This window comes from Pleurodeles waltl, chromosome 2_1, assembly GCF_031143425.1.
Source record: "Pleurodeles waltl isolate 20211129_DDA chromosome 2_1, aPleWal1.hap1.20221129, whole genome shotgun sequence".
Taxonomy (NCBI): Eukaryota; Metazoa; Chordata; class Amphibia; order Caudata; family Salamandridae; genus Pleurodeles; species Pleurodeles waltl.
Genome location: NC_090438.1, coordinates 18,414,099 through 18,558,277, shown reverse-complemented (window position 1 = coordinate 18,558,277; position 144,179 = coordinate 18,414,099). Strand labels below are relative to the sequence as shown.

Below are 144,179 nucleotides of genomic sequence, written 5' to 3'. Positions count from 1 at the left end.
GAGACATGCTGGGCATCCCAGGGCATATTTTTGCTTTAACCAGGGCTCAGGCCAAAAAGCAAAAAGGACAGGGAACCTTGGATCCTGGAATAATGGACCACTGTGAGAAGGTAGCCTCTTTCTAGCCTTGTTACCCCCACTTTTGGCCTGTTTGTGAGTGTATGTCAGGGTGTTTGTCACTGTTTTCACTGTCTCACTGGGATCCTGATAGCCAGGCCTCAGTGCTCATAGTGAAAACACTATGTTTTCAGTATGTTTGTTATGTGTCACTGGGATCCTGCTAGTCAGGACCCCAGTGCTCATAAGGTTGTGGCCTATATGTATGTGTCACTGGGACCCTGTCACACAGGACCCCAGTGCTCATAGGTGTGCATGTATGTGTTCCCTGTGTGGTGCCTAACTGTCTCACTGAGGCTCTGCTAACCAGAACCTCAGTGGTTATGCTCTCTCATTACTTTTAAATTGTCACTAACAGGCTAGTGACCATTTTTACCAATTTACATTGGCTTACTGGAACACCCTTATAATTCCCTAGTATATGGTACTGAGGTACCCAGGGTATTGGGGTTCCAGGAGATCCCTATGGGCTGCAGCATTTCTTTTGCCACCCATAGGGAGCTCTGACAATTCTTACACAGGCCTGCCACTGCAGCCTGAGTGAAATAACGTCCACGTTATTTCACAGCCATTTTACACTGCACTTAAGTAACTTATAAGTCACCTATATGTCTAACCTTTACCTGGTAAAGGTTAGGTGCAAAGTTACTTAGTGTGAGGGCACCCTGGCACTAGCCAAGGTGCCCCCACATTGTTCAGAGCCAATTCACTGAACTTTGTGAGTGCGGGGACACCATTACACGCGCGCACTACATATAGGTCACTACCTATATGTAGCTTCACCATGGTAACTCCGAATATGGCCATGTAACATGTCTATGATCATGGAATTGCCCCCTCTATGCCATCCTGGCATTGTTGGTACAATTCCATGATCCCAGTGGTCTGTAGCACAGACCCTGGTACTGCCAGACTGCCCTTCCTGGGGTTTCTCTGCAGCTGCTGCTGCTGCCAACCCCTCAGACAGGCAGCTGCCCTCCTGGGGTCCAGCCAGGCCTGGCCCAGGATGGCAGAACAAAGAACTTCCTCTGAGAGAGGGTGTGACACCCTCTCCCTTTGGAAAATGGTGTGAAGGCAGGGGAAGAGTAGCCTCCCCCAGCCTCTGGAAATGCTTTGTTGGGCACAGATGTGCCCAATTCTGCATAAGCCAGTCTACACCGGTTCAGGGACCCCTTAGCCCCTGCTCTGGCGCGAAACTGGACAAAGGAAAGGGGAGTGACCACTCCCCTGACCTACACCTCCCCTGGGAGGTGTCCAGAGCTCCTCCAGTGTGCTCCAGACCTCTGCCATCTTGGAAACAGAGGTGCTGCTGGCACACTGGACTGCTCTGAGTGGCCAGTGCCACCAGGTGACGTCAGAGACTCCTGCTGATAGGCTCCTTCAGGTGTTAGTAGCCTTTCCTCTCTCCTAGGTAGCCAAACCCTCTTTTCTGGCTATTTAGGGTCTCTGTCTCTGGGGAAACTTCAGATAACGAATGCATGAGCTCAGCCGAGTTCCTCTGCATCTCCCTCTTCACCTTCTGATAAGGAATCGACCGCTGACCGCGCTGGAAGCCTGCAAACCTGCAACATAGTAGCAAAGACGACTACTGCAACTCTGTAACGCTGATCCTGCCGCCTTCTCGACTGTTTTCCTGCTTGTGCATGCTGTGGGGGTAGTCTGCCTCCTCTCTGCACCAGAAGCTCCGAAGAAATCTCCCGTGGGTCGACGGAATCTTCCCCCTGCAACCGCGGGCACCAAAAAGCTGCATCTCCGGTCCCTTGGGTCTCCTCTCAGCACGACGAACGAGGTCCCTCGAATCCAGCGACACCGTCCAAGTGACCCCCACAGTCCAGTGACTCTTCAGCCCAAGTTTGGTGGAGGTAAGTCCTTGCCTCACCTCGCTGGGCTGCATTGCTGGGAACCGCGACTTTGCAAGCTTCTCCGGCCCCTGTGCACTTCCGGCGGAAATCCTGTGTGCACAGTCAAGCCTGGGTCCACGGCACTCTAACCTGCATTGCACGACTTTCTAAGTTGGTCTCCGGCGACGTGGGACTCCTTTGTGCAACTTCGGCGAGCACCGTTTCACGCATCCTCGTAGTGCCTGTTTCTGGCACTTCTCCGGGTGCTACCTGCTTCAGTGAGGGCTCTTTGTCTTGCTCGACGTCCCCTCTCTCTGCAGGTCCAATTTGCGACCTCCTGGTCCCTCCTGGGCCCCAGCAGCGTCCAAAAACGCCAAACGCACGATTTGCGTGTAGCAAGGCTTGTTGGCGTCCATCCGGCGGGAAAACACTTCTGCACGACTCTCCAAGGCGTGGGGGATCCATCCTCCAAAGGGGAAGTCTCTAGCCCTTGTCGTTCCTGCAGTATTCACAGTTCTTCAGCCTAGTAAGAGCTTCTTTGCACCAACCGCTGGCATTTCTTGGGCATCTGCCCATCTCCGAGCTGCTTGTGACTTTTGGACTTGATCCCCTTGTTCCACAGGTACCTTCAGACAGGAATCCATCGTTGTTGCATTGCTGATTTGTGTTTTCCTTGCATTCTCCCTCTAACACGACTATTTTGTCCTTAGGGGAACTTTGGTGCACTTTGCACTCACTTTTCAGGGTCTTGGGGTGGGTTATTTTGCTAACTCTCACTATTTTCTAATAGTCCCAGCGACCCTCTACAAGGTCACATAGGTTTGGGGTCCATTCGTGGTTCGCATTCCACTTCTGGAGTATATGGTTTGTGTTGCCCCTATCCCTATGTTTCCCCATTGCATCCTATTGTAACTATACATTGTTTGCACTGTTTTCTAAGACTATACTGCATATTTTTGCTATTGTGTATATATATCTTGTGTATATTTCCTATCCTCTCACTGAGGGTACACTCTAAGATAATTTGGCATATTGTCATAAAAATAAAGTACCTTTATTTTTAGTATAACTGTGTATTGTGTTTTCTTATGATATTGTGCATAGGACACTAAGTGGTACTGTAGTAGCTTCACACGTCTCCTAGTTCAGCCTAAGCTGCTCTGCTAAGCTACCATTATCTATCAGCCTAAGCTGCTAGACACCCTATACACTAATAAGGGATAACTGGGCCTGGTGCAAGGTGCAAGTACCCCTTGGTACTCACTACAAGCCAGTCCAGCCTCCTACATTGGTTGTGCAGTGGTGGGATAAGTGCTTTGAGACTACTTACCACTCTTGTCATTGTACTTTTCATAAGAGAAAAATATACAAAACAAGGTCAGTGTATATACACATAGCCAAAAAGTTTTGCATTTCCTCTTTTCACTCTTTTCTAAGTGCTGAAAAGTACTTCTAAACTTTCAAAAAGTTCTTAAAAGTTTAAAAAGTTTTTTCTGTCTTTCCAAAAAGTTCTGAAAACTTTTTTCTCTTTGTCTATCACTTTAACTCTCTCTAAAAATGTCTGGCACAGGCCAAAAAGTTGAACTGTCCAAACTGGCATATGATCACCTTAGCTGGAAAGGAGCAAGGAGTCTCTGCATAGAGAGAGGTTTGAGTGTAGGGAAGAATCCTTCCTTAGAACTGTTAATTAATATGCTTAGAGTACAGGATAAGGCCATAAGTGCCCAATCTGTAGAAAAAGTAGCTAATGGTTCTCAATCTGATCCAGGGACTCCCCCAGGAAAAGGTTCAGGAAAGAAACTTCTCAGCCTGCCCATTACTAGACAGTCTAGCATAGTTGGTACAGAGGTTGAATCACATCATACTGATGATGTGCTCTCACATTATACTGGTAGCCAAGCTGTTAGGGTGCCCTCTGTAAGGGACAGGTCTCCTTCTGTTCATTCCCATCATACCTCTGTATCTAGAAATGTCCCTCCCACCCACCCTGATGACAGATTGTTGGAAAGGGAGCTCAATAGATTGAGAGTGGAGCAAACCAGACTGAAGCTCAAGAAGCAACAGCTGGATTTGGATAGACAGTCTTTAGAAATAGAGAGGGAAAGACAGAAGTTGGGTTTAGATACCCATGGTGGCAGCAGCAGTATTCCCCATAGTCATCCTGCAAAAGAGCATGATTCCAGGAATCTGCACAAGATAGTTCCCCCTTATAAGGAGGGGGATGACATTAACAAGTGGTTTGCTGCACTTGAGAGGGCCTGTGTTGTACAGGATGTCCCTCAAAGGCAGTGGGCTGCTATCCTATGGCTATCATTTAGTGGAAAAGGTAGGGATAGGCTCCTTACTGTGAAAGAAAATTATGCCAATAATTTTACAGTTCTTAAGAATGCACTCCTGGATGGTTATGGCTTAACCACTGAACAGTACAGGATAAAGTTCAGAGAGACCAAAAAGGAGTCTTCACAAGACTGGGTTGATTTCATTGACCATTCAGTGAAGGCCTTGGAGGGGTGGTTACATGGCAGTAAAGTTACTGATTATGAAAGCCTGTATAACACAATCCTGAGAGAGCATATACTTAATAATTGTGTGTCTGATTTGTTGCACCAGTACCTGGTAGACTCTGATCTGACCTCTCCCCAAGAATTGGGAAAGAAGGCAGACAAATGGGTCAGAACAAGGGTGAACAGAAAAGTTCATACAGGGGGTGACAAAGATGGCAATAAGAAGAAAGATGGTGAAAAATCTCAAGATAAGCATGGGGATAAGGGTAAAACCAAAGATCCCACTTCAAATCTTAAACACTCTTCAGAGGGTGGGGATAAAACAAATTCTTCCTCTTCTTCCCAACCTGCACACATTAAAAAGCCTTGGTGCTTTGTGTGTAAAAACAGAGGCCATAGGCCAGGGGATAAGTCCTGTCCAGGTAAACCCCCTGAGCCTACCACCACTAATACATCAAGCTCTAGTGCCCCTAGCAGTAGTGGTACTAGTGGTGGGACTGCTGGCAACAGTCAAGCAAAGGGTGTAGTTGGGTTCACTTATGGGTCCATAGTGGAAACTGATGTAATCAGCCCCAAGACAGTTTCTGTCACACCTAGTGGCACTGGCCTTGCCACACTGGCTGCTTGTCCCCTTACAATGGATAAGTACAGGCAGACAGTTTCAATAAATGGTGTTGAGGCCTTGGCCTACAGGGACACAGGTGCCAGTTTCACTTTGGTGACTGAAAACCTAGTGCCTCCTGAACAACACATCATTGGACAACAGTATAAGATTATTGATGTCCATAACTCCACTAAGTTTCTTCCCTTAGCTATAATTCAGTTTAGTTGGGGTGGAGTTACTGGCCCTAAGCAGGTGGTGGTATCACCTAGCTTACCTGTAGACTGTCTCTTAGGTAATGACCTAGAGGCCTCAGGTTGGGCTGATGTAGAGTTTTATGCCCATGCAGCCATGCTGGGCATCCCTGAGGAATTGTTCCCTCTCATTTCAAGTGAAATGAAAAAGCAAAGGAGAGAAGGCCTGAAAACTCAGGATCCCTCTCCATCAACAGGTAAAAAGGGTATCACAGTATCCCCTAACCACCCTACCATTCAGGATACTATTCCTGTGGTGGGAGAAACCTCTCCTGGGGTGGCACCTGTTCCAAGGGAATCATCAGCTGGCAAAGCTGGACTCCCTGAGGTGGAAGTACCTCTCTGTGGGATAACTAACATTGGTGAGAAAAACAGCACCATTTTAGTTAACATGGAGCATCCCTCCAACCCTCCCAGAGAAACTTTAGTGCAGAAACCATGCACTACCTCACAACACTTAGGACAGCATCCCTGCCCTAGTGTGGAGCTCATAGGACAGCATCCCTGCCCTGCTCCAACTCAAGAGAAACAGCATCCCTGTTCTCTCTTCCAGCCAGATGGACAAAGTTTTTGCCCAGCTATGGCTTTTCTGAGACAGCATCCCTGTCTGGCATTTCCATCACTACAAATAGGTTCAGTGGACAATTCCCACTGCTCTAAACTAAAACTTACTGATAGAAACTCTGAAAATACATCTTCACATTGTTGCTTAGCTAAAAAACTTCAAACAGGGTGGTTTACATCCCCACAGGGAAGTAACCATATAGTGGATGATAAAGGGAGTAACCAGTCTATTGCAGAGCTACTCTCTACTTATCACCACTTAGACAATAAAGTCTCAACTGGCCAAGGTGAGCCTTATTGTCCTTCGTTTGGGGGGGGGTTGTGTGAGAAAGTAGCCTCTTTCTAGCCTTGTTACCCCCACTTTTGGCCTGTTTGTGAGTGTATGTCAGGGTGTTTTCACTGTCTCACTGGGATCCTGCTAGCCAGGGCCCAGTGCTCATAGTGAAAACCCTATGTTTTCAGTATGTTTGTTATGTGTCACTTGGACCCTGCTAGTCAGGACCCCAGTGCTCATAAGTTTGTGGCCTATATGTATGTGTTCCCTGTGTGGTGCCTAACTGTCTCACTGAGGCTCTGCTAACCAGAAACTCAGTGGTTATGCTCTCTCATTTCTTTCAAATTGTCACTAACAGGCTAGTGACCAATTTTACCAATTTACATTGGCTTACTGGAACACCCTTATAATTCCCTAGTATATGGTACTGAGGTACCCAGGGTATTGGGGTTCCAGGAGATCCCTATGGGCTGCAGCATTTCTTTTGCCACCCATAGGGAGCTCTGACAATTCTTACACAGGCCTGCCACTGCAGCCTGAGTGAAATAACGTCCACGTTATTTCACAGCCATTTTACACTGCACTTAAGTAACTTATAAGTCACCTATATGTCTAACCTTTACCTGGTAAAGGTTAGGTGCAAAGTTACTTAGTGTGAGGGCACCCTGGCACTAGCCAAGGTGCCCCCACATTGTTCAGAGCCAATTCACTGAACTTTGTGAGTGCGGGGACACCATTACACGCGTGCACTACATATAGGTCACTACCTATATGTAGCTTCACCATGGTAACTCCGAATATGGCCATGTAACATGTCTATGATCATGGAATTGCCCCCTCTATGCCATCCTGGCATTGTTGGTACAATTCCATGATCCCAGTGGTCTGTAGCACAGACCCTGGTACTGCCAGACTGCCCTTCCTGGGGTTTCTCTGCAGCTGCTGCTGCTGCCAACCCCTCAGACAGGCAGCTGCCCTCCTGGGGTCCAGCCAGGCCTGGCCCAGGATGGCAGAACAAAGAACTTCCTCTGAGAGAGGGTGTGACACCCTCTCCCCTTCTAAAATGGTGTGAAGGCAGGGGAGGAGTAGCCTCCCCCAGCCTCTGGAAATGCTTTGTTGGGCACAGATGTGCCCAATTCTGCATAAGCCAGTCTACACCGGTTCAGGGACCCCTTAGCCCCTGCTCTGGCGCGAAACTGGACAAAGGAAAGGGGAGTGACCACTCCCCTGACCTACACCTCCCCTGGGAGGTGTCCAGAGCTCCTCCAGTGTGCTCCAGACCTCTGCCATCTTGGAAACAGAGGTGCTGCTGGCACACTGGACTGCTCTGAGTGGCCAGTGCCACCAGGTGACGTCAGAGACTCCTGCTGATAGGCTCCTTCAGGTGTTAGTAGCCTTTCCTCTCTCCTAGGTAGCCAAACCCTCTTTTCTGGCTATTTAGGGTCTCTGTCTCTGGGGAAACTTCAGATAACGAATGCATGAGCTCAGCCGAGTTCCTCTGCATCTCCCTCTTCACCTTCTGATAAGGAATCGACCGCTGACCGCGCTGGAAGCCTGCAAACCTGCAACATAGTAGCAAAGACGACTACTGCAACTCTGTAACGCTGATCCTGCCGCCTTCTCGACTGTTTTCCTGCTTGTGCATGCTGTGGGGGTAGTCTGCCTCCTCTCTGCACCAGAAGCTCCGAAGAAATCTCCCGTGGGTCGACGGAATCTTCCCCCTGCAACCGCAGGCACCAAAAAGCTGCATCTCCGGTCCCTTGGGTCTCCTCTCAGCACGACGAACGAGGTCCCTCGAATCCAGCGACACCGTCCAAGTGACCCCCACAGTCCAGTGACTCTTCAGCCCAAGTTTGGTGGAGGTAAGTCCTTGCCTCACCTCGCTGGGCTGCATTGCTGGGAACCGCGACTTTGCAAGCTTCTCCGGCCCCTGTGCACTTCCGGCGGAAATCCTGTGTGCACAGCCAAGCCTGGGTCCACGGCACTCTAACCTGCATTGCACGACTTTCTAAGTTGGTCTCCGGCGACGTGGGACTCCTTTGTGCAACTTCGGCGAGCACCGTTTCACGCATCCTCGTAGTGCCTGTTTCTGGCACTTCTCCGGGTGCTACCTGCTTCAGTGAGGGCTCTTTGTCTTGCTCGACGTCCCCTCTCTCTGCAGGTCCAATTTGCGACCTCCTGGTCCCTCCTGGGCCCCAGCAGCGTCCAAAAACGCCAAACGCACGATTTGCGTGTAGCAAGGCTTGTTGGCGTCCATCCGGCGGGAAAACACTTCTGCACGACTCTCCAAGGCGTGGGGGATCCATCCTCCAAAGGGAAAGTCTCTAGCCCTTGTCGTTCCTGCAGTATTCACAGTTCTTCAGCCTAGTAAGAGCTTCTTTGCACCAACCGCTGGCATTTCTTGGGCATCTGCCCATCTCCGAGCTGCTTGTGACTTTTGGACTTGATCCCCTTGTTCCACAGGTACCTTCAGACAGGAATCCATCGTTGTTGCATTGCTGATTTGTGTTTTCCTTGCATTCTCCCTCTAACACGACTATTTTGTCCTTAGGGGAACTTTGGTGCACTTTGCACTCACTTTTCAGGGTCTTGCGGTGGGTTATTTTGCTAACTCTCACTATTTTCTAATAGTCCCAGCGACCCTCTACAAGGTCACATAGGTTTGGGGTCCATTCGTGGTTCGCATTCCACTTCTGGAGTATATGGTTTGTGTTGCCCCTATCCCTATGTTTCCCCATTGCATCCTATTGTAACTATACATTGTTTGCACTGTTTTCTAAGACTATACTGCATATTTTTGCTATTGTGTATATATATCTTGTGTATATTTCCTATCCTCTCACTGAGGGTACACTCTAAGATACTTTGGCATATTGTCATAAAAATAAAGTACCTTTATTTTTAGTATAACTGTGTATTGTGTTTTCTTATGATATTGTGCATAGGACACTAAGTGGTACTGTAGTAGCTTCACACGTCTCCTAGTTCAGCCTAAGCTGCTCTGCTAAGCTACCATTATCTATCAGCCTAAGCTGCTAGACACCCTATACACTAATAAGGGATAACTGGGCCTGGTGCAAGGTGCAAGTACCCCTTGGTACTCACTACAAGCCAGTCCAGCCTCCTACAACCACGTACTCCCTAAAGCTAGGGCTAGTAGAAGTAAAGCACTTCCTACTATCCCTCCCTCTATAGTGGATTCTAATTCTGAGGAAGAAGAATTTCCACCCTGTGCAGAACCTACACCAGAGGAGCTGGAAGCAGACACTGCTGAGCTTTTGGGTGAAGGGGACCTGTCAGGGAGGAGCTGAGTGTGGCACAGCAAACCTGTCCCACACTAGAGGGTCTAAGACAGCAAGCTGTCAAACAAGCTAATGGGGATGTCAGTGACTCTCACAGAGCTTACTGGGAGGACAACCTCTTGTACACTGAAGCAAGGGATCCTAAACCTGGAACTACCAGGAGGATAGTGATTCCTCAGGAGTACAGAAAGTTCCTCCTAACTCTAGCCCACGACATTCCCCTAGCTGGCCATGTGGGACAAATGAAAACTCGGGACAGGCTTGTTCCCTTGTTTAATTGGCCTAGAATGTCTGAGGACAAAAAAAGAATTTTGTAAGTCCTGTGAAACCTGTCAAGCCAGTGGCAAGACAGGTGGCACCCCAAAGGCACCCCTTATTCCACTGCCTGTGGTTGGGGTTCCCTTTGAAAGGGTAGGGGTTGACATAGTTGGCCCCCTTGACCCTCCTACTGCTTCAGGCAATAGGTTTATCTTGGTGGTAGTGGACCATGCCACAAGATATCCTGAAGCAATTCCTCTAAGGACCACTACAGCACCTGCAGTGGCAAAGGCCCTCCTGGGAATATTTTCCAGGGTGGGCTTCCCAAAAGAGGTAGTTTCAGACAGAGGAAGCAATTTCATGTCTGCTTACTTGAAGGCCATGTGGAAGGAGTGTGGGGTGACATACAAGTTCACTACACCCTATCATCCACAAACAAATGGACTGGTGGAGAGATTTAACAAAACTCTCAAAGGCATGATTATGGGTCTCCCTGAAAAACTCCGCAGGAGATGGGATATCCTGTTACCATGCCTCCTTTTTGCCTGCAGGGAGGTACCCCAGAAAGGAGTGGGCTTCAACCCCTTTGAACTCCTCTTTGGACACCCTGTTAGGGGTCTACTAACACTTGTCAAGGAGGGTTGGGAACAACCTTTAAAAGCTCCAAAGCAAGATATTGTGGATTATGTACTTGGCCTCAGATCAAGGATGGCTGAGTACATGAAAAAGGCCAGTAAAACCTTCAGGCCAGCCAAGAGCTCCAGAAGCAATGGCATGATCAGAAGGCTGTTTTGGTTCAGTACCAACCAGGGCAGAAAGTGTGGGTCTTGGAGCCTGTGGCCCCAAGAGCACTCCAAGATAAATGGAGTGGACCCCACACAATTGTTGAGAAAAAGGGTGAAGTCACCTACTTAGTTGACTTAGGCACTGCCAGGAGTCCCCTTAGGGTGCTCCATGTCAATCGCCTGAAACCCTACTATGACAGGGCTCATCTCACCCTGCTCATGGCAACTGATGAGGGACAGGAAGAAGACAGTGATCCTCTTCCTGATCTCTTCTCTTCCACAGAGCAAGATGCTCTGGTGGAAGGGGTAGTTTTGGCTGATTGTCTTACTGCTGAACAGAAAGACCACTGCATAAATCTCCTGGGTCAGTTTTCTGAACTCTTCTCTACTGTGCCAGGTACCACTTCTTGGTGTGAGCACACTATAGATACTGGAGACAGCTTGCCTGTCAAAAGTAAGATCTAGAGGCAGCCTGACCATGTCAGAGACTGCATAAAGCAAGAGGTGCAGAAAATGTTAGAACTGGGAGTGGTTGAGCACTCTGAAAGTCCATGGGCTTCTCCTGTGGTACTTGTACCAAAACCCCATTCCAAAGATGGAAAGAAGGAAATGCGGTTTTGTGTAAACTACAGAGGTCTCAACCAGGTAACCAAAACTGATGCTCACCCTATACCCAGGGCAGATGAGCTCATAGATACACTGGCATCTGCCAAGTATCTAAGCACTTTTGATTTGACTGCAGGGTATTGGCAGATCAAATTATCAGAAGATGCTAAACCTAAAACTGCATTTTCAACCATTGGAGGCCATTACCAGTTCACTGTAATGCCTTTTGGATTTAAAAATGCACCTGCCACTTTTCAGAGGTTGGTGAACACAGTCTTGCAAGGGCTGGAAGCTTTCAGTGCAGCATATTTAGACGATACTGCTGTCTTTAGCTCCAGCTGGGATGATCGCCTGGTCCACCTATGGAAAGTTTTAGAGGCCCTGCAAAAGGCAGGCCTCACTATCAAGGCTTCAAAGTGCCAGATAGAGCAAGGTAAAGTGGTTTATCTGGGACACCTTGTTGGTGGGGAACAGATTGCACCACTACAGGGTAAAATCCAAACAATTATTGATTGGGTTCCCCCTACTACTCAGACTCCGGTGAGAGCTCTGGGTATTATAGGAGGTTCATGAAGAACTATGGCTCCATTGCAGCCCCTCTTAATGAACTCACTTCAAAGAAAATGCCTAAGAAGGTATTATGGACAGCAAACTGTCAGAAAGCTTTTGAGGAGCTGAAGCAGGCCATGTGCTCTGCACCTGTCCTGAAAAGCCCTTGTTACTCTAAAAAATTCTATGTCCAAACTGATGCATCTGAATTAGGAGTAGGGGCAGTCCTATCACAACTTAATTCTGAGGGCCAGGATCAACCTGTTGCTTTTATTAGTAGGAGGTTGACCCCTAGAGAAAAGCGTTGGTCTGCCATAGAGAGGGAGGCCTTTGCTGTGGTCTGGGCACTGAAGAAGTTGAGACCATACCTGTTTGGTACTCACTTCATTGTTCAGACAGACCACAAACCTCTACTTTGGCTAAAACAAATGAAAGGTGAAAATCCTAAATTGTTGAGGTGGTCCATATCCCTACAGGGAATGGACTATACAGTGGAACATAGACCTGGGAGTACCCACTCCAATGCAGATGGACTCTCCAGATATTTCCACTTAGACAATGAAGACCCATCAGGGAATGACTAGTCTTATTGTCCTTCGTTTGGGGGGGGGGTTGTGTAGGAAAGTACCATCTTGCCTGGCATGTTACCCCCATTTTTCACTGTATATATGTTGTTTTAGTTGTATGTGTCACTGGGACCCTGCCAGCCAGTGTCCTCCAGACCTCTGCCATCTTGGAAACAGATGTGCTGATGGCACACTGGACTGCTCTGAGTGGCCAGTGCCACCAGGTGACGTCAGAGACTCATTCTGATAGGCTCCTTCAGGTGTTGCTAGCCTATCCTCTCTCCTAGGTAGCCAAACCCTCTTTTCTGGCAATTTAGGGTCTCTGTCTCTAGGGAAACTTTAGATAACGAATGCAAGAGCTCATCCGAGTTCCTCTGCATCTCTCTCTTCACCTTCTGCCAAGGAATCGACTGCTGACCGCGCTGGAAGCCTGCAAAACTGCAACAAAGTAGCAAAGACGACTACTGCAACTCTGTAACGCTGATCCTGCCGCCTTCTCGACTGTTTTCCTGGTGGTGCATGCTGTGGGGTTAGTCTGCCTCCTCTCTGCACTAGAAGCTCCGAAGAAATCTCCCGTGGGTCGACGGAATCTTCCCCCTGCAACCGCAGGCACCAAAGAACTGCATCACCGGTCCCCTGGGTCTCCTCTCAGCACGACGAGCGAGGTCCCTTGAATCCAGCAACTGTGTCCAAGTGACTCCCACAGTCCAGTGACTCTTCAGTCCATGTTTGGTGAAGGTAAGTCCTTGCCTCCCCACGCTAGACTGCATTGTTGGGAACCACGTGTTTTGCAGCTACTCCGGCTCCTGTGCACTCTTCCAGGATTTCCTTTGTGCACAGCCAAGCCTGGGTCCCCGGCACTCTAACCTGCATTGCACGACCTCCTGAGTTGTCCTCCGGCGGCGTGGGACTCTCTTGTGCAACTTCGGGTGAGCACCAATTCACTCCACTTCGTAGTGCCTGTTCCGGCACTTCTGTGGGTGCTGCTTGCTTCTGAGTGGGCTCCTTGTCTTGCTGGACGCCCCCTCTGTCTCCTCACGCAATATCAAATGTGACTTTATCCCAAACAATCCGATCAGGGATTGGTATAGAGGAAATGTTCACGAAAGACAAGTCTCTGCGGACCTTGTGAGAATTAAAATGGGAATTAAATTAATTAAATGAGAATTAAATGAAGCTCAACTGTTGATCGTTCAGGAAGGTAATGACCTTGTATCAGTAGAAAGAAAGTAATAACAAAGCCAATCCAAAGAAGGAAAGCTAATACAATCAAGGAAAGCCATAGATAGTTTCATGAGAAAATAAAGTATTTTGTTTTAAGCCAATTTATAAGCTTACGTGTTTTTGGCAGTTCAGGTGTAGAAGAGGCAAATGAGTCCAAAAATGTGTGATTGATGTCGGCAAAGTATCCAGAAGCAGTTTGTGCAAAAACTGGACCCATATTTGATGGAGGAGAACTGGTAGTAGTCTCCAGCTGTGGCTCACTGTAAATTATGCCATCTGTTTGTGTAGAAGTCGAGACAAATCGATCAGCAATTTCCGTGTTGCTTGTTGTAATAGATGTTAGCAGAACTAATGCAAGGTCATTTTCCACCCTTCCCAAGCTCGGAGAGGTGTCAGCGTTGCTGCTCAAAACTTGTAGAGGGATATCTTGACCAGTAGTGATAGGAAATTGGTTACTACTAGTTGTTCCTCTTGGTCTGCTGTGCAGGATCGGCCACATGGAATAACTTGACATTGTCGATGGAGACAAAGCTTTTTTTTTTAGAACCAAGCAGCAGTGGTAGTATGACATTTCTGGTACCGTGTATTCCAAGGACTGGGATCAGTGCACGATAGGAAGGACTAAACTCCTTTTTCACAGCAACCTTTTCACATACTAGATCCCCAACCTTTAGAATCCAGCCGGTAGATGTTATTGGTACATCCTTAATTCCTACGGAGGCAGCACTGGCAGAAGCGTTGTCGTTACAGAACTGTTGGAATTCCTGCAAGACAGTGACATGTTCATTTATGTCAAAAGGTGTTTCTGCCACCTCCACGCCAGGACCATCAAGATCTGGAACATACATTTGAGTTCCAAACAGACACTAGTATGAAGTACGCCCCCCCAGGGACCTTCTAGGCAGATTATTAAGTCCTCGCTGGACTTCATTCAGGTAATTAAGCCAACTACAAACCGTACCTAATACTCTTGCTGTTAAGGATTGCTTTAATTCTCAGCTCCACAACACTATTTCCCTTGGGATGAATTGGAGACGAGTAATGGAGTTGGATCTCTAACAAAGCCATGGCACCCCTGAATGCCCTGGAAGCGAAAGCAGGGCCCTGGTCCAAGTGGACAGTCACAACTACATATGTGCCGATAAAGATTTGAAAATCTTTAATAACAGTCTGAGCGTCAGACCAGTGTTGTGGCCACACCCATAGAAATCTGAAGCAGGAGTCAACAGCGACTAAGATGTATTTGTATGCACTGTCAGGAGTCAGGGGACCACAACGGTCCAAGTTCACCCATTGTTGTGGTGTGTTAGAAATTAGGAGATGTGTCTGCGGTGGGCATTTGACGGTGGACCCCTTAGTTTGTCGGCAGATATAACAACAAAAGACATACTGCTTGGTCTGCTTGTATAGACCTGGCCACCAATAACGCGCTTGCAATGATGATATTGTAGCCGCCACACTAGCGTGGGCAGAGGCAGCCCCCTCATTCGCTGCTTTGATTAACTCTTGCCTTTATTGGGAATTACTCGAACTCCAACGCCTGGAATTTTCACTTCTGCGTCTAAGAAGCCTACCATTCAGTAGGAATATTTAACAGGAAATGCTTTTAGTAAGGGCATGCCTTCAGCTGTGGCTTTCATGGCAGCCCATATGTCACCGTCCGGTTTTGTTCCAGAATGAGTTACTGCAACAACAGAAGCTGTAGCTATTGCTTATTTGGTGCTTATTTGGTGCTTCATCAACCACACCACACATTCCCAGCAACGTGTATTCCAATGCACTGGTGTCCAAGTGTATGTACAACATGGACATTTGGTAGCGTTTCCTTCAGATACACTACTTTCCCCCACTGAAGTCAAGGTTTGATGGTGTTACCTTTAGAATCTCTGAACCCATTCTAGCACCAGTAATGCAGATATTCATTGAAGGACTGGACACAATAGTAAGAATTGCAGACAAACAGTGTTAGCTGTGCAGGATCCATATGTTCCAGTGCCATCACCAGAACGTTTATCTCTGCTAGTTGTGCAGTGCAATCCCCTAGGGTTTGCGTGAAAGTATGTTGTGGATAGAACTTATTACCCTCCACATAGCCTCTTACGATTGCGCGAGCAGCGGAGTATTGATGCTTTGTGCCTATTGCAGGTTGGGCTGAGCCATCGGTGTCCATGACTCTTTGATATTGATCAGTAGGCAATGTGTTTGCCGGAACTGGGTATTCTAGTTCATTTAGCAAAAATTCCTGAGTTTGTAACTTTGGGTCAAAAATAGAGGGGTCATTTTAACTTTGGCGGAATAGGCCTCCAAAAGACCATCGCCGTAGCTACCTACCATCCTTCATAATATGACCGTAGCTGGAAATCCTCCAGAAGGCTGGTGGGATTCTGGCTAGGGTCATGGCGGCGGCCGGCGGTAAGGAGGCGCTGCTGCTAGCAGCAGCACCACACCAGCAAAATACCGCCTACTGTATCATGTTCCATGATACAGCCTGGTGGTGTTTTGCTGGCGGACGCTGCTGCTGGCAGCAGCGCCACGTCCCGTGTCCTTCCGGAGGACCCCCTGCAAGCAGGGAAGTCGGGTTCTCCAACAGGAGAGGGGGTGTTGTGTGCATGTGTGGGGGTGTGTGTGATTGCATTTAAATGCGTGCGTGCCTGTGTAATGTGTGTGTGCATGAGTGGGTGTGTGTGTGTGTACATATATGTTTTGTCATGTGATTGCATGTGTGCATGGATTTATGTTTGTGAGTGTTGCTGTGAGTGTGTATGAATGTATGCATGCATGGGTGAATGTGTGTATGAGTGTGTGTATGGGTGTGGATGTATGTGCGTGTATGTGTGTATACGTGGGAGGTTAGGAGGAGGAGGGGTGGGGGAGGACTCTGGGGAGGTAGAGGGGGCAGGGGAGACCCCTATCAGTGCCAGGAAAGGAATTCCCTGCCACTGATAGTACCTACCACCATGGTTTCCATGGCAGTACAGAAACCACAGAAACCATGGCAGTGGGTGGGGTCAAAATCCCATGGGCGGCCTAGTGACGGCCGCTGGGCTGGAGACTATAGTCTCCAGGCGGCAGGCGTTACCGCCGTGGCGGTCGGTGTGTTGACTAGGCGGTTTGGCTTTGGCCAAACCGCCAATGTCATAATAGTGGCTGTATGTACCGCCAGCCTGTTGGGGGTCATTACGACCCCGGCGGTCGGTGAAATAGTGGTGGTAGTACCACCAGCCTGTTGGCGGTACTACCACCACTATTTCACCGACCACCGGGGTCGCAATGACCCCCATAGACTACATCAGTGGCTGTCAGAGATGTTGCTCATTGGATCGAATGTGGATGTAATGCTTTAGCATTTACAACACTGGCTTTGGTAACAGCCTCAAGGGCTGGGATTGGAGATATGACAATAATGGGTTTCCCCTCGGCCAGTGGTCTTTCTTTAATGACAGCCATCTGAACAGCAGTGTGAATTAACTCAGTGGGAGCAAAGCATTGTTCTGCTGCTGAATACAAATGTGATTTGTATGCAATCAGGACTGTCTCACCCTCATTGAATGTTACATAGGTGAAGCCCATGACACCAGCAATTACTCTGATGACCAGATGTTTTTTATTGGCCCTTGTGTGTAAGTGTTCTGCTGCAAGCATGTCTGTTTGCAAAGCTCTGAGAATGCGTGTGTTCGACTGTCCAGAATTTACTGGTAAAGTCAAGACGTATTAAGTCATATAAGGGTTTTATGCGTGATGCGTAATCTGGAATGTATGTTCTGCCAAAATTTAGAAAACCCAATAGGGATTGGAGTTTTTTAATGGTATTTGGAGGTTGTAACTGCGCACATTTTTTGAAGATGTGTGGCGCTAGGCTCATTCCTTTAAGTGTCTATAGTCTAAGACTATGCTGTATGAATGGTCGGGTTTAGCTACAGGGAATAGATGATTATTCATTGGTGGGACACAGGGTTGGATTACGGCCTGGTACTCCAGTTTTGTGAGGCTTTCCCTCAGGGGTGCTTTAGCATCATATTTTATTGGATACTGTGGTTGAGGTTGGGGTTGATTTTTTATTGGAATTACATGGTGGGGGGAATCTTTATCCCACCCTACATGGTTGTGATATACCGCGGGTGCCTGCGCCAATGCCCAATCAATGGCGTAGAATTCTGTGAGCTCATCAGGAACAAGGGGCGAGAAAGAAGGTTTGATAACCTCTTCCCCATCTGTGCAAGTGCGGTCAAATTCAGGGCGCCAATCCTTTTCGGCCAATAGGATATCATAAATGTTTACGACGCGGTCCCAAAAGATTGCGTTGATTGTGCTTTCAGTGTCTCCTTCTAACTGTAATGTTACTTTGTACACCCTATCAGGCATGGAGACACGCATGTCTGCATTTTCAACTTGTAAGAAATCATCAGCTGCTTTCACCTGCAGATGCTCTTGAAGATTCCAGTGAACTATTGTGACCCCTGCTGCACTGTCTAACAGAGCTAGGGCCCACTTCTTGTTCTTCAATAGAGCCCTCTTCTTGAGGGGCATGACGAATTGCAACAACTGCCACTTTCTTCTTTTTAAATTGGGGTTTTTGTTGGGTAAGTTTATCTTCTTTTTTAACAGTCACTTCTGTAGAGCGCTGTGATTCCTGTCTCACTTTCACATACTCAGTTCTTCGCTCTGACTGGCCACCTCTCTCACTGCATTTTTCCGGTGAGTCCTGAAAGGAACGAGATTGGCGTGTATCAGTATATTGATATCTGTCAGGCATCTTAATATTATCACTATTTCTGAGATTATATTTATCCTGTGGGGTCTCCGTACGCAAAGATTCTCCCCTTCCTTTAGGTGCTTGTTGTTTTTTATCCCAGCGTTTTTTAGAACCCTCAGGAGCTTAGTTGGTAGAATCTTCATTAAATTAACCCTGAAACTGTGGTTTACTAGAGTAGGTCTCCGGGATAATCTTTGGCAGCTCTCGTTCTTGATCCTGTGGAGGAACGTCCCGGAGCCGCATGAGCACTGCTAGTGCAACTGCTTCCCCTTTAAGGTTACGTAATATAATTGAAGATACTGTGGCAAAATTGTGCATTCATCTTGAATTTGTTTTAACACTTCCGGTAGATTGGCAAGTGTTGATGTACCGTGTACAGTAGTATAGAGCATGACAAATACCGTGCCACAAATATTGCAGTTATCTACTGTGGGAACCATCCCAAATGGCAAGCACATAGTTAATATTCTATGCTTATCCTGAGGTCCCGTATGGGGAAATACTGCTTCCAGTGCATTTATTTTTTGAGCTAACAAAAACAGAATCTCTTTCTCGTTTGGTGGGTAATTTACACATAAATCAAATGTACAGTCGCAGGATTAATGCCTGGCGTTACTGCATGTGGTTGTGCCTGGGCAGCACATGCTGGGTTTGTATTTCATCTGTATATTGCCCTAAGCCACAAACTTCAGCTACTGTCAAGGTTGCTGCATCAGGGTGCAGTGTATATGTGGCCAATAAAGGCCAGGTGGGACCATCATTACTTAGAGGACCTAACCTAACGTGCAGTACTGTATCTGGTAGGGCTCATTCAAGCCAATTATTATGGTCTTGATAAGATAGAGGTATTTCTAAATATGCATAAGCTCTATATTGTGAAGGTATATTTGCAGGTGTTTAGTGATGACATGTATTTGTGTTCCCATCAGATGCTGGAAATGTGACCCAAGAATAAACAAGTTCTGTTCTGTAGGCTGGATGAGCCTCAACAACAAACGTAACAGGAACCCCCTGAGCTGTTAGGCCATGTGCCAATAAATGTGCAGTAAGGGATGGTTGCACATTGACTGCAATTGCTACCCATTGCAGGTTCTCCACGATGAATGGTTAACTTTGTTCAGAGATAAGTACACAAAATGGGGATTAGCCTTTAGGAGTTCAAGCCTGAACAACCTACAGCGTTAGTTAGGTAGTCCCTACTTAGCTGAGGAGGAAAATCCTCAATACCACAGACCATATATAGTACTGAGGTGTCTTTGCATGTAGTGAGACAGAGATAGGAGAAAACCCAAAATGAGTGCCTAACCAAACATTGGTGGCGCCATGTCACATAGGTTCTCATTATCCTAATGAGACTACTGGATTCGGGCGTCAGAATCACATGTACTGTGGGGGACTGGGTCTGAACCCACACCAGGTGACACCTGTCGGCCTAATCCGGGTTTTCTTCCAGCTAACTAGAAAATAAAACAAGACCACAAATGTGGCTATTGTTAAAATAATATTACAAAGCTAGAATAAAACCGCTCTAGGTTAAAGTGCACAGCAGCAGGCCTAGTTTGCTAAAATAATGTGTATAAAACTATAGCTTAAACGGCTACACAACAAATGCATCTGCCACTTTTCAGACGTTGGTGAATACAGTCCTCCAAGGTCTGGAAGCCTTCGGTGCAGCATATCTAGATGATATTGTTGTATTTAGCTCCACCTGGTCTACCTTTGGAAAGTTTTGGAGGCTCTGCAAAAGGCAAGCCTCACTATCAAGGCTTCAAAGTGCCAAATAGGGCTGGGGAAAGTGGTTTATCTGGGACGCCTGGTAGGTGGGGAACAGATTTAGCCACTACAGGGGAAGATCTAAACCATTCTGAATTGGACTCCCCCTACCAGACAGACCCAAGTCAGAAGTGTCTTAGGACTCACTAGGTATCACAGGAGGTTAATTAAGAACTATGGCTCCATTGTTGCCCCTCTTAATGACCTCACCTCCAAGAAAACGCCTAAAAAGGTATTATGGACAGCCAGCTGTCAAAACGCTTTTGAGGAACTCAAGCAGGCCATGTGCTCTGCACCTGTTCTAAAGAGCCCAAACCACTCCAAAAAGTTCATAATTCAGACTGATGCTTCAGAGGTAGGGGTTGGGACAGTTCTCTCACAACTTAATACAGAGGCCCAGGTTCAACCAGTAGCTTTTATCAACAGAAGGTTGACCCCCAGAGAAAAGCATTGGTCAGCCATGGAGGTGGTCAATTTCCCTACAGGATATGGACTTTTCAGTGGAAAATGAACCTGGGAGTAACCACTCCAATGCAGATGTACTCTCCAAATGTTTCCATATAGACAAGGAAGACTCATCTGGGTAAGGTTAGCCTTCTTGCCCCTTGTTTGGGGGGGGTTGTGCAGTAAATTACCCTCTTTCTTGTCATGGTTACCCCTTTTATTCTGCCTGATGTCAGTGTGCTGAGGTGTGTTTACTGGGATCCTGCTAACTAGGACCCCAGTGATTATGCTCTCTCAACCAAAACTCTGAATTTGACCCACAACTGGTACACTGGTGCCACCATTATACGTCCTTAGTATATGGTACCCAGGTACCCAGGGCATTACAGTTCCAGGGGATCCCTATGGGTTGCAGCATATATTTTGCCACCCATAGGGAACCCATGCAAAGGCATCTGCAGGTGTGCCATTGCAGCCTGCGTGAAAAGGTGCAAGCACCCTTTCACTGCCATTTTTCACTACACCAGGTCACTTATAAGTCACATCAATGACAAGCCCTCCATCCCAGAGGGTAGGGTGCAAAGTACCTGTGTGTGAGGGCACCCCTGCACTAGCAGAGGTACTCCCATGAACTCCAGGTCCATTTCTCCCAGACTTCGTGAGTGCGGGGACGACATTTTACGTGTGTACTGGACATAGGTCAATACCTATGTCCAGCTACATAATGGTATCTCGAACATAGGCATGTTTGGTATCAAACATGTTGGAATCATACCTCAAGGCTTTTGCAAGCATTGGTTGTATGATTCCATGCACTATGGGGGCTCCTTAGAAGACCCCCAGTATTCCCATTACAGTCTTCTGAGGGTTTCCAGGCAGCCCAAGCTGCTGCCACCTCCCAGGCAGGTTTCTGCCCTCCTGTTGCTTGAAAGCTCAAGCTTAGGATGGCAGAACAAAGGTTTTGCTTTGGGAGAGGGATGTTACACCCTCTCCCTTCGGAAACAGGTGTTACAGCCTTGGGAGGGGTAGTCTCCCCAAGCCACTGGCAATGTTTTGAAGGGCGCATTTGGTGCCCTCCTTGCATAAGCTAGTCTACACTGGTTCATAGACCCCCAGTCCCTGTTCTGGCTAGAAACTGGACAAAGGGAAGGGGATTGACCACTCCCCTGCCCATCACCACCCCAGGGGTGGCGCTCAGAGCTCCTCCAGAGGGACCCTGGGTTTTGCCATCTTGGATTCAAGGTTGACAGGGATCTCTGGTAGCATCTGAGTGGCCAGTGGTGCCAGCAGGTGATGTCAGAGCCCTCTTCTGATAGGCTGTCACCCATATAGGTGACTAATCCCCCTTTCAGGGCTATTTAGGATCTCTCCTTTCGGTGGTTCCTCCGATTCAGATTGTAAGACTTCAGCAGGATCCTCTGCACCCTCCACTTCGACTTCAGACCAAAGAAACTGCATCTGGACTCTTCAGGACCCCACAAGCTGCAACAAAGAAGCAAGTCACCTTCTGCAACAATGTATCTCTGGCTCCTTTCAGCAACTGCAATATTTCCTGGTCGTGCTTCCTCTGAGGACAGCCCGTCTTTACCCTACATCAGAAGAAAGAAGGAATGTCCTGTGAAGAGAAGGAGTCACTCTGTGACGATGGCTGGCTGCATGGATCCCCTCCCCTGCTGAGCTGCTTGAACCCTGCATCACAGGTGGTGGACTGAAGTGGTTCTGATGGTTCTTTCTTTAAACTGTCCAACTTTGGGATCACTCCTGGTAGCCTGCCACTCTTGGAACCGCTCTGACTCCCACTGACCACGCACGCAATCTAGGATTCTAGGATTCATTGTGGACCCCTCACTATCCATGGCCCAGCAAGTCAACGCCATCTCCTCCTCCTGCTTCAACACCCTCTGCATGCTCCGAAATATCTACAAATGGATACCCACTGAAACCAGAAGAACAGTCACCCAAGCCCTCGTAAGCAGCAAACTGGACTACGGCAATGCCCTCTTTGCGTGTGCCAAGGCTTGTTGGAGGACTCTGACAACGCAAACCAGACTGTAATCCTCCATCTGGCGTGGAACATCACTTAAACATTCCAGGAACCTGACTTTGTCTTCTTGGGTGCAGTGTTGACTTTTCTTCTTCACCAGTGGTTCACCTTTTCCACCTTCATCCGGGTTAGCAGGGGCTCCTGCTCTTCCTGGACTCTTCTATGCTTCTTGGACTTGGTCCCCTTCTTCCACACATCTTCTTGTCCAGGAATCCACTGTTGGTGTCTTGCAGTCTCTTCTGGGTTTTGCAGTATTCTTCTTTACTTCTGTGTGTGTGTGCTGGGAAACTTACTGTGATTTACTCCTGTTTTCCTGGTCGCTGGGGCGGGTTGTGGTACTTACCTTTGGACTTTTCTAGTACTCACAGTTCCCTTCTACACAATAGACTTACTGAGATGGGGCACTGACTTTCGCATTCCACTTTCTTAGTATATGGTTTGTGCTCCCCCTAGGCCCATTTCTAACTATTGTGATTTTCACTAAGTGCACTGTTTTTTCACTATTTTCATACCCATTTCTGCATACTAGTGTATATAATTTGTGTATTACTTACCTCCTAAACGAGTGGTCTCTATTTTTAGCATTTGTGTCACCAAAATAAAGCACCTTTATTTTTGTAACACTGAGTATTTTAAAATATTTTCTTTCATGTGTGTGAGTACTGTGTGACTAACTTTATTTTTGTAACACTGAGTAATTTCTTTCATGTGTGTGAGTACTGTGTGACTACAGTGGTGTTGCATGAGCTTTGCATGTCTCCTAGATAAGCCTTGGCTGCTCATCCACAGCTACCTCTAGAGAGCTTTGCTTCTAGACACTGCCTACAGTACACTAATAAGGGATAACTGGACCTGGAATAAGGTGTAAGTACCCACACACACCAGGCCAGCCTCCTATAATGCTCAGGGTAGGTATTAAACTGATGCTAGGCTATTTTCAATGGGCCTCCCCAAGAATTGCTGGACTAGTGTCAACATTTTTTAAGCTAGTCCAGCAAAGCACCTTAACTGCGTCAAACATTTTGACATGGTTGTGCTAAGAAGCATCATGGTGCACTGTATTATAAATAGAGCACTACCATGGTATCGATAGGGCATGGGGTGCAGGGCGACGCCAGGAAACTGGGCATTGGAGCTGATGTTCCAGTTCCTTGTAAATGAGGCTCTTAACATTTTATTACAGTTAACCAGCACTATCTTGGGCTCACTCCCTGAACATGGCAAAATTGGGTTACACCTTCTTACCATATATTAATTTTACTTATAAGTCCCTAGTAAAGTAATCTACCATATGACCAGGGCTGGTAAATTAAATGCTGCTATTGTGCCTGCAGTATTAACTGTGCCACCCACTTAAGTAGCCTCTTCAAACATGTCCTAGGTCTGCCATTGCAGCTTGAATGTAGATTTAAACTGCCATTTCAACCAGGGAAAATAAACTCCTTCCCAAGCCTTTAACACCCCTTCCATTGCATGTAGGTCATTCTGAAAGTCAGCAATAGACAGCGCATAAGGCAGGGTGCTTTGTAATTAGAAAGTTGGACATGTACTTTGAAGTTTTAGATGTTCCGGTAGTGAAAAATATCTACATTTGTTATTCAATACTTTGAGGCCTTTCTCATCCAGAAGATACAATTGGGTTGCAGTATTACATTTATGAAGTGTCAACATTTGAATAGGAGCAAGCAAGACTTTCATGTTTGTGTCTGAGGAATTGTGATTTAAAATACTGTTTAATGGTAAAGTTATATTTTAAGTAAGGATTTTGAAAATTATACTTTTAAAAAGTTAGCATTTTCTTGACCTATTTTGTGCCTGTATACTTTTCCTGGGTCACCTGAGTGTAGTTGGGAGCAGGACTTAGGAGGTAATAGGTGTACCTGGATGGGCCATCACTGGCAGAATAGAAGAGTGGAGGTAGGCACCAATTGATTGTTCATAGAGCCAGTCTGGAGCCAGGGCAAGGGAGGATGGAAACTTTAAGCACTTCAAAGGAAAACTCTGGAAAAGTGTCCTACTTTAAGGAAGGCAACAGGTATACAAATGGGATCCTCAGACTCACTCTTCAGTTCAATTTCTGGACCTGAGTAAGGCGTCCCAGATGCTGCTGTGGACTGCGGTGTACTTCAGAAGACTTCTTTGCTGCACCTGGAAGGACTGCTCTGCTGCCTGAAGCCGTCCCTGCTACTTGAGCCATATTTGTCTCCTTAAACCTAGGAATACCATAGTGACTATAAGGGCTAGATGTCTGGCCTCCTGATCAGAGCCTCCTCCAGGACAGACATGGATTTAACCATCCTGAACCTGCACCTGGACCCAGCCTGAGTGAGTCCTCTTCAGTCCTGGACCTTTGGCAGAGGTGCTACATTCACCCAGAAAACCAAAATCAAAATCTCAGAACTTTTTGGCTAAAAAGTTCTCTAAAAACTGGGAGTAGACCGGGACCTACCTGCTCGATGATTGGCCAAAGGTTCATCACCGTCCAGTCTGACTTCACTGCAGCTTCGTACAGACTTTTCGGCAGCAGCAAATCCTGCTCAGCAGTCCTTCCAGATGGAGTATTTATCCTTGTGGAGCTGTTGTTGCAGAATTTCAACTTTTGAAAAAGAGACATAGGACCTGATTTAGATTTTGGTTGATGGGTTACTTGGTCATAACCTTGACGGTTATTCCGTCCCTGTTTTATAATTTTCATGGGATATCATGGAATTGAAATAAGGCGGATGGTATGTTTTTCACGTCTGAGACAGAGTAACCCATCAGCCAAGATCAGGCACAGACCCTATGTCTGAATATGGAAATCTTCACCACAATTTCGTCCAGAGCCGCCCTGACGATGACACCTCCTCCTTGGACACTTGGATCCTTGCTCCACTGATCTCTCCCTTCTCAGATATTTGCACATATCGCAGTTGGCCATAATTTTCAACTTTGACCCGGTCTTGCACAACTATATGTCCAGTTTTGGTGCTGTGATGTTTAGGTGCTTTTATTTTACTGCTTTTGTTTGCTGCATAAATATTTTACTCATTGTCTCTAATTTAAGACAATCTGTTTTAGTGACAAGATACCAGAGGGTTAAGCAGAGGTTAATTTAACGACTTTTGTATTTAACTCTGACAGGAATTGTGCCTGTTGCTTGAGCAGCGTTAATGCCCCACTCAACCAATGACCCAAGTCCTCACTCCCCCTCAGGAAGACTCCTCCTCAGTAAGACACCCCCTCAGGAAGACTCCCCCTCAGGAAGACTCCCCCTCAGGAAGACACCCCCTCAGGAAGACTCCCCCTCAGTAAGACTCCCCCTCAGGAAGACACCCCCTTCTGCAAGACTCCTCCTCAGTAAGACACCCCCTCAGTAAGACTGCCCCTCAGGAAGACTCCCCCTCAGGAAGACACCCCCTCAGGAAGACACCCCCTCAGGAAGACTCCCCCTCAGTAAGACACCCCCTCAGTAAGACTCCCCCTCAGTAAGACTCCTCCTCAGTAAGACACCCCCTCAGTAAGACTCCCCCTCAGTAAGACTCCCCCTCAGGAAGACACCCCCTCAGTAAGACTCCCCCTCAGGAACCCCCTCAGGAAGACTCCCCCTTAGGAAGACCCCCCTCAGGAAGACACCCCCTCAGGAAGACTCCCCCTCAGTAAGACACCCCCTCAGGAAGACTCCCCCTCAGTAAGACTCCCCCTCAGGAACCCCCTCAGGAAGACTCCCCCTCAGGAAGACTCCCCCTCAGTAAGGCACCCCCTCAGGAAGACACCTCCTCAGTAAGACTCCTCCTCAGTAAGACACCCCCTCAGAAAGACTCCCCCTCAGTAAGACTCCCCCTCAGGAACCCCCTCAGGAAGACTCCCCCTCAGTAAGACTCCCCCTCAGGAAGACTCCCCCTCAGTGAGACTCCCCCTCAGGAACCCCCTCAATAAGACTCCCCCTCAGTAAGACACCCCCTCAGGAACCCCCTCAGGAAGACTCCCCCTCAGGAAGACTCCCCCTCAGTAAGAAACCCCCTCAGGAAGACTCCCCCTCAGTAAGACTCCCCCTCAGGAACCCTCTCAGGAAGACTACCCCTCAGTAAGACTCCCCCTCAGGAAGACACCCCCTCAGGAAGACTCCCGCTCAGTAAGACTCCCCCTCAGGAAGACACCCCCTCAGTAAGACACCCCCTCAGGAAGACTCCCAATCCTGGATGTAGCACCAGATTATGAAACTGGTTACTCGCAAAATAGAGTTTTGGCTTTTATCCTCACATACAGTTTCATTCTGTTTGGATTGACTGAGCATTCAGCAATATACACTTTTAATCATCATCAAAGCCATTGGATTAATAAGTTTATTTCTTATATTTTTTATACATTCAAAGATCAATGAATGCATTGAAATTTGAGCTTTGCGGATCTGTAAAGTGAGGAGCAGAACAGAATCAGACACAGAAGAAAAACATATACAACACAAATGATTTTTATTTGAATAATCAGTCACTGGGTGTGTTTCTCATGGTACTGATTGGAAGTCAGTTCCTATTATATCAGGGGACTGCATCAGTCCTGTGTTGCACACGTTTAGATGGTCAGGATCTATTTCGGTTTTCTGCAGTACTATTGAGTGGGGCACACATTCCAAGTCAGTACTCCACCCCTGGCACAACCTCCAAACACCAGATGTTTTATTTTTGGAGGGGAGGCTACATTAAATGTCATCCTGAAAAGCATTTCTTACTTGTTTCTTTTTGTTACTTTGGCCCTCATTAAGACTCAGGTGCAGTTAGGTGTGAGATAGTGGGTGACTAGAATGTATGATCCCAGATGTATATGTACACTTATGTTTATTTTTAAAAAAAAGCAAGTAACTGGAGTGATTATGCAGACCTGAATTTACTAGGCGCACAAGGACACTTATAATTAGATGAAGCGATGTCCTACTTGCTGACTCCACTCTGTCTAACTTGTAATTGGGTACTGTTTAGGCAAGTGCAGAATTTCAACTATGCCAGAGGAATCAGAGTGATTTATGTAATTCCCCATTACTCTTTGACAAGGAAGTACTGATACTTATGCTATTACTCCTGCTCTCGCATGAGCAGCAGTGCTCTCAATAGTCATGTTTTCTTGCATGTAGAGCTATTTCACAGCATGGCATGCACTTGTCCACCCTTTTTAGATACAAGAATGCATTTCTGCTCGAAGAAACAGCACTAAGTGCATAATTACTCTTCATACTTAATGATGTGTAATCTTGCACAATTCTCAGGTAATTCCACAAGATTATGCTACAGTGATTTATGTGAATTGTGCCCACCTGGGCTATGAGGGAGCAGAAGTCCCTACTAACCTGAGCTATAAAGGAGGAACCAGCAGTATTACTGTCATCTGTTTACCAAACTCTTAACCAGTGTTTCTCTGGCTTCCATTGCATTTTAAAATGCAGATGAGCACATTCTTGATAGGTGTTAGGTGAACCCTAAATGATATCAAGGAGCAGGTGAGCAGCACCAGGTCATAAAGGATCACAAACAGCAGTGTAGCAAGAAAACCAAATACTCAATCTGCAAAAGAATCTGGAAATGACACAATTGCACCATTTGTTGGAAAGTAAAGTAATCAGATCTATATCCAAATGACTTTGGGGTGGAGAAGAAGATTACATTAAATGAAACAGGACCTGACAGCAAGAAGGCAATGTAATAACAGATGAAGTGTAGCAAGTTCAGCATTGAGAGAAGAGGGAGAAGGGAAATTGCATTTGGGATCAGCACTAATGGGTTATCATCTCTACTTATCAATTAAGATTTGTCAGTAGAGTAAGGAACTATTTCTTTTTGGCCTTAACATACATTACAGCTTTATAATCTGCTATATCATATGACCTCTGAACTGTTCGAGGCAGCGTCACTGTCTCCTCAATGACAAATCCAGCATCAATAATAGATGTTTCTAGAGACTCTTTGCTGATGGACAGATTTGGAAACCTGAAGGTGTCAACCATGAAATATGTTTGTTCCAGGCACGTCATCATTATAAGAGTCCCTCCTTTCTTTAACAGCGTGGAGACATTGTTTAGGGCGCTGCAGAACCCCTCTATGGTGGTGGTGTGACACTCCAAGCAGTGTTTCAGGAAGAGGCAGTCAGCCGGGGGAACAGTGGTGGGAGAAAATGGGTTGCTTTTGCTGACATCATATTTAAGAACGTCTTTGATTTTGCTTTGCAGAGTGTTTTGTTTCTCAGTCCAGGTGTCCCTAAAAATTAAGAAATATGTACAGTTAAAGCCAAGTATTATGCCTTGATTCATCTCACCTCACCTTTTATTCTATCACCCTAAAAGAAGATATTTACCTTAAAATGATGTATCACACATGCTGAATGTATAGCACCCTTATACCATATTGGTCCTGATGACACTATATACATGTAAAATTAATACCTATAAGATATAAATATAAATGCAGAGAGACACAGTGAAAGCAAGTACAGTACTGTATTACACATCACCCACTATGTCTTTTTATATTACGTGTAAATTTTGAGACGTTCAGCGACAGTGAGAATGTGTAGGGTTAGCTAGCATTCAAGAATGCATTGTTGCTAAAGCTATGTACAGTGGTGAGAAGGAGAGGATTTATTAATTTCAGTGTCAGGCACAATTGTCACATACTCATAGATTTACTGTATTTGGCACTGCAGTTACCACATAATTTGCAAGTTGTGTAGATTCCACAAAAAATGTTGTTTCTAGCTACGATGAGTACAAATAATACTGCCAGAGGAGAATGTGACACATCATTTTCATGTTTTACTTAATGATTGAAAAACGCTAATTCGGCCTTCCATTCCTCATGATCCTAGTGGCCAAGACAATGTTAAAGTTTTACAAAGTGTTTTGGGGGCTTTCAATCTATCTATCTATCTATCTATCTATCTATCTATCTATCTATCTATCTATCTATCTATCTATCTATCTATCTATCTATCTATCTATCTATCTATCTATCTATCTATCTATCTATCTATCTATCTATATTACCTAGTGGTCGTCACTTGGTAGTTATCGCTAGGACCCTGTTTCCATAGAAAAAGCATTTTTTGACTTGCGTATATCTTTGCCAAATCTTCATGAAAGTTAAAAAAAAAAGTGTGTATGTGAATAGTGTTGCGCATGCAAAGTTTCGGGGTGATCAGTCAAGTGGGGGCTGAGAAAAAGGGAAAAAGGGGGGGTCAGAAACATGCTTTTCCCATGTTAATTCCCATAGGAGTTTTGAACATGACTACAACCCAAACTGCTGGATGCAATTACATCAAGTTTGTCAGCAAGCTAGATTCTGTTCCACAGATTGTGGTTTTAGTTATTTGGTGTAAATCGGTTCAGTAGATTTTGAGATATTAAAGGTAAAATACATGTGTATCTCTAGGGTTGCGGATCCTCCCCTACTAATTCCCTAATAATATGAAGTCATGCAGAGAGCTGCAGAGCTCTGATTGGCTGCCAACACGTCAAACCAGGCTTCAGCCGAGTCCCAGAATAAAAATGAAAAAAAAAGAAAAGTGCCCAGGTTGGGGACACCCTGATCCCTTAGCGCTGGTGCATGGGTAACAAAGGGACCCCACCAGGGCAAAAAAACACTTTGTGCTGCAAATTCATGATGATGTTGAAATTTCACAGCAAAAATGTTTTTAAAAAAATGCCCTTGTTTTTATGAAGCCCGAGGTGGGCCATTGTACAGGGGGCATTTTGTACTAAAGGAAGGGGCTCGCAGGGCACCCTTCCTAGGGCATTTTAATGCCCAGGGACTTCCATCTCCCTGTGGCTTTAATTTTAATGAATTGAGGGGGCGCATGACCCCACTGCAGCCCCAGGGACCACCATGTTCTGGGCCATTCATCACATATAATGCAGAGGGACGTGCAGCCCCCCTCCACAGCCCTGGGGACAGACACCTCCCTGGTATAAAATGCATATGTTTGACCTGGCATCCTTGGCGTGGTCTCTCCTGTCGTTTTTGCCTCTGCTTCCTATGTTTTGACTGTGTGCTGGTTTTGGTGGTCTGAACACTTTACCACCGCAGGCCAGTGCTAAAGTGCAAGTGCTCGCTGTATAAATTGCATATATAATTGGCTTTTCTTGTTTGGCAAATTTGATTTACTAGTAAGTCCCTAGTAAAGCACAGTAGAGGTGCCCAGGGCCTGTAAATCAAATGCTACTAGTGGGTCTCCAGCACTGGTTGTGCCACACACATGAGTAGCCATGTAAACATGGCTCAGACCAGCCACTGCAGTGTCTGTGTATGTAGTTTTAAACTGCCAATTCGACCTGGCAAGTGAACACACATTCCAGGCCCAAACCTTTCCTTTTTGTACATGTGAGCCACCCCTAAGGTAGGCCCTAGGTAGCCCCATGGGCAGGGTGCAGTGTATGTTAAAGGTATGACATGTACTGATTGGTTTTCCATGTCCTGACAGTGAAATATTGTCAAATTCAGTTTTCACTGTTGCAAGGCCTATCTCTATTCATAGGTTAACATGGGGGCTGCCTTTAAATATCATTTAAGTGCAGTTTCCCTTTTGTAGCAGATCGAGATGTTGAGTTCGGGGTCTCTGAACTCTCAATGTAAAAATACATCTTTTGGTAAAGTTGTTTTTTAGATTGTCAGTTTGAAAATGCCACTTTCAGAAAGTGGGCATTTTCTTGCTTAAACCAATCTGTGACTGCTAGTGTATTCCCTGTCTGGGTCAGACTGACAGTTGGGCTGTTTTTGAATCTCCACTAGACAGTGACACAAAGGGAGCTGGGGTGAAACCTGCATATCCTGATGGGCCATCTGTGCTGGATTGGAGGGAGGAGTGGATACTTACACCTGAAAGGGCTGTGCCTGCCCTCACACAATGCAGTGTCCAACCCCCTGGTGTGTGTTTGGGGCCAGGCCTGGGCAAGGCAGGATCTTGTGAACAACAGACACTTTCCTTTGAAGTTTGCCTACTTCAAAGGCAGAAAGGGGTATAAGTAGTGGACCTAAAATCCCAGATTTTTAGATTACTTCTGGAACCTCTGCCAAGGAGAAGAGTTGAAGAGCTGGAGGAGGAATACTGCCCTGTTGCCTGTGATTGTGCTTTGCTGGGTTGGCCTGCAGTTGCTGCTTTCTGCCTGAAAGAGGACAAAGACTGGACTTTGTGATATATTCCTACTGTGAAATGTCTCTAAGGGCTTGGACTGAGCTTGCCTCCTGTTCTGAAGTCTCAGGGCCATCAACAACTTCCTCTGCCAGCAACTGGACTCTCTCCTGAGACTCCTACCCTGCTAATTGGTTCCCACTCCAGTCCCTGGGCCCTTGAAAGGTGAAGCTGGTGGAATCAAGATGGAAATCCATGCACAGGAGCTGTGTGGGGAAAAATTTGACCTACATCACGGCTGAGAAATCGACGTACCACCTGTATCGATCTCCTGTGGGAGAGAAAAACTATGCATTTCCTACCTGACTGGAGAAGAAATGACGCACAGCCTCACTTGTGATGCAAACCAGGTACTTTGTGTAACATCAATGCATCCATTGTTTTCTATGGAGTAAGACTCTTTTTAATTTAAAAATTCATAACTTTACGTTATGTTGGATTTATGTTGTTTTATTCTTGTTTGATTTAGATAAATATTGACTATTTTATTGAACTGGTGTTGTGTCCATTTTGCAGTGTTTTCACTGTATTATTGTGTGTTTTGCTACAAATACTTTTGCTTTTAAATAAACCTGCGTGCTTGTGCCAAGCTACCAAGGGGGTGAGCAGGGGTTATCATAAGGGTGTATCTCCATTACCTTGACTAGTGTGTGGGTCCCTGCTTGGACAGAGTGCAAACTGACTGCCAAACAGAGACCCGATTTCTAACAGCGGGCTCCTGCTATGTTTGCGGGTGCCCATGCCCGGGACATAGCTATTTGCTGTGACCTGATGGGAACTTTGACAGATCCTGCCAAATCTGAGCAAATACTCACTTTCTGCACGTGAGAGCTGGCAAACAGCTCTTACTTGCAGAAAGTGAAGTTTCATCTGTTTCCCTACAGGCAAATATGCTTGCAGCAAAATAGATGAAATCATTGCTCCCGGAAGCCGGGAGCTGCTATTTAAAGCAGCTCCCTGCTTGTGGGAGCAATTCCGGCTCCCGAGGGTTGTGAAAAGATGGCCAGGACTGCAGGGGCCTTGAGGCTCCTCCCGTGGTCCTGTCACTCTCTTTCTCTTCCAAGCCATAATGGGATGGAAGAGAGAGAGAGATTGTCATTTCAATGATCTTTCCATACAATGACTTCACAGAGAGAGACTAGCAAGGCTGTTTGGTACCCATGTTACAGTTATGTTTGGATGCACAGCAGAACAGAGTCACTTCTAGCCTAATGGTCAATGTCTTGTGCTATCACTCAGTAGGCTGAAGGTTCAAATCCTAGTATCGCTTGGCAGTGTGTATGTTTATTTACTAGTGTTTTGATTGTTAAACCTTCCTGGTGATAGAGAAGTCACATATCTTTCCAATCACATGCATGAGTTGACTGTCATAGGTATGTCTATAAGCGTCCTACTGAAGAGTCACCTATGGCCTGGAGGTTAAGGTCACAGAGCCTCACCCGGACAGTTGAAGGATCTACTCCAAGTGTGTCCCTGGCCATTTTCCCTCTTTAATTTCTTTTAGACTTCACATTTAAGGTTCATACTGAAAGGCAATCTCATTCTTTTTGATTGACAAATATATTTTTCTTTTTTAATTTGTTAAAGAAATGTCTCATTCTAAGTATACCATTTATCAAAGCCTAAAAACCTCTCTCTCTTTTCCTCTCTCTCTTTTCCTCTCACTCTTTTCCTCTCTCTCTCTCTCAATTTCTCAATTTCAGTCTCTTTCTCTCACTTGCATATCCACTCAGACCCTTAAGTACCCACTCACAAACCTACTCAGACATTCCCACTCCCACTTAAAGGCCCACTCAGACCCTTGTGCACTCACTCACAGACCCACTCAGACCCTCATGCACCCACTCACAGACCCACTCTGACACTCACGCACCCACTCACAGACCCATTGAAACCATCACACATCCACTCACTGACCCACATAGACATTGACACACCCACTCACAGATCCACTAAGACAGTGGTTCCCAGCCTTTTGACTTCTGGGGACCCCCACTTTATCATTAATGGAACCCAGGGACCCCCCACTCAGTAATCATTGGGATCCAGGGACCCCCACTCAGTCATTACTGGAAGCTTGGGACCTAATTTGTCAATATTTGTTAATATTTTTTTATTTTCTAAGAAGTCGCGGACGACCTGAGAAGGCTTCGCGGACCCCCAGGGGTCCCCGGACCACAGGTTGGGAACCACTGCACTAAGACATTGACGCACACTCTCTCACACCCAGGCCAACACTCTCAAAGCCACTCTCATACCCAGATAAGCCCTCTCACACCTACTCCCACACCCAGAGAGACAGGCCACATCCAACTCCCACAGCACATGGCCAAAGGCTGTACCCAGTGTGGAGTTGGGAGTTTAGCATGCGGCCAGACCCTGAAGCCAACACCCCTGCGAATGGACAAAGGTCTTGTGTGGCACAGGGTTTGGTGGTTATATGGAGTTGGCCACAGGACCTGGTCGCAGACCAGGCCTTGCAGCCAACCCCCTCTGTGCATGGCCTTCCGTTCTACACAGCAGTGGTTGTAATAATGTATAGTAATGAAAATTACTTTATGTTAAATTCACTGAAAAAAACAAAGGTTACAGGGATGTTATATAGTTAGGATCACATTTCACACATACAAAACCAGTGAAATTCAGCAGTTATAATTAACTATAACTTGCGTCTCCCTAATGCGCTTCTTATGCCCTCATATATTACATCACTCATTAGATGGCCAGTGGCATCACTAATGACATTAATAATATTATATTTATCTGGAAGGAGGAACACAGTCCCCCTCCTTGGTCTGATTTTGGCCCCAGAGGACCTATCCCCAGGAGCCTAGATATCAAAGAGGGGGTGCCCTGGTGACTACCCAGGGATCCCATCAAACTATGGTCAGATGCTGCAGTGGGAAGACCAAAGCCCCTACAGACCCAGTCACCTCCTTGCCTCCAGTGGAACCCAGCATTGCTTCCACCCACAGGGAACAGCTAAAAATGCTGCTTTTTGCAGGCAGGAGCAATCTTTCATCTGTTTCCCTGCCCACTTCACTGCAGGCAGGGTAACAGATGCAAAGTCCACTCCCGGAGGTAGGGAGCATTTTTCATGCTTCTGCCCTCTGGGAGGAGATTTAGGGCTATATTTATGGCCTCACTTGTGTCATGTTTGCATCACATAACATGGTAAATGAGTAACACAAAGCTTATGGCAGATTTATGAAGCCATGCAAGGCCACTTTAAGGTGGCCTTGTGTGGCTTCATAAATCTGGAGTAACGCAAAACAACACAAATCTTTGCGTTGCGTTACTCTGCCCTGGGAAGCATTCCATGGACGTTGTGTGGGTATTCCCAGGTAACTCCCATGGATTTTGACACATTCCCAAATTTACAAGGACTTGCAAACCTGGGAACAAGCCAAAATGCTACGCCTTCCCAGGAGGAACTTAACGAGGAGAAATATCTTTATTTCTCCTTGCTACATCCTCTTTCTATGTGTGGAGCACGCATAGATAGGGGAATATGCTGCATGGGATTGTTTTGTGCAGGAAAGTTTCCCTTCCTGCACAAAAACAATCCCCTTACAACACAGATTGACTTGCCAATATCTTTGGCACCGTTTGATGAATCTTCATGACATTTTCCAAAAAAACATATGCTGAGTATTCTTGCTACACATGCAAAGGTTTGGGGTGATCCATCAAGGGGGCCAAGAAAAAAATATGAATATCAAAAGACATGCATTTCTTAAGCTAAATCCCATAGCTGTTTTGAACACGACTACAGCTCAAACTGCTGGAAGGAATTACACCAAATTTCTCAGAAAGCTAGATTTTGTTCCACAGAGTGTGCTTTTTCTTAATTGATGTAAATCCGTTCAGTATTTTTTGCGGTATGAAAGGGAAATAATTGTATATCTAGGGCTGAAGATCCTCCCTGATGAACCTGCGAATAACAAAAGCTGATGCAGAGAACCAGAAAGTGTTGGCAGCCATCTTGGGACTCGGCTTCAGTCGAGTCCCAAAAATAAAGTTAAAAAAAAAAGAAAAATTGCCAGGGTAGGGACACCCTGACCCTTAGCTCTGGAGCTGGGGTGCCAGAGGGTCCCCACCAGGGCAAAAAAAGCACCATAAAAGAAATTGCAGACAATTCACGATGACATTGCAAATTCATGGCAATTTTTTTCAAAACAAAAAACAAGCATCTGCTTTAATGAAGGTCCCAAGTGGACCAGGTTCCAGGGGCATGTTGAAATAAAGGAGGGGTGTGCATGTGCCCCATGGACCTCAACCTCTCCAGGGCTTTAATATAATGAATATTAGGGGGGCTCGTGGCCCCCCACAGACCCCTGCAGCCGCAAGGACCGCCAACTACCCAGGGCTTTAATTAATATGAATGCAGCAGGGCCTTGCAGCCCCAATCAGCCCCAGGGACCGCTACCTCCCTGGGACGTTAATCAAAATGAAGCAAGGGGGTCACACAGCCCCGGTGACCACCACCTCCCCGGGGCTCAAAATCAAATATAATGTGGGCAGGTGCGGACCCTTGCAGCCCTGGGGATCACCACCTCCTGGGGGCTTTACCAAATGCCGCACAGCTTCCCATAGCCATAGAGACCCCCACCTCCCCGGGGCTTTAACCAAATATAATGCAGGGGGGAATGAAATTTACTTTATATTATAAAAACCATCGAAGTTCACTGAAAAAAAAACAAAGGTTACAGGGATGCTATACTGTTGTGTAGTCATTTTAGTTATAGCTCCATGCATGTTATTTTCGCATAGTAGGCCTGCCGCTGTGCACTTTAACCTAGATATATTTTATTCAGCTTCATTTATTATTTCAACAATAGCCACTTTTGCTGTATGGTTTTATTCCTCTCTATCTAGCTGTTTTCGTCTAGGCCAGCACTACATTCTCAAACAAGACATTCTTGTTCACTCTGTACTTCTTTCAAGGCTGCAGTAAGATAGGTTGCCGGTGAACGTGGTAAAAGTTTTTTGTCTCTGGTATTCATAGAAAAACACATATCCTTACGTAGGGACATTCTCTCATAACATCAGCTGTTATTATAAAAACACTTCCTTGTCCCTTACACGTTAGAGGGAGATTCCAGTCAGAAGGCCACGGCTGTATGCTGATTGTTGAATGCTTCGCTACAGCTGCTTATGCAGACTTCAGGGCTTTGCTCAAGTATGGGGGATGATGTCTTCCCAGGGGAACCTGAAGGACAGAACTAGAGCTTAACATGCTGTGCTCTATTGTAGCCTAGGTAGAAATTAGTCTATTGACTCTAGCGACAGTATGGTAGTGTTATTTCTATGCTTCAGTCTCCTTGTCACAATTCTAATTCTATCATGATGTATCGTCCTGGTTATTGCAGTACATGATTTGTTATCTAAGATGCAGTCACTTCATTAAAACCTTATTGAAACATATACTGCCTCTGTTTGTCATTGTGTATGTGAAACTAATGTAACTGAGAGAAAACGGATGAAACCTGAGTTACCACGATTTCCTTGAGGATTCACCTATGTCATGCGCTCGGCTGTCCAATCATCCCTGCTCTTGGGTAGAGATGAGGCGCTGCTAGTTAGCTGGAACAAAACCCGGATTAGGGTGACAGGTATCACCTGTTGTGGGTTAGGACTCAGTCTCCCACACCACAGGTGATTCTGCCGCTCAAATCCAGTAGTCTCATTAGAATAATGAGAGCCTACGTGACAATACTTTGGAAATAGAATTAAAAAACATCTAAATTCACTTAAAAAAACAAAGGTTACAGGGACTTTATAGTTAGGCTCACAGTTTAAACATTCAAAACCATACAAATTCACATGTAATATAAGAGTTTTCTGAAATACTATAACTTGCGTCCTAAGGCAACTATAACTCACGCACTCACCATGCACTGCTAATTACCCCACAAATTACAGCATTCATGATATCTTTGATAGCATCATTGATAATATCAATGTAATATTTGCAGTAACATTTTCGATGAAAAAAACTGTGCATGACAAGGCACGAGTTATAGTTACTTAGACCTGACAGTCTTAGGGTGGATTTTCCCCAACTTTTTGCCTGCCTCCCACCATTTTTCTGATCTCCGTTTTGCTGGTTTTAGGACTCTACGCACTTTAACACTGCTGATCGGCGCTAAAGTGCTTGCTCTCACTCCCTAAAAAGATGGTAACATTGGCTCATACCCAAATGGTATTTTAAATTTGCCCATAATTCCCTAGCAAAGAGCACTAAATGTGTCCAGGGTCTATAAATTAAATGCTATAGTGGGCCTGCAGCACTGATTTTGCCACTCACATAAGTAATCCCTTAACCATGTCTCAGGCCTGCCACTGCTAGGCCACTTTGACTTGGCATTTAAAACTACTTGCTTAGCCTTAAATTCCACTTTCCTTCCATATGTCACCCCTAACATAGACCCTAGGTAACACATAGGGCACGGTGCTATGTACGTAAAAGGCAGGGCATGTACTCATACGTTTTACATGTCCCGGTATAGAAAAACTCCCAAAGTCAATTTCACTACTGTGAAGCCTGCTTCTCTCATAGGCCAGCATTAGAGATTCCCTTACATGCTTTTAAGTGGTAATTTCTGATCTGAGATACACTTGTCATATTTGTTATGGTAGTGAGAAATCCTACTTACTGTTGAAGTTGGATTCTATATTAATGTTTCAGAAATGGCACTGTTAGAAATTAGTAAATACAACAGGACAAACCAATACGCCCATGAGAGCATGGGAATACACAAATAAAGTACAAGGGTGCCATCAAGGGACTTATTTGATGAAAACATATCTCAGAACAAATTAATCTTAGCTGCATGATGTTCAAGATGTAACATCAGATGAATCAAAAACGTTACCCAAACGCAGAAGTCTAACAAATAAATTGCTGCTTCATGACGGCACCCTTGTACTCATAGAAAGTGGGCATTCCACTGCACTTACTGTAATCTGTGCCTTACAGCCTGTCTCGAATCCACGTCTGGTCTGTGCTGGTTGACAGCTTCCCTTGTCCATTCCACCCAGGCAGCCATAAAAACAGGTCACTCAGTTGCATCTGGATTCATCTGCAGACAGATGGGTTTCCGTGGCAGGAAGGGTGGAGGGGCTCTTACGTAGGACTTGATTACGACCTTGGCGGAATGGATATTCTGTCACAAACGAGACGGATATCCCATCCGCCATATTACAAGTTCCATTTTATCCTATGGAATTTGTAAAATGGCGGGCAGGATATCCGTCACGTTTGTGACAGAGTATCCCATCCGTCAAGGTTGTTGTAATCAGGCAATTAGTCTTGAAAGGCCAATGGCCTGCCCTCACACAAAAGACCCCCCACAGGGCTTCTGGCATACAGGGCTGGGTTAAAAGTGGTACTTGTGCACTTCAAAACCACTCTTTGAAGTTTCCTCCACTTGAAAGACACTTTTGCGTACATATACAAGGCCTGTGACCCCCACCAAATCAAACATTTCTAGACCTACAACTGGATTCTGTCAGAGGGAATGCCTGGCTGCACAAAGTACTCATCTGGACTGTTTTTCCGGAAGAACTGCTGGCCTGCTTGTTGGCCTGTTGACCCCTGACTCTGCTGGAAGGACTCTGCCTTCCTCCTCAAGTGCTCTCCAAGGAATTGGATTGAGTTTGCCTCCTGTTCTGAGGTTTCAGGGCTCTCAAAGTCTTCAACAAAATCGACGCAACGCCTGCCCAATCGTTGCAGCAACTGTTCCGCTTTTGAAAAATCACTGCATTCCCTGCCGGATTGACGCAGCACCTGTTGCCTCTGCTCGGTGCCTTCTGGGTTTGCCACGCATTCTCCTAGGTGTCAAAATATTCCTGCATCATAGTGATTGATCAATGCTGCTCTCGTGAAAACCAACGCATCATCTTGCAGTGGGGAAAGAATTGATTCATCGCCTTTGCCACACTTGAAAAATTGATACATCACTTTACTTTTCGATGCATCTCTTCCTCTGCGGCCTTTCTGCATAGGTATTTTTGACGCACCCCAGGTACTGTGAGTTAAAATGATACAGATACTAATTCTTATGGATTGAGACTCATTTGAACCTTTAAAAAGTGATATCTTGACTTGTGCATATTGAATTTTGGTCGTTTTGGTCTTATTTTATTCAGATAAGTATTATCACTTTTCCTAAACTGGTAAGGAGTACTTTTTGTTGTGTTTTCACTGTGTTACTGTAAGAGTTATCGCACACATACCTTACACATTGCCTTCTAAATCAAGCCGACCTGCTCTGTGCCAAGCTACTGGAAGGTGAACACAGGATAATTTAAGTTGCGTTGTGGCTTACCCCGGCTAGGATTGTGATCCCTTTTTGGACAAGAGTGTATACCTCTCCCAACTAGAGAGCCAACATCTAACAGTTACTTTAGGGCACAAACAGGTGAATTTCTATGTTTTCGTATTTTTAAAATGTGAGCCTAACTGTAATGTCTGGATTTTTAGGTGTCTATCTATCTATCTATCTATCTATCTATCTATCTATCTATCTATCTATCTATCTATCTATCTATCTATCTATCTATGTAAATGTATATATATATATATATATATATTTTTTTTTTTTTTTCACTGAAAAAAACAAAGGTTACAGGGAGGTTATAGTTAAGTTCTGAATTTCCTCGCACAAAACCATAGAAATTCAGCAGTTATAGTTATTGTTAAATCAAGTGACTACAACTTGTGCCCTAAGGTAACAATAACTCGCACCCCCGCTATGCACAATTTTCTCATCAATAATTTTATTGCAAATGTTGCAGTAATAATATTAATGATGCCATAGACATTGTCATTAATTATGTAATATGTGGCTACAGGGATTATAGGTAGGTTTTGAATTAGCTGTCCACGGTGCAGGCGCAAGTTATAATTTGTTATATACAACCTTTGACCGTGCACACAGGAGTTGGCCAGGTCAGGCCCTGCGCCTAACTCCTCACGAGCAGTCCAACCCCTTGTGAGCAGCCAGCTCCATGTTGCGAACACAATTTTGGCATGCAAAGCAAGTGGTTGGTCTCACACTTCCTGGCTGCACTCAGGTTGACTCACTGACTTTGCCAAAGAGTCAGAATAGAAAAATATAAAAAGTGAGCTCATTGGCTTTATTTAGAGATAAGCATATCTATGTTTGCAAAGCCAACTGTTTTCTGACTGTTTTTATGCCTATTTCTGCATACTAGTGTATATAATTTGTGTATTACTTATCTCCTAAGGGAGTATAGTCTCTATGATACTTTTGGTATCTGTGTCACCAAAATAAAGTACCTTTATTTTTGTAACACTGAGTGTTTTCTCTTATGTTTGTAAGAACTGTGTGACTACTGGGGTATTGCATGAGCTTTGCATGTCACCTAGATAAGCCTTGGCTGCTCATCCACAGCTACCTCTAGAGAGCCTGGCTTCTAGACACTGCCTACACTACACTAACAAGGGATAACTGGACCTGGTATAAGGTGTAAGTACCATAGGTACCCACCACACATCAGGCCAACAGCCTACATTGGTGGTGCAGCGGTGGGATAAGTACTTGCAATTGCCTTATGACTCTTTCACCTGGTGCTTTCCACATGAAAGACCACTCCTTACCTAGAGACATACATAGTACCTAGTGCAGGAATCTAGGGGCCAGATGTAGGAACATTCTGAATTGCGACCCACAAATTGCGAATCAGAGCGACTCGCAATTTGCAACTCGAAATTCAGAATGTTGGTTGGTGTCCCTGGCACCATCTGCAACTCGCAAGGGGGTTGCAAAGGCCCACCTCATGAATATTCATGAGGCGGGTCGCAATTTGCGACGCCCTTGCGAATGGCGGCCCTCACAGGGATGGTGTCCTGCTGCGGACAGCAGACCACCATGTCTGTGACTGCTTTTTAATAAAGCTGTTTTGTTTTTTTGTAATGCAGACCGTTTTCCTTAAAGGAAAACGAGATGCATTACAAAAACGAAAAATGAAACATTTTCGTTTAATTTTTTCAGAGCAGGCAGTGCCTGCTCTGAAAAAATGTTTGCAGTAGGACAATGTAGGACCACTGCCTGCTCTGAAAAAATGTTTGCAGTGCCATTCTCAACAGGGAAGGGGTCCCATGGGGACCCCTTCTCTTTTGCGAATGGGTTACCACCCATTACAAAAGGGCGCAAACTGTGATTGGTTTGCGACCGCGTTCGCGGGCACAAAGCAATCCTGCATTGCACTACGACTCTCAATTAGGAAGGGAACACCCCTTCCTAATTGCGACTTGCAAACCCGTTTTGTAATTCGGTAACCAGATTACCGAATCGCAAAACGAGGTCTGACCATTGCAAAGTGCATTTTGCACGTCGCAAACAGCAAAATTCGCTGTTTGTGACATGCAAACTGCTTAGTACATTTGCCCCCTAGTCTCTAAAGTTTAGGCAAGCTACGGTATAGGCATAGCTCTTACTCTAAACTTCTTTCTGAGCGACTAGGGGTTAGGTAGGTTAGGTTCACCCTACACCATGGTAAAACACACCATGTCTGCAGCTGGACCTAGCTCTGAGGTCATGGACTCTCCTTATGAGGGCCTGACCTTCTATGAATAGCAGACCAACTAGTGTAGCTGGTAGTGGGAGGGGAAGTCACACAGGTAGGGCTCCCTTCACCCCCAGAAGACAAGTAGCTATGGTCACTAAGACTAGGGAAAGATCCACTTCTGCCCACTCTCATGTCACTTCAGTGTCTGAGGGGTCACACTGCAAAACTCCAGGGTATGACTATGGAAAGAGAGCTCAGGAACTGAGACTGGAGGAGGCCAGGCTGAGGCTGCAGCAGCAACAGCTAGTCCTAGATAGGGAGGCCTTGGAAGTGGAGAGGGAGAGGCAGGGTTTATGGTTAGCACCCCATGGTGGCAGCAGCTCAAGTTTCAGGAACTATAGAGTGAGGGAGGGCACCATGGATTCCAGAAACTTACACACGATTATTCCCCCATACAAGGTGGTGGATGACATCTATAAGTGGTTTGCTGCACTTGAGAGGACCTTAACGTTCAGAGGGTCCCTTAAAGGAAGTGGGCTGCTATTCTCTGGTTGTCCTTTTCTGATAAGGGGAGGGATAGACTTCTCACTGTAAGAGAGGAAGATTCAGACATCTACAACTTTCTCAAAACAGCTACCTCATCTAGACTCAAAAGGTGAGGGTGATTTGTGGCAGTCTAGTGCATGACACTCTAGGGACTTCTCAGAGTCGCAGTAAACAAGTCATACCATTTTCCCCCATCAGTAACAAGCCTTGTGCACAAACACAGACAGAAAAGGAGATGCAGGGTGGTTTTCAATCGATTTATTGAAAAGGCTGCAATCTATGATAAAATACATGCGGACGGTAACTCTGTGGAAATGGCACATCAACATTGCTGCCGGCTCGTAATAGAGCCGGCGGCAATGTTGATGTGCAGCGGGTGCAGTAGCGGGCAGTGAAATGCGCGACGGGGCTACGCCTGGGGGCCCCTGCACTGCCCATGCCAAGTGCATGGGCAGTGCAGGGGCCCCCAGGGGCCCCATGCGTCCCCTTACCGCCACCCTTTCCATGGCAGAGACTCATAATCCCCAGGCGGAAACCTGGCGGGAAAATGGAGGGGCCGGCGGTATGGCCGTAGCTTTTCCGCCATGGTCATACTTTCTGGCGGGACACCGCCAGCCTGTTGGCGGTGTTCCCGCCAGCAATCCACCGGCCGCCAGGGTCAGAATGACCCCCTGTGTCTCTACTGATGACCTTGCTAGTTGGAGGTCATAGGTCTCTCTGGCTGATGTCAGAGCCACATGTTTTGGAAAGAACAGAGCCTTTAGTCTGCTCAGCTTGTAAAAATTTACACCAGAAGTAGCAATGGGCAACCACAAGTCTGCTACTTTTATCTCTCATGTGGGGGAAATGACACATGGCAGCAACAAGTTACCATTTGGGAAACTGCAATTGCATAGGCAAAGCCAGGTTTCAGTCCACAGCAGCTTTGATCGATCAGCATAAAATAAGTTCCGTTAGAAAACACTGGATGAATCAAAGAGATAGGAGAAGCCTTCAGATAGCATGCCAAATTTGTGACAGCTGTATTGCAAAGGCTGTGAAAGGACACCAGCTTACAAATTATAGAATCACTAACAGTAGTTTCACATTCACTTCTGCTAGGAAAAATCTCTGTTTCTCTATTCATACACTTGTAATCGAAAGGCAACTCCCACACCTTGTGATTATAACTGTCCTCTCACTGCTCAAATCTGCCTACTGCGAAATGGTTTAAACATGCCGTAAACTGAAAGATGGAAATGTGCAAATTTATCACTCCAAGCATTAACCATGCGGCTGAGAGAATTTCTTCCACAGTAAAAGGCAACTTTTCCAGCATCTCGATAGTAAGCATGATGTAACTAGCTTCTTTTTAAGCCATTGCCTATTGTTGTTTGGTCAAATTAAATGTGGTTAATAACTCAGTGCAGTTAATGTGCTGCCAAGGTACCCAGCCACTTTTAAAAACGTACAATGTCCTACCAAAGTACATTATAGATTGCAGTTGGCTTTGTCCATAATATAAGGAGGACATGTCTGTTGCAGAAGACACAATGGCCCTCATTTCGACCTCAGCGGTCTTTTGGAACGCTGAAGACCGCCAGTGCAGGCGGTTTTCCACGCAGCGTATTATGACTGCTGGCAGCCCTCCATCCTTTTTCGGACGGAGAGCTGCCAGCAGCCATACTGGCGGTCGGCGGGGAAGAGGAGTCTGCTCCACCTCCACGCCCCGTCATCAGAACACCGCCCACCGAATCAGGGTCCCATGATTCGGTGTGGCGGTGTTCTGGTGACGGGGTGATGGAGGCGGAGCAGCCCCCATGGATCCCGTCCCCTCCCGGAGGATCACCGGAACAGGTAAGGTGATCGTCCGTTAGGGGAGGGGGTGGGAGGGTGTTGTGTGGTGTGTGCATGCATGGGGGTGTGAGTGTGTAGAGGGGGTGTGTGAGTGTGTGTATGCATGCGGGAGGATCGTGTCTGTCTGTATGTTTGACTGTGAGTATGTGTGCGTGTATGTCTGTATGTATGTGTGCGTGTATGACTGTGTGTGTCTGCTGGAATGTTTGTTAGTATGTGTGCCGGTATGTGTGGTGGTGGTGTCTGTGTACGTGAAGGGTGTGTGTCGATGTGGGGGGGGGTGGGGAGTGGGGGTACTACCACCTTTGGGGGATAGTAGGGGGCTTGGGGGTGTGGTGGGAGGACTCAGTGGGGGAGGGGGCAGGGGAGACCCCTATCAGTGCCAGGGAAGGAATTCCTTGGCACTGATAGTGCCTACCGCCATGGATTTTGTGGCAGTTCCAAACCACACAAAATCCATTGCGGTATGCAGGGTCCTGATACCAGCGGTGGTCTGGTGACGGCCGCCGGGCTGGAGACCGAAGGTATTACTGCCACTTCTCCCCCGTCCGCCAGGGTCGTAATGAGAGCCAATGTTATTTAAGGTGTACATTCTGTTGGACAATGTGTTCATACCATTATCGACAATGGCTAAAGCCTTTTCCATGTTTTCCTTATCAATTTGCCTTAAATGTGCAGCAGGGGTGGTGGTGGTGATGGACAGGGGAGTGGTCACTCCCCTTTCCTTTGTCCAGTTTCGCACCAGAGCAGGGGCTGGGGGTCCCTGAACCAGTGTAGTCTGCCTTATGCAAAGAGAGCACCATCTGTGCCCTTAAATGCATTTCCAGAGGCTGGGGAAGGCCATCCCTCCCCAGCCTGTAACACCTATTTCCAAAGGGAGAGGGTGTAACACCCTCCTCCCAAAGAAAATGCTTTGTTCTGCCTTTCTAGGACTGGGCTGCTCAGACCCCATGAGGGCAGAACCCCGTCTGTGAGGTGGCAGCAGCTGTAGCTGCATTGTAAGCCTCAGAGAACTGGTTTGGCAGTACTGGGGGTCCATATTGGAGCACCCAGGATGCATGGAATTGGCTCCCCAATATCAGATTTGTAATGGGGGACAATTCCATGATCTTAGACACCTTATATGGCCATATTCGGGGTTACCATTGTGAAGATAGGTATTGAGGGGTGTATGGGTGTAAGTGGTGTGTGTGTCTAGTTGTCTCTGTGCTCTTCTTCTCAGTCTCCTGGTAGCAATTGGTGTTCGTAAAGGGTTGTGGGTATTGTGGGTGTGTTTTTTATAGTGGTGTGGGTGTGGTGTGTGTTTTTGGTTTTGGCCAATGTGGTGTTGTTTTGTATGTAGGTGTCCATTCTGAGTGCGGCGGTATGTACAGCCATTAGTTTACTGCCATTGAATGTCCGCTGTGGTGATTTGTGGGTCATAATGTGATGGGCGTTGTTTTGTTGGCATAGCGGTATGAGTTTTGGGACCGCCACTTTATCACTGACCTTTGGTCTGGTGGATTTGTGTATGTGGCAGTATTCTGTCGGATTGGTGTGTGTGTCATAATATGGTGAATGGATATCTGCCACTACGGTGGTATGTTGACGGTCGTCAGCATGGCAGTAAGCGGGATTTACCACCAATGTCATAATGAGGGCCATAGTCTTTGTCAGTGTCAATTAGAAATATCAATTGTAGGGAAATAAGGTGTCGTGAGTCCATTTGTAGTTCCCTGCCTGGGCACAGTGTTGGTTTAGCTTAGGGTTGTGGCCTGTGGCCTTTTACCCAGATAATTTGCTCTGTATCCAGTTATTGATTTTTTATTAATTTTAGCTCAGCTTGTTTTAGCAGCAGTTCTTATTTTCATCATCAGTCACTATTCTGCGAGAGTGCCACTATGAGTGTTTTGCATCGTGTTCTTTATCCAGGGTGAACAAGAACGGAATGTGAGGCACACAGGATAGATACATCCATCAGGCTTCTGTGCAAAAACAAAAACATGCTCCCTATAGAAAAATCTTGTAGGACAAAGGGCATCAAAGGGGTTCCAGCCGGGATTTTCCATCCATGTTGCAGACCAGTTTGTGGCTGACTTCAGCCTTTGTGTCTCTACGAAGCCTGATCCGGAGACTGGAGGCCTGAACTTGTATCACGGTAATGGGGGTAGGTGTGCTTCTCATGGAAAGTGCACAGACAGATTTAGCTTACATCACCATGCTCTTGCTCCTCAACTAGAGATTAGGTTTCTGGTCGGAATTATATTTCTATGCCATAGCAATATGTTAGGGTAGTTTACATTTATACCTCTAATTTTCACAGTCCTGATTTTGTTATTCCTCCCTATCTTAATCGTTGCAGCTAATGCATTTTATCGTAGCTTGCAGTCTTTTCATTAAAGGGATTGAAAACTATCCTGTATCTCGTTCTTGCCTATGTGAATATAAGAGACTTGTATGTAGAGAGAAAAGGATAAGGCTTGTTCACCATGATTTCCTTGAGGGGTTTTTAGAGTTCCATGCACTAGGCTTCCACAAATCACCTTTGCTATTTAGGTTTGGGTGAGGTGCTGCTAGATAGGTGGGAGGGTTGGAATAACAGCTGCCAACTGTTGGGAGTGACTCAGTCACCTACAAGCAGAGGTGCTGTCCCCCATTCCAACAGTCTTGTTGTGATATGAGAGTCCTTACAACAAAGGCATGCTCTAAACAAAGCTTCCCTACCCTGAATTTGCCAGTCTATTGTTCCCCAAACACTCTTTAATTCAACTGCATTTTTCCAATGCTCATAGCCAGCAAGTGGGGAAAAATACATTTTAATATATTAATTTGGTGTCTGTTAATATTTTATTTATTTCAGATGGTGGAAATGTATAATAATAGGATGCAAACTCTACGCAGAAAGTAATGTCTGTAATGGTGATACCAAAACATTTCTTCACTTTCAAATGCAGTCTAGTATTCAAGCTCAGAAACCATAGAATCAACTTTTTTAACATCCCAGTCATCAGACACAACCCCAGGTGTAATAACATTTGTTAGAAATGGGGTATCTGGTTGAAGTCAGTTTGTACTCGGTCCAGTGTGTAATGGAGATACACACCTAGATAAACCCTGCTCACCCTCTTGGTAGCTTGGTACAAGCAGTCAGGTTTATTCCTAAAGCAATGTGTAAAGTATGTGTACTAAAACACACAATAATACAGTAAAAACACCACAAAAGAATTCAACACCAGGTTAGAAAGATAGCCGATATTTATCTGACTAAAACAAGACCACAACGACAAAACTCCAAAAAACACAACTAAAGTTATGAATTTGTAAAGATTAAACTTCAATAGAGTGCTTAGAAACACAAGTGCTTCGATTTGGTGATATCACAGCGCCATGACGGACTCGTTCCCAACAATCCAACGCTAATGGCTCCAGTCACAGAGTCACATGGAACACTAGGTGCAGTACCTTGTGTGAATGAGGAAACAAGCCAGTGCACGGAGTTGGGGATCGAGGTGTTGCTGGATCCGGTGCAGCGTCAGTTCCGGTGCTGCGGAGTGTTGGAGCAGAGGTGTTGGTGTGACGTGCTGGATCTGGGCACTTCCAGCGGGGTCACTGTGTGGTGCAGCAAAGTCAGGTGTCATGAGCGTCGGTGACCTGCCACTTCAGGATTCACGGAGTCGCGGACTTGGGCAAGGATGCTGAGCATCAAGCCTGTGGGTCTGTCACACTCCAGAAAAGACCACTGCATCAGTTGCGGGCGGCGGCACAAAATCCGGCAGCAGCATCAGTCCGGAGTTGTCTGAAGTCGGTGCACTTGGTTCTTCTTGGTTTTGCACCAGGTTCTCCTTTCAAGGGCCCAGGGACCGGATAGGGTACAGCTTGGCAGGGCAGGAGTCTCAGCAGAGAGTCCAGGCGCTGGCAGAAGAAGTCTTTGATGGCCCTGAGACTTCAGAACAGAAGGCACGCTCAGTCCAAGCTCTTGGAGATACCTCTCAAGCAGGAATATACCACAAAATCAAGTCTTTGTCCCCTTTCTCAGGCAGAAGCAACAACTGCAGCATAACCTAAGAAAGCATAGTCTTAGGCAGGGGCAAGACTTCCCCTTCAGCTCTTCTCCTGGCAGAGTTTCCTCTTGAATCCTGAAAGTGATCTAAAATCTGGTGTTTTAGGTTCAATACTACTACTCTGTTCTGCCTTTGAAGTTGCTCCACTTTAAAGAAAAGTCTCTGTTGTTTACAGGATCCTGCCTTGCCAAGGCCTGGCTCCAGACACACACCATGGGGTTGGAGGCTGCATTGTGTGAGGGCAGGCACAGCCCTTTCAGCCCACGCCTGGCTGTAGACACACACCAGGGGGTTGGAGACTGCATTGTGTGAAGGCAGGCACAGCCCTTTCAGGTGTAAGTGACCACTCCTCCCTCCACTCTAGCCCAGATGGCCCATCAGGATATGCAGGCTAAAACCCCAGTTCTCTTTGTGTCACTGTGTAGCGGAGATGCACCAACAGCCCAACTGTCAGTCTGACCCAGATAAGGAATCCACAAACAGGCAGAGTCACAGAATGATTTAAGCAAGAAAATGCCCACTTTCTAAAAGTGGCATTTTCAAACTAACAACCTAAAACCACCTTCACTAAAAGATGTATTAGGACGTGTCAAAAAGAGCCCCCATACTCCATATTTCTATGCGCTCTCAAAGGTAAACTACACTTTCAGGGAATTTAAAGGCAGCCCCCATGTTAACCTATGAGAGAGATAGGCCTTGCAACAGTGAAAAACTAATTTGGCAGTATTTCACTGACAGGACATTAAAAACACATCAATACATGTCCTTTATTATACACCTCACTATGCCCATGGGGCTACCTAGGGCCTACCCTAGGGGTGCCTTACATGTATAAAAAGGAAAGGTTTGGGCCTGCAAGTGGGTACACTTGCCAGGTCAAATTGACAATTTAAAAACTGCACACACAGACACTGCAGTGGCAGGTCTGAGCCATGTTTACAGGCCTACTCATGTGGGTGGCACAGTCAGTGCAGCAGTCCCACTAGTTTACTGATTTACAGGCCCTGGGCACCTCTGGTGCACTTTACTAGGGACTTACTAGTAAATCAAATATGCCAATCATGGAGAAGTGAATTACACATACCATTTCACAAAGGGAGCACTTGCACCTAAGCACTTGCCAGCAGTAGTAAAGTGCCCAGACTAACAAAACCAGCAAAAACAGAGCCTAGCACACAGTAACAACCTGGGACATAGAGGCAAATAGTTAGGGGAGACAACGCCAAGGATGCCAGGTCTAACAACATCATTCATAGGAATTTTAAAACACATAAGGAATTTGGATGACCTCAGTAGGACCCTACATGTCAAAAAGTACTCTATTGCAAAGAATGCCATCTAGGACAGGAACTGCTGAAATGTTCTCAAACTACAAGTCTCTTCGGGCCTTATGGGAAGAGAAGTAGGGTATTAAAATATAATCTACCGCCTCAACGGCCGAGCACTCAAGAAGATAGTCACCTTTTATTAAAAGAAAGAAAACAATGACAAAGCCACTCCAGAGCAGGCAAGCAATGTCAACAGTATCCACAGATAATAACAGGGATATATCAAGTAATTGTTTTTAAGCCACATGTTCAGCTTATGTGTCTTTGATACAGTTTCAGTAGCAGATGCAGATGAGTTTGAAGAAAAATCATCAATGTTGATGAAATAGCCTGACGAATCAGACTGTGCAAACACCACAGCCAGTACAGAGCTGGTGGATGGACCTACTGGTGAGTCATAATAGACAATGGCATCCGCCTGTGTTGAATTTGGGTAGTACATTTCCACATTGTGGACATTTCTTGTAAAGGAAGTAGTAAGAGGTATTAACAAAAGTTAATTCTACACCCTCCTCATGCTCAAGGAGGCATTTGTAGCATTAGTACTAGCAGAATTGTTGTTTACAGCTTGTAAAGGTATATCCAGTTGGGAAGTAAGATGTGAACAGGAACTACCCAATGGTCCTCATGGTCTACTGTGTAGGATCGGCCACATGGTGCAATGTGACTTTGTCAATGGAAAAAATCTGTTCTCCTTGAAACCAGGAACAGGTGATCGAATGACAGTTCTGTTACTGCGTATTTCCAGGACTGGAAGCAGTGCTCTGTATGATGGGCAAAATTCCTTTTTCCTGGAAACTTTTCTCAAACTAGATCCCCCACTTTAGGAATCCGGCCTGTCGATGTTGTTGGCAAATCCTTCATTCCCAAGGTGGAGGCATAGATAAATGAATCCTCATCACAAAACGTTTGTAGCTCCCGTAAAACAGTGACATGTTCATTTATGTCAAATGATGTGTCTGCTGCCACCGTGCCAAGGCCATCAAGATCTGGGACGCAGTTAGGCATCACAAATAGGACCCCATAAGGGGTGTGTCCTCGCAAGGCCCTTCTGGGCAGTTTATTTAGTGCTCTCTGGACCCCACATAGGTAATGAAGCCAGCTACAGCCCGAACCTAATATTCTCACTGTTAAGGATTGCTTTAGATCTCAGTTCCTCAGCTCCACAATGCTATTACCCTCAGGATTAGAGGGAGAGTGTAGGAAAGTACCATCTTTTTGTAATGGCTGCCCCCATTTTCTGCCTGATGTCAGTGTGATTGACTGTGTTCACAGGGATCCTGCTAACCAGGACCCCAGTGATTATGCTCTCTCTCCTATAATGTGGTTGTTGCATACTGGTAACCTAGTATTTTACTCACAATTGGCATACTAGTGCCCCCTTATAAGTCCCTAGTATATGGTACTTAGGTACCCAGGGCATTAGGGTTCCAGGGGATCCCTATGGGCTGCAACATATCTGTTGCCACCCATAGGAAGCCCACGCAAAGGCCTCTGCAGGACTGCCATTACAGCCTGCATGAAAAGGTGCATGCATCCTTTCAGTGCCATTTACACTGCACCAGGTCACTTATAATTCACCCCTATAGCAGGCCCTCCAGCCCTGAGGGCAGGGTGCAAAGTACCTGTGTGTGAGGGTACCCCTGCACTAGCAGAGGTGCCCCCACAACCTCCAGGACCATTTTCCCCTATTTCGTGAGTGTGGGGACGCCATTTTACACGTTTAATGGACATAGGTCACTACATATATCGAGCTACGTAATGGTAACTCTGAATATGGTCATGTTTGGTGTCAAACATGTTGGAATCATATCCCAATGCTAATCCCAGCATTGGTTGTATGATTCCATGTCCTTGTGGGCTCCTTAGACGACCCCCAGGATTGCTATAGCAGCCTTCTGAGGGTTTCCAGGCAGCCCCAGCTGCTGCCACCTACCAGGCAGGTTTCTGCCCTCCTGTTGCTTGAGAACCTCAAGCCCAGGAAGGCAGAACAAAAAGGTGTTACAGGCTTGGGAGGGGTAGCCTCCCAAGGCCACTGGAATTGCTTCAAAGGGCACATTTGGTGCCCTCCTTGCATAATCCAGTCTACATTGGTTCAGGGACCCCCAGTCCCTGATCTGGCGTGCTGTCCATCACCACCCCAGGGGTAGTGCTCACAGCTCCTCCAGAGGGTCCCTGGGTTCTGCCATCGTGTTTCCAAGGTTGGCAGGGAACTCTGGGAGCATCTTAGTGGCCAGTGCCAGCAGGTGATGTCAGAGCCCTCCGCTGATAGGTGCTTACCTGTTTAGGTGACCAATCCCCCTTTCAGGGCTATTTAGGGTCTCTCCTTCAGGTAGTTCTTCAGATTCGGATTGCAAGACTCCAGCAGGAATCCTCTGCATCCTCTACTTCACCTTCTCACTGAAGAAACTGCATCTGGACCTGCCAGGAACTCTGCAAACTGCAACAAAGAAACAAAGGTGACTTCTGCAACATTGTATCTTCAGCTCCTGCCAGCAACTGCAACTGTTTCCCGGTCGTGCATCCTCAGAGGACAGCCTGTCTTCAGCCTGCACCAGAAGTGCAAAGGAATCTCCCTTGGAGTGAAGGAGTCACTCCCCAACTTCAGCAGGCACCTCACTGCATCGACGACCGGTGCCGTGGGTCCCCTCTCCTGACGAGTTGTGTGGATCATGCATCACGGGTGGTGGACTGAAGTGGTCCCGACGTCCTACTGTCCAACTTTGGTGGAGGTAAGGGCTTGCTTCCCCACGCAAGTCAGTACCCCCATATGTAGGAGGCTGGCCTGGCTTATAGTGGGTACCTTGTGGTACTTACACCTTGTGCCAGGTCCAGTTATCCCTTATTAGTAGATTAGAAGTGTTTTAGCAGCTTAGGCTGATAGAGGTAGCTATAGCAGAGCAGCTTAGGCTGAACTAGGAGACATGCAAAGCTCCTACTATACCACTTATATCATATAGCACTATATCATAAGATATATCTCAGAGTTACTAAAAATAAAGGTACTTTATTTTAGTGACAATATGCCAAAAGTATCTCAGAGGATATACTCCCTTAGGAGGTAAGTAATATACACACAATATACACACAAACCAAAATCAGGTAAGTAAAACACTTAGAAAAGTAGTGCAAACACTGTAGAACACAATAGAATGCAATAGGAGAAAATAGGCCTAGGGGCAACACAAATCATATACTCCAAAAGTGCAATGCGAACCACGAATGGACCCCAGGCTTAGTGTAGTGTGTGGAAGGTCGCTGGGAGTGTAAGAAAACACTAAGGGTGTCCAAGATACCTGTAGGAGGCTGGCCTGGCTTATAGTGGGTACCTTGTGGTACTTACACTTTCTGCCAGGTCCAGGTATCCCTTATTAGTAGAATAGAGGTGTTTCTAGCAGCTTAGGCTGTTAGAGGTAGCTATGGCAAAGAAGCTTAGGCTAAACTAGGAAACATTCAAAGCTCCTACTATACCACTTATATCATATAGCACAATATCACAAGAAAACACAATACTCAGAGTTACTAAAAATAAAGGTACTTTATTTTAGTGACAACATGCCAAAAGTATCTCAGAGCATACCCTTACTTAGGGCGTAAGTAATATACACAAATTATATGTACACAAACCAAAATCAGGTAAGTAACAGTAAGAAAAGTAGTGCAGACAATGTAGAATCACAACAGGATGCAATAGGTAGAAACAGGCCTAGGGGCAACACAAACCATATACTCCAAAAGTGGAATGCGAATCACAAATGGACCCCAGGCCTATGGTAGGTTGTAGAGGGTCGCTGGGACTGTGAGAACACAGTAAGGGTGTCCAAAATACCCCAAACCAAGACCCTGAAAAGTAGGAGTAAAGCTACCCTACTACCCCAGAAAGACAGTATAGTTGAGATAGGGGATTCTGCAAGAACCACAACTGCTACCCAAAGCACTGAAGACCGATTCCTGGACCTGAGGACCTGTAAAGGAAGGGGACCAAGTCCAAGAGTCAAGCAAGTGTCCAGGGGGGGCAGGAGCCCACTAAACCCCGGATGAAGGTCCAAAAGGGCTACCTCCTGGTGGAAGAAGCCAACAATTCTGCAACAATGGAAGGTGCCAGGAACTTCCCCTTTGGTACGAGAATGTCCCACGGCATGCTGGAGGATGCAGGAGTGTTTCCACACAGAAATACCACAAACAAGCCTTGCTAGCTGCAAGAGTTGCGGTTGAGGATTTTGGGTGCTGCTGGAGCCCAGGAAGAACCAGGATGTCGCCCCTTGGAGGAGGAGACAGAGGGGGCACTCAGCAACTCAGAGAGCTCCGACAGAATCAGGAGTCACCCACAGAAGTACCAGAACAGGTACTTAGAAGACCTGAGGACAGCGGTCGACTCAGAGTCACAAACGAGGGTCCCACAACGTCGGAGTCCAACTCAGCGAGTTGAGCAATGCAGGACGGAGTGTAGGGGACCCAGGCTAGGCTGTGCACAAAGCAAGTCTTGGAAAAGTGCACAGAAGCCGGAGCAGCTGCAGATCATGCAGTACACAGGTTTGCTATCTGGCGCAGGGAGGCAAGGACTTACATCCGCCAAATTTGGACAGAAGGGCCACTGGACTGTGGGAAACACTTGGACCCAGCTCCTGTGTTCAAGGGACCACGCTCGTCAGGATGAGAGGGGACCCAGAGGACCGGTGATACAGCAGTTTGGTGCCTGTGATGGCAGGGGGAAGATTCCGTCGACCCACGGGAGATTTCTTCTTGGCTTCCAGTGCAGGGTGAAGGCAGACAGCCCTCAGAGCATGCACCACAAGGAAACAGTCGAGAAAGCCGGCAGGATGAGGCGCTACAATATTGCTGGTAGTCGTCTTGCTACTTTGTTGCGGTTTTGCAGATGTCCTGGAGCAGTCAGCGGTCGATCCTTGGCAGAAGTCGAAGAGGGAAGTGCAGAGGAACTCTGGTAAGCTCTTGCATTTGTTATTTGAGGAATAGCCCAGGGGAGAGACCGTAAATAGCCAAAAAAGGAGGTTTGGCTACTAAGAAAGGAGGTTTGGCTACTGAAAGAGGTAAGCACCTATCAGGAGGGGTCTCTGACGTCACCTGCTGGCACTGGCCACTCAGAGCAGTCCATTGTGCCCCAACATCTCTGAATCCAACATGGCAGAGGTCTGGGACACATTGGAGGAGCTCTGGGCACCTCCCCTGGGAGGTGCTAGTCAGGGGAGTGGTCACTCCCCTTTCCTTTGTCCAGTTTCGCGCCAGAGCAGAGCTGGGGGATCTCTGAACCAGTGTAGACTGGCTTATGCAGAGATGGGCACCATCTGTGCCCATCAAAGCATTTCAAGAGGCTGGGGGAGGCTACTCCTCCCCAGCCATTCACACCTATTTCCAAAGGGAGAAGGTGTAACACCCTCTCTCAGAGAAAATTCTTTGTTCTGCCTTCCTGGGACCAGGCTCCCCAGGCCCCAGGGGGGCAGAAACCTGTCTGAGGGGTTGACAGCAGCAGCAGCTGCAGTGGAGACCCCGGAAAGCAAGTTTGGCAGTACCCGGGTTCTGTGCTAGAGACCCGGGGATGCATGGAATTGTCCCCCCAATACCGGAATCGTATTGGGGTGACAATTCCATGATCTTAGACATGTTACATGGACATGTTCGGAGTTACCATGGTGACGCTGTATATAGGTATTGACCTATATGTAGTGCACGCGTGTAATGGTGTCCCCGCACTCACAAAGTCCGGGGAATTTGCCCAGAACAATGTGGGAGCACCTTGGCTAGTGCCAGGGTGCCCACACACTTAGTAACTTGGCACCTAACCTTCACCAAGTGAGGGTTAGACATATAGGTGACTTATAAGTTACTTATGTGCAGTGAAAAATGGCTGTGAAATAACGTGGACGTTATTTCACTTAGGCTGCAGTGGCAGTCCTGTGTAAGAATTGTCTGAGCTCCCTGTGGGTGGCAAAAGAAATGCTGCAGCCCATAGGGATCTCCTGGAACCCCAATACCCTGGGTACCTAGGTACCATATACAAGGGAATTATAAGGGTGTTCCAGTGTGCCAATGAGAATTGGTAAAATTAGTCACTAGCCTGCAGTGACAATTTTAAAAGCAGAGAGAGCATAAACACTGAGGTTCTGGTTAGCAGAGCCTCAGTGATACAGTTAGGCACCACACAGGGAACACATATAGGCCACAAACTTATGAGCACTGGGGTCCTGGCTAGCAGGATCCCAGTAACACATATCAAACACACTGACAACATAGGGTTTTCACTATGAGCACTGGGCCCTGGCTAGCAGGATCCCAGTGAGACAGTAAAAACACCCTGACATATACTCACAAACAGGCCAAAAGTGGGGGTAACAATGCTAGAAAGAGGCTACCTTCCTACACAACCTCCTCCCCCCCAAACGAAGGACAATAAGGCTAACCTTGGCCAGTTGAGTCTTTATTGTCTAAGTGGTGATAATTGGAGAGAAGCTCTGCAATAGATTTGTTACTCCCTTTATCATCCACTATATGGTTACTTCCCTGTGGGGATGTAAACCACCCTGTTTGAAGTTTTTTAGCTAGCCAACAATGTGAAGTTATATTCTCAGAGTTCCTATTAGTAAGTTTAAGTTTAGAGCAGTGGGAATTGTCCACTGGACCTATATCAAGTGATGAGAATGCCAGACAGGGATGCTGTCTCAATAAAGCCATAGCTGGGCAAAAATTGTGTCCATATGGCTGTAAGAGAGAACAGGGTTGCTGTTTCTCTTGAGTTGGAGCAGGGCAGGGATGCTGTCCTATGAGCTCCACACTAGGGCAGGGCTGCTGTCCTACGTGTTGTGAGGCAGTGCAGGGCTGCTGCACTAAAGTTTCTCTGGGAGGGTTGGAGGGATGTTCCATGTTAACTAAAATGGTGCTCTTTTTCTCACCAATGTTAGTTATCCCACAGAGAGGTACTTCTACCTCAGGGAGTTCAGCTGTGCTAGCTGATTGTTCCCTTGGTACAGGTGCCACCCCAGGAGAGGTTTCTCCCACCACAGGAATGGTATCCTGAATGGCAGGGTGGGTAGGGAATACTTTGATGCCCTTTTTACCTGTTGTTGGAGAAGGATCCTGAGTTGTCAGGCCTTTTTCTCTCCTTTGCTTTTTCATTTCAGCTGAAATGAGAGGAAGCAATTCCTCAGGGATTCCCAGCATGGCTGCATGGGTATTAAACTCTACCTCAGCCCAACCTGAGGCCTCTAGGTCATTACCTAAGAGACAGTCTACAGGTAAGCTAGGTGATACTACCACCTGCTTAGGGCCAGTAACTCCAACCCAACAAAACTAAATTATAGCTAAGGGAAGGAACTTAGTGGAGTTATGGACATCAATAATCTTGTACTGTTGTCCAATGATGAGTTGTGCAGGAGACACTAGGTTTTCAGTCACCAAAGTGGTACTGGCACCTGTGTCCCTGTAGGCCTGGGCCTCAACACCATTTATTGAAACTGTCTGCCTGTACTTATCCATTGTAAGGGGACAAGCAGCCAGTGTGGCAAGGCCAGTGCCACCAGGTGTGACAGAAACTGTCTTGGGACTGACTACCCCAGTTTCTATGATGGACCCATAAGTGAACCCAACTACACCCTTATTTTGACTGTTGCCAGCAGTCCTACCACTATTACAACTACTGTTAAGGGCACTAGAGTTTGATGTATTAGTGGTGGTAGGCTCAGGGGGTTTACCTGGGCAGGACTTATCCCCTGGCCTATGGCCTTTATTTTTACACACATAGCACCAAGGCTTTTTAATGTGTGTGGGTTGTGAAGAAGAGGAAGAAGATGATTTATCCCCACCCCCTGAAGAGTGTTTAGGATTTGATGAAGGATCTTTAGTTTTACCTTTATCCCCATGCTTATCCTGAGATTTCTCACCATCTTTCTTCTTGCCATATTTGTCACCTCCTGTATGAACTTTTCTGTTCACTCTTGTTCTGACCCATTTGTCTGCCTTCTTTCCCAATTCTTGGGGAGAGGTCAGATCTGAGTGTACCAATTACTGGTGCAACAAATCAGACACACAATTGTTAAGAATATGCTCTCTCAGGATCAGATTATACAGGATTTCATAGTCAGATACTTTACTGCCATGCAACCAATCCTCCAAGGCCTTCACTGAACAGTGAACAAAATCTGTCCAGTCTTGAGAGGACTCTTTTCTGGTGTCTCTGAACATAATCCTGTATTGTTCAGTGATTAGGCCAAATCCATCTAAGAGTGCATCTTTCAAAACTTTCTAGTTATTGGCATCACTTTCTCTGACAGTAAGGAGCCTATCCCTACCCTTTCCAGTGAAAGATAGCCACAAGATAACAGCCCACTGAGTTTGAGGGACCAACTGTACCATACAGGCCCTCTCGAGTGCAGCAAACCACTTATTAATGTCATCCCCCTCCTTGTAAGGGGGAAATATCTTATGCAGGTTTCTGGAATCTTGCTCTCTAACAGGATTACTATCTGAAACACTGCTGCTGCCACCATGGGGACCTAACCCCATTCTCTGTCTTTCCCTCTCTATGTCTAGGGATTCCCTGTCTAAGGCCACCTGTTGCTGTTTAAGCTTCAGTCTGGTCTCTTCCAACCTCAGCTTTCTGAGTTCCCTTTCCATTAAGTTATCCTCTGGGTGGAAGGCTTAGGAATGTTTGGACACAGAGGAGATTTGGGAATTGGGAGAGAGAGATCTGTCCCTAACTGGCTGGATCCTAGTAACCTGGCCTCTAGGAGTGAAGATGTCCTACTAATGTGTGACCCTGTAACACTACCAGTGTCACTAGGTGGCCTGCTAGGGGGCAGGACTTTGTAAGAACCCTCCCCAGCTTCTTCAGGGAACTCCTCTGAGTCTGACTGGGAAGCCCCCCCTTTTTCCACTCTCTCCTGAGATGGGCCAGACTGGTTCTGGTCATCTTGTAAGAGCAGGTTAAAGAGAAACTCTTTTGTTGGATTCTTACCTATGCTTAAACCTCTATCCAGGCAGAGACCTCTCAAACTTTTATAGTTTAAACTCTCATAAGTTGCTTGAACAATTTTGGGAGTGGGCTCTACTGAAGACATGATAGAAAAGGTTTAAGGACAGTGAGAGAAAAAGTTTTAGAACTTTAGAAAGCACAGAGAAAAAACCTTTTCAAACTTTTGGAAAACTTTTAAAAGTTTTAAGAACTTTTCAGAAACTTAGTTAAACGTTTTAGAGCAGAAAAGTAAACTGTTTTGGTTCAATGTACATATACTGAACTATTTGGTATATGATTTTCTTATGAAAAGCACCAAATGACAAAGTGGTAAAGCAGTTACAAGTACTTATCCCACAGCTGCACCACCAATGTAGGAGGCTGGCCTAGCTTATAGTGGGAACCTTGTGGTACTTACACCTTGTGCCAGGTCCAGTTATCCCTTATTAGTAGAATAGAGGTGTTTCTAGCAGCTTAGGCTGATAGAGGTAGCTATGACAAAGCAGCTTAGGCTGAACTAGGAGACATGCAAAGCTCCTACTATACCACTTATATCATATAGCACAACATCACAAGAAAACACAATACTCAGAGTTACTAAAAATTAAGGTACTTTATTTTAGTGACAATATGCCAGAAGTATCTCAGAGGATACCCTCACTTAAGAGGTAAGTAATATACACAAATTATATGTACACAAACCAAAATCAGGTAAGTAACAGTAAGAAAAGTAGTGCAAACAATGTAGAATCACAATAGGATGCAATAGGTAGAAATAGGCCTAGGGGCAACACAAACCATAATACTCCAAAAGTAGAATGCGAATCACGAATGGACCCCAGGCCTATGGTAGGTTATAGAGGGTCGCTGGGACTGTGAGAAAACAGTAAGGTGTCCAAAATACCCCACCCCAAGACCCTGAAAAGTAGGAGTAAAGTTACCCTACTACCCCAGAAAGACAGTATAGTCGAGATAGGGGATTCTGAAAGAACCACAACTGCTACCCAAAGCACTGAAGATGGATTCCTGGATATGAGGACCTGTAAAGGAAGGGGACCAAGTCCAAGAGTCACGCAAGTGTCCAGGGGGGACAGGAGCCCACTAATCCCCAGATGAAGGTGCAAAAGGGCTGCCTCCAGGTGGAAGAAGCCAAAGATTCTGCAACAACGGAAGGTGCGAGGAACGTCTCCTTTGGTCAGAAGATATCCCACGGTGTGCTGGAGGATCCAGAGTTGTTTCCATGCAGAAAGACCACAAACAAGCCTTGCTAGTTGCAAGAGTCGCGGTTGAAGGTTTTGGATTCTGCCAGGGCCCAGGAAGGACCAAGAGGTCGCCCCTTGGAGGAGGAGACAGAGGGGGCGCTCAGCAATACAGAGAGCCCATGCAGAAGCAGGCAGCACCCACAGAAGTACCTGAACAGGTGTTCAGAATATCTGAGCACAGCAGTCATCTCGGCACAACAAAAGAGGGTCCCACGAAGTCAGAAGTCAACTCAGCAAGTTGAGCAATGCAGGACTGAGTGCTGGGGACCTGTGGTAGACTGTGCACAAAGGAATCCTTGCAAAAGTGCACAGAAGCCCTAGCAGCTGCAGTTCACGCAGTGCACAGGATTACTGTCTGGTGTGGGGAGGCAAGGAATTACCTCCCCCAAATTTGGACAGAAGGACCACTGGACTGTCGGGGTCACTTGGATCCAGCTCCTGTGTTCCAGGGACCACGCTCGTCAAGATGAGAGGGGACCCAGAGGACCGGTGATGCAGAAGTTTAGTGCCTGCGGTAGGAGGGGGAAGATTCCGTCCACCCACTGGAGATTTCTTCTTGGCTTCAAGTGTAGGGTGAAGGCAGACAGCCCTTAGAGCATGCACCACCAGGAAACAGTCGAGAAGGCTGGCAGGATTAGGCGATACAATGTTGCTGGTAGTCTTCTTGCTACTTTGTTGCGCTTTTTAAGGCATCCTGGAGCAGTCAGCGGTTGATCCTTGGCAGAAGTCAAAGAGGGAAGTGCAGAGGAACTCTGGTGAGCTCTTGCATTCGTTATCTGACGAGAAACCCACAGGAGAGACCCTAAATAGCTCTCAGAGGAGGATTGGCTACCTAACCAGGTAAGAGCCTATCAGGAGGGGTCTCTGACGTCACCTGCTGGCACTTGATACTCAGAGGTCTCCATTGTGTCCTCTCACCTCTGCATTCAAGATAGCAGAGGTCTGGGACACACTGGAGGAGCTCTGGACACCACCCCTGGAGTGGTGATGGACAAGGGAGTGGTCACTCCCCTTTCCTCTGTTCTGTTTCACACCAGAAGAGTGGCTGGGGGCTCCCTGAACCAGTGTAGACTTGTTTATGCAAGGAGGGCACCATCTGTGCCCTTCAAAGCATTTCCAGAGGCCAGGAGAGGCTACTCCTCTCAGGCCCTTAACACCTATTTCCAAAGAGAGAGGGTGTAACACCCTCTCTCAGAGGAAATCCTTTGTTCTGCCTTCCTGGGGCTGGGCTGCCCAGGCCCCAGGGGGCAGAAACCTGTCTGAGGGTTGGCAGCAGCGGTAGCTGCAGTGAAAACCCCAGAGAGCTAGTTTGGCAGTACCCGGGGTCCATGCTGGAGCCCCGGGTATGCATGGAATTGTCCCCCCAAAACCAGATTCCTATTGGGGTGACAATTCCATAATCCTAGACATGTTACATGGCCATGTTCAGAGTTACCATTGTGAAGTTACACATAGGTATTGACCTATATGTAGATCACAGGTGTATTGGTGTCCCCGCACTCACAAAGTCTAGGGAAATTGCCCAGAACAATGTTGGGGCACCTTGGCTAGTGCCAGGGTGCCCTCACACTTAGTAACTTTGCACCTAACCTTCACTAAGTGAGGGTTAGACATATAGGTGACTTATAAGTTACTTACGTGCAGTGTAAAATGGCTGTGAAATAATGTGGACATTATTTCACTCAGGCTGCAGTGGCAGTCCTGTGTAAGAATTGGCTGAGCTCCCTATGGGTGGCAAAAGAAATGCTGCAGCCCATAGGGATCTCCTGGAACCCCAATACCCTGGGTACCTAGGTACCATATCCTAGGGAATTATAAGGGTGTTCCAGTGTGCCAATCAGAATTGGTAAAATTAGTCACTAGCCTGCAGTGACAATTTTAAAAGCAGAGAGAGAGCATAAACTCAGAGGTTCTGGTTAGCAGAGCCTCAGTGATACAGTTAGGCACCACACAGGGAACACATACAGGGCACACTTTATGAGCACTGGGGTCCTGGCTAGCAGGATCCCAGTGACACAGGCAAAAATAAACATACATATAAGAAAAAAATGGGGGTAACATGCCAGGCAAGATGGTACTTTCCTACACCATGCACTGCATGCTTAGCAGTTGCCAAGGTTTGTTGGCATCCTTCCACGAAGTTCTTTGTGCCACGTGCAGCTCCAGCCCCCAGCACTCTATCCTGTGATGCACATCTTCCTGAGTGGTTCTCCGGCTGCGTGGGAACATTTGTCATAGTGCTGCGTGGGCCTCCTTTTGCACCTCCTTTGTCTCAGTGCTGTAGGACTCCCGAGCATGCTGCCTGGTCTTCTATGGGCTCTCTGAGTTGCTGAGAGCCCCCTCTAATTCCCCCTCCTGAGTAGGATCCACCTGGTTCTTCCTGGTCCCGGGCAGTGCCATTTTCAGCTAACTGTCAGCTTTGCATGTGCCAAGGCTTGTTGGCAGACTCCAGTGTCGCAAACCAGACTGCAATCCTCCATCCAGTGTGGGACATCATCTGCACCAACTAGGAACCCAAATCCGTCTTCTTGGGTGCAGTACTGACTGTTCTTCTTCTCTGGTGGTTCTTCTTCTGCACCTTCATCCGGGTTAGCAGGGGCTCCTGTTCTCCCTGGACTTTTCTGTGCTTCTTGGACTTGGTCTCCTTCTTTCACAGGTCTTCAGGTCCCGGAATCTACTGTTGGTGCCTTGCAGTCCCTTCTGGTTCTTGCATAATCTTCTTTTTTGTTTCTGTGTGTTCTGGGAAAGTTACTGTACTTTACTCCTACTTTCCTGGGCTCTGGGGTGGGTTCTAGTACTTACCTTTGGTGTTTTCTAGTACTCCCAGCGACCCACTACACTTGCCTAGGTGGGAAACCGAAATTCGCATTCCACTTCCTTATTGTATGGTTTGTGTTCCCCCAGTCCCATTTCTAACTATTGTGATTTTCACTAATTGCACTGTTTTCTAACAGTTTTTATGCCTATTTCTGCACACTAATGTGTATAATTTGTGTATTACTTACCTCCTAAGGGAGTATAATCTCTATACTATTTTTGGCATTTGTGTCACCAAAATAAAGTACCTTTCCTTTTGTAACACTGAGGCCCTCATTATGACTTTGGCGGTAAATTCACTTACCGCCACGCTGACGGCCGCCAACATACTGCGCCGCCGCGGATACACACACACCAATCCGTCAGTACACAGCCACAGGCACAAATCTGCCAGCCCAAAGGTCAGTGATAAACTGGCGGTATCACAACCCACACCATTACGCCAACAGAACAGCGCCCACCACATTATGACCCATGAATCACCACGGCGGACATTTAACAGCAGTAAACCATTGGCGGTACATACCGTCGCGCTCACAATGGACACACACAAACAAAACAACACCACATTGGACAATTAAAATAAGACACACCTGACACGCATACACATACCACACCCACACACCCACACCACTATAAAACACACACCCACATTACCCACAACCCTTTACCATTAAAAACCATTGCCAGCAGAGAGACACCAAGACCACTGACACAACTAGAGCCACACACTATTCACACCTATATACCACTCACACACCCAACATCACACACCCCAACACATTACCCAACACACCCTCACCAACACACCTCTCACAACACCCATGGCACCACAAAGACACCCCGGTTTCACAGAGGAGGAGCTAAGGGTAATGGTGGAGGAAATTAGCAGGGTAGAGCCACAGTTTTTTTGGAGCACAGGTGCAGCAGATATCGATAGCTAGGAAGATGGAGCTATGACGGGGAATCGTGGACAGGGTCAACGCCTTGGGACAGCACCCAAGAACTAAGAATGACATCAGGAAGAGGTGGAACGACCTACGGGGGAAGGTATGTTCCATTGCAGCAAGACACCAGCTCACTGTACAGGGGACTGGAGGTGGACCCCTACCTTCTCCCCCACAACTAACAGCATGGGAGGAGCAAGTCTTGGCAATCCTGTATCCTGAGGGCCTGGTCGGAGTAGGAGGAGGACTGGACTCTGGTAAGCCAACTCTCTACTACTACTACCCCCCTACCTGTATGCCATCACATACCCTCACCATCACCCTCACTCCCATCACTCCCATCACTCCACCACTTCCCACACACCCCACCATCACATCTCACTCATCCCAATGCCAAGCCCTGCATGCTGTACCAATGCATGGACACCCCTCACAGCCCTGCATGGGCAATCATCACTAAAGCATGCACACTATACAGAACTAACTATCCTACCATACACCAATGTACACAAGTGAAAGCTGCCAGGTCAAATCCCACCCAAGAGGGCAAGACACAGATGCACAATATGTCAGACACAGAAACTATAACACATCATTTACATCCCCACAGGTACCCCAGCCAATGTCACCGGATAGGAGGTGCCAGCACTATCCAGTCCCCCAACTGAAGAGGCCCACAGTGATGACAGCAACTCTGGTCTTCAGGATCTGGATGACCTACCTGGCCCATCAGGGACCACTGGACAGCCGCTGACCCAGGCCCAGTCACACACCACCACAGAGCCTCCCTCATCAGGAAACATCACCGCAGCACCCACCTAGCATACCAGCACCTCTGTCCCCTGGACATGTCAATCAGCAGTGAGTCCACCTCTACAGTGACCCCATGGCACACCTCATACCCAAGACAATCAGGGACCTGGGGTCAGTGGCAGTGGGCACAAGGTTCAGGGGACAGAGGCACAGGCCAACAGGGAAACTTGGAGGACTGTTGTGCTCCAGGGGGAGGACAGGCCCAGGGAATCGACTCTCCAGGAGGCACTTGCCGAGATCCTGGGAGCCTATCAACATTCCCAGGACACGATGGGCCAGATCCTTGACAACGTGCAGGAGAACAGGTGGCTGCAGGAGAAACAGTATCAGGGGACCAGGAAGGACTTGCATGCCATTAACACAACCCTGATCTCCATAGAAGGGCTGCTGGCAGACATGGCCAACATTATGAGGGAGGCAGTGTCACACCAGCGGGCCCCTGCCACTAGTCAGACATCTGAACAGCCTTCCACTTCCATTGCTGCTAGTGGCTAGGAGGCCCCGCCACAGGACTCACAGGCCACCAGCACCCCTCCCCCTGCAGAAGATGAACCACCACGCAAACGTTCCCTGCGATCCAGACAGAAGCCGTAGACACTTGCCAAGACCCCTGCCAGGAAATGAGACTCTCCTGACAATGCATCTGTGCTACAAACAGACTGGAACAGTACCCTGGACTTTCCTCAATCATCACCTCATCCCATTGTACTTGCCCCTCCATATTTTATCACTTCAATAAACACCCTTGGGAAAAAAAGAATTTTGGATTATGTTATCTATATCAAATATGTATTCATTGAAACAGGTACAAACATTGCAAATGAATTGTACAGAAAATGAGCATAGATTAGTGACCTGTAGCTGGCTGCAGTGATCACACCAGGAATATATGTCAGGTCACCAACATCTGCAAAATGAATTGCCAGAGGGAACAGTAAGTGGGCATAGAAGTGGGAAATACCAGCATGCCATTGCCACACAAATTCAAACAAATGTTGTTGAAATGTGAAGTAACACTGTCCTACCTGTGTGTCATTGGAAGTATTGTCGGATCACAGATGTTCTGTTGTCCTCATCCTCATCCTTTGCCTCATCATCCTCACTGTCCACAGGGTCTACTGCTGCCACAGGGGCATCCCCAGTCTCCTCCTCATGCAGGAATGGGACATGGCGTCTGAGGGCCAGGTTGTGTAACATGCAGCATGCCACTACTGTCTGGCAGACCTTCTTGGGTGAGTAGCACAGGGATCCACCTGTTAGATGGAGGCACCGGAACCTGGCCTTCAGGAGGCCAAAGGTCCTTTCAATTATCGTTCTGATTCGCCCATGGGCCTCATTATCACATTCTTCTGCCCTTGTCTTGGCATTCCTCACAGGGGTCAGCAGCCATGATAAGTTTGGGTAACCAGAGTCACCCACAAATATAGAGGGACAACATTTAGCCACACACTATCCCATATGGCCCACACCATACACCAATATATACTGGGTGGGAACCAGGGCTCACCTATTAGCCACATCTTGTGCCTCTGTAGTTGGGCCATCACATTTGGGATGCTGCTATTCCTCAGGACAAAGGCATCATGCACCGAACCAGGATACCTAGCATTGACGTGGGAGATGTACTGGTCCGCAAGGCACACCATCTGTACATTCATAGAGTGGAAACTCTTACGATTCCTGAACACTCGTTCATTCTGGCGGGGGGACAAATGCAATATGTGTTCCATCAGTCGCCCCAATTGTGTTGGGGATATGTCCCATTGCATAGAACTCAGCCTTCACTGTGGCCAAATCTTCAACCTGGGGGAAAACTATGTAGCTGCACATCTGTTTAATTAGGGCAGACAACACTCTTGTCAGTACTATTGAGAACATTGGCTGTGACATTCCTGCTGCCAAGCCCACTGTCACTTGGAAAGAACCAGTTGCCAGGAAATAGAGTACAGATAGTAGGGTGACGGATAGCAGATATCAGGTCAGGCTCCAATTGGGCACACAGCTCTGTGATTGTAGCCCTGTCAAGTCTATAGGTGAGGATAATGTGCCTGTCCTCCAGTGTTGCCAAGTCCACAAGGGGTCTGTACACGGGGTATGTCTCCATCTCCTATTCATCCACAGCGGTACCAATCTAAGGGACACAAGAGTGAGGAGACTGTCACAAACTGAACAATGGAGTTTCAACAAAACTTTGCATCCTGTAAACATGAAAGGGGTCATTGTGATTTGTCCAGTATGTCCTAATATATCATGTGATGCAGTATTATTCCACGGCCTCCCCCCCCTTTAAATGGCGTCCACCTGTCCTGTGTGGAGGGACAGGTGGAAGTGAGGTAATTCCGCTGACGTTGTGCGCCATTGCAGGGGGCAGTCGTGAACCGCCATGCAACTTCTCATTGGTTAACATTGGTCCCTATGGGTTACAGTGGGCAATGGTGATCTACGCCAGCAGTGGCGGTATGCAGCGCCGTGGACGTGACCACCATTTTCTATCTGATTTCTCACTTGCTAACTGACCTTCCATAGGAGAGGACCTATACTGCATGTGCTACTGTGACCTTTGTCTGGAACCTACCATGGCCCGTGTGACCGGGGAAAGGGCCCCAGCATTCACTTCGGAGGACTTGGAGAGGCTGGTTGATGGGGTCCTTCCCCAGTACAGACAGCTGTGTGGGCCTCCAGACCAACAGGTGAATACACTGTGAGCATGATGCATGTGGCACGAATGCATGGAGTTGTGTGTGTGTGAAGGCCTCATGTAAGAGGGGTGGGTGGATGTCCTCTGGGCGGCACACAGGTTGTCTGCTGGGCCATGTGTGTGTAAATGGTGATGGAAACGGGTATGGTGGGCCATATGTGTAACAGGCAGGACTGTTTGTCTAAATCTACTTTCCTGTGTGTTTTGCCTCTCCAGGTCAGCGCCCATCAAAAGAAGGGTATATGGCATGCCATTGGCAAGGAGGTGCGGACGCTGGGGGTCTATGGCAGGAGGAGCACCCACTGTCGCAAACGGTGGGAGGACCTGAGACGCTGGGCACGGAAGACGGCGGAGGCCCAGCTGGGGATGGTCTCCCAACGAGGAAAGGGGTGCCCGTCGAACCCTGATCCCCCTGATGGGCCACATACTGGAGGTGGCCTAAACTGAGCTGGATGGGCACTTTAGGGCATCACAGCAGCCATAAGGGGGTGAGTACAGTGCCCATCATTACAACTTACACATGGTAGGGTGCTATCCGAGTGGAGGATGTGTGTCAGTGAGTGCCGCTAGGCCAGGCCTGACATTGCAGCGTAGGTCCCCTGATGGCTAGGGTTCAGAAGGGAAAATCTTGCAACCTAGCTTATAGGCATCCACTACTGGTCAGGGCTGCTTGGGTCCCAGGTGTGCTGCATTTGGCGGTGTGTGCCCCCCCCCATGCCTTGGCCGCTAACAATTTCTCTGGTAGTGCAATGCATATTGCGTAGGCCTGTTCCCTGTGTGTGAGGGTGCTGTGTTTGCCAACGGTGGTGTTTGTGCAGCCATTGACCAAGTGTATCCTTTGTCTCTCCCCCCCATTTTTGTTTTGTCATCCTGTCCTTATGTGCATTAGCATCATCTGGCGGAGGAGCAGAGGTACCAGCGACGGAGGGAGCTGCATCCCACAGAACCCAGCAGACAGAGTCCTCCGACGGTGAGGGCACCAGTGGGACGAAGGGGCGAGGGGAGCACCATGGAGAGACTGGAGGGGACAGTTCTGACACAGATACTTCCTCCGATGGAAGCTCCCTGGTGATGGCGAACACTTCTGTGACCACCCCAGCTATAGTTACAGCCACCACCCCCATACCAGCACCACCCTCCCAGCAGACCCTCATTGAGTTGCCCGTGCTCGCTCACTCAGGAGGGTGGGCATCTCCTTAGCCCCTGGCATCTCAGGCCCTACCCCAGTTAGCCCTGCTGCCCTGAATGAGGAGGCTATTGACCTCCTGAGATCCATCTCTGTAGGGCAGTCAACCATTGGGAATGCCATCCATGGGCTGGCAGCCCAGATGCAACAATCTAATGTATTCCTGGAGGGCATTCACACTGGCTTGGCGGCCCAACAGAGATCAATTCAGGCTCTGGCCTCCTCTCTGATGGCAGCCTTGTCCCTGTTTCTACCATCCTCCCTCCAACCTCCACTGCCCAGTCCTATTCCCCTCAACGCCAACCTATCCCAGGCACATATGCAGACGAGCATGCACACAAGACAACACCCAAATGTGTCACCTGACAAACACAAGCACCACACCTCATCCCACAGGCACTCACACAAACACCATCCAGTTGCAGACAGAACAATATCCACTATTTCCACTGTCGTTCCCTCCTCCTCCTCCTCCACCTCCCACCCAGTTACGTTCATACTCACTCCTGCATGCACTACATCATCATCCACTATCAGCATCGCCACACCAAACAGAATACACACCTCACTGGCAGACACCTCTACCACAGCATTGCACATGTCCCCTGTGTCCTCTCCCACTGTGTCTGTCCCCCTCCTAAAGTACACAAACACAAGCACTCAGACACCCAGCAGTCATCCACCTCACAACAGCATACAGCCCATGCACCTGCACCCAAAAGCAGCAGACAGACACCTCCAACAACCACTCTCTCATCCTCCACTTCCATTCCTTCTCCCTCTTCCCACCCTAATGTCCCTAAAAATCTTTTCCTATCCACCATTGACTTCTTCCCTACTCCCCCCCGTCCTGCACGTATGGCCAGGGTAGGAAGAACCCAGCCAAGCACCTCAGCCACACAGAACACGGGCCCAATACTCACCGCACCCACTCATGGTGGAAAGGGATCCAGGCCACATGTCCTGAAGGGGAAGGAGCCTGCACCAGCCAGCCTAAAGGGGAAGGAGACTGCCCCAGCAGGCAAGAAGGGAAAGGGGCCTGCACCCGAAAGACCAAGGAGCCTGCACCAGCAGGCAGGAAGAGCAAGGAGCCTGCACCTGCACCCAGAAAGGCCAAGGAGCCTGCACCAGCAGGCAGGAAAAGAAAGGACCCTGCACCAGCAGGCAGGTAGAGCAAGGGGCCGGGACCAGGAACTGTGACGGAGCCCCCACCACCAACCATGGTTGTGCAGCCATCCGAGGTTGCAGGGGATGTGCAGGAGCCTCCCCCCACCAGCAGCACCACCACTGTGTAGCCATCCAAGGTTGCAGGGGATGGACAGGAGCCTCCCCCCACCAACAGCACCACCACTGTGCAGCCATCACCGCCATCAGACGATATGTAATCCTACCTCCATGGGCCGCTGTGCGACCTGCCCCCTACAAAACCAGTAGGCAAGACACCCACCCAAGAGACTGTAGCCCATCACTCCCCAGGATCAAGCACAGGGCATGTTGCCCCCTCCAGAACCAGTGGGTATGACACCCACCTGAGCGACTGTGGCCCATCACTCCCCAAGATCAAGCACAGGGCAGGTTGCCCCCTCCAGAACCAGTGGTCTTGTTACATCTCCTGGCTGAGGTGCACCCCCCGTCCCCCGAACCCCTGAGGTGCCTGCCTATTGACCAACTGATGCCCCTGCAGTGTTCACTCTGTGTTGAAGCAGGTGACATGTGTGGCCTTGGACTTTGGCCTGTGGCCATGTGGCCTACGCAAATTGAGGACTGGGCTGTGTCCCTTTTTCTGTACATATGTACATATCTATTATCTTGCCTAACTTATTTTTCATACTGTGTTGATCTCATTACATTCACTTTTACAAAATCGTTTTGTCCTTGCATTATCCAGCCAGTTCAGGTTCCATGGTGGCGTGGTTCTTCTCTGTGTCTCCAATGGTGAGTCCTTTCACTTCTGAGCTCAGTTTCCCCCAGGCTTTTGATGTTGTTGGTACCGCCCCAGAAAAGGTGGCGGTTTGCTGTGTCTTAATATGGTGGGCGTATCAGTGGCTTCTGCCTGGCTGTATGCGGCTACCACCGTACCGTGGTGGCTGTTGTTTCCACCCTGGGGGTCGGTGTGGTACATTGGCTGTCTATCGGAGATCCTTCCGCCATGGTCATAATTTGGCAGTAGTTACCTCCGGCCTGTTGGCGGTATTACTGCCACTTTATCACCGACCGCCAGGGTCATAATGAGGGCCTGATGTGTGTGAGTGCTGTGTGACTATAGTGGTATTGTATGAGCTTTGCATGTCTCCTAGATAGGCCTTGGCTGCCCAGCTACAGCTACCCCTAGAGAGCCTGGCTTCTAGAAACTGCCTACATTTCACTAATAAGGGATAACTGGACCTGGTGTAAGGCGTAAGTACCTTGGATACTCACTACAAACTAGGCCAGCCTCCTACAGAGAGGAACAATGGAGTAGAACACCCATCATCCCCATGGTTTCCCTGAATGCCCTGGAGGCAAAAGCAGGAATGGAATACTGCAACCGCATATGTCCCGAAGTATACTTGCAAAACATTAATAACAGTCCGAGCATCAGCTGACCACTGTGGCCATCCGCACAGGCATCTAGAACATGAGACAAAAGCGACTAAGATATACCTGTATGCACCATCAGGTTGTAAGGGACTACAGTGGTCCAGGTACACACATTGTAATGGTCTGTTTGAAATTAAGAGGGATGTCTACTGTGGGCATTTAATGGTAAACCCCTTAATTTGCTGGCAAATGACACATCAAAGGACATACTGCTTGGTCTGTTTCTACAGACCTGGCCACCAAAAGCGTTTTTGCAATAGAATAATTTTGACCGCCACACCTGCATGGGCAGATGCAATACCCTCATGCTCTGCTAATGCTTTAATCAGATCTCTGGCTTCATTGTGGATCACACGATCTCCAACCCCTGGAATCTTTGCAAATGTAATGTTTTGGGTACTAAGATGGTAGGAATACTTTGCAAGATATGTTTTTTTTGGTGTTGTATTCATTTTATTAGTAACAAGGGTACAAAGCATAGTGGGGATAACATGGAGCACAGACTGTAAGCTATACAGTACAGTATGCATAAGAAAAGGCATATATTTATGCATACACATGTTCCCTATATATATGCGCAAAATGAACAAATCACAATGTATGAGGTATATCATTGATTAAGCATCATCAATCGTAATTCCACAGTTACTAAACCTTAACAATATTAAGGAAGCAAGGGACGGGGGGTAAGGAAAGGAGGGAATGGGGAGAGCATATACGAGGCCACGGGTTCATAGGTTAACACAATTGTAAGTGAGTAAGGCGACACGGCATTAATGTGGTAATGCAAGGACTTCAGAAGAATGTGTGATAAAGAGCGCAGCATTTAAACAGTTAGGCTGCTAAACAATATACTGTACTATCTGGCAGGGAGAAAGGGGAAAAGAAAAACAAGGGAAAAGAGAGTGAATGGGGGAGGATGTGGGAAAGATGAGGGGAGGGAGAAGGGGAGAAAACAGCAATAAGAAGTCCAGGGTGAGTATCCAGAGAATAGCAGTACGGAACGGTCGTCCAACGATAAAGAGGCAAATACAAAATGGGGGGGGGGACAAATAATGGGAAGGGGGAGGAGCAGAGTGTTGGGGGAGGGAGGGGGGAGGGGAGGGGTAGGAGGCTGAGGTATAGAGGGGAAAGAGATAGAAAGTGTCTGAGGGGGGAGCGTAGTGGATAGAGATGTAAAAGTATATGAGTGAGTAGGAGCAACGGGGGAGGGGAGGGGAGAGAGTGAGGTGAAGTATGTAATTATAAGTACTAGACAATGGGTAACACCATTGATAGGTCAAACAATAGGGAGCGACGGGGAGGGGATCATTATCAACTGACCGATGTTGATGGAGGGTCAGCGAGAAACGGGCCCATACCCTATGGAACAGGGCAGTCTGATCTTGGAGGTAATAAATGATCTTCTCACATGCTGCTATCCGGGTCATCGTTGTTATCCATTCACCCGAGGTGGGGGGATCTGCCGATCGCCAGTGACAGAGGATACAGATCTTCACCGTGGTGAGTGCTGTATGCAGCAGTCTCTGGGAAGGACGCAATAAAGCCGGAAGGGTATCCATGTCGTGTAAAATGACAAGGGAGGGAGGCAGCTGTGCTGGGAGTGGAATTGAGGTAGAGAGGGTGAGGCTAATGGCCTCCCACAGAGGGTTGACCGACGGGCAGTCGACCAGAATGTGAAGTAGATCACAGTGTATCTCCGGGTAGTGCCAGCACGTCGCGTGCGGTAGAAGGCCTGCTCTATGTAGTCTCACCGGAGTCCAATACCAGTCGTGAATAATCTTAAAGAGGCAGAATTTCAAGCGAGCCTCACGAGTGCCTCTGTCCAGTGCCTCCAGTAAGTCCAGCCAGTCCTCCGCGTCGAAGGACCTCTGCAGGCGAGTTTGCCATTGTAGACGGAGATTTTCTAGGAGGGGTTGCGAAAACTTATGTCATGTGAGGACCTCATAGAGACCTGCCATAACACCTTTGTGCTTTTCCCACATTCGGAGGTAGAGCACCACAGGTGAAGATTGAGATCCCCGTTGGACAACGTCTGCATTATGTTGCAGGCAGTGTTAAGTTACAGGAGACCGAAACTCTCCCGTAGTGAGGCAAAGGGCTTGATCGCCCCGTCCTGCAGGACCTGGCCAAGATGGGTGATGCCAGCTTTCTTCCAAATCGGCCAGGTAAAGGCCCTCCCCCCTATTCGCAGGCTATCGTTGTTCCACAAGGGTGCCTGAGTATGTAGGGAAGGGTGAACTCCAAGCAGGAGATGGGCCCTTCTCCACGCCGCTCGTGTCGCCCTCAGTATCGGATTTAAAAATGCAGGGGAGGATGGGTTAGCGGAATAAAGTCCCTCTAGGCCTCCGTTATGAGAAAGCAGAGCTTTCTCTACTGTTACCCACTGAGGCAGCTCTGTTACGTCCAATGTTAGTGTAGCCAAGGACGACAAATGCAAAGCTAGGGCGTAGTCTTTCACCGAAGGGAGGCCCATTCTCCCGGAAGAGCGGCGCGCCATGAGTTTGGCAGGAGCAAGACGTGGTCGCATGGAGCCCCACACAAAGGTTCTAATCACTGCGTCCACAGAGCGTAGCAACAGAGAGGCACCTGAAGAGGCAGGAGGCCTAGAACATAGGTGAACCGTGGTACTGTAACCATTCTCACCGCCTGCACTCTGCCCCACATGGAGAGGCCGAGATGGGTCCATTTGTCAAAGTCCAACCTCATTCGTGTGAGCAAAGAGGTAAGGTTATCTGTCACCATATGATCCAGGCCTCTGTTAACCAGTATTCCTAGGTACTTAAGGTGTTTCGGTGTCCATCGAAATGGATAACTCTGTATGTCGGCCTTCGTCGTCACCTGTGAAAGAGGGAGGGCCTCGCTCTTCCCCCAGTTTACTCTATAACTAGAGATAGGTGCAAAGTCCTTAATGATCCCCAGTAATGCAGGCAGGGAGCGCTCGAGGTCTGCCATCGTGATTAGTATATCATCGGCATAGAGGTACATTTTGGAGACTCCACCAGGTAGAGTGAGTCCCTTTATCGAGGGGGAAGTGCAGATAGTAGCCGCAAGCGGTTCCATAGCCAGCAAGAACAAAAGAGGTGATAGGAGGCAGACCTGATGGGTCCCTCTGCGAATAGGGAAGGGGTCTGAGAGAAAGCCCCCACAATTAACCCGCGCTGTGGGGTGATCATACAAGAGGCGGACTTTGGAGATCCCCTAGGCCGAACCTCTTCAAGGTCTCGAATAAGTATGACCATTCGATGCAGTCAAACGTCTTTTCAGCATCTAAGGATAAGGCCAGGGCAGCTTCCGGCACATTTCTAGATGTCCACAGGGTGTGTCAGACAGTACGCAAGTGGTCTCTGGAGGTACGACCCGGCACAAATCCTACCTGGGAATGGTGGATAAGGGAGGGTATAACTTTACATAGGTGGTTCGCTAGAACGCTGGCTACAATCTTAATGTCCCCGTTTAAGAGGAAAATAGGTCGATAGTTACTGCAGAGTAAGGGATCACATCTTTGTTTCGGTATGACTGCTATCGTGGTCGTATTAGAGATTGTGCCCAGGGAGCCCGTCCGACAGGCTTCATCCAGCGCTCCATGTAGGACATCAAGCATCTCATCCCCCGCCCATTTATAAAATTCCGCTGGGAAGCCATCTTCACCAGGCAATTTGTGATAGGGGAGGTCAGAGATGACTTGCGATATCTCCAATCGGCTAATGTCTCCTTCCAGGAGGACGCAGCCTTCTGCAGAAAGGCAGGGTAGCGCTATGCCACTTAGGAAGGTTTCAATGTGATCGAGTGTGGTTGCCGACTCAGGGGTATATAGATGACTGTAGTAGGATGCTAACTCGTTAACTATGTCCTGCAGACGTGTAAGTGTCGTTCCAGAGCGGGGAGTGAGCACTGGTATGGCCAGGACTGCCGTTCTCTGACGGAGTTGGGCTGCTAGCAGCTTTACCGCATTTTCCCCTTGTTCATAGTGTCTGCCCTGTATGCGCTGTAGTGCGTATTCGGCCTGCGAGGTATGGAGGTTGTTAAGCGCCATGCGGGCGTTTTCCAAACGTGTGCGCACAGGGAGGGACGGGTGATCTGTATATTGCTGCATCAGCTGGCGTACAGTTTCCTCCAGGCTCGCTTGCTTTGCTCTCCTGTCTTTGTTTGCCAGTGCAGCATCCCTCATCATCTGCCCCCGTATGGTTGCCTTGGCCGCTGCCCATAGGACTCTCTGAGAGTCAGTAGAGCCCTGATTGTTCTGGACATATGTGGACACATGGTCTTGCAGTTGCTCCTTGCCCTGAGGGGAACAATAACAATGGACTGACAGTCTCCAGGGTTTGCGGCCGGTGGACATCAGACTCAGCCGGACAGCAATTTGCACTGGGAATGGTCCGAGAGACCACCCTCCAGTGTCCGAGCGTCCACAACCTGCGCCGCGAGGCCATGCAAGATGAGAAAGTAGTCCAACCAGGACTGTGTGCCATGGACCGGTGACAGAAAAGTGCATTCTTTATCAGTCGGGCATGCCATTCTCCAGTAGTCCACTAGACCGTTATCCTGCATCACGTCTGACTGGAGGGCCCCTCCCTCTGACAGTAGACGGTTTAGTTGCAGGAAGAACAAAAATGCTTGGAGCTCGTGGGAGCATAGACGGATCCCACACAGAGGGAGGAGTCTCCAAACTTGAGTTTGGCGAACACATAACGTCCCTCCGTGTCTATCCACGTTTTGGAAACCGAGCAGGGTATATTTTTTCGCTCCAGTATGGCAACACCGCATTTTCACGGGGTACCTTCGTCTCTCTCTCTGGAAGCGGGGCTACAACTGAATATCGCTGTCCCCACCCAATCCCGGTGCAATTTAGCAGATTCCTCTCTATCAAGATGGATCTCTCATAGCAGAGCTATATCTGCTCGCTTCGATTGAAGGTATGAGATAATCTTTTTCCGTTTTATGAAGTTGGTCAGGTCATTGACGTTCCAGGATAGAATCCGCAAAGGGGTAGATGGAGTTGGGGGAGATCCGATCATGTGAGAACGGTTGTATAGATCACACCTGAGTATCAATAGAGAATGGCAGATGTATGCGGGAAATGTGAGGGTTAATACACAGGGCCAAGAACGAAAATAAGTGAGCTATGGGGGGACAAGGTGGGAAACAGCACTATTGCGAGAGGACAGGCGATATGGAAGCTGATGACTAGAATTAGGAGGGAGGGGTGGGAAGGGTGAGAAATGGGGCGGTGGGAGGAGGGGTGTAGTCTTGGCGGGTGGAGGGTGCAATTCAGAGAGGGTACTGAGGCAGGGTAACCAAAAGACAGATCAAAAATAGAATGACCAAGGGAGAAGGGAGGGATAGAAGTAATGATAGGAAAGAAGAACAGATGTAGTAGAAGAGAGCTGTGAGGAGGGGGGAGTTTGCAGATGGCAGAACGAGCGAGTAATAGTAAGAGAGAGGTGGGGAGAGAAGGAAAAAAGAGGGGGACAAAGGGAGCTGTAGCAGAGCACGAAAGCTCCGCACTTTGGTGACTGCAGTCTGCGGCTCTAAGCCCAGACTGAGAAACTCCTATCCCGACTAGCGGGCCCCGCAACCGGGGAGTGCAGGTGTCTGTGGTATACCAAGGAAGTCGGAGCCCCATTCTATCGTCTATCCACCCTAGGCAACAATATCTCGCAGCAGGACCCACCATGGGGGTACCAGAGGAGAATCACAATTAATCGAGTAGAAGTTTGACAGTATCGTGAGGGTAGCGGGGGGAGGTGGGAGGAGGGGTCGATGCATGTGCGCAGTGGTGAAGGAGTCAAGGAATACATGAAGAAGAAGGGAGGGGGAAAAGGGCGAGGCGCTGGCCAAGGGGGGGAGAGGGTCCGCATGGGGAGGGCGGGAAGGGAGCGGGACACACTGGATCAGAGGGTCCCAGCAGGCGGGGAGGAGGGGGGAGAGGGACATCTCTCTCATGGGGCAAACCGAATCTGTGGGTCGGGCAATGGTCCCATTGCCCTGCAATTACAATGCGACCCTATTGCAGTACAGTACATCTGTGTTAAAGTGCGGGAAAGGAGGGGAAGGGAGAGCCTGGAGGAGGAGTAGAATTGGAACTGTCACATCTTGTACAACGATTCAGTGTGTAGGGTGAGGGGGAAGATCTTTTCTAAGCTATAAGAGTAACACTGGTAGAGGGAACATCAAACAATCACTGATAGCATGTAACAATCGTCTGTTCTCGCTATGCGAGGAGCCGTGAGGGGCGAGAGCACAAAGTCGACCTGGGTGCAAGATGCGAGGTCTATGAGGGAGGACAAAGGGTAGAACACAAGAGTGATCACAGTGCTTAGGTTGCAACCCAGTGGAGACCTGTCCCAAGCTTAGAACAGAAGAAACAGAGATCAGGGAAGAACAGTATTCAGTACTCATCTGCCAGTTGCCGTGATGGTAAGCTCGGTACATCGCTTGTTGAGTGACGGTGTCGCCTGTATCAGCATGTAGATTACGTGTTCAGTTCCCTCGCTCTCAAATAGGCACTGGAGAGGGTTTTAGAGGAGAACGGGATTTGTCTCTGTCTGTTACTTGAGTATGTTTTGCCACTGCGTGCAATGCCTGTCCCCTGTCGGCATGATTCTTAGAGTCTTTCAAGGTCTCTGCTCCTGTTCAGGGTCTCTGAGGGGTCATGGACCAGTTGCTCGGGAGCATGCTCCTTTGATAGTGGGTTCGAGGCTGCCGTAATCAAAGCCTGAGATTGGGCCAGAATGGCTGTATCCATAGCGCGGTCTGAGAAGCTGTCAAGGTAGAGACTCAGGTCTATCGGATAGTAGAAGTCCCTGGATACATTATTCTTTGTGATCCACATCCTTGCCGGTTCAAATAAACCAAACTTGATCTCCAGCTGTCGCAGACGGTGTCGCAAGGCCAGAAATGCTTTTCTGCACTCGCTAGTCTCTTTGGAGAAGTCAGCCGTCATCCGTATCTGGAGGTCGTTCATACGGAATGGACCCTGCATGCTCGCTTTTTGCAAAATCTGTTGAGCCTGCGTGTGCCGCAAGAAGCAGGCTTTTATAGGTCGTGGGTGGTTGGCCCCATTGTGACGTTTGGAGCCCAGTCTGTGTGCTCTTTGAAACTCCAGAGGGGGATCAAAGGTTAGGCCAGTAATTTGAGGCAAAGTAATCTTTAGAAAGTACTGCACATCCGCTCCCTCTATATTTTCCGGGAAGCCAAGAAAGCGGACATTGTCCCTACGGCTTCTGTCTTCTAGATCGATGACCTTGCTGCGGAGATAAAAGAGCTCCTGGTCTCTGTCCGGGGCGAGCACGACCTGAGTCTCCACTGTCGTCACCCGGTGCTCCAGGGCAGTCACTCGCGATTGGAAGCCTGCAATATCCAGGCGCATTGACTTTGTATCCTCCGTTAGGGAGGCCATCATGCTATCCATCCCCTCGAGCTTGCGGCCCACCGCCGATATCTCCTGTAGGATATGGTCCATGGTTGAACCGTGCAAGGTATCCGCCATGGCGCGGGACTGGCTGGTTGGGTGCTCCTGGGATGTAGGGGATGAGGTTCGGGTATGTTGCAGAGCTTTCGAGAAGGGCAGTTGTCTAGCCGCCTTACCCAAATGTTTATTTGATGATCTGCCCCCTGGCATCACTGGGTTGTGGGCATGAGAAGGCTTCAGGCGAGGTGTAAACTTCTCTGTGGTATGCTTTGCGATCAGTGGGTTGACACACCCCGCAGCGTTGAGGGACCACTGCTGTGGTCACCGCAGGTCCTTACAGGTCACAGTCCACACTCCCAAGTGTGGTGGCAGACGTACCTGGGCCATGGGTAAAGAAGCGGGAGGGGGGCCGTGGGGGGAGGCCAGCGCCCAAAGGCAAGTGTTCCTCCTATCCAGGGGATAGAGGCACTGCGAGAGCCGTCCCGCTGTACCTCCAGCCCCCCTCTCTTGTAGCGGTGGTGTCCTGAAGAGGCCTGTCGCTAGTCCCTCCTGGCGCAATGGGAAATAGTTTTCCATGGTAGAGAGGAGGGAAGGAAGGGGGGGAACGAAGGAGGCAGGACAATTGTACCCAGGCAGGGTGAGTCGCAGGACCTCACAGGATGTAGTGGGTGAGTTCTCAAGTGATCTCCTCCATGGTAGGGATCCAATGTCCAAGAAGTGCACTCAAGTTGGGACCCTTATGTGAGAGTGTGCCATGGGGATCTCGATTTGGTGCATCCGGGTAGTATTTCAATTCGGTGGTTGCTCCGCAGTTAGAGCAATGTTGCCCTGTATTTACTTGGCACCACACCCGTCTCGGACGGGGGTGCAGGACGAGCTCACTCGTCCAGCTGGTCCTGCGGAGGATTGAGAATGTGGTTAGGAAGGGCAGGCGGGGCGCCATCAAGGTTCCGGGAAGGGGTTTCAGACCCAATCCTCCTGTGTGTTGACCGCCCGGTGCGTCTGCGGCCGGGGCCGGTCAGGGTTATTCCTCCCCCTCCTCCTCTCTGCAGCTCGTTCCACAGCCCGCCAGCCCAGGGATCTCATGCAAGGACGCGGCTTCGCGGCCAGGCGTAGGCCCCGGCCGCCCTCGGGACCGCAGGAGGTAGGATCGGGTCGCTCGAACCCCAAACCAAGGGGCTCTCAGGATGCCTCTGCCCCCCACGAGCACCCGACTGATCTTCGGGGGGGGCACACAGGACCAAAGCTCCTCCCTGCCCGGTCCGGGGCCCGCCGTCAGGTGGAGCGGCTCAGCTAGGCAGCCATTTTCAAATGTTGCCAGACCACACACCCGCAAGATATGTTTTTTGAAAAGGCATAACATCAGCGGAGATTTTTACAACAGAAAGTGTCTCATCATTCAACAAATTATTGCAGCAAAAGAAGCCATAGCTATTGCAGATTTGGTGGCTACAGCAGCTAAATTGTTTCCTACAATGTGTACTCCTACACGTTGATGGCTCAATGTATGTACTACATGAGCTTTTGGTAGTCTGTCCTTAAGATCACCTACCGTCCCCCTCAAGTTTTTATGTTTGATGGTGTTCCCTTTGAAATCCCTGAACACATTCAGAAACCAATGGTGTAAGTAATCATTATAAGACTGGACACAATAGCACTAATCACACACAATCAGTGCTGGGTGTTCGTGATCTAGTAAGTTCCAGTGCCACAACACAAGCTCTAAAATCTGCTAGCTGTGCCATGCAGTCCCCTAGGGTCTGTGTATAGATATTCCGAGGGTGAAAAATACCATCCCTCATCACCCTGTTTAGAACTGCACAAGTAGCCCAGCATTGATGTATGGTACCTATGCCTGGTTGTGCTGAACCATCAGTGTAAATGATAGTTTGATATAGATCAAGCTGGAGTAGATTAGCAGGTGCAGGATATTCTTGTTCATATTGGAGGAATACTTGGGTCTGAAGTTTTGGGTCAAAGATGTAATCAGCATCAGTGGAAGTCAGAGAATTTGCGCATTGAATCCATTGTGGATGTAATGCTTTACCATTTGGAACGCTGGCTTTGGTAACAGCCTCAAGGACTGGTACCGGGGGTAACAACAACAATGTGTTTCTCTTGGGCAATTCATCTCTCCTTAATGACAGCCATCTGTACAGCAGTCAACATTTTCTCTGTAGGTGCAAAACGTTGTTCTGCATTAGAATACAAAAGTGATTTTATCCTATGGGTACCGTGTCACCCTCATTAAATGCGACATAGGTGAACCCAATGGCACCAGCAATCATTCTGATAACCACATTTGTTTTGTTGTTTCGTGTGTGTAAATGTTTTGTTTCTAACTTGTTCCTAACATGTCATGTTGCAATTCTCTGAGAATGCGTGCGTATTCTACTGCCCAGCATTTACTACAAAAATCTGAACAAATTAGATAATAAAGGTGTTTTGTGCATATTCAGGTATGTATGTTCTGCCAAATTTAAAGAAACCCAGAGATGACTGTAGTGTCTTAATGGTGTGTGAAATTTGTAACTGAGCACATTTCTCTAGAAAGTGCAGGGCCAGGCTCTTACCTTCATCTGATAGCTTATATCCCAACAACAGGACACAGAGAAAGGCAATTTTCATTTTATTGAAGTTGAACTTGTAGCTTCACAGTCCCTCATGGTCTATATCATGTAATAATGATGTTACACAGGCTGAAAACAACCCTGGGCTGTTCTTATAGCCTCGGGTCAAACGGCAAAAGTTCCTTTGTGGGTCAAGTGTGCTAAAAGTGCTTAGATCCTGACTTTCAAGCACTAGAGTTTGGCAGAAGAAACCATTGGCGATATCCAGTGTCGTTTTGCAATTTTAACGCACTATATTGTTTATTAGTGCTGTACTGTGAGCATTTTGTATTGCATATGTGTTTGTATGATTGTTCAAATGTCTGTAATCTAAGACTGTTCTGTATGAATGGTCCGGTTTAACAACTAGGAATAAGTGGGTATTCATTGCAGAGACACAGGGTTCTATAACACCCTGGTACTCAAGTTGTGAGCGAATTTCTCTCACTGGAGCTTTCATTTCATGTTTAATGGGATATTGAGGTGAGGTTACGGTTTTCGGGTGAACCTTATAGGTATTACATGGTAAGGGGAATCTTTATCTTACCCTACATGGTGACAGTACAGTGAGGGAGCCTGCACCAGAGCCCAGTCAGCAGCATAAGCTTCCTTTACAACGTCTGGAACTAGGACTTAGGAAGAAGGCTCCCCTTGTGGGAGCTTGCAGACAAATTCAGATGGCCAATCTTTTTCTGCCAATAATATATCATAATTCTGTGTCAATTTTGTCCCAGAAATAACTTTAGTGGTATGTTCACTTTCCCCCTCAATTTGGATGATTAGTCTGTAGGCCCTATTGGGTACAGAGACATGCCTGTCTGCTGTCACATCCAGAAGATCTATAAGATTCTGGTCTTATATGGTGACCTCTGCCCCACTGTCTAGCAGAGTCACTGCCCCCTTCCTGTTCTTCAACAATGTACTCAATATGAGTGGTATCTTTCACTATAATTGCAGCCTTGTCCTCCTTTTTAATTTATGTTTCTGAGGAACATTGTGAGTCCTTTTTCCTCTTCACATAGTCACCTCAGTATTCTGCCCGTCCCACTCTGTCACTCCGTTTATCCGGTGTGACCTGAAAAGAACGTAATGGGCATGTGTCAGTACATTGGTATCTGTCAGGAGTTTTTATAGTTTCTCTATTCCTTAAATTGCATCTTCTTTCTGAGGTCTCTGGTTGCTGAGATTCTCCTCTTCTGTCTTTCTTCTGCTTTTTTTTATCAAAGCATTTTTTAGAATATGCTTGTGATTGTTTAGGACCTTCCTTAGCAGAGGTACTTTGAATTTGTGGCTTTGTTGGTCTGTCCCCCAGACTATCCTGACCTATACTAGTGTAGGTCTCGGAAATAATCTTTGGTGGCTCACACTCCTGTCCCTGTTGAGGAATCTCACTAAGCCGCTGGAGAGTCACTGGTGCTGCTGCTTCCCCTATAATTTTACTTAGAACAATGGAGAACACTGTGTCAAAGTTGCGCATCGGTTTCATCCCCAAATCTAGGGCCGGAGATGTCCTGTGTTCATTTCAATTTGTTTTAACACTTACAGCAAATTTGCAAGTGTTGGTGTTTCATGTGTAGTGGTATAAATTGCAGCGAAGACTGAGCCCCAAATGGCACAGCCCTGTTGATGGAACCATTCCAAGTGGCAAGCACATTGTGAGAATTCTAGGTTTATCTTGGGGTTCTGTATAGGGAAACACTGCTTCCAGCTTTTTTGTTTTTTGCTCAGTCCAGATTGGAATTTTCTCTATCTGCTTTACCCATAATGGAGTGGACTGTTTGTGGATTTATTCCTATAATGTCTAATTGGTGTATAGCTGGAGCATCCCTCATTGGCGTGGTATTTAAGTCTGCATCACAAATTGTATAAAACGTCTATATAGTGCTACTAGCTCATTATATAATGTGCGTCCATCAGCTATTTGCATAGCCTGTACATTGGGATGTGTTGTATACATGACAAATGTTGGCCACATTGGTCATCATTACTTAAAAAACCTAATCTAACAGGTTGTACTACATATGAGAGGGCACTATTAAACCAATTATAGTGTTTTTGATAAGTCAGAGGTATTTCTGAATATTGGTATGCTCTGTAGTGTTGTGGTACTTTTGCAATTCTGTATGTGTGAAATGTGTTTGAGTCTGCATTTACTTCTGGTGACCCAAGAAAAAAATATTTATTTTTTGTATGTGTTGTGAGCTTCTACGACAAATGTAACATACCTGCCCTCATTTGTTAAGCCACTAGCTAAAAGAAACTGTGTGACCAGTTGCCTACAGTTTCCTCTACTATGGAGCCATGTTAATGGTAGGTGTCAGAGGTGGGAACACCAGCAAGGGAAATCCTTTTAAGGTTCGAGCTTGAACAACCTACTATCCAGATAGGTATTCCATATTCTGCAGAGGAGGATCTTCCCTAAGACCACGGACATCTCCGTATAATGGTACTTTGGATCCCCTCTGTGTGTGTGAGACAGAGATACTCAGGAAACTTGTATAATCAGTGCCATGACGTGTATCTCTCATGATTCCATAAGACTGCTGAACTGGGGGTGAAGGCACCACCGCTTATAGGTGACTGAGTCTCTCCTACACCAGTTTGGCAACTGGCAGTTAAATTAAATCCTATTGGTTTGCTAGCAGTACCTCATCCAGACACAAAGGGTAAAGGTGATTTGTGGCAGTCTAGCGAATGATACTCTAGGGACTTCTCAGAGGAGTCGCAGTAAACGAGTCATACTCTTTTCCTCCCATCAGCAACAAGCCTTGTGCACAAACACAGACAGAAAAGGAGATGCAGGGTGGTTTTCAATCGATGTATTGAAAAGGCTGCAATCTACGATAAAATACATGAGCTTCAATAATAAGGATAATGAGAGATAACAGAATTTGGATTGTGAATATCAGTGATGTGAAGATGAACAAACCTAACATATTGCAATAAACAGGGATAAATGATTCTTGCCTAATGCCTAATCTCGAGCCTATAGGAAGAGCATGGCAGTGTTAGCCCAATCTGTCCATTCGGAGTCCACGAGAGAAGCACCCACCCTCATTAATTTGGCACAAGGGTCTACTCTCCGTCTCCTGATCTGGTTGTAGAGACAAGATTGAGGTCGTCTACAAAGTAGTGTTCAGCAAAGATGGAAAATCCTGGCCTGAAGGACCACATGACATGCTTTGTTCTGTAAATTAGGCTTGTTGTGAAAATGTGCCCAAGAAGTAGATTGTTTATGCAGTCTTGTGACAGCAATAACAAGCATTATCTTGTATTATTCTCATTCTATTCCTGTTAACCCTAGGGCAAGGAACACAATGGAAAATGCCATGCATCACAAATGATAAAAACTTGTTCGCTAATGATGAAAATAAAACACCACTGCTGAGAAGCAAGCCATTCTAAAATGGAATAAAACGAACAAATGAAAACAGAACAGTGTACCTAGGTAAAAGGGTACAGGCCTCAACTAAGCTATAATAAATGTGCCTGACAAGACTAAAATGTACCCACAGCAGTTTGTAATGCTTACTTTTGGAGTAAGAAGCTGGCTATTTGTGCCATTTAGTAGCCTTTAATGTTTTTGTTCAAGGATTGTTCCCCAGAGTCAAAGATTACATTTGTTCAGTTTCAGGAGTCTGTGATAGACAGCATTGTTGAAGTGGAACAGGTAAGTGTTCCTAGAGTGGGAGTGGTGGAGCATGTGACTAGATTGAAAGATCACCACTTTGTGCCCAAAAAAACAATTCCTGTATGCGAGGTATAGTCTGTATGTGAAGAGACATGCGGAATGAGAGTTGTATGCACTGCCCTGAGTGCCATTCTAAACCTGGGCTGTGTGTGCCTGCATGTTTTAGATTGCACCACATGCAAAAGAGTTTTTGTGAACACCCTTGAGCACTGCCTGGTGTGTATCATTTTGTACTTTTTGTTCAGTTTCACGTTTCATATTAGTGTGATGTAGTTAGTTAGAGCTAACGCACTGCTGATGTATTTGTAGTTTTGCATTTAATTGTAATTGGCTTGTGCTTTCTATTTTCTTAAAAAATGTGATGGCAGTGTGCGTGGACTGGCAATTGGCTGGTGGTGTATGTGAGCTGACGCTTGGCTGGTGGTGTGTATGAACTGGTATTTGGTTGGCGGTGTGTCAGTAATGTCTTGCTGCTGTCACTAAACACACTTCTAGACAAATGCCAGTCAACATCCTCGGTCAGTTGGCGTAACTGCTGTGTCAGGCATGTGCATGTTTGAAAGTGAGACCCTTGAATTGTGCTGTCTATTGATGTGAATGTTGTAATGTGCTGGGCCCAGGGCTAGCAGCGTGAATAGTCTTGTGTCTGTCACATATGAAAGGTCTGTGAACAGACTCTAAAGCAGTTGGTGCCTTGCCGTGGCTTTACAGCTCATGAGCGGTTAGCCTTTGGTTCAGTTTGTACCTTTCAACTATTTCCAGTGCACTAAGTTCAAGTGACTTCTCTGTTCAAGACCTTACTGATATCTCTTTTCTCTGTAATCTTTCTAATACAGCTGAATCTGACTCTTCACTCTCCTCTATAGCTCAAGAACTCGATCTTGAGACTAATCAATATTTCCCCTTTGATCTTAGACCCAAATCTATTTTTACTCCCACTCTTCCGGCTGGTAATTCTATTTACTTATTTTCATCAGCAGTGCTGAAAGATCTTGATCGTGAATACAAAAGATACTGTGATCAACGTAAATACTTACCTTCAAATATTAACCGAGATCAAGCAGCAGCCTTGTCACACTTGTCCTCTAAACACCATGTTATTATCAAAGAGGCAGATAAAGGAGGGAACATTGTTATCCTCAATACTCATGACTACTTGAAGGAAGCCTATAGACATCTTCAAGATAAAAACTGCTATAAAAAACTTACATATAATCCAACAACTGAAATACAACAGAGACTGTCTGATCTTCTGGAACTTTGGCATTCACGCCATATCATCTCAAGTCAAGAAAAATCTGTTCTTTTTCTTCAGTTCCCCACCATACCTACACTAAATCTTCTATCTAAAATCCACAAAAAGGGTCATCCACCCAAGGGCAGACCTATAATTTCAGGGGTAAACTCTGTTTGCTCCAAATTGGGAGCTTTGATTGACAAGGAGCTTCAACCTTTCATGATTAATTTACCTTCCCAAGTCAGAGACACTAAAGACATCCTACAGAAACTACAGAATATAGATTAGCAACCTGATTATCTCCTAGTCACTATTGATGTAGTTAGCCTCTACACCTCAATTAAACATAGTGATGGCTTAGCGGCAGTAAGCAAATGTCTCTCCACCAAATCAGTTCAACACATGGCACGGAATTCCATGTTACTGGATATGCTCAAAGTTAGCTTAGAAAATAATTATTTCCTCTTTGACAGCCAGTTTTACCTACAGCTCCAAGGTACAGCGATGGGGTCAAAATGTGCTCCCCCGTACGCCTGTATCCTTATGGGAGCAGTGGAAAATTTGTGGCTTTGGAGTGATCGATCAGAGCATTTTACTCAACATATCATATTTTGGGGATGTTACATTGATGATATCCTGTTAATCTGGCAGGGTCACCAGGCTCTCCTTCATCAATTCATTCAGTCTTTAACACCCAATATCTGGAACATTGACATCACCTATCAAATTTCCAACTCCTCAATTGAGTATTTAGACTTATTGATATTTGTGGAAGACAACAAACTTCAGACGAAGTTCTTTCAGAAATCCACAGCAGCCAATTCTATCCTTCATGCTACCAGCTGTCATCCTTCCAGCACCATCCGAAATATTCCCAAAGGAGAGCTTAGGAGAGCAAGACTTAACTGCACCAACATCTCTGATTATTACACTACTTCCACCCAAATAATTGAGAGACTCACTACTAGGGGATACAATCGCAATTCACTAAATATTACTAAGGCACATCTGAGAGACATGGACCGCAATCAATTGCTTAATAAATCCAAACAGACCAGCAAGCATCAGGTAATCAGGTTTATTACAGTATTTCACAATGGTCATCACCGCATTCGAAAATTGCTTAGCAAATACTGGTATTTACTACTGAATAACCCTTCCATCCGTCAATACATTACTCACTCTCCCCAAATTGGCTTTAGACGGGCCCCTAACCTTCGCAATAAACTTTGTTCATCATTTTATCAAGAAAAGGCAGCATCCACCTTCTCACCGCCCAAGCCAAAGGGGTTTTATACTTGCAGCAAATGTTCTATCTGCAGGTTGGGCCTATCTAAATCCAGATCTGTCACCATCAATAACTCAGTTTACCGTATCCATGATTTCATTAACTGTGACAGCTCCCATGTTGTCTATGCCATCTGTTGCCCATGCAATCAGCTTTATATTGGCAGTACTATTCGGCCCTTAAAAACAAGGATCCAAGAACATTATTGTAATGTACAGAAACTAGATAGTGTTTGTGACTTTAAAAAGGCTCCCTTGAGCCACTGGGCTGACGAGCTCTGGAGCAGGCACTGCATGCCAGTGAAGAGGTATTGAAACCGGATGATTAATGGCAGCATTTCCAGCACCCCGCAAATTTGTTCTCTGCTGAAGAAGGGATTAACCCAGAAACACATGTGTCCAGAGATGCGCAGCAAAGGCTGCACCTACTTAGAGGTGAAATATTTAAAAGTAACTGAGTTCGTTTTTTGAGGAAACTACATTTATCATGATGCAACGGGGCAGATTATTTGCTGGGATGTTAGGCAGGTGCGCTCCTAACTGTTTGTAGCCCCACTAGTAGATCACTTCACCAAATTCCACTCCCAACAACGTACATTTACCTTCAGTGGACTCCGTCGCATCACATCATCCCCACGAGGCGGCAACGTGCTGTTACGGCTGCGTCAGGAGGAAAGCCGTCTCATCATCAAGCATCACACAATTAATCATGGACTTAATACAGTAAAGACCACAAATGGCATTTCTGGCTAATGTAATTTTGGTATTGTCTCGAGTACAATGTTGACTTATCTGTCTTGACTCAGATAGTTTTTTCAATTACATTTGTTTCGTTTTCTCAATTACATATGCCTCATTTTGACCTTCTAGCACCCTTGAACAGGAGTTATATAAATACCAATGTAATAGTAAGTTTGTGCTTTTATGCTTAACTTTATTTTTCTCTTTATTTTTCTCTCTGTTTTTATGTCCCCCAACAATATTTTGTTACCTTAATTCTCTAACGTTTTATTTAAAATTGTTATTATTATTCTCCATCTGATTTTGGCTTAGTCATCGACTTTTTTTCATATTCACTTCATTCCGGTATTTTACAAAGGGTAGTGCACGTTTTTGCCTGTTTTCAAAATGGCGCCTCCCTTCATGGACTATTGTAGTTCTTTTTTACTTTCTGTACCCCGCCTTCCTCATCTGAGGTAGGACTTCAAGTTTTCTTTCATTTGCGGCTCAGCATTTAAACACGCTGCTGGCGCCTACGCGTCCGTCCCGGCTTTTCAAATGGAGACGGACGTGTTTCCAGGCACTCTGTTGGTTCTTTGAGGTGAGCCCGGTGGCTGCCTTTCCTGCACCACCGTTCGCTACCTTTCTGTTTAAAAAAATTATAGCGTTTCCAATTATTGGTTCGCATTAAGTTACAATTTGCCGCACTTTACCTCTGTTCTAACGAGGCTTCAACATCTTATAGCCTTTCTTCTTTTCTAATCACATCGCATCCGCTTTCAGGTGTCATGCCCTCATCAAAATATTATAGTTAATATTTCCACGCTGTTCTTTGTATTAGTTTTCTGCCTTAACATGGAAATTGAACTATAAATCTTTCTCTTGTTTTCAAGGTCTATGACACTTCCTTAAAGCTTATGTCTTTCTGTTCTGTTTTAACTTAGTATCTTATATAACATCACCACAAAGGTATATCATCAGAAGATTTGGAATGCCATATTATTGTTTAGTTAGGGTTTTGTCTGTTTTTCCTTATGTATACCAAATAGTATACATTTGTGTGTATTTTTTGCAGATTAGGAACAGACCGCATGATTACACATCACAGAGTGCTTTGTATTGTTTTACTTTACCTGAATGGTATGTTTGCCTCTAAAGTTTATTTTCCTTGTAAAATTAATTTTCACTTATTAGTCCATATCTTTGTTCACCCCTTTGCATTTGGTATCTGTCTTTAGGCACTATATTGGAGTCCACTGTTCCAACACTTTTATAAACACCGCCTTCTCCTCATGCACATACTCCTGGTATTCACGACTATGATGACTACATTTCCTCTTGCCTATGTTCTATCTAGTGTATATTTGACTCATATAATTACACTCACCATTTGTTAATTATTAACCAGTAATTTGTATTTTGGATCGTTCTGGGTATCTCTCCTGGGATCACCTTCACTTGAGAATATCAATGACTACCATGCAATCAGGCACCTTCTCACTCCTTGGTGTTGTCTTAATACCAGACCTTCTCTACTAGTATTATTCTGAGTGGGACTTTGTTTCCCTTTTCTTTCAGCCTTAAGAAAGCCCTGGCTTATGTGCCCTTGGGGCAAAACACGTGTTGGCTGAGTTTCATATGTTGTTGTTCAGGATTCACTACTGATGTTATCTACGTTGGAAACTATCTGTTCTACCTATATTAATAAATAAGGAACTTGTGGCTCAGTCATGAAGTAATCGTGTTTACTATACTTTTCATCAAATTTCAAGTATTTGGACTTCGTCTGTAAAGACTTTATTTTAAAGGGACTTTCCCACAATTTCATTTTCTAGCAGTGTGACTAGTCTTGTGTCTGTCACGTATGAAAGGTGTGTGAACAGACTCTAAAGCAGTTGGTGACTTGCCGTGGCTTTACAGCTCATGTACCTGTCAACTATTTCCAGTGCATTTCATTGTTGTGAACTCTCTTGTTAATGAAATTTTATATTTTGAGCCATCCCTCACACTTGTGCCAAATCCAACCAGTATGTGTTTGTATCAACAACCACAAAAGTGAGCACGCTACCAAGTGTCTTACGTCTGTGATGTCCCGAACACTCAAATTAGAAAAATCACTGTTTTTAACCTTCGTCTATATTGGTGGGTAACCACAAGACTATTTTATTGCACTTCTACTGTCAGTTGGGAATTCAACTCACAAATAAAACCTGCTCCGCTGTAATCTGGTATCGAAGCACACCCCTGACACACTAGGTGTCTCGGTGGGAACACAAGGATGAAGGTGGCACCAACTAGGTTAACAAAACCTAAGGGTGTATTTTTCACAATTTGGAACATCACAGAATTAAGAGACTTGGTAGCAACCTCACTTCTTGTCTAGGGAAAATCTACCAACTCTAGACATGTTCGAAAACTAGACACCCAGGGGAGTACTGGGTGGTGTGCCTCTCATGGATCCAAACATGTTTTCTTACCCCTAATGCCCTGCAAACCTCAAAATGTGACTAAAATCACACATTTTATTTGCATTTCTTTGCCATGTTCTTCCACAAACAAAAATAAACAATGCATTTCTACCACTCAGCATTTCCCTTAGTCTCACAATAAAAATTATACCTCACTTGTGTGGGTGCACACAGCAGAGTCAGCCTTAAAACGTATAAAAAAAACTCTGCCCTTTTAGACCCACTTTGGTTCCCAATCAAACTTTAAATGTTTTTGCCCCTTTCCTGTAGCAAGCATTGACCCACCCGCATCAGTGAGGTATAATGTTTATTAGGAGGCCGAGGAGAATGCTGAGTGGTAGGAAATTTGTGGCTCCCCTCAGATTCCAAAACTTTCTACAACAGTCATATGAGGAAATGTGTTTTTGGTACATTTTCAACATTGCATGGGATTTTGGGTGACAGAACCTGGAGGGAGCCACACAAGTCACCCCATTCTGGATTCCCCTAGGAGTCTAATTTTAAAAAATGTATAGGTTTCCCTAGGTGACAGATGAACTAGGGCCCCAAATCGAGAGCTAGGCATATTTAAAAAAAGGGCCAGTTTTTAGTGGAGAAATGTGATGTGTGCATGTTGCGTTTTAGGCTGTTTCCTGTCGCGGGCATTAGGCCTATCCACACAAGTGAGATACCATTTTTATGGGGAGATTTGGTAAAATAATGGGTGGAAGGAAGTTTATGGCTCCCCTCAGATTCCAGAAATTTCCACCACAGAATTGTAAGGAAAATGTGTTTTTAGGCAAATATTGAGGTCTGTAAGGGATTCTAGGAGGCAGAGCGTAGTGAGATCCACACAAGTCACCCCATCATGGATTCCCCTAGATGTCTAGTTTTTAAACATGTACAGATTTTCTAGGTTTCCCTTGGTGACGGCTGAGCTAGGGCCCACAATCCACAGCTAGGTACATTGCAAAAAAGTGTTGGTTTCAGTGGTGAAATGTGATGTGTCCATGTTGCGTTTTGGGATGTTCCCAGTCATGGGCACTAGACCTACCCACACAAGTGAGGTACTACTTTTATGAGAGGCATAGGGGAATTATGGGCAGAAGGAGATTTGTGGCTCCCACAGATTCCAGAACTTTACACCAAAGAAATGTGAGGAAAATGTGTTTTTAAACACATTTTGAGGTATGAAAGGGATTCATGGTCAAAAACCCTGGTAAGAGCCACACAAGTCACCCCATCCTGGATTTGCCTAAGTGTATAGGTTTATAAAAATGTACAGGTTTTCTTGTTTTCCCTAGGTGTTGGCTGTGCTAGGGCCCAAAATCCACAGGTAGGCACTTTACATAAGAAGGGTCAGTTTTCAGTGGAGAAATGTGATGTGTCAACATTGAGTTTTGGGCCATTTCCTGACGTGGAGACTAGACCTATCCACACAAGTGAAATACCAGTTTTATCAGGAGACTTGGGGGAACAAAGAATAGTAGAACAAGTGTTTTTTTCAATTGTCTTTCTCTGCATTTGCGCCTTCCAAATGTAAGACAAAGGTAAAAGAAATAAATCATTTTGAGAAATTCCCTCTAAATCACGTTAGTATCAGTACCTACAAATTCAAAGATGTTCAAATAATCACTGCTTCTTAACTCCATATCACCTGACAGCCTTAGGATAGTCTTCCCCCAACTTTGTGCCTGCCTCTCTCCATTGCTCTGATTAAAGTTTTGCTGACTTTAGGACTCTGCACACTTTACCACTGCTGACCAGTGCTAAAGTGCTTGTGCTTTCTCCCCTAAACATGGTAACATTGGCTCCTACCCAATTGGTATATTTATTTTACCTATAAGTCCCTAGTAAAGTGCATTATATGTGCCCATGGTCTGTAAATCAAATGCTATTATGGGTCCTGCAGCATTGATTGTGCCACCCACCTAAGTAGCCCCTTAACCGTGTCTCAGGCCTGCCAATACTATGCCTGTGTGTGCAGTTTAACTGCTACTTCGATTTGGCATTTAAAAAACTTCCCAAGAATTAAATGCTCCTTTTTTTCTTTATAAGTCACTCCTAAGGTAGATCCTAGGTAGCTCATAGAGCAGGGTGCTATGTAAGTGAAAGGCAGGACTTGTACTTGTACGTTTTACATGTCCTGGTAGTGAAAAACTCCCAATGAAATGTATAGCTTTCTGGGGTCCACAATTGGTTTCACACCTATTTGTACCACTAACTGGAAGAAGGTTGGAAAGCACCAAAAATAGGAAAAGTGGGCTATGTCCCAGTAAAATGCCAAAGCTGCACTGAAATTTCTAATTTACGTCTACCTATTCCTGAAAGCCGGGAAGACGGTGAGTTTAACACTACAACCCCTTTGTTGATGCCATTTGCGGGGGAAAAACATAATGGGGGCATATTTAAGAGCCCCTAGCACCACCAGAGTGGCACTTTTAGTGATGCTTCGGTGGCGCTATGTACTACACCGTATTTACAAGGTGGCGTTAAGCCACTTTTTGCGGCTTGACACCACCATGTAAATAGGTCACCTTCACAAGCAGCACATTGCGTGGAAGGAGTGTGCAATGGGTGTTGCTGTCGGCGTGCCACAGCAACACCCATTACCCATTACATTTGACGCTGCCCCAGATTTACGAGTTTTCATAAACCTGAGGCAGAGCCAAAATCTAACGCCACCCCAGGCATGGCGCAACGAGGAGAAATGCTTTCATTTCTTCTTGGTTTTTGCTCTTAGTGTGTGTGCTGCATTCTGCGTTCCCAATTGTCTCCTATCACTGCTTTGGGTTGTTCATAGGGGTAATGTCTGGTCTCTATAACTTCCTAATACAGTACAAGTACTCCCAAGCCTGGACTCAGCAACTGCAAACCATGTGGAAGGAGAGACTACAAATAGACTATGCAGAAGATGACCAGGCAGAGGTTTTGGAAAACTTGGACTGATGGGTGAGGGATCCAAGGATGAAATTCTGGGCCTGATTTAGATATTGCTGGATGGGTTACTCCATCACATACTATAGAATGGGATTAAGATTTTAGCTGATGTGATATCTGTCACCTTTGTGATGAAGCAACCTGTCCACTGAGTTCTCAATCAGGCCCTCTGTCTTTTAAAGAGAGTGTTGGGCTAGTACTGGACCCCCATTATAGTGGAACATGCGGGGCTCCTCCATCACTTGCAGTGTTGGCATTGCAGGTGCCCTGACCACGACACATATCCTGTATGACTGCCTAGACATATGTGGTCTGTGGATCGCAGTGAAAGGCACCCTATGCAGATCCATGCACCTCCCCCATACCTCAACATATGTTAATGCTGCATGATACCACTTAGATTTATCCACTGACACACCGTGAGAGGCACAGGCATTGGGTATGAGGTAATTCCTCTAACATTCTAAAAAGCTCCTTGGACAGACTGAGTCTGGTCTGAAAAAAAAATCATTGCTGCTTTGATTAAACTTTTATAGATTTTATAGTGCTTAATAATTTCTGGGGCTTATTCACAAGCCCTGTGTGCCGCTGGAGCATCATGTTTTGTGACGCACCGGCAGATATAGTGTAAGGGAAAGAAGAGAAAGCCACTGTGGTGCCTTCCACCGCATCAGCGAGGCATTCCAGGGGTGTTGCAGTGAGTTTTCCTACGCACACCCATGAGCTGTGACTCATTCCGGGAATACAAGAATGAAAGGTGTCCCTTCCCGCACAGAAAGAATCCTGGCCACGATGAGGCTTCCTTGCACTACGGTGCCTGTGTCGGCGCTAGGCAGCCCTTTGTGCACCAGCACAAGGAGAGAGGACAGAAGTGCACCGTATCTTGTAGACACAGTATATTTCTGCCTTTTTCATGTGGCGTAGGGCAGTGCAGCAAGACGACTTGCTGAGGTAGATATTTGAGTCTTAACATCTCTGACAATTGAAAAGATTACATATCCAGAAGTCATTTTTACTCTTCCTCTTGTAGGGTTGAATAATATTAATAATATTGTCTGAGGTCCTTCAATGGATATCCTAAATGGATGACTAATTGATCAGTGTATAACATTTAAATTAAGTCATCAAAATTGAGGTCCCAACTGTAGAGCAGATGGTCAGATTTATAAATGGGATTACAGTTAAACTACTGGAAATTGTGGGTCATATTTAGCAGAGGTGGGTGGTAAACTCACCTTCTCCAGCGGAATATATGGAGTTTTGACACTCTGTGCTCTGCTTTGAGTTCATCAAAAACTTCGACTTCCGCACTCACTGATTGACATTGTTCATCTGCTTGGTCCCCTACCATGTCTTCTTGCAGCAACAGGGATCTCACGCCTATTCCACCAACCCCCCAGATATGAAGATAATTTCTTGGTGAGTGCAAAAACATATATGACATGTTTTAATAATAATCTGTGTGTTCAGTTGTAAAGGCATAATTTACAACTGAACCTGGCCAATCTTTGAAGAAAAGCAAACTGAGAAGATGGTAAATCACTTGGGAGAGCTTTTTGTGAAAGGGGTCCTGTGTCACTAGTTGCCCAGAAATGAGCCTGTAATGTCTGAACTAGTGAGCATTGCCGTGCGTGTCAACCCAAGAACACGTTTGGCAATTAGAAGCCACTACTTCGAAGGACATTCAATGTATTAAATTCACTCCTCACCCGCTTTTTATTTAAAGAGATGTGTCCTTGTTAAAAGTGTCTAATTAAAAAAATATAAAATGGAGGAGCTGAGGCAGCAAAGCTATCCATGTAAAGTCACCACAAACAAATCATTTTATGATTCACTTTCATTCTGCAAAATGAGAAAAATAGGAACAGCAAAATTGGAAGCAGCGTGTGACATTCTGTGACCTGTTACTCCTTTATAGATGTAACAAAATAGGATATGTAGTATGGAAAAGGCAAATGCTTAAGGTGAAATTATGGAGACTTTTAATGTTGGCGGAAGGTGTCCAGTTAATTGTTTGGGGTAGCTGCTCTGAGCAGCCAGTGGAGTGCAGTGCGTTTACTTCTGGACGCCCTGCTTGCGCTGCTGCTGGAGGAGTGAAGTGACCCAAGGCAGGGGAAGGGTTAACGGTGCGCCCCGCCTACTCACAAGGCCCGCCCATTACAGACATGCTCTTACATCTATTTAAATTAAACCCTTCTCCCACAGCTTCAGGATTATCCACTTGCATACGGTATGTATGTATCGCTGCCTCTATCTCACTTGCACCACATAAACACTATCCTGCGTAGTTGAGGGCTGGATAGCTTCTGTTTCCCTACAGCTCAGAATACAAAATCTAAGTGAGATCTATCAAGCCACATAAGTCCAACTTGTTCAGCCCTGCGTGGCTTGATAAAGTTAGAGTAACGCAAGGCAGTGCAAATCGCCGCCTTGTGTTTCTTTGCTGCAGGGAGGTGTTTGATGGGTGGAGCACTGATGTTCCCACACATCCCCCCATGAATTTTGGTGCAGTCCCAGATTTACCATTAGTGGTAGACCTGGGAATGCATCAAAAGCTTTGCCTCACCAGGTGATGGCTAACCAGGAGAAATATCTTTATTCCTCCTTGTTTTTCGTACCAGCAGGAAAATGCCACTCAGAATTGTTGTTGTGCAGGAATGTGTCCCCACTCCTGCCTACAACGCAGTCACCCTCTGCAACATGACCCAACGGTCAGCATTAGCAAAGGGCAAGAATGTGCCGCATGATATTAAATACAGCACATTGCTACCCATTCGATTTCACACAGTGCAATTTTCTTTACATGGGACAGCTGCTCAATAGGTTGGTCCAGCCATAAGTTTAGGCCACCTAAAATAATTAAAGCCGTCTTTCCCAAAACAAACATAATTTTTTTTCGTTTAGTTTGGTAAGTCTAGAATGAGATGCCTGAGGGAGGTTGGCAAAGTGGGATGAAATATTGTGTGTTATTGATATCTTAGCACGGAAAGTAAGAATATCTCAATCAGGGTTAGCGTAAATTGGTTCAGTGTCTACCACTTGTTTCTTGAGCAATAACCACTTTCCTGTTTGGTTGACTGATCTGACCTAAAAATGTTAAATGAATTTGGAATCATGTTGTGATGCTTGGAAAGTCACATATCAAATATACAAAACATATTCAAACTATGTTTTGGGAAAAAGTCTACTATTTGCTGGCAGACCACTGAGCATACATTGCATAGTAGAAACTTAAAGTGTTCCTTCTTCTTCAAAATGGAAAAGAAGAAAAGGGACCTATGGTGAAGCTTTATCAAGAGTGCACTGTTATTCTTTATCCTGCTGAAAATAGGGGCATCCATCTGGATTGTATTGTGGGTGGAAGAGATCAAAGTACTGGGAAAGCACACTTTTAAGACTTTGGCACACAGATATTTGAGCAGCATCTTCGGAGGGTGGACGTGGACAAGCGCAGATGGACTTACCTTTGGCCACCGCTGGCTTTATAAGGTAGAATCCGGGAGATTAAAAAAACTGTTCCTTCATGTACAAATACAACATAATGTGATATACGGCACATCCCTGCCCTCTACCCTTCATGCAGCACACTAAGGTGGCTTGCTGCGTTGAATGAATATTTGACAAATATGCCTGTGTACATTTCCACAAATGGGGGGTGGAGAGCTGAAAAACGTTGAATGACAGGTGCGATGGGATGCCTGGAAATCTGCACTTTATATGTATTTCTAAGCATGTTTTGGAATGGCAGAACAGTGTAAGGGTGCATTTAATTGGCGGTGTAGACATCAGTCCAGCCTCCTACACTTTCATACATGCACGGCACACATTACTTTTAAGACACCAGTCGGTACAGAATACAGACCTGTTGCCCTGAAGCTCACAAGTCAGCTTGGCAGCATGACTGCAGTCAACAGCCCCAGGAGCATTTGTCCTCCATTTTTCTATTTCTGAGATGCATTTATCTGTTGAGCCACCAATAATGATCTCTGTGAAATAATCACTGGCTAGAAAGAGGTATTGGAAGAGAGGACCAACGGACAACTGGGTGAGGGTCTTGCCTTTCACACCACCTGGATGGAAAAATGTTCAGAATTAGAATTAGGATAAACTAAAAAAACAGTCAATAGTAATACTCTATGAGCACTCCAGGTTCTTTTTAAAACATGCATAAGACTTTTCAAATGAATATAAATATAAAGAGGAGTGAAGGAAAAATTGAATATGAACAGCATAAATCACGCAAACTGGCATTATAATATTTGTCAGAATACCAGGGGTACTACTAAGCTGGAGAAGAAACCCCTCATCTCCCTCTCCTCGCCTGAAAAAAGTTCAAAGATCATCCAGTGGCAAAGACTAGACAGTGGCCTAAGGGTGGAAAATGATGGCTCAGGTGACAACCTCACAGGTCAAAGGAGCTGCGGGGAATTAGCTTTCACCCTCTCTCACTCACCCACGAGCCAGTGGGAAAGAGTGAAACTACTGCCATGCCCTCACTCATCGCTACTACTTCAAAATAACTGTAGGAGGCAGAAAAAAGGTACTGCAAAACAGAGGGAGTAAAGGAATAGAAAAGTGAGAAGGCTTGATAGACCTTCATGCTAACCATGGGATTACCTCCAGTGATGAGAATTGATCGGTGAGAGACCTAGAAAGAGATCCGTGATTGAATGCTGACGCCAGCCATCTTTAATTTGGGCATCTACCCAACAATCAATTTAAGTTTTTGCATTCAATAGAGGTGGTGCTAATTTTCGCACTCCAATGCTAGAAAACACCAATATGCACAAGCTGGAAAGATATTTGCACTTGAGGATGGTATGCTCAAAGTTCAGTTAACTACCAAATCTGCATGATGACAGTGTAGCACAGCACCGGAACTTCATCCCACAAAGCAACATATAACTTCAACACAATCTCACAATGATCTTTACTCTTCTATAGTGGACACAGGGTACAGATTGAAACACTCTGGCACTTTTTAACATGCTCACGGTGAAACATAAGGGGTTGAATCACACAACACACATACACATCAAAATATCTACTAGGCATCTCTCCACAGTCTCTCTTAATGTTAATTGCCTAGCAGATTTGATAAAGTGGAAAACAACAACTGATGTTTCTAAAATCAAAGTACCCAGTAGTCCTGTTACAAGAAACACACTTAAATGTGAGACAGGGTAGGCAAAGGTATCACTGATGACCCCACTGGAACACCATAAAAGGGGGAGAAGACCCCTGATGTGTATGTCATTATCTGCACATGTTCTGTACGCATGGAAAGATGAGCATGGCAGAAATATTTGCAAATTGAAAATAAAAGACACAGGAACTACTGTAGGCTCTGTGACTGCACCATTGGGGATGCAAACGGAAATCCTCCTGCACCTTGCCAGACTCCTTTCCTCTTTTGGCAAAACACAGGCTAAAATTGAGGGAGATTGGAATATAGGACCCTCTTGGGTGATGGTGCACTTTACAGGTACATACGACATGACACTCCTTGCTTGATCAATCTGGTACTCTAATTGTGAAGTTGTCACAAGATAATAAGAAACTTCAAGGCATAATGATGGACCAGTCCCACGTACATTATTGTTTCATGAGATCCTGTCTTGAGTGCACAGGACACACTCAGGAGTGACTTCCTGCACTCAGTCCAGTAATTTGGTGATTTCAGTTCAAGTATTCCATCCATCATTGTTTTCTATACTTTAGTATGTGCCCTTGTTTGTGGCCTGTAAAGTTGCTAAGCTACTTACTTCACATATTTTTGTAAACTTTTGGAAGATGTGTATATTTGTGGACTGGTTATGATTTGAATGAAAACAGAGGCTACAAAAAAAGATGTATTCATGACTGTGTTAATATCTGTCAGCACATTAGAGCAGCAACAAAGTTGTAGCTCATATCTCCCAGGAGATAACTTCCAACAAAGAAAATACTTCCCACTGCCCTGCTATCTGGGGAAATAAAACAGGATGGGGTGGAAAGAATGTTTGCTACTCAAAACAAACACATGTTGGTTAATGTAATATATTTTCCCCCGCCACTCAGGGAGCTAACGATAGCTCTGGCTAAAAGCAGACAGAACTATTCTTTGCAAGATGTTGCAAGAAATATCCATATGCCTGGTCAGGTCAGGTAAAGAGTGTAAAAATATATGTCTGAGATCACCCTCCATGGATTCAGGACCAAAGGGAGTGGTGTACTCCTCTGTCCTTCACTGCCTCCACCACTGATCATACACAGTACACTCTTCTGTCCTTCACTGTCGCCACAACTGATCATACACAGTATACACTTATGTCCTTTATCACCTCCACCACTGACCATCCCCAGTATACTCTTCTCTCTTTCACTGCCTCTATCACCGATCACACAAAGTATACTCTTCTGTCCTTCACTGCCTCTACCACTGACCATACATAGTATACTCTTCTGCCTTCACTGCCTCCACTGCTAATCATACACATACACTTCTGTCCTTTGCTACCTACACCATTGATCATATACAACATACTCTTCTGTCCTTCACTGCCTCCACTGCTGATTATACACAGTATACTCTTCTGTCCTTCACTGCCTGATCATACACAGTAGGAATATGATAGGCAGCAGTTAAAACATAGAAAGGGGAATGGGATTAAGGAGAAAACAAAGTCACAGGATATTGATGGTCTGTGAAGCTACACACAAAGCAGTAAATACCTTGCAGTCCTTTAATTTGTGGAGGTTTAGACACTTAGGCCCATATTTATACTTTTTTTGCACCGCATTTGCGTCATTTTTTGACGCAAAAGCGGCGCAAACTTACAAAATATACTTGTATTTTCTAAATGTGCGCCACTTTTACGTCAAAAAATGACGCAAATGCGGTGCACCTTATCCCAGGTCCAGTTAACCCTTATTAGTGAAATGTAGTCAGTGTCTAGCAGCCAGGCTGTCTAGGGGTAGCTGTAGGTGAGCAGCCAAGGCTGATCTAGGAGACATGCAAAGCTCTTGCAATACCACTGTAGTCAAACAGTACTACAAAAAGGTACTTTATTTTGCTGATCCAAATGACAAAAATACCTTAGAGACTATGGGGGTCATTCTGACCCTGGCGGTTATGGACCGCCAGGGCCAACGACCGCGGAAGCACCGCCAACAGGCTGGCGGTGCTTTTGGGGCCATTCTGACCGCGACGGTAAAGCCGCGGTCAGAAAAAGGAAACCGGAGGTTTCCCGCCGGTTTCCCGCTGCCCCAGGGAATCCTTCACGGCAGCGCTGATTCTGACCCCCTTCCCGCCATCCTGTTTCTGGCGGTTTTCACCGCCAGAAACAGGATGGCGGGAACGGGTGTCGTGGGGCCCCTGGGGGCCCCTGCAGTGCCCATGCCACTGGCATGGGCACTGTAGGGGCCCCCTAACAGGGCCCCATTAAGATTTTCAGTGTCTGCTTGGCAGACACTGAAAATCGCGACGGGTGAAACTGCACCCGTCGCACACCAGCAACTCCGCCGGCTCCATTCGGAGCCGGCTTCATCGTTGCTGGGGCTTTCCCGCTGGGCTGGCCGGCGGCCTTTTGGCGGTCGCCCGCCAGCCCAGCGGGAAAGTCAGAATGACCGCCGTGGTCTTTTGACCGCGGTACGGTCTTCCGCATGCCCGCCCGCCGCGGTCAGAATGACCGCCTATATGCCCTTAGGCGTATAAGTAATATACACAGTATATGCACTAGAATCCGAAAACAGGTAAGTAAACAGTCAGAAAACAGTGCAAATAGTGAAAATCATAATAAGTTGCAATGGGCCTAGGGGGAGCACACACCATATAGTAAAATAGTGGAATGTGAAAGTTGGTTTCCAACCTAGGCAAGTGTAGTGTGTAGAGGGGTTCTGGGAGTGTACGAAAACACTAAAGGTAAGTAATAGAACCCACCCCAGAGCCCAGGAAAACAGGAGTAAATCACATTAAGTTTCCTGAAACACACAAGATATCGTCATAGAAGATAATGCAAGAACCAGAGGAGACTGCAAGACACCAACAATGGATTCCTGGACCTAAAGACCTGTGGAAAAAGAGGACCAAGTGCAAGAAGCACTGAAGAGTCCAGGGAGAACAGGAGCTCCTGCTAACCCGGATGAAGGTGCAACAGAAGAACCACCGGTGAGAAGACAGTCAGTAATGCACCCGAGAAGACAGATGTGGGTTCCTGTTTGGTACAGAAGATGTCCCACGCCGGATAGATGATTGCAGTCTGGTTTGCGTCCCTGGATTCCGCTAAGTAGCCTAGGCACATGCAAAACTCATGGTGAGTGGAAAATGATGCTGCCCGGGACCAAGAGGGACCTGGTGGTCTCTACCCAGGAGGGGGAGACAAAGGGGGCTCTCAGCAACTCAGAGAGCCCTCAGAAGACCAGGCAGCATGCACAGGGGTCCCACAGCACGGGGACAAAGAACGTGCAAATGAGGCCTTTGGTTCTTCTGGTGCAGGCTGAAGACAGGCAGTCCTCGGCGGATGCACGACCTGGAAACAGTTGCAGTTGCTGGCCGGAGCTGAAGATACAATGTTGCAGAAGTCATCTTTGCTTCTTTGTTGCAGTTTTTAGGGTTCCTGGAGGGTTCAGCTGTGGTTCTGTCAGTAGAAGATGAAGTAGAGGATGCAGCGGATTCCTGCTAGAGTCTTGAAATCCAAATCTGCATAAACACCCATAGGGGAGACCCTAAATAGCCCTGAAAGGGGGATTGGTCACCTAACCAGATAAGCACCTATTAGGGGAGGGCTGTGACATTCCCTGCTGGCACTGGCCACTCAGATGCTCCCAGAATGCCCCACCAACTTGGAACCCAAGATGGCAAACCCCAGGAACACTCTGGAGGAGCTCTGGGCACCAACCCTGGGGTGGTGAAGGACAGGGGAGTGGTCACTCCCCTTTCCTTTGTCCAGTTTTGCACCAGAGCAGGGACTGGGGGTCCCTGTACCGGTGTAGACCGGACTATGCAAGGAGGGCACCATCTGTGCCCTTCAAAGCATTTCCAGAGGCTCTGGGAGGCTACCCCTCCCGTGCCTGTAACACCTATTTCCAAAGGGAGAGGGTGTAACACCCTTCTCTCAAAGGAAATCCTTTGTTCTGCCTTCCTGGGCTTGAGCTTCCAAAGCAGCAGGAGGGCAGAAACCTGTCTGTGAGGTGGCAGCAGCTGGGGCTGCCTGGAAAACCTCAGAAGGATGGCATGGCAGTACTGGGGGTCCACTGTGGAGCCCCCAGAGTGTATGGGATTGTACAACCAATACTACAACCAGTATTGGGGTACAATTCCCAGTTGTTGGACACCTTACATGGCCATATTCGGGTTACCATTGTGCCGCTGGACATAGGTATTGACCTATGTCCAGTGCACGCATAAAATGGCGTCGCCGCACTAAAGAAGTCTAGGAAAATGGTCCTGGATGATGTGGGGGCACCTCTGCTAGTGCAGGGGTGCCCTCACGCACAGGTACTTTGCACCCCGCCTTCAGGGTTGGAAGGCCTAACATATAGGTGACTTATAAGTGACCTGGTGAAGTGTAAATGGCTGTGAAATAGTGCATGCACTATTTCACACAGGCTGCAATGGCAGTCCTGCAGAAGTCTTTGCCTGGGCTCCCTATGGGTGGCAAAAGTAATGCTGCAGCCCATAGGGATCCCCTGGAACCCCAATGCCCTGGGTACCTCAGTACCATATACTAGGGACTTATAAGCAGTGACCAGTATGTCAATTTGGTGTGAAATACTGGGTTACCAGTATGTAGTGATCAATTTGGGAACAGAGAGAGCACAAGCACTGGGGTCCTGATTAGCAGGACTTCAGTGACACAGTCAAGCATACTTTCAAAACCAGTGAAACATACTGACAAGCAGGCCAAAAACCATAAGCACCGGGGTCCTGGCTAGCAGGATCCCAGTGAGACAGTCACACAGTGACACAGTGAAAACACACTGACATTAGGTAGAAATTGGGGGTAACATGCCAAAAAGAGGGTACTTTCCTACACCCTTGCAGCATTGTGCAAGGGTGACTGCGTTTGGCTCTAGGCAGCCAAAACGGCACCAGTGCCGGGGTAAAGGCAGGGGTGCATATATTCATTTAACTACAATGCATTCCTGCCCTTTGCCAGCCAGGCACTCGCACATCTGCCCCTTAGAGTGCACTATCTGTGTTTGACACACAAGCTAAGCCATTAGAACTGATGAGGGTTGTTGTTTTCATTTCTGAAATTCCAGAGAACATGCACTATCTGTGGTTGGAAGTTTGAACATTACATCATCACCTATGTCTGATACATTAATGCAAACAGCAGATTTTCATTTTAAAACTAAGACCATTCACATTTTGTATTCGATGATGAGGGATTTCAGTGTCACTAATGAACCTTTGTTTTTATTTCAGTGTCCAAGGTTTTCTTGGCAGCAGATGCAGAAATGACTTCCATGAACAGGGATAAGTCACTCCACCTAGATTACATGCAATGAACAATGTATTCACACACAAGGAACCCATGAAAGATTGGCCAGTTGTTTAGTGTCACCTACTTACAAGCCCATGAGACTGAAAGAAGGAGACATTTGTATTTCATAGTTGAAGTTCTCTAAGAGATGTGTCCTTTTAAGTGGCCAAGTCACATTTATTATTACACGATGTAAGAAATTGGGTCTCTAATGGGTGGGGATAGTAGTCCAAGTAGTCACCACCACTCTAGCCAGGGTAAGTCAGATACACAGTAAAAGATGGTAGCTTGGCACAGAGCAGTCAGGATAGCTCAAGAGGCAATGTGTAATGTATTTGTGCAACACACACACAGTAACACAATGAAAACACCACAAAAGACTCCACATCAGGTTAAAAAAATAGATGATGATTTTAAAAATAAATCAAGACCAAAATGACAAAAATTGAATGAGCAGAAGTTGAGTTATGAATTTTAGAAAAATAAGTGTATAAATAGCGTTCACAAGCAAATAGCACTTTGGGGCATACTTGAGGATGCTTTGCCCCCGTGCAGCGCGACCAGATTACCCACATTGGTGCTTACTGTTCTAAGCACATGAACTCTTTTTATTCTTTAAAAACTCATAACTCAATTTTTACTTATTGATTTTTGTCCTTTTAGTATTGAATGAACATTATTGTCTATCTATGGTGTTTCCATTCTGTTACTCTGTTATTCTGTGTTGTGCAAATACTTTACACATTGCCTCTTTAGATACGTCTGCTTGGTCTGCGCCAAGCTACCAGAGGGTGAGCTTAGGTTATCTTTTACTGTGTACCTGACTTTCCCTGAGTAGGGTTGGTGTTCCTGCTTGCACAGTGTGCATACCTCTGTCTACCAGAAAGACAATTTCTAACACTGATCCTCTAGTAATCAGAATTGAGAAAGCAACTAAGATCTGGAATCACAGAGATGTCCCACAGTATTGTGCTGTATTTAATGAATAACATGTTTTCACAACAGAAATGTTTCTCCAAATTTCTGACTGATTTTTTTTAATTAGGGCTTACGATTTTATGGTATTTTTTTTTTTTGACATTTCTGCCTGTATTTATCAATATTTATATTTTGCTAATTGTACCTGTATTTTTCTATATATAATTGGGTTTTGTAAAAAAATGAAGCTGGAACTAGTATATCGATTAATGTGCACTATCTAAATTCCTGGTAGGTTCCAGGGATATAAACACAAGCAGATAATATAAATCACAGCGCTTACATAAACACATGCGCACCTTAGCACCAACCCTGGGCAGATCGACTGCTTTTAATTCTCGTTGCTAAAATGTCTCCTTTTTCAAACCCCTGCACCTGTCAATCACCGCAGCTATTGGTCTCCACTCATGATTAACATTTAGAATCACTCAAAAAATAATCTAATTTACGTGTTTCTCCACATTTAAAAATAAGAGCAGAGAGGAACCAAAATGGTTTCTGTCTGCGTTTATCTGTAAAAAACAGTAAAAACAGAAAACAGCGTTATTTATAATTATCTGGACTCTGTGTAGCCCCCTCGCCCCTAGCAGGGCAGAGAAGGTCCCAGAAAGATGAGGTTGCGAGGGATCCAAGGCACACATACCCGAAGAAAAGCACTTGTTCAGCTGATCAAATATCCTCTGAACAGAATCTGCGTGAAACTCGGACTCCATTCGGAAGAAGGACTCCAGGACCCTCTTCGGATCCAAGCGCTGCTCATGGAGCTCCTGCAGCTCAGAGAAGGATGCCATCCTCGATGATCAACTCGGGCACTTCATGGCCCTGCACCTACATTTATACCAAATCATTAAAGTGTAGATTATCGAGAACAGATCTCAGGTGCCCCCAAGCTCACAGAGGTAATCCCCTGCTTGTTGACACGTGGCATCTGACTGAAGCTTGTAAACTGCTCCCTTGTTTGCCAAACATTGAATCACACGCCTGACAGAGACAAACGGGAAGAGATGTCTCCTCCTCTCATGGGGCAGGTAAAGAAGTGATGATCAAGGCCTGACAGAGACAAACGGGAAGAGATGTCTCATCCTCTCATGGGGCAGGTAAAGAAGTGATGATCAAGGCCTGACAGAGACAAACGGGAAGAGATGTCTCATCCTCTCAGTGGAGCAGGTTAAGCAGTGATGATCAAGGCCTGACAGAGACAAACGGGAAGAGATGTCTCATCCTCTCAGTGGAGCAGGTTAAGCAGTGATGATCACGGCCAGACAGGCCTCCCAGGCATCGGGTGCTCCAGACAGGCCTCCCAGGCATCGGGTGCTCCAGTCAGGCCTCCCAGGCATCGGGTGCTCCAGTCAGGCCTCCCAGGCATCGGGTGCTCCAGACAGGCCTCCCAGGCATCGGGTGCTCCAGACAGGCCTCCCAGGCATCGGGTGCTCCAGACAGGCCGGAAGGGTGGGGGGTCCTGGGGGCCGGTGATCCGGGGGGCCGGTGATCCTGGGGGGCCGGTGATCCTGGGGGCCGGTGTTGTAGCAGTGCAGCAGTATTGAGGGCATTTCAGACTTCCTTGGACATCCAACAGTTTTCAGAGATTGGAGTTTCCTCTAGTGGCAGTTCTGACTCATCTAAAGTAGCACAGAGGGTCAATGTGCCTGCTGAAAAGAACATGTACTATGCAGACCACAGAACAGTATTTTATGTACAATGCTCAGTGGGTCACAGACATTCTTTTGTTACTGTAAAGTTCATAAGTAACAATCATGATCCAGCAAAGTGAACTACGAACCGCCATCAGAGAGGAGCTTGCAAACTGCATGGTACAGGTTAGAAAGTTATGGTTATTTCCCAGTCATGGATTATCCTAATTTTACAAAAAATGGTTGGTTTGGGTAGAAATGCACTGTTATTAGTAGAGTCAACTTACCACTGTGCTACATTTTGCATCCCCAGATCAAGCATCCCTAAAAATGTCTACTAGTATGGATGAGATGAATCCTACACCTTGTGTCGCCTTTCTCAACTTTTTCTATACATTGATTTACACATGTATGATTATTGTCTCTGTATGTGTGTGTGATGTAAAGTGCCCCAACACCCTACACTGGGAAGAGAGGCGCTATAAAACAAATGAAATAAATGTGAGAGAGGGGCTGTGAGAGATGAGAGGCACTGTTCGAGGGTGATGCTGAGGGAATCAGAAGAACCCCAACAAAGACTGCTGTGCTCTAGAGAACTGTAAGGTCATCATTTATTCTGCTTTAAAAACGAATACAATCAAATATATAATAAATAATGCACTGTTTTTGCCATTTTATCCCAAATTTTCTTGTGGGGGGAGAACCCATTGTGGTGGTCAGGCTCACTCGCTAGGCACTCTGTGGGGGCTGGTCTGACAACGTTTCCCAGGGCTGCCTTGGGTTCCCAGTCTGGTCATGGTGATGTTTCCAAATCCCACGGCCACAGTAAATGTTATTTCTGTTAAATACCCTCTATTACCTATTTTTTGTTAACCATGTATGAGCCATTACGTATCTCTTAAAATGAGTTCTATGCTTCAAGGTATAAAAATCACCCAGCCCTCCCCATAAATCACTGTCAACAAGAATGGAAACATGTGGGTTCAGAGGACCAGAAGAATTGGAGCAGTCAAAGGACTGAAAAGGACTAACTCACCAGTCCTAAATGTGTCATGACCACAAAAACTTGCCAGGCTGAATCAGTAAAACGTCTAAGAAAAGCAATGAGAGTGCAGGCGAAAAGGTATCCACAGTGGAGACAGCGACCTCCTACCTGGAAGAAGGTTTGCCAAGCAGTATTACGTTTAATACAAGGAAAGAGTCAAAGAGAGAAATCCAAGATGGCTGACACGAGTCCAGAAGGTTAGGTTACAGTACTGGTGTTGCATTCAGTTTAGTTGCTAGGATACGCATACGCCGCTTGGAAGCTTCGCACTTCAACTGAGGTTTGACAGGAATCAGCTGTGTGGAGAGAGCGTGCTTTCGAGGTAAACGTCTTTTGAGGTTAAACACAAAGGCCAGGGCACACCCCAGGTAAAAACTCCATGTAGTTGGTCCAAGTGGCGTTTCAGGAATTGAGTCGAAGTCCGGCAAAAAGGTGATACTGGATGTTTATTGCAGATGAGAAAACAGTGGTCAGAGTTCCAATCGAAATTGACCATGCAACAAGACAAGTTCATACAGCAAAACAAGCCGACACGTGTTTCGTCTTCTAGACTTTTTCAAGGCTTAGGATTTGCGGACACATGTAGGTATGGACAAATTAACTGGAGTTCCAGAAAATTGGTAGGTGTAGAACTTCCAGTGGATCAATCATAAGAGGTCAATGTAACAAAGATGGCCATGATAAGCCTTATAGACTGTGGTAGAGTGACGCGCTGATCGCGTCTGTTTCAAAACGAGTATACTGGAGTTTTTACCTGGGGTGTGCCCTGGCCTTTGTGTTTTCATTGTATAGGCAACCACTCACTTTTCCAGAAGTGTCTGGTCCTCTGACACCCGTGGTGGTGGGTGTATGGCAAGCCTGGCACCCATGACTATTTGCTATTCATAAAAAGACTCTTACAGATGGACAATAGATAAACCTACGTTGATGTGCGAGCACCTCTGGCATTCTCCACCTTTTTCGCTTTGTCTTTACGTCTTTTGAGGAAAACTAAATGTCGAATAAAATTTTACAGATAACAGTTAACTGCTATAGGTATAGTCCGAGGAGAACAAGTATTGCAGCTATGGAGAGGGTTGGCAATTCTACAGAGTTTATGGCAGGAATGTATAATAGCAAATAAGCATTTACAGACACCTAAGTCCTTGACAGCTCAATCAAGCTTATTGAAGAAACGAACAATAAGGAATAAACATTTACAAATACAAAAGTTTTTGACTGCGCTATCGAGCGTATGGAAAAACGAACTATAACAAATAAGCATTTACAAATACAAAAGTTCTTGACAGTGCTATCGAGCTTAAGGAAGAAACGGACTTTAACAAATAAACATTTACAAATACAAAGGTTCCTTTACAAATACAGCACTTATAAGACAGTCAAGAGGAAATATACTTTATCAATTCTGACTCAACCAAAAAGATAAAGATATATATATATATATATTTGTATAGCAACCCAACAAATTTATTAAGAAAGTGCTGAGAAGATCTTCGTGTTAAATTGACATCCATTCAACGAAGTTCATTATCACATCAATAATATTCAAATACACCAATAGAGAGAAGCAAGACCTCAGGGAGCTCAGGGTGAGTGAGAATACCATTAATTATTAGAGAAAATAAAGGTTAATAGAATAGAAAGCATAGTAACTGATATAGTGTGTCCCTAGTAACTGTGAATGTGACTTTTTTCAGGTGCCGTTATCCAATCATAGACATGAGGAGGTAGACTGAGTATTGATGTACATCATCCCTGAGGCAGTCTCTCTAAATCCCATTCCCCTTTCCCCTTCCAGGGTGTTCAATACGAAGGTTCAAACTTGTTGGGAGTAGTCTGGGTCGGGACTGAGGAGTTATCTTCTGCTCCTGAGGAAATCAAACCGAGGTATCTGACAAAATGTTTCCAAGGTTCACATGTATCTGAGGGAAAAGGTACATGGGCTCTATCTTCTAGGTCTGTTACTTTCTATCTTAGGTGCATTAGCTCCAACTACCAATATGCTGACTATTCTATGAGGGACTCAAGTGTGGAGACATATTTGTCCATGTTGACTAATTTATCATGGAGGACACCAATTTCAGCCTGTATTAATTTAGTGTACACTGTGAGATTCTTAATACTCACGTCCATGGATTCTAGCCTTTGCTTCACCATGGTAATTTTTTTTAGAATGGAATTGGTTGTTATTTCCTGGTGCCTTTGCGTCTGTGTTGTTGTTTCACTATTCAGCACCACTTTTGTGAAGAGGAGCTCTCTGAAAGATTCGCCGGAGGCCATGGCAGGGAGAGGCGGGGTTGTCAACTGTATTGGAATTTGCTAGGCCTACTTTTAATCAACCCCATGGTTGTTTCAAATTATGCCTCTAGGTAATATGTGTGAATCATACTAAGGTGGTGTGTCTATTAGACTTGTTTATCTTGTGGAGGAGTGTTAGGGGGATGTACAATGGGGTTCTTTAGGCTGAACTGTGAGATTGCTGTGTTCATCACTACAGGGGTTAAATTGATGCCTGTGTGTGTAATACCAGTTTTAACAGGACTGTAGATCCCTGGAGCTTCAGGCCTGCAAATGGAGACAGACTACACATTCCTGGACCAACATAGTGCAGAATCCACCACCAGTTAGGTTGATGTCTCTCAGGACCCACTGGGCCTCTTTGCCTGTGATGCAGAGGGGGTGGGGGGGATAGAGCACCCCGTTCGTAATGTTGGTGAGTGTTCCAGTGGTTGTTTAAGGGGAAGTTGTAAAGCTGGAGATTCCAGTCCAGGGCTAGTCTAAGAGCACATGGGCACTGTCCCTCATGACAACCACCAGTCAAGGTTGGTCAAGTTGGTCCTGGTAAGGTATTCCCAGTGGTTTCCACTCAGGCCACATTAAGCTCAGTCAGTGTGGTAAGAAAGGGGGGCTCCTATCACAGGATGGGTGGTGGAAGACTTTGATGTTGTTGGGCAGTGGGCAGCCATAATGAGGCTTAATTGGTGTGGCATCAGTCTGAGGCCCAGGTGTCGGCATCCGACCTCTTCTACTTGGTAAGGCTCCACAACTTAGATACAGGTCGCTACTTATGCTACTGCTTTTTGTTCCTGGGTTCTCTGCTCCCCAAGTAGCAGTACAGGCATAGTAGCATCTCCTGAGACTCAATGGTCCCACCATGTCTGAGGGATGTGGTCCACCAGGGTCCCACTCCTGCTGAAAGAGAGATTCGGTTGTTGCTAATGGGCCTTGCCAGGTGCAGCTCTGTTGGTGAAAATCGCAGATTATGAGGGAGTATGCCGGCTGCACTGGTGATTGCCTCCCTCATGCTAACCTGCTAATCCATCCACTGTGCTGTATTGTCTCCAGGACTCCCAGAGCCCTGCACGACATCTGAGCTCTACAGTGAGGTGGTCATCTTCTGCAACAGCCCACCCAATTCAGGCCTCTTTATTTCATCATTTGCTTCCTTTTTCCTTCCCCCTTTTCTTTCTTTCTCTCTCTTGTTCTCGGTCAAGCACGAATGAATGAAAAATAAGTCATATTCTCCTAAAATTAGTACCTGTGGGCTCCACCTTTAAACACCGGCTAAAATTAGGCACCATGGATCATTCATCACAATTAACGGTCAATTTTTTGGTTTCCAGTCACAAATATGCAACATGTATTTATAAGCACTTGTGTTCACATCTGTGGATTTTTGCAGAAAGTATGCAACAAATGTTACTCAGCCTTAAAAAAGAAAAATATGAATTTTCTGCAATAATCTGTAAGAGATGTTAATCAGCTGCTGTGATATCATCTGTTTGAGTTCTTGTTGTACATCAGTGTTATAGCTTGTGGGAATTGCATTATACATCATTGAAGAATCTTAACACTTGAAATAATATTTCCATATTCACAGCAATACAGAGAGATAGAAGGAAGGGCAAATCTGATGGAAAATATTCCTCAGCTGCTGAAATTTCCTTTGCACTGGTGTTATCTTGCCTAATTTTGGCAGTTTCATGTTAAGCTTATTAGTTGAAATTTACCAAATGAGTGTATTATACCCCATTACCTAATTACTAGTACATGGGAATAATACCGGCAAGCAAAACACAAGCGTTTATTTGTATGAAATGTGTTCTTGCATCCACAATGGATGTAATGAGGCATTTCATGCTAAAATATAGCACCAACTACTGGTTTTCCATTATAAATAACATAGGGGGTCATTACAACCCTGGCGGACGCGGAGAAGCAGTGGTAAGACCGCCAACAGGCTGGCGGTCTTTACCATGTGTATCATGACCATGGCGGTTACCGCCATGGTCATCCGCCGGTTCTCCGTTCCACCCGCCAGGGCGGAGACGACTGCCGGGCTGGAGACCAGGGTCTCCAGCCCGGCGGCCGTCACTATACTGCCGGCAGTATTTGGACCCGGCTGACCGCCACGGATTTCTGCGGTTTGAAACCGCCATGAGATCCATGGCGGTAAGCACTATCAGTGCCAGGGAATTCATTCCCTGGCAATGATAGGGGTCTCCCCCACCCTGACTCCCTCCCCTACCCCCCCACCACCCATGCCACCCCCCAAAGGTGGCAGGACCTCCCTCCCCACCCCGACCCCCAACAGATCATCACTCATACACGCACTCACACACCCCCTCTACATACACACACACACACACCCATGCACGCACACAACACCCCCCTACCACCCTCCTCTCACTGACGATCGACTTACCTGGTCCGACGATCCTCCGGGAGGGGACGGGAGCCATGGGGGCTGCTCTGCCGACACCACACCGCCAACAGAACATCGCCACGCCGAATCACAGGACGTGATTCGCTGGGCGGTGTTCTGTTGGCGTGGCGGTGGTGGTGGAGCAACCTCCACTTCCCCGTCGCCCGCCAGTATGGCTGTTGGCGGCTCTCCATCCGTAAAAGGACGGAGAGCTGCTAACGGTCATAATAGGCCGAGCGGGAAACCGCCACCATGGCGGTCCCTCGGCGGTCTGGAAAAAAGACCGCCGAGGTCACAATGACCCCCATAATGTTCTCAAAAGTTTGTATAGTTATACAAATGCAAATTACTTGAATTTAGCTTGCGCGGAGATATGCAAGGCCAGAAGAGACATGGTGCTAATACCTGCTTTTCAGAAGTTGGCCAGAGCACAAGTGAGATCAGATATGGTTTGGGTAAAACAAGCTCAATAGCAGCTGATGGCAGATCACTTTTGGTATTTGGAAAACTCTTCTGGAGTACATGTTAATCTATCACATTAGTACTGAGATCTGTGAGGACTGTATACTCAGTGGGGGAAGGAGCGGTACATGCTCTGCTCTATGTCATGATATTGCTCTAGGGGGTGCCCCACAAGCCACATGAAGCGCAGAACATGGAGGGCAGAGGTGGGGTGTAACAATCAGTTCCATGAAGCATCACAACCATTGGCTTCTTCTTTGCCTAACGAATGCCACGAGACTCAGGAAAGATGTTGATCTGTCCATAGAAAAACATCTGAGGTTCCTGATCTGAGATAGAGTGGAATATTTTCCCATGTTGACAGTTCCTGTTTGAAGCATATGTACATGAGCTGGTTACTGAAGGAAGATGTGTTGCAATGCATTTGTTCCTTCATTGATTGTCCTGATCTTTACCCCTTGCTACTATTGTTGGCCCGGACTATGTCCCCAGTTCTCTTGGATTGTCTGATGGACTCTTCTTGATCTTTCCCTGACCTTGTTCTCCTCCCTTGTGTCAGGGGGAGTTCGGTGATCAGCCTAGGGATTATCTTAATCTCCAATCTAGAGATTCAAGATTGCCAAGGCAGTTTTTACCATTTGTTGTTTTATTCCTCCTAACTCAGACTCTCATGTCACCTTTTGTGTATACTATTATATGCAGGGTAGCACCGTGGCACACATTCCTTTCTCTATCAAGAAGAAAACTTAACAGACCTTTTCAATTTCTAGTCAATGTCAAAAAGTCACTAAAATAACCTGTGCTGAACCCTGGGTAGCTTGGCACAAAAAGTAGCTAGGCTTACACTAGAAGCAATGTGTAAAGTATTTATGAAGCACACAAATAGTGTGAAAGATCCCAAACCAATTTAGGAAAGTGGCGCACATGTGAATACATTTTTTCACACAAAAATGGCAAAAATGCAATCAGTTGAGCCGGAGTTATGATTGTAATTTTGTTTAGTGATAATTGCACCAAAAAGCACAAAAGCTCCAAATAGGAATACCTGGTCCGCTGGATTGGGCCAAAATATCATACTGTCAGACTGACTGTGGTGAAGCTCAGGTCGCATATAATTACCTGAATAGACCTGCTGAAGTTTACTTTCTAAAAGGCCATGCCAAGAGTTCTGTTTGAATTAGAGGGGGCAGCAGGGAGAGCATTGTGGGAGGCTGCCGGCATAGAATGAACAGCAGATCAGGTGCCACAGGTGGGCATTGCTGAAGCTTGATTTCAGCCACACCATGGGTCTAGAATTTCCTGCCTCCACTGCCCTGGCCCTGAGCCGGCAGAAGTGACAATGTAGGTTAGTTAGGCCTTTTATGTGAGGCAGAGCATGGGGTATTCAGTTGTAAGCGGGATAGTGTTCAGCCCTTCCCCCCTGCTAGCAGAAAATCAATCAATCAGGAATTTGTAAAGCGCACTACTCACCCGAGAGGGTCTAAAGGCGCTGAGGTGGGGGGGTTATACCCATTCAGGTACACCTAATCCCTATTGTGTAAATGTCTGGGAGGAATTCATAAAATCTAACTATCAGTTACACCCAGTATTGTGACCCAAGATAGGCTATAGGCACAAAAGGGCTAAGGGAAGAAAAATTCCATCTTTCTAAAAGTGGCATTTTCAAAATTGAATTGAAAAATCTAACTTTAACATTAAATAGGGTTTATCGTTATAATTCCATTGACATTGACATCAAACATGAGATAGCAGCCTTCTCCCAATAAGGAAGCTCCAATGTTAACCTAAAGAAGCAGTAGGCCTCACAGTAGAGAAAACACATTTAGGAGTTTTATACTGTTAGGACATATAAAACTTAAAAGTACATGGCAAACTCTTTAATTACACAGCACCCTGTCATTTGGGCTACCTAGGGCCTACCCTAGGGGACACACATATGTAATAAAAACGTGGAGTTTAAAGTTTGGCAAGGGGGTTTAAATGTCAAATCGACATGGCAGTTTAACAATGCATTCAGACTGCACCTGCAAGCCTGATACATGTTTTAAAGTGCTAATTAAAGTGCATATTTATGTTTTTTGCTGCAAAACTGCGCGAGCGCCATTCTACAGCAGCAGCCGGGCACCATATCTATAGAATGGAGCATGCGGGCGCTAAGGATAGGCTAGGCTCTAATAAAAAGACGCTAGCCAGCCAAGCCTCATTTTATAACGCACTAGCACCCAAAAATGACTCCTGTCTTTGTAAAGACAGGAGTCATGCCCACCACCCTAATGGCCAGCACAGGGGACCAGTGTCCCCTGAGCAAGGCCAAAATACCCAGTTCCAGGCAGGGGCCCCATGCGAGGGGCCCCCAATGGCACACTAAAAAAATATAAATATCTATACTTACCTATACTTACCCAGGATGCGGTCCCCCATCCTATGATGTCCCTCTGGTGTGGGTGGGGGTGTTCCTGGGGCTTGGAGTGGGCATCTGTGGGCCCATTCCATGGTGTTTGGCCATAGAAATAGGTCCACAAGTACCCTAAAACCTTGTCTGACCCAGGTGTTAAATTATTTGGGTCCACCAACTCCATGAGCGTCTTTTTTGTACCGGAGTATAAATAAGGTGGTAGGAGGTTAGCGTCATGCTGTGGATCTAATTAGCACAAGGTAGTTTGCCGCATCCACAACATGACGCTAACTCCAATATTTTGACACTAGATGGGTCTAGCGTCACAATATAATTATGGAGTAAGCTCAGCGCCGTTTTAGCATCAAAATTATTGACGGTAAAATGATGCAAGCAAAGTATAAACATGCCCCTAAGTGTGTAGCAGAATAATTTCTACAGGCCACTGGTAGCATTTCATTTACAAGCCCTGGGTATATGGTACACCACTCTACAAAGGACTTATAAGTAAACTGAACTGCTAATCAAGTATAAGCCAATTAAACCATGTTTAGAAAGAGCAGATGCACTTTAGCTCTGATAAGCATTTCCAAGGTCAACAAAAGCAAATTCAGCAAACCGTGGAGGGTAAAAGACCAAGGGGGTCATTCGGACCCTGACGGGCGGCGGAGGCCGCCCGCCAGAGTTCCCCCCTCCAGAACACCGCTCCGCGGTCATAAGACCGCTGCGGTGATTCTGGGTTTTGCACTGGGCTGGCGGGCGGCCGCCAAAAGGCCGCCCGCCAGCCCAGTGCAAAAGAGCCTTCCCACGAGGACGCCGGCTCAGAATTGAGCCGGCGGAGTGGGAAGGTGCGACGGGTGCAGTGGCACCCGTCGCGTATTTCAGTGTCTGCAATGCAGACACTGAAATACAATGTGGGGCCCTCTTACGGGGGCCCCTGCAGTGCCCATGCCATTGGCATGGGCACTGCAGGGGCCCCCAGGGGCCCCACGACAACCCATACCGCCATCCTGTTCCTGGCGGGAGAACCGCCAGGAACAGGATGGCGGCATGGGTTGTCAGAATCCCCCATGGCGGCGCAGCAAGCTGTGCCGCCATGGGGGATTCCCAGGGCAGCGGAAAACCAGCGGGAGACCGCCGGTTTTCCCTTTCTGACCGCGGCCAAACCGCCGCAGTCAGAATGCCCTGCGGGGCACCGCCAGCCTGTTGGCGGTGCTCCCGCCGACCCTGGCCCCTGCGGTAGTGAACCGCCGGGGTCAGAATCACCCCCAAAATGTTTGTGGCTGACACTGCAGAGGTGGTCTGGTGCAACTTGACTCCTGCCTAAAATCAGGGGAGACCAATCAATATCTTGATGGACTTCCTTGCTTTGGCAATAGAACATGGACAGTGGCCCTGTACTATTAAGGCACTGGTCAGTTCTACAACCATCTGGATTCAGTTACATCTCTCTGTCTACACTCTCCTGAGCCACTGAACTGCCCTATGGGGTACCCTTCTCTTCACTTATTGACCCATCTGTGCAGTAGCTAGCTCTAACTTGCACCCAGATTAATCTCAGTAGGTAGACAGTACCATGATGACCAACAAAGTGATATGTCCCATTTAACCCCTTGGATCAAACTTCTGTCCCTAAACCAAGGAAAACTCTTATCCTTAGGTTGGTGAGGTACACTCAGATGTTTGAGCTTTCAAACCTCCCTGTGCAGCCACCCCTATCAGCTCCCCTAACACCAGCAGCAACTCAATCCCCAGAAAGCAGTCTAAGGGGACTAATTATGACCCTTGTCTGTAAAATGTTACCACCCAAACCATGGACTTCGGGCCTGGATTATCCTGCATATCTGACCATTGTACTGCTCTGAGGAAACTAGCTTTCCACTACCATGATTCAGCTGGTACCATCGTCCTTCAGGGCAGTGACTAGGAACCCATTCACCTTGACCTGATGGAGATAAGGACCCCCACCCTCAGGGATCACCAGTCTACTCTATGAGTCTACTTCGCAATTAAGGGAGACTAGGGTATGTTCCACTACTTGCCCCAGGGGACTAGCTGCACCTAAGGCCTCATGAGCCTCTCCTGTAGCATTTCTACCAGTGGATGGGTACTTCGACAGACCAGGTCCCCTTGCTTCAGCCATTCCTGAGAGCAAAGTACAGGGGTTGGGAATATTGTGCCTTGGGTCTCTGTCTATAACACCCTCCTCCCTTATTCTTAAGAGGGGCATGGGAACCCTTTTCTCTACACTAGATTGGGACCTCTCTGGGTAACTGTGGACCCCCTCACTCTGTTGGGGGAACCATGAACATCCCTTGTTAGGATCACTCCCAGGTACCTTGTCAGACACTTAAACTCACCCAGGAATCTTCCTCCTTGCAAACTCCCTTGAATCAGGAATCCTGCAGTGAATCAGGTGTTGGTGTGGATCTGGAAAACAATGATTAACTATGTGAAATCCTGCAATTACATTGTTCAGCTCTTCAAAAGTATGTACCTCACTACCCTTCATCCAACCATCCAGTGCCTGGAAAAGGTAGTCCACAAAACCACCAACGACTAGCTTGGGAGCTAATGGCTATCTCTTAATCTCAGATGTTATCGCAGATTGTACCTCTGATGGTCTGTCCAAACTTAGCAATAAGTATGTGTGGGAGGATGGCCTGGTTTGTAGTTGGTACCAAAGGTGCTTACACCTTATATCAGGTCCAAGTATCCCTTATCAGTGAAATGTAGTCAGTGTCTAGAAGCCAGGCTGTCTAGGGTTAGCTGTAGCTGAGCAGCCAAGGCTTATCTAGGAGACATGCAAATCTTTTGCAATACCACTGTAGTCACACAGTACTCACGCACATGAAAGGAAATACTCATGAAAGGAATACATGAAAGGAAGTACTCAGTTTTACAAAAATAAAGGTACTTTATTTTTAGTGACACAATGCCAAAAATACCTTAGAGACTACACTTCCTTAGGAGGTAACTAATATACACAGTATATATACACAATGCCAAAAATACCTTAGAGACTACACTTCCCTAGGAGGTAACTAATATACACAGTATATATATACTAGAATGCAGATATAGGTGTAAAACAGTTAGAAAACAGTGCAAATAGTAAAAATCCCAATAGTTTGCAATGGGATTAGGGGGAACACAAACCATATACTAAAATAGTGGAATGCGAAAGTCGGTCTCCCACCTAGACAAGTGTAGTGTGTAGGGGGTGCTGGGAGTGTAAGAAAACACCAAAGGTAAGTATTAAAACCCACCCCAGAGCCCAGGAAAACAGGAGTAAATCACAGTAAGTTTCCTAGAACACAAAATAAGTTGTGATAGAAGATTATGCAAGAACCAGAAGAGTCCGCAAGACACCAATGATGGATTCCTGGACCTGAAGACCTGTGGAAGAAGGGAACTAAGTCCCAGAAGTACTGAAGAGTCCAGGGAGAACACCTGGTAACCCAGAAGAAGGTGCAAAAGTGGAACCACCGGTGAGAAGACAAAGTCAGTTATGCACCCAAGAAGACAGATGTGGGTTCCTGGTTGGTGCAGAAGATGTCCCACGCCAGATGGATGATTGCTGTCTGGATTGCATCGCTTGATTCTGCCAACAAGAGTTGGCACACGCAAAGCTTGTGGTTAGCGGAAAATGGCATTGCCCGGGACCAGGGGGACCCTGGTGGCCTCTACCCATGAGGAGGAGACAGAGGGGGCTCTCAGCAACATAGAGAGCCCTCAGAAGACCAGGCAGTGCACACAGGAGTCCCACAGAACGGGTACAAAGAAGGTGCAAATAGAGGCCCATGCAGTACAAGACAAAGGGATCCCACGCCGCTGGAGAATGATTCAGGAAGCTGTGCATCACAGTATGGAGTTCTGGGGGCCTAAGCTATGCTGTACATGAAGAACTTTGTGGAAGATTGCACACAAGCCTTGGGAGCTGCAAATCATGCAGCACATGGGGGTACTGTCTTGCGTGGGGAGGCAAGCTCTTACCTCCACCAAAGTTGGACAGCTGGACCTTGAAACTGTCACTTTAGTCCATCACCCATGTTATTGGATCCATGCTCGTCATTAAGAGAGGGGACCCACGCCACGGTCGATGATTCAGAGGGGTGCCTGCAGAAGCAGGGAACTAACTCCATCACTGCATGGGAGATTCCTTCAGTTCTTCTGGTGCAGGCTGAAGACAGGCAGTCCTCGGAGGATGCATGACCTGGAAACAGTTGCAGTTGCTGGCAGGAGCTGAGGATACAATGTTGCAGAAGTCGTCTTTGCTTCTTTGTTGCAGTTTGTAGAGTTCCTGGAGAGTCCAGATGCAGTTCCGTCAGTAGAAGATAAAGTAAAGGATACAGAGGATTCCTGTTGGAGTCTTGCAACATGAATCTGTGGAAACACCCAGGAGAGAAACCCTAAATAGCCCAGAAAGAGGGACTGGTCAGCTACACAGGTAAGCACCTATCAGGAGAGGGCTCTGATGTCACCTGCTGGCACTAGCCACTCAGATGCTCCCAGAGTGCCCCACCACCTTGGAATCCAAGATGGCAAAACCCAGGGACACTCTGGAAGAGCTCTGGGCACCACCCCTGGGGTGGTGATGGACAGGGGAGTGATCACTCCCCTTTCCTTTGTCAGTTTCACGCCAGAGCAGGGACTGGGGGTCCCTGAACTGTTGTAGACTAGGTTATGCAAGGAGGGCACCATCTGTGCCCTTCAAAGCATTTCCAAAGGCTCTGGGAGGCTACCCACCTATTTACAAAGGGAGAGGCTGTAAGACCCCTCTCCCAAAGGAATTGCTTTGTTCTGCCTTCCTTGGCTTGAGTTGCTCAAGCAACAGGAGGGCAGAAACCTGTCTGTGAGGTGGCAGCAGCTGGGGCGGCCTGGAAAACCTCAGAAGGCTGGTATGGCAGTACTGGGGATCCACTGTGGACCACCTAGAATGCATGGGATTATACTACCAATACTAGAATCAGTATTGGGGTACAATTCCCAGTTGCTAGACACCTTACATGGCCATATTCAGAGCTACCATTGTGAAGCTGGACATCATCTATGTCCAGTGCACGCATAAAATGGCGTTCCCGCACTCACAAAGTCTGGGAAAATGGTCCTGGACAAAGTGGGGGCCTCTGCTAGTGCCCTCACTACTTTGCCCCCCACCTTCAGGGTTGGAAGGCCTGACATATAGGTGACTTACAAATGACATGGTGCAGTGTAAATGGCTGTGAAATGGTGCATGCACCATTTCAAGCAGGCTGCAATGGCAGTCCTGCAGAAGCCTTTGAAGGGGTTTCCTATTGGTGGCAAAAGTAATGCTGCAGCCAATAGGGATCCCCTGGACCCCCAATGCCCTGGGTACCGAAGTACCATATACTAGGGACTTATAAGGGGTGACCAGTATGCCAATATGGGATGAAATACTGGGTTACCAGTATGTAGTGACAAATTTGAGAGGAGAGAGAGCATAATCACTGGGGTCCTGGTTAGCAGGACTTCAGTGACACACTCAAACACACTGATCTCAGGCAGAAATTGGGGCTAACATGCCAAAAAGAGGGTACTTTTCTACAACCACTCTACAAGAGACTTATAAATAAATTAAATATGCCTACCAGGTTTAAGTCAATTAAACCATGTTTAGGGGAGAGCATAAGCACTTTAGCACTGGTTAGTAATGGTAAAGTGCAGAGAGTCCTAAGGCCCACGAAAACAAATTCAGAAAAAAGTGGAGGGTAAAAGGCAAACATTTTGGGTGGTGACTCTGTAGAGAGGGCCAGGTACATGCATTATATTACCATGGTGATGACTTATTCCTTCCCAGCCGACCCACAAAAAATGTGATATTTAGAAGCCATCATGATTTTCCAATAGCGTGCCTTCCAGCACAAGGCAAGAAAAATGGTCCTGCAGAATGATCATGGTTATCAGTGATAGATCACTAATGGCCTTCTGTTTGGGCATACCTTGTTATTCTTCTCGATACACGCAATGAAATGGTTTATAAGAGGATGTTCGAATTGTGCAGACATGGGGTGCTTGAGTCCGTATGATACATTTTTTGACATCTTCGTGTTGATTGCCTAAGTTTGTCAAGTCTGTGCATGAGCTTAACAGAGACAGCAATCAAAGCATGTTCAGTTGTTCGGATAAAATTCACACAAACATATGTATTCTAATTTATGCAAACATGTTAAAGTCAATTGCTGCCAAGGTTAGCTAGGATCAACCTTCAATTAGCTCACATTTGCCTTCAAATTTAGATCACATTTGCCCTCATATGCTCTGCAAGAGTCATTCTCAGGAGTGGCCTCCACCTTCTGAAACTCCTTGCCTACTGAAATCAGAACTGTTCCAACCCTTCTTTCATTCTTTCATCTGTTAAAAATCTGACCCAATGACTCTATATTATACAACAGGATATTCCACATTTCAGTGTCAAACCTAATCGAGATACTTACATTTTTTACCTTCATTTCCTCATCTTAACTCTCCTCTCCCTTCTTTACTTTTCTCTGTATTCCATCCTCCCTCTTCCTATTCCCTCAGCTTGTTCCCCTTCCCCTCTTCCACATCTCCCTTTCCATATCCTTCCTCTTCTACTAATACTCCTCCTTCCCTCTGAGTGTCCTGCTCTACCAATGCCCCACAGATCTACCTGGTTATATTTTATTAATTCCTTGTTTCTTCCATCCTCATTTACCAATTTCAGTGTCATGTAAGACCCATGTGAAGTGCATACATACCTTTGGTGAGCATGCTCTATGTGAGTGAGTGAAAAAAAAAAAAAAAATCACAGAGGGTCCATGACTGCTTAGAACATTACATAATACTAACAGATTAATTAAGTGCATATAAATAAAGCAGAAAATTGTAAAACTGCTGAGACCTGATGTGGGAGGCTGGCCTGGCTTGTAGTGGGTACCAAGGGGTACTTACACTCTGTACCAGGTCCAGTTATCCCTTATTAGTGTAGAAGAGGTGTTTCTAGCAGCTTAGGCTGATAGAAGGTAGCTATAGCAGAGCAGCTTAGGCTGAACTAGGAGACATGCAAAGCTCCTACTATACCACTGGTGTCATATGCACAATATCATAAGAAAACACAATACAGAGTTACTAAAAATAAAGGTACTTTATTTTTATGACAATATGCCAAAAGTATCTCAGTGAGTACCCTTAGTATGAGGATGCCAAATATACACAAGAAATATGTACACAATACCAAAAATATGCAGTAATAGCAAAAGGAAGTAATGCAAGCAGTGTAAAATTACAATGTATTGCAATATGAGCACATAGGTACAGGGGCAACACAAACCATATACTCCAAAAGTGGAATGCGAATAACGTATGGACCCCAAACCTATGTGAGCTCGTAGAGGGTCGCTGGGACTGTAAGAAAACAGTGAGGGTTAGAAAAATAGCCCACCCCAAGACCCTGAAAAGTAGGTGTAAAGTGCACCTATATTCCCCAGAGAGCACAGAAGTTGTGATAGGGGAATTCTGCAAGAAAGAACAACACCAGCAATGCAACCAAAATGGATTTCCGGACGAGAGTACCTGTGGAACAAGGGGACCAAGTCCAAGAGTCGCGACAAAGTCGAGATTGGGCAGATGCCCAGGAAATGCCAGCTGAGGGTGCAAAGAAGCTGCCACCGGATGGTAGAAGCTGTGGATTCTGCATGAACGAAGAGGGCTAGAAACGTTCCCTTTGGAGGATCAATGTCTCACGTCGTGAAGAAGCTTGCAGAGGTGTTCCCACACAGAAAGACCGCAAACAAGCCTTGCTAGCTGCAAGGGTCGCGGTTAGGGTTTTTGGATGCTGCTGTGGCCCAGGAGGGACCAGGATGTCACCACTTGTGTGAGGAGACAGAGGGGGCGTCCAGCAAGACAGGAAGCCCTCTCAGAAACAGGCAGCACCCGCAGAAGTGCCGGAACAGGCACTACGAAGAGGAGTGAACCGGAGCTCACCCGAAGTCACAAAAGGAGATCCCACGACGCCGGAGGACAACTCAGGAGGTTGTGCACTGCAGGTTAGAGTGTCGGGGACCCTGGCTTGGCTGTGCATAAAGGAAATCCTGGAAGAGTGCACAGGAGCCGGAGCAGCTGCAAATCACGCAGTACCCAGTAATGCAGTCTAGCGTGGGGAGGCAAGGACTTACCTCCACCAAACTTGGACTGAAGAGTCACTGGACTGTGGGAGTCACTTGGACAGAGTTTCTGAGTTCCAGGGACCAGGCTCGTCGTGCTGAGTGGGGACCCAGAGGACCGGTGATGCAGTCTTTTGTTGCCTGCGGTTGCAGGGGGAAGATTCCGTCGACCCACAGGAGATTTCTTCGGAGCTTCTAGTGCAGAGAGGAGGCAGACTACCCCCACAGCATGCACCACCAGGAAAACAGTCGAGAAGGCGGCAGGATCAGCGATACAAGGTTGCAGTAGTCGTCTTTGCTACTTTGTTGCGGTTTTGCAGGAGTCCTGAGCAGTCAGCGGTCGATTCCTTGGCAGAAGGTGAAGAGAGAGATGCAGATGAACTCTGATGAGCTCTTGCATTCGTTATCTAAAGAATTCCCCAAAGCAGAGACCCTAAATAGCCAGAAAAGGAGGTTTGGCTACTCAGGAAGGAGGATAGGCTAGCAACACAGGTAAGAGCCTATCAGGAGGAGTCTCTGACGTTTCCAAGATGGCAGAGGTCTGGAGCACACTGGAGGAGCTCTGGGCACCTCCCCTGGGAGGTGCAGGTCAGGGGAGTGGTCACTCCCCTTTCCTTTGTCCAGTTTCGCGCCAGAGCAGGGCTGGGGGATCCCTGAACCGGTGTAGACTGGCTTATGCAGAGATGGGCACCATCTGTGCCCATCAAAGCATTTCCAGAGGCTGGGGGAGGCTACTCCTCCCCAGCCCTGACACCTATTTCCAAAGGGAGAGGGTGTAACACCCTCTCTCTGAGGAAGTCCTTTGTTCTGCCTTCCTGGGCCAAGCCTGGCTGTACCCCAGGAGGGCAGAAACCTGTCTGAGGGGTTGGCAGCAGCAGCAGCGAAACTCCGGGAAAGGTAGTTTGGCAGTACCCGGGTCTGTGCTAGATCATGGAATTGTCTCCCCAATGCCAGGATGGCATTGGGGTGACAATTCCATGATCTTAGACATGTTACATGGCCATGTTCGGAGTTACCATTGTGACGCTATACATAGGTAGTGACCTATGTATAGTGCACGCGTGTAATGGTGTCCCCGCACTCACAAAGTCCGGGGAATTTGACCTGAACGATGTGGGGGCACCTTGGCTAGTGCCAGGGTGCCCACACACTAAGTAACTTGGCACCCAACCTTCGCCAGGTGAAGGTTAGACATATAGGTGACTTATAAGTTACTTAAGTGCAGTGAAAAATGGCTGTGAAATAATGTTGGCATTATTTCACTCAGGCGGCAGTGGCAGGCCTGTGTAAGAATTGTCAGAGCTCGCTATGGGTGGCAAAAGAAATGCTGCAGCCCATAGGGATCTCCTGGAACCCCAATACCCTGGGTACCTCAGTACCATATACTAGGGAATTATAAGGGTGTTCCAGTATGCCAATGTGAATTGGTGAAATTGGTCACTAGCCTGTTAGTGACAATTTATAAAGCAGAGAGAGCATAACCACTGAGGTTCTGGTTAGCAGAGCCTCAGTGAGACAGTTAGTCATCACACAGGGAACACATACAGGGCACACTTATGAGCACTGGGGCCCTGGCTGGCAGGGTCCCAGTGATACATACACTAAAACAACATATATACAGCGAAATATGGGGGTAACATGCCAGGCAAGATGGTACTTTCCTACACCTGATGACTCCTCTCCCTCCATTTGGGAGGATTCCCAGTAGACACCAAGATCTCTTCCTGTAATCACAGATATGGGGGATGGGTTTCTTCTGGGGGGCAAGATGGACAGATTAGGGCTTATACTGCCATGCTCTTGTATGGAATCTTAGCAGAACAGGGAGGGACTCTAGGACCATTTCTGTTACACTATGGTGGGGCCTTTCCCGTGTTTCACTTTCCTTGTCACTTCTTTGCTTTTATTATGTTTTATCACCCTTACTCACTATACATGCCTTTTTTTTACATAGAATGCATTTGATTCAATAAAACCTTTTCAACTTAGATTGATTTATGGGAGCAGTGCAAATGTATCAAACAGAGTACAGTATATGATGTTGGGTGGCCTCATTTGAATTTAGAAAAGCTCTAAACTTCCTAATAAAAGCATTTACTTTTTATATTTCCTTGTGAGTTAAATAAAATATTCACACATTTGTGTAATTAATGCTTGCTTTGGTATTTTTGTGCATTGTTCTGTGGGTCAAATCATCAAAGTTGCTTAGATGGAGGTCCCCAGATTCTGATAAATACATAGTGACTTCCCCAGATTCATTAACGATTTTTGGGGGGTCAGCATTGCAGGCTACATTTTTTTTTAATTCTGATTCTTATGGCTAAGCTATGGATTTACCCAATTTAGACTCTCCTTACAAGTAGATTGTTAAATATATCCGGTTTCCCCAACCCTAGGTGACAGAAATGAGAAATTGTGGGGGGCTCAGTGATTCCATCTTCAATTCCCCCAGTAATTCCACACTGAAAATAAGCAGATCCCCAGAAACACAACCGTTCTCATCATTCTGATGGGGCAGTAACTATGGTTACCCTGCCCATTGAAACTCCCAAGAGGTCATGGTTACCTCCCTAAACAAGAAGAAAGTATGCAAGAACCCTTTCAAATGACAAGCATTATCCTCACATAAATTTATTAGAGCTGCTGCTCTGGTACATCTGTTAATGGTAAGATATGAAATTTCTCAGGCACTATTGGGGTAAAGCATTTCCTCCTATTTGGCTGTCACATTATGTGATGTCCTGAAAAGTCATCATAGGGAGAAGGGTCATGTGATGACACTGCAATGATGTCATCATTCCACTAAAGCATGGTGAATTATTTCTGTTTCATTATAGTCATAGACTATCGGCAAGTGTGTCTGTGCCTCCACAGTAACATTAAAATGTGTCCCTGATGGACAAGCGGTTAGGCACGTAAGACTACTAAACTGGTAGCCCATCATGCTTAAAGTCTGTGCAGACTCGGTCCATTGTGGGACTTGTAGTCTGAGTCAATTGAACAAGCTGAATTTATGAAAAATAATGAAGTGGAACAATGTTGACTTGTAAAAGGAAAACAAGGAGTGCAAACCTGATGTGCCTCCATTATTGAACATCTGCTGCTTCGACTCCCACCGACCATGCACGCAATGTAGGATTCATCTTGGACTCCTCATTATCCATGACTCAGCAAGTCAACCCCATCTCCTCCTCCTGCTTCAACACCCTCTGCATGATCCGAAAGATCTACAAATGGATACCCACCGAAACCAGCAGAACAGTCACCCAAGCCCTCGTAAGCATCAAACTGGACTACGGCAATGCCCTCTATGCAGGAACCACGGCCAAACTCCAGAACGGCTGCAACGCATCCAGAACGCCTCCGCACCCCTCATCCTGGACATCCCCAGCCACTGCCACTTCATAGACCACCTGAGAAACCTGCACTGGCTCCCAGTCAACAAGAGAATCACCTCCAAACTCCTCACTCATGCGCACAAAGCACTGCACAACACCGGACCAGAATACCTCAACAGACGGCTCTCCTTCTACACCCCAACCGGGCATCTCAGCTCCGCCAACCTCACCCTCGCAACCGTCCCACACGTCCGCAGAACTACAACCGGCAGTAGATCATTCTCATACCTCGCCGCCAAAACGTGGAACACTCTTCCCACCCACCTGTGCCAGCCCAAAGACCTCCATACCTTCAGGAGACTTCTCAAGACCTGGCTGTTCGAGCAGTAGAAGCACCTCCCGACCCCCCTCACCCCCCCTCCTCAGTGCCTTGAGACCCACACAGGTGAGTAGTACGCTTTACAAATTCCTGATCAATTGATTGATTGATTGACTAAGCCAATGGTTCTGTAACTATCAGCACAAGATGTGATGTACCTCTTGCCTCTGTGCTCTATATGTAATGTGTGAAGATCACCAGGATGCAAACTCCGATTTTAGTATTACTGTAATCCCACAACAAACTAAATTGTACAACAAGACTGCACATCTAGTGCTGTCACTTATCCAAGCTTAACTCAAACTCAAGCAGTCCAAGTATGGTTGCTTCGTTGAGACCTGAGTATTCATCTGACCCATTTGGGCTCTCTGCAGAGTTCATGTCCGATTAGGTTTTTCTTTCAGGTCAGAAAAACAACAGTTCAGTGAGTCTTGTTCTTTGTCTAAATCTTCTGAAAACTTCACATGGGATTGTTCAGTTATGTCATTAACAAACACTGGCAACTCTTATTACAGCCGGAGACATGTCTGTACCGCAAAGATGAACATATTCTATAACAAAACCATGGCCTTGATGTGCAAGGCATTATGCAGTTCCGTGGAAAATAGCCAGAGGAAACGCTCATAAGCACACACTGTAATGTAAATCAAGCTCCCTTATTGTGACCTCCAACCACACATCTACATCATAATCCTGTTAAATACAGCATTAAAATGCATGCATAGACCTATTTGCACAACTAGATCATGTTTCTGTGCTTGCCTGTCTGTCTGTCTCCTGGTGTCATGTGATTTTCATGCAGGGTCTTGGCTCTTCAGCTACTACAACAGTTGGAAAACAAACACAAAATATACACGTCTGCAGCAGAAATTGTTTTTGGTCATAGTGAGATCATGGTCTGATGCTAAGACTTGTGAAAGGCATTTAGGCACACCTACTCCTGTGTGACAAAGCTCACAGTCCGTTTCACTGATTTTGCAGTAATGACAGCAAAGTGCATCTTGATCCAACACTGGAGAGCAAGGGCACCCTCCCAGTCCTATGGGTGACATCTGTCAGCTGTAACATGGGCAAAGCAGAGAGCTAAGTGCTAAGACAGGAAAATGCCAGAGGAAGCATCTTTAGCCCCCACAGCTGGCTCAAATTGCTGGTTGCCTTCTGGAACATCAACTAAATATCATATTTTGCCACTATTTTCGGGTACTCCTCTTAACAGTTTGCTCTCTTGCACTCTCATGGGCACGTTGTGGTAGAACTGGAAGTTGGGATTCCCCTCTATATCCCTTTGTTCTGCCCCTTGTCATTTTTATTTCTTAAGGGTGGCCTACAGTGCGCATAGACTAGCATAGTTCTTCACCACACCCTTGCTTATTACTGCCTGCTGCCAGACCGCATGATGTCTCTCTCTCTCTCGCCTTGGCTTAAATAGACTAGAAAACCTCCATGCCCTCCACACTTTCCTGGATTCTAGTTTAGCCTTTTTAGGGTCTCTACATGGTTTACTTCTTCACCATCTCTCTGCTCAAAGCTGGAGTGCCACAATATCACTGATCCAAACTGAATAACCAGAAGACTAGATAAACAGGCCTCCTACGGAATTAGTGAAATGCGCTTCATATGATATACATAACATGCATCATTTGTGGAGGCATGACTGCAATGCTTGTGTTAAAAATTTCAATAAAACATGTTTTAAAAAAACAAAAAAACATGAGTGTTGTTGAATAATAGCTGCTGCTGGCATTCCTTCGCATCACATTATTCGTTTGTGGAGTAATTTTATGAATTTTGTGTAAAAAGATTAACATGAAATTCCCAAAGTTACACAAATTATGCTGGCGTAACTTACATTTCACACTGGTCTAGAGAAAAGTCCATAGTGGCACTTGATCCTCAGATGGACACGGCTAAGTGAACAGTTTATCTGGGTGTGGGTGGGAGGATGATCTGACCCTCCACACCTGGAGAGCCTTGTGGTGTAGCTATACTGCTGGGTTACAGTCCCAACCTTCTGAGCCAGTAGAGCATCTGAGCATGCTGGGAGACAGAGCCTGATGACACCAGAAGGATACCTGCCCAGACTCCATTCAGCTAATGACAATGTATCTACCTGATTTACATTGTATGTTTTCATGTAACATTTGTGTAATGGAAACCTAGATGTAGGTTCTCAGAGAATAGGTGTTTTATCATGATAATATAGTGTTCTTCAAAGACATGTGTTTTCATGATTTTCTTCATTTTAATCAGGATTATCACAGCTCTGATTGATACAGGCATGTCTGTCTAGTTTCTGGGGCCTATATAGTTTATAGTGTTTGTCAGTGAGCCATGAAAGGCACAATCACCTTCCAGAGGAACATTGCAAATAATTCTTATGATCCCTGCCTAGCAAACCTGACTCAGGGGTGCCCCTTCTCTATGGACTGTCTCCATGGATAAAGGGCCATTACATACAACACAGACCATAAGGTCATATCTGTGGAAGAACTGAAAGAAAAAATATACCACACTGATCAAGGCTACTCGCTGTAACTGGGAAAGTGATAGTTAGGGACAGAACCGAAAGATCAGAAACAATGCTGTTGACTTGATTATATGACAGGAAAGGCAGGTAAAATTCACAAGAGTGGCCATGTGGCCAATCCGTGGATTCACATCAACCTATGAAGTAGAGGAGGTTGGAGGAAGGTCCTGCTGGAAAAGAGGTGCCCAAAAATATACTGAAATTGAGTGTGTGATGGCTTTTTTTTCTACTGTTGGCCTGAAACCTACGAGTGAAGAAAACACATTTGAGCAATTAAAAAACAGTTCATTAAAAGAAACTGGAAGATCCACAGTGGTTAACCATCCACCTGTGCACTAGCATAGAACTGTAAACACTTCTCCTGACTTGAAGCAGCAAAGAACGATTTAACACTAAAATTCCCATCCAGCGAATAAGACAGAAGGAGATCCTGACAAATGTACACTAGTTTTGTGTTCTGTGATGTCGTACCTATTGTGAGGACTGTGTTGACAACAATTTTAATTTTATTGTGTGGTATAGTTGGAAACAGCCCTCCTCCTACTTTTTGCTCGGTTTTTACTTGTTGCCCTTAGGACTGCTAGCCAGTGATAAAATGCTTGTTCTCACTCGTCTAAGAATGGTTTGATTGGCATAAATCTGATTGGCATTTTTATATTACATGTAACTCCCTTGTAGTGTGGTATAGCATATACCCAGGGCCTATAAATTAAATTCTACCAGTGGGCCTGCAGCACTTATTGTGCTACCCAATTGAGTAGCACCTTAAAGGATGTCCCAGGCCTGCCATTGCAGCCTGAAGGCAGTTTCACTCTGCCATGTCGTCTTGATATTTAAAACCCCTTGCAAAGCTTTAAATCCCCTCTTCATTACATATGAGTCACCCCCTGAGTTAGGACATAGGTTGTCCATAGGGCAGGCTGCTGTGTAAATAAATGGTAGGACATGTATATTTAGCTTCACCTATCCTAGTAGTGGAAATTCCTTATTAACATTAATAAGTTGTAGTTCCTAAATCGGAGGTGGTAAAAGTTTCATGCTTGGTATTTATAAACTTGTAATGATAAACCCTCTTTAATAGTAAAGTTGAATTTATCTTTACAAGTTTGAAAATGCAACTTTTAGAAATTTGGCATTTTCCTGTCCATAGCCGACTGTGCCTGCAGCCTGCCGTAGGTCATATGACTGGGTGTAATGACAGTTGAGACTTTGTGAATTCATCCCTGACAGTCACACAATAGGGGGTTTAGCAGAGCCTGAATGGGCCATTAACTGACTTGATGGGGTGGTGGAACTAGGCGCAGCCCCACTTGTAACTGAATAGGCTGGACTCTTCCACCACACAATGGGTTTAACAGCCCTGTATTATCAGTGCAGCCAGCCAGCTAGGAGGCAGTGCAGGGGAGGCAGGAAATTTCTGGAACTTCAGAGAACCATTTTGGAAACTTCTCCCAACTTCTCGGAACAGGTGGCCAGAGAGTAAAAATAGGGCTTTCTGACCTGTTCCTCAGTTCACTACTGGACCTACGTAAGGACTCTCATAGGACTGCCTGCTGCTGTGGCCTGCTGTGCACACTGGCAGACTGCTGCTATTCCTGGAAAGACTGCTTTGCTCCCTGGAGTCTGCTGTGATCCTTCAGAGGTCAGACCTGCTGTGGGTCCCTGCATCTTCACCTGCACTCAGGACTTGTAGAAGTGACTCCAAGGGCTAATTTAGCTGCCCCCCCCATTCAGAGCCACAAGAAAATAACAGGTTCCCACCATCTTGAACCTGCACCTGGACAAAAAGTTGTCACTAAAATAACCTCTGCTTAACCCTGGGTAGCTTGGTACAAAAGTAATTCAGGCTTAAGTTAGAGATAAAGGGGGTCATTCTGACCCCCGCCGGCGGCGGATGCCGCCGGCCTGGCGGGAACCGCCAGAAGACCGTACCGCGGTCAAAAGACTGCGCGGTCATTCTGAGTTTCCCGCTGGGCTGGCGGGCGACCGCCAGAAGGCCACCCGCCCGCCCAGCGGGAAACCCCCTTCCACGAGGATGCCGGCTCCGAATGGAGCCGGTGGAGTAGAAGGGGTGCGACAGGTGCAGTTGCACCCGTCGCAATTTTTAGTGTCTGCCACGCAGACACTGAAAATCTATGTGGGGCCCTGTTAGGGGGCCCCTGCAGTGCCCATGCCAGTGGCCCTCAGGGGCCCCACAACACCCGTTCCCGCAAGCCAGGTTCTGGCGGTGAAAACTGCCAGAACCAGGCTGGCGGGAAGGGGGTCGGAATCCCCATGGCGGCGCTGCTTGCAGCGCGCCGTGGAGGATTCCCTGGGGCAGCGGGAAGCCGTCGGGAAACCGCCGGCTTCCCTTTTCTGACCGCGGCTTTACCGCCGCGGTCAGAATGCCCCCGGAAGCACCGCCAGCCTATTGGCGGTGCTTCCGCGGTCGTTGGGTCAGAATGACCCCCAATGTATTTATGCAGCACACAAACAGTGGTAACGTGAAAACACAACACAATAAAAATCCCAAACCAATTTAGGATAGTTGAGTAAAAGAGAATACATTATTTAACCCCATGATAAAAATGCAATCAGTAGAACTGGAGTTATGAATTTGTAAACATTTTAGTGAAGGAGTGATGTAGGAGGCTGGCTTTCTATATACTGTACAAAAATGGTGTGCACTTTGGAGAGTCCAAGCAACCCCATCTTGGCTCAGAGGGAAAAACTAGACTACGTAATGCTCTAATTTTTGTGGTAGCTTGTTTGAGCAGTTAGGCCAGTCTTGGAGAAGTGCTAAGCATTTGGTGTACACACAGCATCAATAGATGTGGACACACACGCAAAAGAATCACTTGAGACCAATTCACAAAAATACCTCAGTCCAAGATCATCAAAATCAGGAAAGTACTTTTTAAGTAAGGATTTTTCAAGTTTAAGAAAAAGTTCTACTTCGGTGCGTATTTACGCACCATAGGAATCAATGGGAGAAAACTTTAAAAATGCATAAAAAATCTGGCAAATGTCTCCTGTTTTTAGGTCGAAATTGTCTAGATATTCTGTGGACCAGTTAGGCTCTTGGTTCCGGCGGGAGCAGCTGCTGATATTCTTTGGAGCTAGTGCAGGTCCACGGAGAAGTAGCACTAGGAAGAGCACTGCACAGGCGGACTTCAAGGTGAGTCCGGTGGGTCTCCTTGGAGTGTAGACGTTGGAAGGGATGGGGGGCCCTCAGAGCATAGCTGATTCTCTGGTGAAGGGGCCAGGGAGGCTGGCTGGAGAGCAGATAGGTCAGCCAAGAGCTGAGCTTAAAGGTGACCTTGGAACCAGGAGGCAGGTCATTTTGAGGGTGGTTTGCAGGTCAGTAGGGCCACTCTGGGGGTGGTTCTAACACATCCTGAAGTCCCTTGACTATTGCTTGCTTCTGGTCCCCAGAGAGTCCGGAGTGAACTTTTCTTCTGGGTGACCGACATTGGGGGTCCAGTACCACTGGCTATTGCACGGTTCATCCACTGGAGGTTGCATTTTCACCACACTAGGCAGACTGTCGAGGTTTATCCTCTGGGTCAGTCAGGTGGAATTTGGTCTGGCTGCTGTGTCAGGTTCATTGGTCAGCGAACTGGACTGCACTGGTTTCTGTGTCTTACTTGCAGGGAGTGATGCCTTTATTCAGGAGGGAAGTCCTTGGCAATTTCTAGAAGGTTAGAGGTCTTCTGGGGTTTCTTAGAATCTGTTTAATGTCCAGTCGACCACTCAGCTGCGATTGTCAAGTCGTGGATGCAGCAGGCAGGGTCTGGCACCTTTTTTGGTGCACCAGAACTACTATTCACGAGCCTTGGGTCTTCCTTGTCACTAACCTTCTTGTGTGCATCAAATCTGATCTGCACGGTCTAGGGATGCACACTAAATATTGCATTTAATGGGTATTTAGAGGAGTACCTAGTAGTTTCCAATGAGCCATCTACCTTAGGGTGGCTATAGCCACTATGTGACCACTTCCTGTAGGCAGAGGTCACTTCCCTACCCCTGATTGGATATTTTCCTACCATGCAAGATAGAGGAAAATTAAATTGAGGGGTCACCTGACATATAACACCTTAAGGGTGGTGAAGGTTGGGGTTGACCACTCCTCTTGTCCTTTGTGCATTTTCCTGACGTTGCTCCTGCCAAAAGTGGGGGTTTGCAATGGGGGCTGCCATCTGCTACTAGCAGCAGGTCTGGGGGTCAAGTTTCAAGGATGGCAAGCCCTTTGGAGCTGGCAGGCAGGACTGTGCACATTACTGGGGGAAAAGGTATGACACCTCTGCCCAAGGAGAACTTTGTTCTCTGTACCCAGAGAGAAAAGGCTCTCATCCCAGGGTTACAGAATCTTGCCTGGTGGTGGCAGGCTGGTTGTGACCAGCCAGCAACAATGTCAGGGTTAGTTAGCTTTTGCCAGGGTCACCTATAATGTGGTCCCTGGATACATTTAGCAATGAATCCAAAACTGGCAAACAACCTAGTGGCCATCATATAGCTGTGAAACTCGTACTGACCAGTGTCCAGCACATGCATTTAAAATGGCTGCTCTGTACACTTACTATGTCAAAGGTTTGGCACAGTAGGGATATAGGGGGTCATTACAACATTGGCGGTAAAAGCCGCTTACCGCCGTGCAGAAGACTTGGCAACACACCGCCGCGGCTGCGGAATACCGCCACTGCCATCATGACCCACAGCTCGGAATCCGCCAAAATCCAGACACCCACAAAAGTCCGCCACACCAAAGGTCAGTGATGAACTGGCGATAACAAAACCTCCACCGTCACGCCAACAGGAATACGCCCACACTATCACGACCCACGAATCCACGCGGCGGTCTTTCAATCGCAGTATTCCATTGGCGGTACACACTGCCGCGCTCAAAATACACATTCAGTTACAGAACACAACCACATTGGACAATTTGAAATACACACACCTGATACACATACACACACCACTCCCACACACTCAATGCACTATAAAACACACACCCACATCACCCACAAACCCTTACGACAACAATTGCGACAGAAGGCCAGAGAGAGACACCACCAGAAAGAACAATAGCATCCACAGGCACTCAACACCATCACTCACACAACATCCACGCACCTCACACAACACACCTCTAAATATCACCCCACACATCACAACACACACCGCCCCACACATCACCCACACCACCCCATGGCACCGCCAAGACACCCCAGGTTTTCTGAGGAGGAGCTCAGGGTCATGGTGGAGGAAATCATCCGGGTAGAGCCACAGCTATTCGGATCACAGGTGCAGCACACCACCATAGCTAGGAAGATGGAGCTATGGCGAAGAATCGTGGACAGGGTCAACGCAGTGGGACAGCACCCAAGAACTAGGGATGACATCAGGAAGAGGTGGAACGACCTACGGGGGAAGGTGCATTCCGTGGTCTCAAGACACCAGATTGCGGTTAAGAGGACTGGCGGCGGACCCCCACCTCCTCCCTCAGAACTCTCTACATGGGAGGAGCAGGTCTTGGCTATACTGCATCCTGAGGGCCTCGCAGGAGTAGCAGGAGGAATGGACTCTGGTAAGTCAAACCTTTAACTACTTCATCCCCCACACACCTGCATGCTATCGCATACCCCCACCCTGGCCATCACTCCAACTCCTCTCATATGTCCCAATATCACAAACCACACATCCCAATCCCAAGCCCTGCATGTAACACCAAAGCATGGACACCCATCACCAAAGCATGTCCACTGCACATACCCATACACCCCCCTAAACCATTATCACACAAGGTCCCACACAAGAATGCAAGCACTGGGTTACAGGGTCACCCACCCATTGCACACCATGGCACACACAGATGCAATAATCATGCTTTTACACCCCTGCAGGACCCCTACCCAACGTCACCGGACAGGAGGGTCCAGACATGTCCACTCCACCCACAGAAGAGGCCCACAGTGATGACAGCATCTCTCTCCAACTGGATCTAGATGACCAGCCCGGCCCATCTGGGACCTCGGGACAGTCGGTTCCCCTCACACTGGCACATGCCACCACAGAGACTCCCCCCTCAGGAAACACCAGCACAGCACCCTCCCAGCGGGCCCATACCTCTGTCCCCAGGACATGTCAAGCAGCAGTGTGTCCACCACTACAGGGAACCCAGGCTAACCCACCACCCCAACAACACCAGGAACCTGGGGGTAGTGGTAGAGGGCACACGGTTCAGGGGACAGAGGCCCAGGGAAACAGGGGAACTTGGAGGGCTGCTGTGCGACAGGGGGAGGACAGGCCCAGGGAACCCACTCTCCACGAGGCCCTCTCCAACATCATGGGAGCCTACCACCATTCCCAGGAGACGATGGCAACGGTACTGGCCAAGTTTCAGGAGACCCAGCGGCTGCAGGAGGAACAGTATTTGGGGTTCAGGGAGAAACTCAAATCCATCAATTCCACCCTGGGAACCATTGTAGGGGTGCTGAAGGAACTGGTCAACACCAGGAGGGACACTGTGGCACAACAAGGGGCCCCTAACACTAGCCTGGACGATGAACTGCCCACCACCTCCGCCGGCGCTAGTGCCAGGAGGCACCGCCACAGGACCACGACACCAGCACCCCACCCCCTACAGATGGAGAACCACCCCGCAAGCGGTCCCTGAGATCCAGGACAAAGACAGAGAACAATGCCAAGACCCCGCCAAGAAATGAGACCACCCTGATTGTCATCCTTCTGTCCCACTTTGTCACCCTGTCCATCCTTCAACTGCCCCAGCTCCACTTCCTATGCCCCTTTGGACAATGAACCTGTGAGACTAATAGACTGGACTCTGCCATGTACATTCCTCCACTATCACCCCTGACCATTTTACAACCCCCTCCACTATTTTGCACTTAAATAAACACCCTTAAATCACAAAACAATCTGGAGTCAGTCTGTGCTTTCGAAAATGTGTATTAGCAATAACAGTGGCAAAATGTTATATCCAATGTAATGTCAACATACCTATGTCACACAGCTCTAGTCCATGCGGAAACAAAGCAGAGGTCACACAGTGGGACCCACATCTGTGAAATCGAAATGGAAAGTGACAACTCAGTGTCCATACACTGGGTGAAAATGACAGACTGATTAGAGGTAGAAGAATTAAATCATATGTAGCAGGCAGTGTTGTCTTCTTACCTGTGTCTCACTGGAAGTATTGCTGGATCACTGTGTTCCTGTTGTCTATGTCCTCTTCTTCTGCTTCCTCGTCCTCACTATCCACAGGCTCCACAGTTGCCACAACACCTCCATCTGGACCATCCTCCTGCAGAAAAGGCACCTGTTGTCGCAAAGCCAAGTTGTGAAGCATACAGCAGGCCACGATGATCTGGCACACCGTCTTTGGTGAGTAGAACAGGGAACCACCTGTCATATGGAGGCACCGGAACCTGGCCTTCAGGAGGCCGAAGGTCCTCTCTATAATCCTCCTAGTCTGCCCATGGGCCTCATTGTAGCATTCCTCTGCCATTGTCCTGGGATTCCTCACTGGGGTCAGTAGCCATGACAGGTTGGGGTAACCAGAGTCACCTGCAAATGTTGCGGGACAACTGTTAGACACACTAACTCTTAGAGACATCCCCAGACCGAGACACCTAGTCACACTGTATTGGGTCCATGTCCTCACCTAATAGCCACACACGGTGCCTCTGGAGTTGCCCCATCACATAAGGGATGCTGCTATTCCGCAGAATGTAAGCATCATGCACTGAGCCAGGAAATTTGGCATTCACATGGGAGATGTACTGGTCGGCCAAACACACCATCTGCACATTCATAGAATGGTAACTCTTCCGGTTTCGGTACACCTGTTCAGTCCTGCGGGGGGTACCAAGGCCACATGTGTCCCATCAAGGGAATAGAAGTCACCTTTCACTGTAGGCAAATCCTCCACCTGAGGGAAAACGATGTAGCTGCGCATGTGTTTCAGCAGAGCAAACAACACTCTGGACAACACGTTGGAGAACATAGGCTGGGACATCCCTGATGCTATGGCCACTGTCGTCTGAAAAGACCCACTTGCCAGGAAATGGAGTTCTGACAGCACCTGCATTAGAGGGGGGATTCCTGTGGGATGGCGGATAGCTGAGGTCAGGTCTGGCTCCAACTGGGCACACAGTTCCAGGATTGTGGTACGATCAAGTCTGTAGGTGATAATTACATGTCCCTCCTCCATTGTCGACAGGTCCACCAGCGGTCTGTACACCAGAGGATGCCGCCATCTCCTCACCTGCCCCAGTGGACATGCTCTATGGAGGAGAACAGCGAGCAGAGAGTCAACCAACACTGAGGTACGTAAACACAACTTAATCGGAAAATGTTTTAAAATCGACAAATGGCTGTACTAGTGTTTAGGCAAGCCCTAGATATGTGTGACACAGTCAAAAATAATGCCATGTGGCCCCCTGAAATGGCGGCTGCCTGACCTGTAATGTGGGACAAGGGGATATGAGGTAACTGCGCTGGCGTTGTACACCGTCACGGTAGGCGGTTGAAGACCGCGGCGCAATCCTGCATTGGTTAACATTGGACCCTATGGGTCCCAGGAGCCAATGACGATGTACGCCGGCGGTACGCACCGCCGCGGACATCACCGCCATTTTCTGTCTGTTCAATCACTTGATACCTGATCTTCGACAGGAGAGGACCTACACTGCAAGTGCTGCTGTGACCTCAGTCTGGAAGAGACAATGGCTTGTGTGTCTGGGGAAAGGGCCCCTGACTTCAGCACGGAGGAGTTGGAGAAACTAGTGGATGGGGTCCTCCCCCAGTACACGCTACTCTACGGTCCTCCAGACAAACAGGTGAGTACACTGTGAGCATGCTGTATGGGCAATGCATGTTTGGAGTGGTGTGGATGAAAGATAGGGGGGGGAGAATGAGGCGTGCATGAAACAACGGTGAGTGCATGTGCGTCATGGCAAGGGCAAGGATACGGGCCAATGACTGTGACGGTGCGGACGGTTATATCTTCTACTTTTCCCCTGTACTATTCCTGTAGGTCAGCACCCACCAGAAGAAGGATATTTGGGGTGCCATCGCCAAGGAATTCCGGACCCTCGGGGGCTACCACAGACGGAGCACCCACTGCCGTAAAAGATGGGAGGACATTCGCCGCTGGAGCAAGAAGACGGCTGAGGCCCAGCTGGGGATGGCCTCCCAACGTGGGAGGGGTGCCTGTTGCACTATGACCCCCTGATGTTCCGGATCCTTCCGGTGGCGTACCCGGAGTTGGATGGACGCTTGAGGGCATCACAGCAGCCACAAGGGGGTGAGTACACTCTCATTCAGCTGATTCAGCGCGCATTGTAGGTGTCTGGGTGGGGGAGGTGGGCTGTGGGTTCCCCTAGGCCAGGGCGAGTTTAGTAGGCAAAGTCCCTTCTTAAGGCAGGCCCTGTGGCACCCCACCACACCTGTGTACAGAGCCAACTACACCTAGTCAGGCTCCTGTGACTTCCATGTGTGCAGCAATCGGGCATAGCCTTGTAACTCATGTCCCTGTGATTGATTTGGGAACTCCAAGTGCACGGCGTAGTACAGGGGGCTTCTGTGTCTGTCGTGTCTGCCAACGGTATCGGTATTGGATGCACTCAACATGTCTTTTTTCTGTCTCCCCCCCCCCCCTTTTTGTGCTCTCGCTGTGCTTGTGTGCATTAGCATCATCAGGCGGAGGAGCAGTGGCACCGGAGCAGGAGGGAGCTGCATCCCACATGGCCCTGGAGGGCGACACAACGGAGTCAGAATTCACCAGTGGGATGGAGGGCGAGGGGAGCTCCACGGCGAGGACAGGAGCTGAGACTAGCGACACGGACTCCTCCTCTGATAGGAGCTCCCTTGCGGTGGCGGGCCCTCTGCGCCCCCAGCATCTACAGGTACAGCTGCCACCCCCCTACCAGCACCGCCCTCCCATCAGCCCCTCAGCGTTTGCCCCGTGGCCACTCACCCAGGAGGGTGGGCATCTCCTTCGCCCCAGGCACCTCAGGCCCTGCCCCCGTAAGCCCAGCTGCCCTCAGTGAGGAAGCCATTGACCTCCTCAGGTCCCTCACTGTTGGGCAGTCTATATTTTGAATGCCATCCAGGGTGTAGAGAGGCAGTTGCAACAGACAAATGCATACCTGGAGGGCATTCATTCTGGTCAGGCAGCCCATCAGCGAGCTTTTCAGACTCTGGCCTCAGCACTGATGGCAGCCATTGTCCCTGTCTCTAGCCTCCCCCTCCAACTACCTCCACCCAGACCCAAACCCCTGTACCTGAGCCTATCCCAAGCACACCATCAGACCAGCATGCACACACATCAGCACACAAGGGAAGCTCCGGCAAACATAAGCACCACACATCCCCAGGCACTCACGCAAGCATCATACACATGCAGACATACCAACAGCCACTGCCTCCACTGTGTCCCCCTCCTCCTCGTCTCCCTCCTCCCTCCAAGTCTCGTCTCCACTCACACCTGCATGCACTACATCGTCAGCCACTACCTCCATCACCAGCACACCCACCACCACACCAGCTCACGTGCAGTCACCACCCCCACTACCATTGACACATCCCCTTTGTCCTCTTCCAGTGTGTCTGTGTGCCCACCTCCCAAGGTACACAAATGTAGCCACACACCCACCCAACAGCCATCCACCTCACGACAGCCTCCAGCCCATGCACCTTCACCCAAAGTCACCAAATTTACACCTCCTACAACCACTACCTCTTCCTACACTCCCAAACCCCCTCCATCTACCCCTCCCAGTGTGTCCCAAAAACTTTTCCTGTCCAACCTTGACCTCTTCCCCTCACCTCCCCCACCCCACCTCTCCAGGTCCCAACCCAGAGCCTCAGCCACAACTTCAGTGGGAACAGTGGTGCCAGTAGTAACCGACTTCTGGAGTGCGCCAGGCAGCAGGGCAGCCAGTGTGCCAAGGAGCCAGAGCACGGACAGTTCCCCACCTCAAAAGCACAAAAAGTTGGCCAGTGCCCTGCGGGAGAGAGGAAAAAAATCTTCCACCAAAGCCTCTCCCATGGGTACAGTTGGGAGTGTGGAGACAGCTGCGCCACCATCCAAGGTGGGGAAGGGGCACAGTAAAACAGGCAAGTCTGGGAAAAACTGCACGGCGGACAAGACTGCCACAAGCATGGCTACCAAGGACACCGCCGCCACAATCACCGCTGCCAAGGACACCACCGCCACAAGTACCGCTGCCAAGGACACCGCTGCCACCAGCACCGCTGCCAAGGACACCGCCGCCACAAGCACCGCTGAACAGGACACCGGCGCCACCAGCACCACTGAACAGGACACCGCCGCCACCAGCACCGCTGAACAGGACACCGCCGCAACAAGCACCGCTGAACAGGACACCGCCGCCACCAGCACCGCTGAACAGGACACCGCCGCAACAAGCACCGCAGGCCAGTGAGCGCCAAAGATTCCGATTCTACTGCGCCCGCCACGAGCAGGATGAAGCACTCTGGGCACAAAGCCCCCTCCAGAACCAGTGGAGATTCACATCCACTACCTCAGTCCTTGGCAGGATGAAGCACTCTGGGCACAAAGCCCCCTCCAGAACCAGGGGAGAAAGGCATCCACTTGAGAGACTGTGGCTTTGCACTCACCAGGATAAAGCAGTGGGCAAACCACCCACTTCAGTGACTTTAGAGACCGTGGCTTTGCACTCCCCAGGATGCAGCAGTGGGCAAACCACCCACTTGAGAGACTGTGGCTTTGCACTCCCCAGGACACATCAATGGGCATGGAGCCCCCTCGTGGATCTGGCATCGTGCATCATCCGGCTGAGGTGCCCCCCCTTCCCTTCCCCCTGAGGTGCCTGTTGTATTTCTATCTGATGCCCCAGCAGTGTTCTCTCATTTTGGGCCCAGTGGTCCACGGACTATGATGGTGGAATACCTTGGACTTGTAGTCTTGGTGTATATATATGTTTCTAGTGTAAATATATGTATATGAATGTATATATTTTTTATTACTGTTTTTGAATAGATTACAAACGTTCGACTCATTTCCTTTTGTCCTTGCATTCTTCCAGGGGGAGTTGGGGGTTGTTAATGTAATGTATCAACATGTACTTGTGTGTGTGTTGTAGTGGGTGAGGGTGGGGGTGGGAGTGTTGCGTGTGTGTGTCACTCTTTTTTCCCTCCCCCCTCCCCTGTGTCGTAGGTGCAGTACTCACCGTGGTCTTCGCCGCCGTCTTTGTTGTTCCTGGTTGAGAAGCAGGAAGATAAAGGCTGGCAGTAGCTGGAGCTCGGGTTCCATGGCGTCCTGATTCCTCGTGGGGTATGTAGAGGTGAGCGTTTTCCCTTCCAAGTCCTGTTTCCGCCGTGTTTTTGCTCGCAGTGAATCCGCCCCGGAAAAGGTGGCTGATTGGACTGTTGTAATACAGTGGGCAGAACCTTGTCTTCCGCCTGTCTGTTGGCGGTTACCGCCGCGGTGTTTGTTTGTACCGCCGTGGCGGTCGAAATGTTAAAGTGGCTGTCTATGTTGGCGGTTTCCACCACGGTCTTGATTCCATTTCTTTTACCGCCGGCCTGTTGGCGGTTTTACCGCCACTTTACCACCGACCGCCAAGGTGGTAATGAGCACCATAGTGTTCATTTACGTATGACCACACATGGAGTATATAGCCTCCTGCCTTAGGGCTGAAAGGCCTGCCAGTGGGGTGGCTTACCTAAATTACATGCAGTATGTAGTGTGCAAGTCACACAGGCTGTTTGCCATGTAAACATGTAAATTCTGTATTTTAGGATTGTACCAGTACACTGTAGGAGTCTGGCCTGGTGTGTAGTGGGTACCTATGGTATTTACACCTTATAACAGGTCCAGTTATCCCTTATTAGTAAAATGTAGGCAGTGTCTAGAAGCCAGGCTCTCTAGAGGTAGCTGTGGGTGTGTAGCCAAGGCTTATCTAGGAGACATACACAGCTCATGGAATACCACTGTAGTCACACAGTACTCACACACATGAAAGAAAATACTCAGTGTTACAAAAATAAAGATACTTTATTTTGATGACACAAATGCCAAAAATACCAGAGACTATACTCACTTAGGACGTAAGTAATACACAAATTATATACATTAGGTTGCAGAAATAGGCATAAAAACAGTTAGAAAACAGTGCAATTAGTGAAAATCACAATAATTATAAATGGGCCCAGGGGGAGCACAAACTATATACTAAGAAAGTGGAATGCGAAAGTCAGTCTCCCACCTGCAAGTGTAGTGTGTAGAGGGAAGCTGGGAATACTAGAAAACCCCAAAAGTAAGTACTAGAAACCACCCCAGTGACCAGGAAAGCAGGAGTAAATCACAGTAACTTTCCCAGAAAACAAACAGAAATGAGAAGAAGAATTATGCAAAACCCAGAAGAGACGGCTAGACACCAACAGTGGATTCCTGGACAAGTAGACCTGTAGAAGAAGGGGACCAAGTCCAAGAAGCACAGTAGAGTCTAGGAAGAGCAGGAGCCCCTGCTAACCCGGATGAAGGTACAAAAGAAGAACCACCAGTGAAGAAGAAAAGTCAGCACTGCATCCAAGAAGATGAAGTCGGGTTTCTGGAGGGTGTAAGTGATGTCCCACGCCGGATGGAGGATTGCATTTAGGTTTGTGTCGTCGGAGTCTGCCAACAAAGCTCACGGTTAGCAGAAAAAGGCACTGCCCGGGATGAGGAAGGACCAGGTGGACTCTACCCAGGAGGGGGGGGTGAAGAGGGGGCCCTCAGCAATTCAGGGAGCCCACAGAAGACCAGGCCGCACACACAGGAGTCCCACAGCATGGGGACAGGAAAGTTGCAGAAGAGGCCCATGCAGCACTACGACAAAGGCTCCCACGTCGGCGGACAACCACTCAGGAAGATGTGCGTCACAGGATAGAGTGCTAGGGGCCTGAGTTACAAGATGCACGAAGGACTTGGAGGAAGGATGCCAACAAGCCTTGGCAGCTGCAAAACATGTGATGCATGGGAATAATGTCTCTCGTGGGGATGCAAGGTCTTACCATCACCAAAGTTGGACAGTTGGAAGAGAGGACCGTCAGGACCATTTCAGTCTACCGCCTGTAATGCAGGATCCACGCAGCTCAGCAGAAGAGGGAATCCACGCAGCCGGTTGTCATTGAAGTTGGTGCCTGGAGATTCCTTCGCTCTTCTGAGGCAGGCTGAAGACGGGCTGTCTTCAGAGGATGCACGACCGGGAAACAGTTGCTGGCAGGATCTAGAGATATAGGCCCTCATTACAACCCTGGCGGTCGGTGTTAAAGCGGCGGTACGAATGCCAACAGGCCGGCGGTAAAAATAAATTGAATCACGACCTTGGCGGAAACCGCCAACACAGACAGCCACTTTAACACTCCGACCGCCACGGCTGTACAAACAAACAGTGCGGCGGTCACCGCCAACAGACAGGCGGGAGACAAAGTACCGCCCACAGTATCACAACAGGCCAATCCGCCACCTTTTCCGGGGCGGTAGCACCACGGACAAAAACACGGCGGAAACAGGACTTTGAAGGGAAAACGCTCACCTCTACACACCCCACGAGGAAC

General features: G+C 47.0%; 1 protein-coding gene across 1 annotated transcript; it reads right to left on the bottom strand.

Annotated features, from left to right (window-relative positions):
• Positions 1-26,894: 26,894 nt before the first annotated feature.
• On the bottom strand, positions 26,895-105,759 carry LOC138260421 (indolethylamine N-methyltransferase-like). The gene is made up of 3 exons (XM_069208893.1): positions 105,602-105,759; positions 97,374-97,581; positions 26,895-28,686 (listed from the first exon to the last, which is right to left on the bottom strand). The coding sequence occupies exons 1-3, from the start codon at positions 105,747-105,749 to the stop codon at positions 28,260-28,262; spliced, it is 783 nt and encodes a 260-aa protein (XP_069064994.1). The 5' UTR covers positions 105,750-105,759; the 3' UTR covers positions 26,895-28,259.
• Positions 105,760-144,179: the final 38,420 nt, after the last annotated feature.

Excerpts from the sequence above, each read along its gene's own strand:
- LOC138260421 (XM_069208893.1), bottom strand. The coding sequence starts at position 105,749 with ATGGCATCCTTCTCTGAGCTGCAGGAGCTCCATGAGCAGCGCTTGGAT. Across the intron at positions 97,582-105,601 it reads GAACAAGTGCTTTTCTTCGG|GTGGTGTGAAAGGCAAGACC; the intron begins GTATGTGTGCCT and ends TTTTCCATCCAG. Across the intron at positions 28,687-97,373 it reads TGTGAGCTTCAGGGCAACAG|GGACACCTGGACTGAGAAAC; the intron begins GTCTGTATTCTG and ends CTTAATTTTTAG.